This window comes from Epinephelus lanceolatus, chromosome 19 (genome assembly GCF_041903045.1).
Source record: "Epinephelus lanceolatus isolate andai-2023 chromosome 19, ASM4190304v1, whole genome shotgun sequence".
Classification (NCBI taxonomy): Eukaryota; Metazoa; Chordata; class Actinopteri; order Perciformes; family Serranidae; genus Epinephelus; species Epinephelus lanceolatus.
Window position 1 is genome coordinate 10309426 of NC_135752.1, and position 144179 is coordinate 10453604.

General features: G+C 39.9%; 2 protein-coding genes across 22 annotated transcripts; both read left to right on the forward strand.

Moving 5' to 3' along the window:
* Positions 1-403: 403 nt before the first annotated feature.
* Positions 404-58699, forward strand: fcho2 (FCH and mu domain containing endocytic adaptor 2). Of its 21 annotated transcripts, none has more exons than XM_033646436.2 (31): positions 419-588; positions 12717-12808; positions 18266-18340; positions 18446-18587; positions 21557-21709; positions 21953-22057; positions 23174-23272; positions 31693-31789; positions 36138-36182; positions 36345-36414; positions 36526-36550; positions 36799-36855; positions 37937-37994; positions 38208-38383; positions 40918-40942; positions 42355-42399; positions 43074-43113; positions 43281-43366; positions 45192-45275; positions 49293-49802; positions 50229-50344; positions 50444-50573; positions 50737-50820; positions 51108-51167; positions 51734-51845; positions 53600-53755; positions 55724-55856; positions 57685-57884; positions 57971-58035; positions 58154-58318; positions 58413-58699. In XM_033646436.2, the coding sequence occupies exons 1-31, from the start codon at positions 556-558 to the stop codon at positions 58433-58435; spliced, it is 3261 nt and encodes a 1086-aa protein (XP_033502327.1). In that variant the 5' UTR covers positions 419-555; the 3' UTR covers positions 58436-58699. The 21 variants fall into 21 exon arrangements, with proteins under 21 accessions (XP_078018322.1, XP_078018325.1, XP_033502336.1 ...); XM_033646437.2 differs by having other exon boundaries at positions 49293-49787; XM_033646439.2 differs by lacking the exon at positions 51108-51167.
* Positions 58700-72935: 14236 nt separating this feature from the next.
* tmem174 (transmembrane protein 174) lies at positions 72936-77614 on the forward strand. The gene is made up of 2 exons (XM_078162356.1): positions 72936-73728; positions 76354-77614. Exons 1-2 carry the CDS (start codon positions 73055-73057, stop codon positions 76466-76468), a joined length of 789 nt encoding a protein of 262 aa, XP_078018482.1. The 5' UTR covers positions 72936-73054; the 3' UTR covers positions 76469-77614.
* Positions 77615-144179: the final 66565 nt, after the last annotated feature.

Here is a 144179-nt window from a genome sequence, read left to right on the forward strand (position 1 = left end):
TGAGATACATGGTTTTATATAGCAATGCTGTGAATTTAGTGGCTGTTGACATTAAAATACCCTTGACTCTTATCTGCTTTCACGCAATTAGCATTGTGGATAATGTGTAGCCTAAATTTCTGTGACCTGGTGTTTATTTATTTATATCTTAATCAATTTAAACTGTATTTGTTTTCTTAATTCGCCCCTTATCCTCCTCAATGTACCGCTTCAACATGTTCAGTCCACAAGAGTACAGGAGTTTACGCAGAGCACGTGAAGGCAGCATTTTGCCTAGCGACGGCCCGTCATCTGCACTGTTGTTATTATCCGCCATTGGTAGCGCTGTTTCGTCCATTACAAATCTACATTTCCAAGGGAAGAAACCAAAGGGGAGAGACGCAGTAGAGCCGAGTGGAGGTGGAGTCTGTAGGTGGGGAGGGAGAAGAAAGGGGAGAGGAGGAAAACGGGGAAAGGCAGATACAACAGAAACGGGGGTAGGACGGTGGATGATTTACGCTTTAAAAGTTCCCTTACAACAAATATAAGAGTTGCGGCGAAGAGGAATAAAACAAGATGATAACGCCCTACTTCCTAGAGAATTTCTGGGTAGGTGGTGCTTTTTTAATTCACGGTGTTTACACCGGTGCTATTCCTTATTATTCTCTCGCTGTGTTCCCTCCCTATCATGTTCATGTCAGCCTGGAATTAAGTATTATTCACGTTGTAGTGGTAGTCGTCTGGTCACAGGCTTGAACCGGCGGTGTCCGGTGCCGCCAGACTTACTGGTCAGCAGCCACCCGGCCATCGTTAATTTTCCTCGGCGATTATTATTTTGCCACCCCGGGGTTTGGGCCTCTGTAAACCCATCTAACTTGAAACCTCGGAGAGTCCACCCTTGCTCCCGCTAATTGGCTCTCTCAGGCTCGTTTGGAATGTTTATGGTCAGTTCCATGAATACCATTGGACGCTTCCGCTGTCAGTCAGAGACCTCGGCCGTACGCGTCATATTCTTCCGTAACAAAGTTTCAGTGAGAGGCCAGATGTTTAGTAAGTTGGAGAACAGCTTTAAAAACAAGAAATTAGCCTCTTATTACATTGGACATTTAGCTAATATTTAAATAGAGCCAGTGCTGCAGTGCGTACAGTACTATTACACTGTGTACAGTGTTGTCTGTTCACTTCCGAAAGGTCATTACTCTCTCGATTTGACGTGGCTACGGTATGATATAGCAGGTTGAAAAGTAAAAGCCTCTTTCCTTACTGATATTATTTCATCCTCAGTTCAGCCTTTACCAACATGTCTGTCTTTTATAGTATTGTTTTTTTAACACTAAAGCCATAAAGTCAAGTGTTATCAAAAGTGAAAACAACTCAGGCTTCATTAGGGCTACTACTCTCAGCTAAGGCCATGTATTGCACTTTACCACTGCTGCAAGTATGGATCAAATGTTTGACTTTTAGTCTTATATTGAGTTATCTCAACTTAACTAGTAAAAATGTTGTGGTCTTTTTAGGTTGACCACCTTTTCCACTTGAGACCAAGGAGTTTTGGATGACTGAAAAGGAAAAAAAATATGCAAATAAATGTGTAATTGCTTTACTCTGTTATTTATCTATGACCAGGTGTACTTACAACTCTCAGAAATGTGCTTAGATAACATTTCATGTTGCCTTAGTGCTGATATGCTGAAAGGGAAGTTCCTATTTGTTTATTTTGTAGGCTGTTGCAATAGTATGAAGTTGTCAAATAGCCACCATTCATATTGCATCCCTGTCTGCCCTAAGGTGGGAAGCACAGCTAGTTTTTAGCCCTAGTTGACCTTAGTTCCAGGTGGCAAAGGCTGTAAAGTATGTCCCACTTGCAAAGCTGAGTAAACAAACTTTGTAACCAGAAATTACATTAATTGAGGTAATTTAGAAAGTACAGTGCTGTCAACTTCCAAAGCCCTTTTCCATAAAGAGACTTCATCATTAACTAAATGGAAAGGAGAGCTGAGATGCTCTTGATTCTTCAATCTGCCCTTTGTGCCCTGCAGTGGGGCACAAGAGAATCCAGTGATGGCAAAGATCAGCTGTGTGTTTAACATGCAGGACACACACACACTCACACTTGGCATGAGGGGATGCATCCATTTCCCTTTGACCACAAATCATCACCACAAGCAGACACACACACACACACACTAGGCTGTCAGATTAGAAAAGGTGTCTAATCTGTTTCACTTTTGCACAGCATGCCAGAGCGTAGCCTACACCTGTCTCCACTCTGTGCTCTTTCACTCTGGTCTTTGTAAAGGCATTTTTGTTGTTTCTTTTCCTTGTATGTAATCTTGGCATGAATCTCTGAGGTAGACAACATCTCTCCTCAACTGAATAAACAAGTTCTCTAGGAATTAGGAGCCAGACATGGTACATGTCGTCTCTCTGTCAAAGCTGCAGCACTTGATTGGTCACTGGCTGCAACATTTCCGCTCGCTAGATTTGTTTGCAACTCTCAAATGTCCGTTTCCCTTTTTTTGTGTGTGTGAAATGTGCAAGAGTAAGCTTGTTCGCTGTGGCCTGTTGGTGAAAGTTTGAATGTGTGACTAGTGGCACGTCTTGAAATGTCTCAGGCAGTGGATTAGTATGTCACGTTCACAAAGGCAGCAGGTAGCTGGCCTAATGCTCTAGTTTACAGCTCTACATCCCTGATGATCTTATGTTTATTGTGGCGTCTGTAACCTCCAGCATGCCATGGGAAAATAAGATGAGGTGCGATAAGCAAACAGTGTTGACAGAGCCAACAGCCCCAGGATGGCTTTCTTCTCTCCAGTGTCTGTATTGTGTGTGTGTGTGTGTATCCGTGGTCTGAGAGGTTCTCACACTGTGTGCAAGTTTCACAGTCAGACTCCCGCAAGTTATGATCCAGCATGTGAAGTGTCGCAATATTACAGCGAAGACTGAAGTAAGAAGAACAGATGGACAAATGGTGACACATTTTCTCTCAGCAGACACAAGCTACCATATTGCTTTCAATGTTTGTCTTTAGAGGAAGGTCTTGCTGAGTTTTTTTTTTGCAGTGGGATTGAGTTGTGAGGTTACAGCAAAGATGTCCCCACAGGGGGAAAGGGTTTTGGTCAACATTGACTTTTGTTTTTGCTTGAAACAGATATCCTGCCTCGTGGTGGCTTGTTGTCTTTTGCTTTGTGTCTCATGAACTCTTACATGCAAGCTGGGTTTAGACGTGCTTAAATGGGTCATCGTCGAAGTGATAATATAACCTGTTTTCAGATTACTCAGTAGCTATACAATTGATGTCACATCCTGAAGTACGCTTTTTTACATGTATGTTTATATCATAAGCTCAGCCTGTGTGTGCTTTCCACATACTACACATGCAGTGTATGTTAGTCTGATGTGACAGCTCAGTGCACCGCTCCCAGACTTCTCTGATCACATGACCCAGGGCAGACACTCTGATGTCATCTTGCTGTCTACCCGCTCTATGGCTCTGGGGTCTGCAGGCTACACCAGGCCATCGTTTACAGTCTGTGTAGAGAGAAGGAGTCTTGATTAGCAGTTCTTAAATCCCTCAGTGAAAGCGTGCACTTCTTTCCAGTGCTTTTACCTGAACAAACAGGAGTAATGTCAGCTGGGACTCTCTTTATCCGACTTGATTGTTTCCTGTTTACTGAATTGCTAGTGGAAATGAAATGACCAAGACTTACTAAAGCACACTTAAAGGCTACCTGTAATACATTATGCACCATTATGTAATGAATGCACATACTATATGCACTACAGCTATGACAAAGTATTTTCTGTTAGTTCTCCTTATAAATGAAGAGAAATTGTGTTGTTTGTAAAGTAGTTCCACTTTGCAGCCTGCATAGGAAGGCTAGCTCTTATTCTTTTAAAGGGACACTTCACATCCCAGATGAAACTTAGCCTGTGGTGCTCAAAGTGCCAAAAAAAGGAAACATTTGAAAAACTCAACAGCAATGTCTCTTTCCTGAAATCATGATCCGGTTACTCAAGATAATCCACAGACCTTGTTGTGAGGAGTATCATGTAGGAACTGTTTTCTCTTTACCAAACTACCCCTGCCAACCATATCACTGCACAAAAGGAAGTTGCATATATTCATGGATGAGAGGCTTGTGCTTGTGACAGCATGAGAGGTGTAATGTTAGCCAGCAAATAGCCAGTGAATTGAATATTTTTAGGTTTTGGACTGTTGGTTATTGGTCTTTTGGTGGATAAAAAAGCCAAATGACAATGTCACCTTGGATTAATTGAATCATTCCGAAAATAAAAGGCCTGATGAATTGACAATGAAAACAGCTTACACATTATTTGCAGCCCTAGATGCAGACTACGGATCGATCAATCAATTACAGATTTCACCATAAACTGTGGTAAATTTCCCAACGATTAGTATTACCATGTCAAATTTTGATCATCATTAAAACTGTGTTTGATCACGGTAAATATTGTTCAGCATTAACCAGAGTTAGCAAACAGTGTCCCAGACGCAGGCAGGCGCAGCATGCAACGTGGGTTTGTTTTGCTGTTTCCTTGTTTACAGAGTGGGCGTGCTGCAGGCAAACCCACTGATGCTACAGGTCCCTTGTCCTCATCTACAGTGACACAGTCACTCAAGAAAGCATTTCAATGACAGGCTATTTTTAATGTTGATGCACGTTCTTTATGATTGCATATGTGAAAATGAGGCATTGGCTATGTTATTTTAATGTTTATGCAAACAAAAAGCCTAGTGCTGCTAATTCTGGTTGTGGTTGTGAGTCACTACTTTTTCAGCACATTTTAGTAATACCGCAATAACCTATAACCATGATAATTTTGGTGATTATAATCATGATTTGAACTTTTCATATTTAATATTTTCATACAAAATTTTCATTTTCATGTCATCTCTAAGTGCAGACTTACATTGTAAACAAAACAACATATCAGCAGCACACTGTAATTAGTGAAAGTTCTGAGAGACTCTCAAGCTCAGATCACATTTTATTGTTAGAAGAAGGCAGTATAATGTTGAAAGATAAGCAGGGCTCTCTCCATGTCACGGGTTGCATTACTGCCTGTCAGGCTATAAACACTTGATTCCCTGCACACAGGATGTTGAAACTGGTATTATACTCCAACAGATAGAGACTGAATTCCTGTCCTCCTCTGTCCAGCAGATGTTACATGATAAACTGCAGCACTGTTGGGTTTGTTTATCTGTCCTTTAAGGTGTTTTTTTTAGATTAAAGATTTCAGCCATGTAACTTTCTTTTTGTGTTTGTTTTACTCTGTAATTACAGTGATGTTATTGATGTGTGTGAAAACACAATACAGTGTAAATGAAGTCTGTGGTGTGTTTCCTGGCCATGGCTTTGTGGTACACAGACCTAAACTGAACCACTTAATTGCACCACTTCCTTCATCTCATATTTTGGTCAGTAAAATAAAATAAGTATTGCCCAACTGAGAAAGTTGGGCAATATCGGACATGTAGCTATATCTTGATATGAGACTATAGAGTGTACTCTTTCTTTGAAAGACCAAACATTAACGTGACAAATAGGGCTGGATCTTAGGGGTTTTTTTTCATTGTCAATTAATCACTTTGTCCTTAAAATGTCAGAAAAGGCCTATACAATTTCCTATAGCCCAAGGTGACGCCTTTGAATAGCCTGTTTTGTGCGACCAGCAGTCTTAAAGGGCCACTGTGTAGTATTTGGCATTGTTTATTGTCAATCTGAATCTGAATCTGAATATTCTACCCATTAATATGTTTATACAAGTGTATAATTGCTATAAAATAAAATTCGTTTGGTTTTTGTAGCCTTATAATTATGCTTTTATATATATATAGCAAGGGCCTTGCTTTAGAGAGGTCGCCATCTTGCGCCGCCATGTATGTACGGCAGACCAAGCGGACAATCCAGCCAGCCAGAGAACGCGTTTCGCGTGTATAAATGAACCAATGAAGACAGCGGAAGGAAGGAAGAAGGAGGAGGAAACAGCAGTGTGTTAGTAGTTCGTCGATAGAGAGTAGTGAAAAGTTTTTTTAGTTATAAAGTTTGTGAATGGACCACACTTACCACGCAACAGGAGAGAATGAACCCGAACCGTCATCTGCGAGGAAAAGAAGACACAACTTCACTCCTTGTGATGCACTCTCTGCAGCGCTTTTCCTCCTGATGATATATCTCCCCAACGATGGTAGCAGTAGCACCGAATCCCATTCTGTGCATTCAGCCTATCTTCTCGCCCGCTCAGCATCAGACACATGGAGTTCCTCATCTGTATGCTCCGGCTCAAACAGGTATGGCTCTGGGTCTGTGTCCGCTACAAGAAACTCTTCAAAATCGCGTTCAAAGTCGTCCGTTGCAGCTACTATAGTCCGAAGATATTGCTAGGTTAAATAAACAGCTGAGCTCTGTTTACCGGCTACGCTGTCAGTCAGTGTGCGGGCTGGAGATTGAGCAGAGAGGGGAGGGGGGGGTCCCCACTTGGTATTGTAAACGAGTATGTGTGTAAAGTTATGAAGTGTGTGTGTTACGCTAGAAGAGTCAGAGTTTGGGACGGAGTCTTTTACCCCCTGGAGTGTTACCGGAGTTTTTGGAGTGCTCAAATAAACGGGCCTTTTCCCCGAACGCTCCTCTGGTCTCCTGCTCGTGAGGGATTCATTACAATATCATAACATGGCTTAGATTTCTAAATAAACATTCACCTTGTCGCTAGATAGACCTACTCCTGAAAAACTCGGCGCAAGGCTTTTTGTCCCTACGAGGCCACCATCATTTACCCGACGGGAGGGGTGAGCGGGTGAGCCCTGCAATCTAGAATTTGACCACTGATGTCACTGTTTTCAACCCATTTTATACACTGGGCCTTTAAACCCAATGATATGCAGGTTTACTATAACGAGACAAAGATGTAAAAAAAATCCTCACAGTGGAATCTCTACAACAAGGGAATGTTTGGTAGTTTTGTTTGAAAAAAATATATTAAATGAAACAGTTATTAAATTCGTTGCTGATTATGTTTTTATCAGATAACTAATCAATTAATCAACCAACCACTGCAGCTAAAATCACAAATGTCAAGTAGTTGTGGTCTCAGGATGATATGCAGTGATTCAGTGTTCTGAACTTGAGTTTTGTCTGATTTTATCGGACACCATACAGCCTAGTCAAAATAACTAAGTTGTTACCTTTAATAAAAATAACCTTGCCATATTTTAGCTGAAACTGTCGCTACATCTTCACAGTATCACAAAGCTATGTCTGAAATTGCTCCGTACACCACCGTACAATATACGTACAATCGTTCAAAATACTTTTGTGTTCATAAACAGTAGTATGTATTTTTTCAAACACACTGACCTGTAATTATCACATCACTTCCTCAGAGCCTGCTTGCCAGTTTCGAGACACGTAACCATGGTAACTTCGACCAGTAAGTTAAAAATAGTTTTAAAATTATATCACACTGAGCCAAGTGACATCTTACACTTTTTACACATACACTTCAATTGTAGTGTATTGACATTACAGAGAGCTAGCTTGGTCGCTATCCGGTATGAACGTTGTCCTCTAATGCATTGCATTGTGGGATATGTATGCGGCATAGTCTCCAGTGTTAACATACTGTAGGTTAATATTTAACTGGAAATAGTATGCAATTCACGTACTGTTGGTTTCATACTAATGTTTCGGACATACTAAATAGCATGTTAGTGCTGAATGTCAGACACAGCCATAGTCTGTGAAAAAAGTCATGTTCTGTCTCCTCACAGTACTTCTAATGGCATTTGCTAGGATCTACTGTAAGTCACGGAAAACAACCAATCAGAGCTGAGGACTGGCTAGCACAGCTGTCAATTATGTCCATCATGAGAAAGTTTGCTCTGCGCGGTTGTTTTGGCTTGACTGTTTGGTACTTGGCAACCTGGTCAAAAACTTTCTCATTTCACAGCTAAACAGTACACTAAAATATATTTCTGAAAAGAGTTGAGGCGATAACTACACAAGGCTGTTACAGAATCTTGATTTATATTTGATCAGTGTTGCCTTGTTTGACAGTCTGACCGCAGCTCACGAGCAGTGATCAACATGATTGACAGCTGAGTTGGAGACTCCTCAGCTCTGGTTGTTTTTGTTCATGTGCATTTAATTCTTGCAAATACCATTAGAAGCACTTTGAGGAGGAGATGGAACATGATTGTTTTTTTCACATATCTGTCTCGTGTTCTTATGAATGGATATAGTGACCGTTTCAGCAAGTTTTAAAAAGAATTTAAAGTTACCAACTGCAGCTTTAATATTACCCATGTAAGTCAACATTATTAGAAATTAAAGGGTTAAATTAACTTAAGCAAAGAGGTGGCAGAATCAAGAGTCAGAGCTATTTTACTAATGCTAAACTGTTTGCTCATTAATTGTAATTTCACCTAAGAGTTACATTAACCCTCAGCCAGTGTTCAAGGAGTCCTGATGTAGTACCTTTTATGTGGGGAAAGAACAGAGTTGTTTCAGTCTAAACACCAATATATAACCCGAAGTTATAGTGTGTTGCGGTATATTAAATTCTACATTTAATACTAAGTGAGGTCGCTGCTTTTTTCCATCACTGCTCACCTTCTCTGTGCTTGTGAGTGATAGCACCCTTGCCAGAAAAAGCATTAGTGTGCGTTCAACCATGACGTAAGCTGTCTCGTTGCTGGGCTATTACCTACATTACATTTTTTTTATGTCAGCCTAAAACATACAAAGACGTCGAGTCCCCTCCCTGTAGTCTGTGCAGTGCAGACATAGCGTAGTGTAGCACAGCCAAGGTTCACATTGGGATCTGTTTCTGTCATTGATTATATTGGCATGGACTGAATATTGGACAGCTGACACTATTCACTCTCAGTCTGTTGGACGCTGTCTCCGCTGCAGACTGCTATTGCTCAAACAAACCTTGATTGACATGTGTGCTAACCTCTCAGCATGTTACCCTCCCTTTGGGGTGGGGCAGGGAGTTAAAAACCTCTCCATCTAAATCCAAGCATAATGGGTACTTCTGAATTTCACAATGTGTGGTTGGAATATTAAACACCCAGAACGAAGGCTTTCATCAATGAGTGTCCAGAGGAGGACGTTGAGAAACTGTGCAGCATTCCAGTATCACTTCTTGCTGCCGTTGCTGCTCATGTAGATGTAGTGTAGTATAATCCTCAACTAGCCGGTGGACTGATTTGACATTTAAACTGATAAATCTCACGATATTTCAGGTTTGCTCAAGGTGAAGTCTTTATATTCTTGGCCACTGCTGTGTGGAATCCTTATCATGTCGAGCCCAGTATTCAATCAATCAATTCAATCAATTTTATTTATAAAGGACCCTCGCAGGGGATAAGGAAAAACTCCCCAAAAAAAAAACCTTTAACAGGGAAAAGAACAGTAGAAAGCTCAGGAAGAGCAACTGAGGAGGGATCCCTATTCCAGGACGGACAGACGTGCAATAGATGTTGTACAGAACAGATCAGCATAATAAATTAACAGTAATCCGTATGTCACACAGAGAGAGAGAGAGAGAGAGAGAGAGAGAGATGCAGGTAATGACAGTAGCTTACAACAACATTATTGAAAGTAATAATATTATAGTTATAGTTCTGGCTACTGTGATACAATATGTTGAAAGTATGTATTAATATCTGGCAGTATACATGTGTGACAATAGTCATATGTATTGTATATTGTATTGTAACCTGCTGAAAAGTCCAAAACGCCCAGACCACTTTCCTGTGTTTGTTTTTATTTTTCTTTTGTATTCACTGATATCACATTCCACATGAGCCTAGCTGTTGCACAGAATGGACTATCTTCCTGTTCTGCTCTGTTTGGGGCTGTGTTGCTCACTTTCGTCACTTCCCTGTTTTGTAAGCAGATTGGCCAATTGACAATGTGTTTCACTTTGAGTTTCTTACGCTTCTGCATGTAGTTATGTAAGGTCAGTTGTTATGTTCTCCTTCCTGTCTTGGCATCTAATGGGTGCAGTAGTTGGCATGTCACGCTGCTTGCTACAGGCGAGATAACTTCTGAACTTGTACTTTTGTTATAGTTGTTTTGTTACAACAGGAAGCACACCTCAGTGGTCTGATCACTGGGTTAGAATGTAGGCCAGTGAGCTGTGGCCTAGAAAGGGATGCTTTCCTTTTTAATGTCTATTTGCTCTGTAAATATTGGAGCTCCCTCTGAGCTTCATTTTTCTGACACAAACTTCCTGACCTTTCATCTCTGTCAGTGTGGAAAAACAGGGGTTTGTTAAAGCTGCACTGATGCTGGAACCTTCCAAACTGCTGACAGTGGATTGCTCCAGGAACCAGGAAGTATCTGTGACAGTCTCAGATTGCGGTGAAACGAAGTTGGCCTGTAGATTTGGACAAGAATGAGGATGAACTGCTGTGAACAGCAGTATTGTCCTCTTGACTTCAGCCCACATTTTAGGAAAACTATGAGTTTCCCTCTTTGTCTTTATTTGTTTAGAGCTTATCATTTTTTTCCACTGTTTACTATGTGTCGCAATTAAGCTATATTAATCACAACCATCAAGTCAGTGTCTTTTCTTGTAATCTGTTGGACAGTGGCCCAGTCAGTTTGCCATCTATCTGCTATCGGATAATCTGAGTTTTAGAAAAAGGGCACTTCTCACAGCTTTAACGCATTATTTGCATGTTTCCTCCTTCTCTGAAGAAACAGCCTAACGGAGGGCAATGAAGAAGTGATTCTTCAGAAGTGACGTTTGATTTGAAGGTGTGTCATGTATAAGTCTGTCACGATAATTACATAGTGGACTTATCTAGGTCAGCAAAAATGATTAAGCTTATGTCCACTTATCACATGATATTGCCCTTGTGTTTACATTCATGTTTGTTTACGAAAGAATGCAACCAACATTTTAGGCTTTTTATTCTAACATAATTTATGAATTTAACGTCATAAGACTTGGACGCAGCGCCTAATTGCTTTTTTCACTGCATCTAAGTTGAATGAACAGGATAGAAAGACTAAGACACGTTTTGCTGTACTTTCTTGTTGCACAGCTTCTGTTCTCATGTCTGCTCTTTGTGTCAGAGTTTCACCATGGGTGGGGCTCTGCTCCTCCCCTCACACAAACACACACACACACACACACACACACACACGTGCATTTATTTGTTTTATTTGTTAAATACATTTTAATGTTTTGGGGTTTTTTTTACATTCTAATGTATGAATGTTCTTAACAAAATTAAATGTCCATTCTTCTTTGAAAGGTTGTACTTACATTATAATGCTAGTATGTTATTGTAATATCAGTGGCATAAAATGGTCTTAAAATGACTATATCATTCATCACAGTTATTTTTGGGACAACATATCTTCCACCAAAATTAGTCGTCATGACAGGCCTGGTAGATAGTAATGTGTCATACAAGCAAAACTGTTTTCAAAACCAATATATCTCTTATCTTGAATACAAACTTAGAAGTCTATCTAATAGTAAGTTTCATGATTTTTTTTTGGTAAATATGTTTTATTGTTTTTTTACAATTATTATCCCACAGAGATGAAAAATACAGAACAAATGCATATCACTTCAATTTACATATCCATCCCCAAAATGTAGAAGTGCATTGTTCAGCAGATATATTGACACAGTGAGTTCACCATTCCCAGTTTCATGAATTTTGATTATGCAATGTCTGATTGATGGGTTGGTCTGCTGATTGATTATGCTGTCTGTTATTATACAGGTTATAGCCCAACTGATATTTGAGGCCAATGCATAGCTTGATATCTGGGAGGACAATACATAAGCTGATCATTTAAAAAAAAATGAAAAGATATATAACAAACAGTCTTGATATGCATCCCTTAGATTTAATTTCTCTCCTAATTGTGACTAAGAAACATACCTAATGGGGCATTTTAAAGCTGAAAATATCCACTTGTCAGTGCTTTCTGGTGGAGAATGTATATATTGCTGACACTGTTTCCAAATTACCTCAAAATTTGTATCATAGATACTATCTGCAATAAGATATTATTGACATGTCAGCCCAGCTGATTTATTGGTCTGGCTCTAATACAGGAAGTATTGTACTAATAGAGTAAGAGAGTTCCTCTTGGCATTTTTTATTGTGGCATTGTCCTTTGAATTCATTGAGACTGAATTGTTTGCTGTAACTTGCAATTCAGTTATATTGATTGTTTTGTGTATTTTTCCATTAATAGTGGTAATAGCACAGTGTCACTATATCTGTAGTAGAAGGGTATGGTTATTTGTGATTATAATACATTTTGTTAAATGAAAACCAAACATTTTTCTCTCATATGAATTATTCAGAGCTACCTGCATTTTTAAAGGCATCAGTGCAAGTTGACACCAGTTACCCAGTGGCATGGTTACAGCCACACAGACAGACAAACGGTTGTCTCGCTGTCTCTTCCATTTTACGCTCGAGCCTCGTTTTGAACATTTTTAGCGTCTATTACTCTGAAAGATGGCAAAGATGAGTATGGTTGACCAGAGGCTGCTGCAAATGCAGCTGGATGCCATGCAGACAATGAGAATGCTGCTTGTGGAAAAAGCCTTGTTGGTAATGTTTGATCGATGCCCGAGGAATTGTTGTTATCGTATTGTTTGTCAGACTTGGTGCTTGTTCCGGTGACTGATCTGTCTGCATTCCTTTTTTTGTCTCTGAAATGCAGGGTGAAAAAAATAATGGCTTTGATGTGCTCTACCATAACATGAAGCATGGCCAAATTTCCTCCAAGGAGCTGACAGACTTCATCAGAGAAAGGTAAGACACCATAGTCTGATACACATCAGTTAGTTATATTCTGAGGAGGGAGCCATTTATACATCGTTAACATTTTAGAGGGTAACTTTGGTATTTTTAAAGTGATAAATAGAGAATTTTTGAAAATGGTCCAGTATTGAGTGAGACCACTGCAGCTGCCAGCAGTGAAACAGGCTGCAATGTAAAGTTTATTGGCAATAGGCAATTGGCAATTGACCTCTTAGTGCTTGTTTTTGCCACTGACATGCTCAGATTGTTAGTAAGCGTTTGACAGCAGATCTCGAAAGAGATAGACTTTTTTGTTAAAAAATAAGATCCTTTTTGTTTAACCAGAAACACCCCAGATGTCGCAATCGCCAAAACCACCAAACTTCATTTAAATAAACAGCAATTTTACTATTGTAAAGAACTCGTCATTTAAAGTCAGAACAAACAAAGTATAACTCACAAAAACTATCTTGGTTCAGCTTATCACTGTTCCACCAATCACAAACTCTGGTTTGGTTGAAATAAACCAGCTGAAATATGCCAGCTGTATAGCTGTATGCTAAAATTACTGTTAATGTGTGTAGGGTCTGGTGGATTTGGCAGTGGCGATTTCAGGGCTGTTTCTGGTTGAATAAAAAGGATCTTACTCTTTAACTTAAATGTCTCGCTTTGTAGGGATCCTTTCCATAATGTTATCAGACACTTAAAATAAACAAGCCCTTGTAATGAACGGAAAATGACAGTGCACAAATGCCCTAAGTGGTTACAATGCAGCCTGTTTTGTAAGGATAGACCAATACATCGGCCGGCCGATATATCGGGCCGATATTTGAGTTTTTTACTTGTATCGGCATCGGCCGATACACGCGTGGGTTCGCGAATTTATTTTTCCCTGGCACTTTTTTTCATTTGAAAGTATGTGGTTAAGTTGAACAAAGCTGTTGAATCCTACTGTGTACAGTAGTTGTTGTTTTATTTATGCTTCAGCTTAAATATTTGTTTATTTTATAAAGACATTACTGGAAGATTTAAGAGCACTGAACTCTTTTTTTTTATTTGAATGTATAATAATAATAATAATATTCTACTTGTTCTACCTCAACTTTCCATCTTGTTTTAGTATTTTTTACTGTTCAATAAATGTTTCTTATTTTAAACTTGAGACCTGTAATATTTGTTATCATTGTGTCATTTTTTTTAATGTAAATTGAGGGAGCAAAAGCAGTATCGGCCCCAAATATCGGCTCAAGAAAATCGGCAGTCCATAGTCGGTCATTGGCTAAGGGTGATGGAAAAAAATCGGTATCGGCATCGGCCCTAAAAAATCCATATCGGTCTATCCCTACTGTTTTGCATTGCTGGCCGCAGCACTCTCACTCAACTAGAACACGTCCAAAATTGTTTTCTCCATTAGTCACTTAGACACCAACACAGGTCCAAAATATGGTACACGCAAAAAACAAACAAACAAAAAAAAAAGAACGCAACAAATGTACCCTTTAATTCAATACATACAACACATTGATTAAACTGTTATACTGCATCTGGTTCTGTTATTCATGTCTTACCTGACATGAAAATGTAATAAAAATGTGCTTCCCGGCAGTTCCAGTTCCTTGTATTGTATCTTTAGTAACACCCAAATGTCTAACTGAGACTGCAGCTGAAATCCACACTGTATTTGCCTCATTGCAAACCATTTTGAACTACATGGGTTTGTTCAAACAAGGGCTGTAACTACTGTTTTTTCAGTATCAGTTAATCTTATGTTTTCTTTTCAGTCAATCAATTAATGATCAGTGAAACATCCAAAACCAAACATTTTTTTCAGATAAGTATGATATATGACAACAAGCAACTTATCCTCATACAAGAAGCTGAATCTTCAGAATGTTTACCTTTTTTTGCGATACTATTGCGTAAAAAAAGAATATCGAATATCAAACTCAAGTGTCAAATCAAGTATTTTTTTTATTTTAATGGAGGGTCTCCTCATTTATCAGGAAAATAAACAGTATTTGTAGTCGATGAGTTTAAAGTTGGGGCTAAAGGCAGATGTATGTGAGTGTGAATGTTGTGGAAACATAACCTCCTTGTGACAGAAGCTTAAACCTTAGCCCACCTGTAACCTGGCATTATGTTCCACACCCCCAGTGTCTGCAGCTTGATAATACCATAATAACAGCTTCTTTTCAAATTCTTCCCCCCTCCATAAAGCTTAGCTTCGCTCTGTTAGAGGTGTGTGTTTATAACCTGCCTCATGATAGATGGTCTACCACTGGAATTCAACAGTGGATTCCACTGCACTCAGTCACTCACTTTAACAGCCTAATCTGATGTGCTCAGTCGACTGTGTTCACTGAATGATATTTGGAAAGTCTTATTAATAATGAATGATTTTACACTAACAATAAGGCACAATCCAAAGGAAATAAGCTTCTTATCATTATGTCAAGATTTACTGAGAAAACCATGTACTTTTTGAAGATCTACCAAAATGAAAGTATTTGCAAGTGCACCACTTGTAAAACTTACCGTTACTGTTTAAACTGTTCAAACTCATTTTGTTGTAATAAATAATCTTTTAGCCTTCACTCTGCTTAAATATTAACAGTCTTTGCAGTTTGCTGGAAAATTATTGTTTATACTGTGTGAATGAATTAATCCATTATTCATGAAGGACACTGAAGTTCAGGTAGAGATGAATTTATTGTGTTTTACCATAATTGCTTATATTGCTTAGGGGTATTGTAATTCTAATCACACTGTGCCAATTTTTCAGACTGCATCTGGCTTTTCAGCTCACAGACGTTTCATGTTTTTTCCTCCTGTAAAAACTGCACGGTGGCTCCCTCTGGTGGAGAAAGAAGCTCTTTGCATTGTGTTAATATATTCCCAGCATTTTTGCTACTGTATTTTGTCAGCCAGGGCCCCCACTCCCAAAAGCATTTTTAGGCTAAAATGATATTAGCAATCTTTAAAAGGCACATACACACATCCCTCAAACCTCCTGTAGGGACTTTGTAACATTCATCTGTACTGAAGGATGGAAAGCTACCAGCACACTGCTGTGTCACTCTCAGTTCTTCTTTTATTCAAAGTGAATACGGCTGACCACATTTCGACCACAGATGACCTTCTCTGGTTGAAAAAGTGACTTGAAGACTAAAAATAATCTTAACCCAAAGTTCACATACTAGAACACATACTTTCTGGATCTTTTAAGTGCATCTCACATGGTGTGTCCCAAATCCATACAACATTCTAACTCTGTACAGAATGGTAGCACTTAGTATACAATAAAACAACACACAAACTAACAAAAGATACAATACCTCCAGATCATCAGAATCCAACTGCAACTTTAGACTCTCAGTGCAAATTAAACTTCACAGACATAGGTCAGTGTTTTTCTTAAAGGGACAGTTCATCCAAAAATCTATGCATTTTTCCCTTTTAGTGCTGTTTATCAATCATGATTATTTTTGTGTGAGTTTTGTGCAAAATATTGGCTGCAGAGATGTCTGCCTTCTCTCGATTAAAATGGAATAGGTGGTACTCAGCTTGTGGTGCTCAAAGCACAAGAAAAAAAAATCTGAAAAACTCACAGTAAATCATGACCCATAACTCAAGATAATGCACAGACTTTGTTGTTAGCAGTTTCGTATAGTTTTTGAACTATTTTCTTTCTATCCAACTACACCCACCAAGTGTATCACAGCATAGAAGTGCAAGCACAAGCGTTTTGTCTATTCACAGATGCTTGTTTCCTTGTGCATGTTTATGCATGTGTAGGCCTATTTCTCAAGTAAGTCCCAAGTCTTTGCACTCAAGTCCCAAGTGCTGAACTTTAAGTTTCAAGTCCTAAACAAGTTATAACACGGCCTTCACCAAATGTTATGCCATTTTAACAATAGAGTAACAATGTATCGCATTTACAAAAAGCATGAATGCTTTTTGTAAATGTGTTTTTATTTTTTTTAAAACAAGTTTATTAAGACAAGTGCAACTGAACTTGGTCATTTAAAAAAAGTAGCGTTGACATTACACTTTCATAGCATAAAGTGCTATTAACCAGTACCACAACAGAATTAATTTTAAAACCATATCTTTTTCTCCCTGAATTTGTTAGACACCTTTTGTAATACTGTTTTTCCTTAAAAGTTATATTGTTTGTTGTTTCACGTTTTATATCTAAATAAAATGGAAAGATTAACTTTAATGTCAGTTGATGCAGGGAATTATAGGTAATTAATCGATTTGTGGCACACTATTTAAATGACATACTTGTTCATCATTGGGCTTGGGCAAAGGTATCAAGTATTTTCAAGTCACAAGGCTCTAGTCCAAGTGAACTTGCAAGTCATTGGTGTTTAAGTCCAAGTCAAGTCTTTTTTGAGTTTGTCGAGTCTAAAGTCATCAAATTTGTCACTGAAGTCTGACGTGTGTCACAACTCTAGACTCAACTTGTCATGTCATGTGACTCACGCCCACACCTTTGGAAACAAGTCAGAGTTCTTGTTAAGAGAAGCATGTCTCAATTTTGTTGCTTTGTGCAACTAATATAGAAGAAAACCTGTGAAGAAAAATATCTGTAAAATGTGTTTGTCTCTGCAGTGGACAGCACACACTTAAAACTTTTGTAAGTTCCAGTCTAGAAGTACCAACACTAAGAAGTTTTTTATGGCTTTACTGAAAGGCAGAGGTTACCCCTGGCACTTTACAACATGCTAAAGTATAAAAATAAACTGCCATTCTGGGCTCACACAAAGTTGTGGAAGTGGAAATGTAGCCTATAATGCATTTTCTAGCGTGTCCCATTCTGTGTGTTGTTGTGCTATGCTGGATGTTTGCCCGCATGTACCTGCGTGTGTTGATGATGGATGTGTGTGTGTGTGTGTGTGTGTGTGTGTGTGTGTCTGTGTCTGTGTGTGTGTGTGTGTCTGTGTGAGAGTGTGTGTACGTTTGTCCTGTTTCCCCCTGGCTGACCTTGCTCCTGTGACGTGACTGCAGAGAGAGGCTGGCTAAATGAGACATGCATAATTCAGGCTTTCACTATAACACTGCCGCAGTTTTTTTTGTCTTTTATACTTCTGTCACTTTGCTGCAGAATGAAGGGATAGAAAGGGAAATTGAGAGAAGCAGGGGATTCAAACACTAGCTTTTACACTCTGTCCGCTCTGACATGAGGTTTATGAACAAATCACAAGCCAGACCACACTTATTTGCCCACACACAGCGCATGTGGTCAGACATTTATGTTGCTAGTTCTAAGTGGGTGTTTTTTGCTGGGATCTTCTCTTGTTTAGTGACATGCACTATTTGGACCATAACCTAGTTGCAAATACTTTGTAAAAACTTTGTCATACTGTACATTAAAAGGGTTTTAATGGTAGAATTATTCTATTATTGACATATGATACTGATAATTTGGGGTTAATTTGTGTGTGTATTTCTGCTCTGTCCTAGGAGTACGATTGAAGAGGCCTATGCCAGGTCTATGACCAAACTTGCCAAGTCAGCTGGCAACTTTTCTCAGCTCGGGTGAGTGTTAACAGCTTTCTAGTTTTCTGAAGGAAAGACCAGTATGAATTTGTGTAAAGAGGTCTTGCCATGTTCTAGCCTCTGAAGTGTCTTTTTTTATCCAAGGACTTTTGCACCAGTGTGGGATGTGTTTAAGACCTCAACAGAGAAGCTCGCCAGCTGTCACATGGAGCTAGTGAGGAAACTCCAGGAACTTATAAAAGAGGTTCAGAAGTATGTGGAAGAGCAGGCCAAAGCACACAAAAAGGTGAGGAAACCGTAGTCTTAAATATTAAATGTTGTCTGAAAGAGTTATTTAGGCTCTTTGGAAGTGGGGTTGTGTGAGGTACTTATCCATAGTCAGTGTGTTACATTTGGTAGATGTCAGTCAGCATGCCCCCAGTTTGGAGAAGCAGGCTTGAGTCTAACACGGACAGTAAGCAATGTACTAAGCAATGACAGGGGCAGGGACAAAACAGATTTTAGCCACCTGGAAAAACCTGTATCAGCTTAAGCGTTCACTATATTGAGAATTTGAAGGTTGACACCCAGCTATAATCAAAGTGCACACGTCTTTCACTCGTTCCCTTGAACAGTTGAACAGCAGATGCAGTAGTTTGCTTCTTCAGTGTTGCCACAGGTTTGTCTTGAGGACTTGAGGAAAGTTTAAAATCGGTTTAAATAAAGACCTATTCTTACGTGTTTATTTTCCATTATGAATTGTTTTGAAGTCTAGTTATTGTCTCAAGAGTGAAAGAAGTTGACAGTATGGGCTAGATGTCAATTAGGAGTGGGCAATATGGCCAGAATCCTCTATCACTTAAAATGTTATTTTATATCACGATAACAGTATTCATCACAATACGGTAATTGTTCTGTAAATTCAATCATTGAATTATGGTTATATAACTATTTCCGTACTTCTTTACACTTGATTATTTACTTCTTTATTTAAAACTTCCATTTAAACAAAAACAAATAAACAAAAAACAACAACAGCCTCAAATGAGACAGTACTTGAGTTAAAAACAAATACTCAAGCAAAACTACAATTCTTTAAAAATGGAAGCTTCAAGTTCCTTGACACACCAAGCCGACTGTTGGTCATCGGTCAGTGTCTGGCTATTGGTGAGCGTCTGTTGCCTAGTTGTTGTTGATGTCATTGACGTCTGAGCCTGTCAGTGAGAGAAATCCCTCAGATTGGCAGTTCAACTCAGTGCATGAGGACAGAAACAGAAGTGAGGGGAGCAAAAAAAAAGACTGAAGTCATAAGGGCATGAGAGCAAAACAAACTTATGTAAGATCAGATTATTTTTTTTAGCCATGGAGCGCTTTAGCAGAAACAGTTTGTAATTGTTTGTGTTATCATGTGCTAGTGCGCAGTAAATATAATTTGTTCTTCCAACAGTGGGTTGTATTGCTCATGTGCTAACTGGCCAATTAACATCTTGAATCGTAGGATGGTAAAGGCATGACCTGCCCTACTTTCCCTCTCGTAGACTAGCACTCTTTGCTTTTGTTGGTTGGATTGATTAGGTTTGGGCAAGATGAGGGAGATTGGTTAGGTTTTTTTTTTTTTTTTTTTTTTTTTTTTTTTTTAAAGATATTTTTTCGGGTATTTTCAAGCTTTTAATCGATAGGACAGATGAGCATGAAGGGGGGAGAGAGAGAGGGAGTGACATGCAGCAAAGGACAACAGGCTGGAGTCGAACCCGGGCCGCTGCGGCAACAGCCTTGTACATGGGGCGCCTGCTCTACCACTAAGCCACTGGTGCCCCGAGATTGGTTAGGTTTAGGGTAAGAATGTCAGGCTAAGCCAATCAGAAGCATACTAAGGCAGAGAAGGGTGGGTCACATCTTCGCGATCCAAGGAAAGGCTTCACCTGCTTGTATGCAGAGTTATTCCCTCTCACGCAGGCACACAACATACGTGCTAGTTAGCTGTTGTCTCTGTGGTGTGTTCAAATGCAACTTTTTGGCCAAGACACAGATACCATGAGGCGATGCATCAGTTAGCCATCATTGCCACTAATTCTTTGATGTCTCTTCGATGTGTCTGGACCATATGGTTCTGAGGACAGTAATTTTAGTGTTGCAGGTGTCTGTATTTACAACTTCACTCTCCTTCTCCATGTCTGCCAAAATCCTTTACCTTGCGACATTGCGAGAATTGCGAGAATCTCAAGAATCATGAGATTTTGTGAGAATCTTGTGAACCCTGATTTGTTACATAGCCTGCCCTGAACAGCTCCCTCAGTAGAGACAGTATTGCCGAATCTCCACAACTCTTCACAAGAAAAGGAAATAGTTTAAAAGTTGATTCCATCCTGAGAAAATGTAGCGTGCAGTGTTCTATTCTTTTTTTTTTACACCTCACTCCTCTGTCTCTCCTCTGAGCTGAGACACACCATCAGCTCATATCTCATGCATGAAGCCACAGAACACAAAGTAAAATAGGAGCTCAGAATCAGTGGAGTTATGTTTGTGCTTTCAGCATGACAAAAAGGCTGTCACAGTGTCTCTCCGTCACTTCCCTCCACTCCCTGTTCCTCTCCGCTTTGTGTTTCTTGGCTAACTTGCAGATACAGTGCGTACTGTAGTGAAGTGGTGTGAATAACACAAAATAAACACTCTTCTTGGAGCTGTTGCTCAGAATGTGTACATAATGTAGGATTTAACCTTTTTGTGCTTACACCAGTGATGTTAACATTATACTATAAATGTGTCAAAATTAGTAACAATGCGGGTTCAGTGATGATGATGAGTAAAACAAACGAGCACACTTACTCTGTGGCCACTGCTGTTACCTCTTGATGTTTTTTCTTTTATGTCCTTCAAGTAAGTCAACGTGAAGAGCTATACAGATGGAATGAATGTGGTCTATTAAGAACAAATGGAGAGTTTTATACATATTTTAACAGCCACTATGTCGCTTTAACTGCTTCCTGCTGTGCTGTGCAACAATCCCGTGTCACATACTGGAGAATCAAAGTGAGGGACTACTATAGTGTTTTACTAGAGCAATAAAGGACCTCTGTCTACACTGAAATTGTGTCTGTTATTTCATCATTAAGTCATAGTAAATAAGGGGATTCCGTGACAAGTGCTGGCTGTGTATTATTTCAAACTATTCAAGAATCAACTCTATGGTTAATAGAGCAATAGGTGACATTTGCACATATTTTTCCACCTGTTGTGTTAGCTGAGTTATTCTACAAGACTTTTGTGTGTTGTCAGACAAAAGAGGAAGTGGCGTCCACCCTTGAGGCCGTGCAGAACATCCAGACAACCTCTCAGGCCCTGCAGAAGTCCAAGGAGATCTACAATGCCAAAACTGTGGAGCAGGAGCGCCTCCGCAAAGAAGGGGCCACCCAGAGAGATGTGGACAAGGTGGGAGGTCACACTCGCTCGTACACACACCCACACAGTCATGGTATGGTAATAAGGCATGATGAAGTGCCTCAACACTCCCATCTATACAGAAACTTTAACCCCAAAAGTTTCTCGCCTTCAGATGTGAAGTGGAGCTTGGTTTCCTTGCTGATTTGTCAGTTGATGTGGGAAAACAGAACGCCATTGTGTGTAGCCCATAAAGTGATGATAGCCATTTATCTGTCTGTTTATATTTTGCAGGCTGGAGTGAAAGCCAAAAAAGCCACAGAGACCTACAAGTCATATGTGGAGAAATATGCGACAGCTAAGTCAGAGTTTGAACAGAAGATGGCAGAGACTGCGCAGGTATTGTGGCGACTTCTTTTCTCTCTTCTGTGTGGATGTGCTTTAATGAAATATGTGCTCACCAACTCTGTCTAGTGTCTGTCTCTGTGGTATGCAACACTTTCATTGTGTAATCCGTCAGTCCCCCGTGTGTGTGTGTGTGTGTGTGTGTGTGTGTGTGTGTGTGTGTGTTCCCTGTTTCGTGCCCTGTATCATCTCCAGATTGTGTTTTTTCCTCTGTAACGGAATCGTTGTGGAAAGCCCTGATTGGAGCCATCTGAAAGCCTGATTAGATAAACTCCAAATTAAAATCAGATCAACAGAGTTTGGCCTCCATATCCTCCTGTACCGCAGCAGCTCCGCCACCAGAAATGGTTCCAGTTAGCTTGAGCTTTTTTTTGTTTTCCCCCTAGAGAAAGCGGCGTTGCAGCCCCGCTTCCTCGGGATCACAGTCTACGGCTCATCTCAAACACAGCACATGTGGACATGAGTTATAAACACTGAACACATGTGCTCTCTGACATCACTGGGGCTCCTACATGTGTGTTCCCTTTGTCTGAGTGTGTCTGTGGGTGGGTGGGTGTGTCTGTGTGTGAGCGTATGCTAGCTGTTATCATGGTGAATGACAAAAGTTTTATTTGTGTGCATGTCTCTGTAGTGTAGATGCAGAGGTAAGTGGTCTTTATCTGCGTGTTTGTGGTTATATCTTCCTCTCCATCTTCACTTTGATTTTCCAGTTTATGATTATTTATACTCATTCTCCTTGGTTTGCCCCAGAAGCCCAGAGTCAGACTCAAATGGAAGTAAATACTAGCATTTAAAGTTGTGATCTACACCATACTACTGCTCAAAGCCAAAATGAACCCCTGTCAATGTATCTCACGAGCAGAAACATTTTGTGGGAGGAACTATATGTGTGTGTGTGAGCGCCATAGACCACCCAAACAGACACACAGGAAGTGGCTGGGACAGAATAAGGAAGTTAACTTTCCTTGGCCATATTTTGTCCCTAACTTTTGTTTTCATGTCTGTTTTAATGACACTGACGTCACCATGCAGATTTGTTGGCATGCAGTTGATTTCAAGTGATTTGTTGCACATCGCCGTACCATAACTGCCCCTCGCCCTGTGTTCCAGAAATTCCAAGACATTGAAGAGAACCACATTCTCCACATGAAGGAGATCATCCAGTCGTACTCGCAGTCTGTCGACGAAACACACATCCAAATCGGAGAGGTGAGTGTGTACACATGCACACACATACATCCTCTGAAACATTCCTGTGGGTGGAGTAGGTGTCTTGTTGACCTGAGGCTCCGCTCATTGGGTTCACTGTGTGTCATATCAATTAGTGTCGTCTTTGATCTCGCTAATCGTTTAACTGAGACCCAGGAAATGGTCCATTCAGCCTTTTATGCCAAGCAATTAAAAAGTGATCAAAACTCCCTCTCAGCGTATCTAAAACACCTCCAGAAGTCCAAACACTTGCCAAATACTGTGTCTGATTGTTAAAAGCGCTGCGCAGGCTTGTTTGTTTCAGGGATTGTGTGTTTAGGTTTGAGAAAATAGCATCAAGTTCGATCAAGTCCAATTGTGAAGACTTTCAAACATCATTCACAATGATATTAATCAGTATTTAACGTTACCCAGAGATTTCTTTTCATTTATTTATTCAGCAATCATACTTACCAGCACCACACAGAATAACTCAAGATTAACTACAATCTGCTGCTCTCTTCACATTAATCTGAAGTTGCTCTCTCCTGACGCTGCTGCAGTTCTCTTATTACCCATAGAGGGCGACACAGCTCCACCAAGAGCATCCCAGTCCAGCCTGCAGCTCGTGCGGCAAGTTGGAAAGAATGTGGAGCGACAGGCTACCGCAGGTTATTCAGCCCCACTGTTCCTGCTTCTGAGCGGGAGATGGGCAGTGCTGCTGCCTGTTGCTGAGCCAAATTAAAATACTGCCTGAAGACAAGTGGTCAGCCTTTCCAAGCCAGAAAAACCAAAGCAGTCTAAGAAATGGTGATGGGGTGATAAAAACTCTTCAAACCAGGTTGTGAGGAACCATGGGAATATTCTTGTCACATATGGGAGAGGCGAGAGGGAGATGGAGAGAGAGGAAGGAGGGAGAGAGCAGGGCGAAGGAGGCTGGGACCAGTTTTATCACTGCAACATTGTGCTTAGTCACTGAGCCCACAGGCATTTATGCTGACAAACAAACACAGAGACCAAATCATACATCTGCATATACTTGCATTTAAAATATAGAATATTGTGAGAGCTATTTTAGTTAGATGTTCTCACACACACACACACACACACACACACACTATGAAACACAAAGTGAAGACATACAGCCCTTATGCTGTGTTTTGGGAGGTCTTTTATTAACATTGCTGCTTCCATTTATTTAAGCCTTTATTTTCTTTTGAATATTGACCTCCAAAACACAGTTATTATTATTGCATTTTGTTCAGCCAATGTCTTAATAGTATATTACATCCAAAGTTGGGTATTATACCCAAAATCTTTTAATGGCATATGGTGAAAACCCACACCCACAGTAAAGTCAATTTACAAATGTATCAGATGTGTTCAGATAACTGATGCATAGAGTAGAGTTGCAACACTAGAGATAAGGAAAGTAAACAAAACCTACCCATATGGTGATTAAATATGATATGTGTGCTAAGAGAGGGCGGATAAGTAAGTAAGTAAACAAGTGCATTACAATTATCAAAGGAGGTCACTGAACTATTATCACTTACATGCACGTTACAGTATACACTGGCTCAAATATCGTTCAGTGTTCCTCTTAAAAAGCCTAAATTCCTTTTAGTAGTGCATATTAGACGAAGTTGTTTAGCTTCTAAAGGAACACTTAACCTCCCAAATGACCATTTGTATATTAATCACTCACCACATGTTAGGCTGAATTCATATAGAAAACTTTGTTTTTCTCATGTGTCTCTTGTAAAGGAAGAATCATCAAACGTTGGAAATTCTTGATGAATTGAAGTCACTGGGGTCCACCTTTAACAACAGCAAAACCATATCAAAACATCTGTTTACAAACTCTGACACAACTTGTACAGTATAATCCACGTGTCATTTATCCAGTCATATGCTCATAGTTCCCAAACAGGCAGCCTTGTCCGACAGGGAACTGAACTGAAAGTGAAACTCATCTCTGCTCTCTTTATTTTTCCTTTCTGAACACAGGAGCTGCTGGTCTACCGCTGCCTCAATCAGTTACTTTTTTGTCTTATCATGTGGCATTGATGAATCCAACCTAACCCTTTTAAAACACCAATGTCACACAATAACACAAACAAAGTAACTGATTTAGGCAGTGGTAGACCAACAGCTCCTGTGCTCAGACAGGTAAAATTACTACTTTTGTCAATGGAGTCTGGCTTTGAAGAGAGTATAGAAAAGTTTCACTTTCAGTTCAGTTCCCTGTCGGAAAATGCTGTCTATTTGGAAAGTACTGAGCATACGACTGTATAAATGACATTGGATGATACAATTTAAGCTAAATCTCATGTGCTCCATCAAATTGGAAAAATAAATGTTAAATGTGTTGGATATATTATTTTTCCTTGCTGACACTAACTTACTGTGAGCTCCTGGAAAAATATCAAGTAGCTTTGATATTACTTAAAGGAGAATTCTACCATGATTTCTGTCTGTTTGCAGGTCTTGTGGAGGTCTGCTAAATATGTAGGGGGAAAAAAATGTTGCTGTAGAGGAAATTCTGGTTAACTGACTCAAATGATGTCATGTGAAGCAGTGTCAGTGTGGAGTTGTGAGCTTACCAGACCTCTTTAGCCTGCTCCTCATCTCTGCTGAATTTCTGAATTAACTGTCAGTAGAGGTAATCATTGAGAGATTTGAATTGAGGGTAATGTAGATGCCAGGTTTGACACTGAAGAAGAATATGGGGAATGAAAGAGGCCATATCTTTGATTCTGATTTTTTTAACTGTCCCCAGTGAGGACCACAATGCTATAGAAGGCCAATTCTAAATTGGTGTAGTTCTCTTTCAAAACAGTCAGAGATGTCTTTGAATGCTCTTAAAGGGATAGTTCTGACTGAAGTGTGGTTGTATGAGGGACTTATCCATAGCCAGTGCATTCCACACAGATATCAGTCTACACATCCCCAGTTTGGTGAAGTAGGTTGTAGCACAGACACAAAAGCTAAGCAATATACCACTGTGGAAAGGTCGGTAACATTACATATTTTGGCCATCTAAAAAAAGTCCCACCTCAGAAATTCTGTATCAGTTTAAGTGTACACTATATTTAGAATATTTTCACCGCTTTACCTTGCCGTCAGACTAGAGTTTCTTACATGGAACTGAAGCTGATATATCACTCGCTCCAATGCCAGACTCAATTCAGAAAAACAGTAATGTAACATCACTGAGCACAGGAGCTGCTGGTCTACCGCTGCCTTCATCAGTTAGTTTGTTTGTGTTATTGTGTGACTTTGGCATTTAAAAGGTTCAGATCAGATTCACCAAAGTCACACATAACACTGACTATGTGATCAAGGAAGCAGTAGTAGTAGCAAGCGAGAGTTAATATTGACCAGAGCATAGATGGGAAATCGAAGCCATTAAGGCTTCCCCATCAGAGAGGGCTGTCTGTGGCAAGGTAAAGCAGCAGAAATATTCTACACCTAAACTGTTATTGCTGTCAATGATGACAGGAGGCCCCAGGGTAGACCTAGAACACGCTGGAGGGATTACATATCTTGTTTGGCCTGGGAACGCCTTGGGGTCCCCCAGGATGAGCTGGAAAGCGTTGCTGGGGAGAGGGATGTCTGGGGTGCTTTGCTCGGCCTGCTGCCCCTGTGACCTGGCCCCAGATAAGCAGATGAAGATGGATGGATGGATGGATGGATGGATAGATAGGTGGCTAAAATATGTTTTGCTGCTGCCCCCATCCACAGTAGCACATTGCTTAGCTTCAGTGGCGGTACTTCTGCCTGCTTCTCCAAACTAGGGGCATGCTGACCGGTATCTACTGTATGTCATACACTGACTATGGATAAGTACCTCATACAACCCCACTTCAATAAATCCAAATTATTTCCTTAAAATTTATTATGCAATCCATCACTAATCTGCAATTCATTAGTCACTCTTCTTTAATAAAACATCAAATATATATGATTTCAGCAATGCAGATATTACTATCTCAAAGATATCCACCATTGTAATATCTGTTATTGCCCCTTACGTGGTACAGAGGGGAAAACCTTTTGCCCATTGTTTGAAAGAAACTAGACAGCTGCAGTACTTCCAGTTTGGCTGGTCATCATTGGATAAGACCAGCAGTGCTTCTTGGTGGGAAGTTGCTGAGGGACAATGTCCTTGTAGCTGCACAAGCAACCTCTAATGGATGGTCAAAGCGCCTGCAAAGAGGCCTGCACATCTGGGCTAGCACAGCATGAATCTGTGTGCGTGTGTGTTACACCCCCAGCGAAGCTCCCCGCTGGCAGGTGAAAAGGAACAGCTTAGGACATGTGTATCTATTTATCAGAGGAGACATGGCCGTCTACACTCTCACCGGGTAAAACAGTGGAGTTAGTAGTAGTGACTTTGACTGTTGTACAACAGAATTACTTTCTCAATAGTGGAGTCCAGTGTTGGAGCTGCTGTCAGTCCAGGGGTATCAAACAACCAGAGACAAGTGATTGCAGGGAAGTGCAGTGCATGAAACCAAAGCAAAGGGGACCTGTAACCGAAGGTGTCACTAAAATCAAGAAGTAATCATGTCAACGTTGCAAGATTTTTCAGACATGGCTCAGCCAGTATCAGCTCAGTGGGCATGAAGGGTAAGAGGGTTAGAACGGATGAGAGGGAGAAGTGTAGGAAAAAGGAAAATACCATATGTAGATCTTTTAAGTTTAAATGTGTGTAGAAAAAAGTGCAGTGTTGCTCTGAAGTTTTAAAGGGACACTTCACCCCAAAATACAAGAAAAAATTTCCATTGTTTCTCTTGTGTGAAGTGGTATTTATCAGTCTAAATTGTTTTAGTGTGAGTTGCAGAGTGTGGGAGATGTCTGCCTCTTCTTAAAGGAGCTATATGTAGGAAATCTAAAGCAAATAGTCATAAAATCATCCTAATATGTCACAGAGACAAAGGAATAATGTTCATATAACATACTGATCTCACCGACAACAATAGTACAGCCAGAATATTCGCATTTAAAAAACATTTTTGCAGTCTGCAAATCATGTTTATGTTTTGAATTTGTGTTTTGGCCTGTTGCGCCACCCACCGCCGTCTACCAGTCACACAGTCAGTAGAGTCTCAGCATCAGTTACAGTTACGACTGAGCTACAGCAGCACAGCAAGCAGCATTAGCAGTGTACCAGTACATAGCATTAGCAGCTGGCTCCTCCTCAGCTGCATCCCGGCAGCAGCGTTAGCAGCAGAGAAGCCGGACTTGCTCGAACGGTCCGCTGGAAAACCGAAGATCAAGGATGCGGCGACGCAGCCCTGCCACGGCAGCCGCCCATGGGCAAACATATCAGTCTCCAGCATGCCGCTGTCCAGCAACCTCGCATCTGTAGATATAATGGACACATATAATGGAACTAGATTGCATTCGGCTTGTAGTGCTCAAAGTGCCAAAAAAATACATTTGAGAAACTCAACAGTAATGTCTCTTTCCAGAAATCATGACCTGTTTACTTAAGATAATCTAAAGACCTTGTTGTAAGCAGTTTCATTCAGGAACTATTTTCTCTCTACAAACTGCACCTGCTCACCGAATCACTGCACAGAAACATGTGTGACTCTACTCATAGACGAGTGGCTTGTGCTTGAGACATTGCAAGATGTTAGCGTTGGCTTTTGTAAACACTAATTGACATAATTCATCATTTTTTAATGTTTTATAAACCAAACTACTAATTGATTTCTAGAGAATATAATCAACAGATTAGTCAACAATGAAAATAATTGTTACTTGCGGCTCTAGTGTAGTTCAGTAGAAAGAAAAAAGTTCCTGCTCACAACAAGGTCTGTGGATTATCTTGACTAACCGGGTCATGATTTCTTGAAAGAGACATCGCTGTTGAGTTTTTCAAATAAGTTTTTTTGGCACTTTGAGCATCACAAGTCGAGTACCATCTAGTTTCATTATATCAGAGAGAAGGCAGACATCTCTACGGTCGATATCTCCAACACTCACACCAAAACATAAATGATAAATAGCACTGCTGCTAAGAGGAAAAATATGGATGTTGATTTTGAGGTGAACTGTCCCTTTAAAATCACATAAGGCCAGGTGTGTCTGTTGGGTTTGCGTGCTGTGTTTGTTTTTATAAGTGAGCATGTGAGTGTGTAGGGATCCCTTGAAGGCAGATGCATGTTTGAGCGTGTGGTCAAGACGAGGTGTGTATTTGTGTGTGTGCGCGCGCATGTGTGTGTGCAAGCATGTGTGTGAGAGGCGAGCGGGGCACGCAGGTTGATGACATTGCTGCCCTCCGTCATGGCAGCAGTACCTGACAGATCGCGTGTGCTGCACTGAGCATACTTCCTCACCACGGCAGCCCCTCACCCACATCACCCTCCCTCCCCAACATCCTCTCCTGCCAGGGCACAGAAGGCTAATGCACTCCACCTCACCACAGGGGCCCGGGGGGCAGACACATATGTGTGTGTTTGCGTGTGTGTTTGTTTGATAGTGGAGCCACTCTACGCTTACAGTATCACGCACATCTAAATGGTTTGGTGAGATGGCACAGTCAGCCGCTGTTCTTCATCCCCATGCCTATACATCGCTTTCACTTCCCCCTCAGTGAGCACACAAGCACACATGCACATCCAAAACAAACAAGCAAACAAACACTATCCTTCCTCTGATACTGCCCAAAGGGCTTCAGCAGACCACGGTGCCAACAACAATGATTCAACCTGACACAATAGAATCACAGTAAAGTACAGTACGTCTCCACAGGCCAATTACCAAAAAAAAATGTTATAAATACCAACAAAAGGCAAAGCAGTGTGAGTTACACTGAAGAACTAACAGCAACAGACTGCATCTGTCTCCCGTCCTAAAACAAACACTCAACACGTGATACTGATGCTTGCTTGTATGGTATGACATAACTGAAAACATAGAGGGCTTTAACAATCACTGAACAATACATTTAACATTAGCTTATTGAACACTGACTTATCTGACTGCATTTCCTCCAACTAAAGATAATCATTTCTCATATATAATAAGTGAATATATATTGGTATGTACAATGAAAACTAATGCAAGTGGGGAGACAGTACCTGACAATAGATAAAAATGGTTAATTGATGTTACAAAGTTTTTTTTATTTTATTTTCACCTCACCAACATAGAGGTAAATTAAATGAGAATGTTTCACTTCAGTCCGTGCGGCAAACCGCAATCTAATATGGCTGCACTGCCAGTACTAGGATATGTCGTTAATCTCACTTGGTTAAACAGCTCTATTTGTCGAGTACTGGCAGTCATTAAATGTTCTGTAAGAGAATTGGACCACAGTAAAAGGCCAAAAATCAACCTTTTCATTAATTGATTGCAGTGAATATAAATAATGAATAACTCAAACAATTCACTGTGTAAATTCTAAACCCCAGCACTGGATGAATCCAAAAGTCTGTTGCGGTTAAACTTAATTTAACTATGTGCTTTCTTCAACAACTCTCTTAAAGGGATAGTTTGGATTTTTTTTTGAAGTGGGGTTGTATGAGGTACTTAGCCATAGTCAGTGCATTACATAGAGTAGATGTTGGTTAGCACGCCCCCAGTTTGGAGAGGCAGACAGGAGTGTACTGACATGGAAGCTAAGCAGTGAAGTGCTGTGTGTGGGGGCCAGCAACAAAATAGTTTTTAGCCACCTAAACAAACCAATATCAGTGTAAGAGTATGCTGTATTTTTTTACCACGTTGACTTGCCGTCAGACAGCCCTGCTTGGGACCCATTAATGGCTTCAGGTTCTCATTTGTGCTCTTGTTGAAGCAACCAGACTCCATTCACAAAAAAACAGTAATTTTAGCTTGCTGAATAAGAGAGCTGGTGGTCCATGGCTGCCTCAATCAGTTAATTTCTTTCTGTTATTGTGTGACTTTAAGTGAATCTTAACTAACACTTTTAAACACCAAAGTCACTTAATAACACAAACTAACTGATCGAGGTAGATAGACCAGCAGCTCCTGTCGTCAGTGATGTTAAATGACTGTTTTTGTCAATGCAGTCTGGCTTTAAAGAGAGCGATGTAATGGCTTCAGTGTCCCGTTGCAAATTATTGTCTGAAGGTAAGGTAAAGTGGTGGAAATATTTTAAATATACCATACACTTGAGCTGGTATAAACTTTTTAGGTTGGACTTTTTTAGGTGGCTCCAATACGTTTTGATGCGCCCCCCCCCCCCCCCCCCCCCCCCCCCTAAGCAGTACATTGCTTAGCTTCCGTGCTTGTACATCTGCCTGCTTCTCCAAACTGGGGTCGTAGTGATTAACATCTATTGTGTGTAATACAATTAGGTAGGTACCTCATACAACCCCGCTTCAAAAGATCCAAACTATCCCTTTAAATTCCAAGTGCAGGCAACTGTCAGTAATTGTGGTTTCTTGTTTTGGATTTTGTAGCTCCACAACGAATTTGTGAGGAACATCGAGAACACCTCAGTGGAGAGCTTAATACACAAACTGGCCGAGAGCAAAGGAACGGGCAAGGAGAGACCAGGTAAGCCACCATGTTTGTTGTAGTAATAAATGTTTGTCAGTGTCTGTGTTGTGCGTAAATAAATGAATGGTCTGGGGTGCGGGCCTTCTGCCTGTTCCTGCCAAGTGGGGAGGGTAGGGGTGTATAGAGAGGGGCAATTAGAACTAAGAGAGGGCCATCAGAGTCAATCATAGTAATCTGCTGTAAAGGTAGGCAGGCTTGGCATTCCAGTAAGCATGTGACACACAGGGGGCTTTGCAGTGCTCGCAGACTAAGCAGGCAGAACCAACCTTTTCAGGAGGTCAGAGCTCAACAATGACTCTTGTGTAAACTTTGCCATGCCACAATAATCAAGGGAATACTCCTCAGACTCCTTCGGCTCTACCCCCTCACCTCCCTCTTTTTCACACACACATACACACACAACTCATTCATTGATAGTTACTCTTGCTGTTATTGTAGATGCTCTGAAGCTTCATTTTTTTATACTGTCAACTATTTTGCTTTTACTGTTATTAATCATTGGTTAAAATCAAATACATGTGTGAAGAGTTTAAAGCTCCGTCTTAAATATCCAATTACTTTACCAGTCCCTGTACTTGTACTACATTACGTCAGGTCACAGACACAAAGGGTTCACCTCCACTGTGTTTGTGTGTACACAAATGGTGATCCCTGTGTCCAGACGCTGCGTCCGAGGAGTGGTGGCCTTCATTTGTTTGGACAGCAGAATTAATTGAGGCTAAAAAAACGGTCAGAAAATTCCTCTTGTATCAAGCTGTTCATTAGGGATTGCGCAGCAGCCCCAGCCCTGTCAGAAAAATAACCTGTCTGTCCCCTGATTAAATAGCTGAACGGATGGCCGGTCCAGTGCCTTTAGAGAGAGAGAGGTTGAATAAACTTTCTATTGCGGAAACAATCCCGAAGTGACACGCTGCGAGGCAGGGGGGTTCGGAGTGTTCAGCGATATCCAGCTGAGCTGTCAACTGGCGGTGGGCCAGACACGCAAACCCCCTCCGCCCCTCTCCCACTCCCAGTGCCATGTGAAGCATATGCAATTTAAAAAACCATTCTCTGCTCATGCGTGACTGCATGCTTCCCTCACAGAGAGTAGAAAGAAAAGAAACATCTTCCCCTGTATAAACAAAGTCGTCTGTCTGTTTAGGAGATGTTTAAACAGTTCCTAATGTCTGCCCAGATTTAGGTAATATTCATGTGTCTGGTGTTTAGACTTTTTTTGCAGTTGGTGTGCATAAATATTGTCAGATGCAATCGCAGGATGCTTGCGGCAAAGAGTTCATGCTCTGCCTGGGCCTTACGTAGATCCACAGCATTTGTTAAACATCCCAGAGCTCGAATAAAAGAATGCAATGTGTAATTTTCCAGTAATTTCCCCCTTTCTGGGTCCTTTTTCATTACTTTTGTTTGACAATATCTGCAACTGATGCATTTCATAAAAGATGATGTCAAATGAGATAATTATCACGAGCTTCCTCTCCGGGGAAAGACACACCTCACGAGTTAAAATATTCTCACCTGTTTTATTTCAGCGCAGTGACCGAATGGGGACGATGACATTACCGTCTCTCTCACTTCCTCCCATGAGAGAAAGTTCTTGAATGAGCATGCCAATTTTGTTTTGATTGGCAGGGAATTCTCTTCTCGCACACACACAAACAGTCGTTCGTGCCGTCGCTGTGTGTTCGCCGGCGGTGAAGAGGCCTGATATTGCACAGTAGAGTAGATCGGTCATTGGTGTACTTTATCCACTTCACTTGGCGTGATGCATGCCTCTCGTGACTCGCCGCTTCCCTGCGCTTCACTCAGCGTTGCACACGCCAAACAATGCGTCAATTCTGCTCGCGACTGGCATCCTCTGGGGAGAGCGCGTTGGACTGCTGCTACTGTATACATTCTGAGTTAAAATATCATTAGCTTTGTTGTTTTCAGGTCAAGGCATGTTAGTGTATCGGAAATATTGCCAGAGGGTCCTGCCCCATCTCTCTCTCTCTCTCTCTCTCTCTCCGCTCATCTTGCAAGCTATTAAGCTTTCTAGTTATATGCAGTGTATCTGTGTCTATCTGGTCTGAGAGCAGACTGCATGTCTTCCAGGTCATCACTTTCAGGAGAAGTAGGCGTGTAAGAATGCAAGAATAAGTGTGAATAAGTGTGTCTTGAAATACATAGTTAAACATATGGATTATATAGACTAAATGATTTCAGTTTGTTTCATTATGAACCCAAGGTGTCGCTCTTTCTAATACAGAACAACATCACACAACACCAAGAGCCCAGCCTCCCAGATTTCTCTGATTGACGTGCACACTCATTGCATGCCCTGCCTCTGGTTTTCCTTCAGCTTTCAGTGTGGGTGTGTTTGTGTGAGCATGTGTACGTTCAAGCACCGTCCCTTTCAAAAGCCTCCATAAATGTTTCCGGAGGCACACTTGAAGCGTGACAATCCAAGCGCAGAGCCCCAGAGATAAATGTGTATAATTGATGAGCATTAAATTAAGTGTAAACGCTGTTGTTTTTCGCTCTTTTCTCATCATTTGAATGATGGATCTAAATAACCAAAAGCAATGTTATTTTTTGTGAAGATAGATCCATGGCTGGTTGTGCTCAGAGTGATACTGTGCCTGTTGGCTGGAAAAGATACGACAATTTGTTAGTTCAATCTATTGATCAAGGTTGTCATGGTCATCTCAGTGGCTCTGTGTGTTAGTGTGTGTTTGATTATGCTTGTTTGTTTCATACACGGAGTGTTCTTTTTTTCTGGCTTTTTTTTTTTCTTTCTTTGCATGCCAGAGAGAGAAGGGCATCTCTTAAGTCCCAGAGCACATTTGTGCCGTGTGGCTTTAAACACTTCACTGCATGTGATCTTGGACTTGTTTGTCTTATTGTAATAGGGTTAGTGACTTTGCGTGTCCAGTGTGGGAGGTTTAGTTTCATCTTAGTTAAGTCTTCATACCTGCTGTTTGCTGTGAGCACCGAGGCTCCTGTTGTGTATAGAATTGGTTCATAATTGTGGTAGTGTTGTCAAAAATATTGATTTATCAATACATATTGATTCTGAATATTTGAACCAATGTCAATAATCTGGTACTTGTTGTGCTTTTTAAATCTCTTATTGTTAATGTTATTATTCCAATTCTTTTCACTAATTTTCCAGAATTATTCAATAGTCAGTACAGCACAATCTGTATAAAATGGAACAAATCATATCTAATTATTCATTCCCTTACTCACTGCCCTCACTCAGCTTAGGTCATGAAGCACATATAGACAAACCAAAAGAAAAAAAAGGATGACTAAAAAAAGTAATAATAAATGAGAAACAAATGAGTAAATAAAAGTTAAAGAATACCAGTAAATAATAAAATGTACCAACAACAGTAGAAATGCAATTTTGCAGTTTTCAGCAGGTCAGTGTATTCTATAGAAGGGTCCCAGATTTCCTGGAACTTTTTAAATCAAGCCCATGAGAGAGAACCTGAGTTTCTCAAGTTTTATATTGTATAGAACTTCCTTAATACAGTGTATAGTGTGGAGAGGGAGAAATGTGCCTCTCTTTGGGTAGAATTAAACACCTGGCCCATAAGGTTTTGAAGGCCAGGGCACAGTGCGTTGTGACAGAGAGGCTGGCATCAGGTGGAGCGCCAAAGATCGCAGGTAAAGAGTTGGGGCCAATGACCACATTATAAATCTGGCTTATAGTTTCAAAAATATTTGATCAAAATGTTATTAACTTGGCATTAATATAGTGCACTCTGTTGGATTAGTTAATGTGTGACTGGCACATATGTCATTGTTAATGTTTACTACAGTCATTCTTCTGTTGTCTGCTACTGACCTAGGAAAGAAAAGTCATTATCATGTTATAGCCTTGTTATATTTATCATTTAATACAAATTTCAAATTGTTTGCCTTTAATGTCAGTTTTTCCTGGTGGTATTGAAAATTGTCTCCAACGTTGATATTTTTCGAGGTATTGCATCAAAGTTAGAAATCTCAGAATCGTGATGTCCCAGGTGGGGTTTTGTATGTGTCTCTGTGAGGACGACTCTGTGCTGTAGAGTAGTGCTTTGCGGCCCCAGAAGCGAGTGTCACATCTCAGTGAGGGCCACCAGACACACAGTTGACTCTGCTATTGACCCTGTCTGCCCTCTGGGACCAGCCCTTGCCCTGTTTGTATACACACTCTGTATGGCACGGCAGACTGCATGTTGTGTATTTGCCAAAGTGTGTTTGTGGTGTGTGTATCTGTGTGTGTGACTATTGCGTGATGTACATTCACAGCATTCACAGCAGTGGGTCATTGACCCTTTCCGTGCCAAATGAACCTAAAAGATTTTTTTTGTCTCATTAGGACCCATTGAGTTTGAGGAGTGCAATGCAGCTATTGCTACTGAAGGTAAGTTTGCAAAAGTAAAATATTAGATTTTAAGAAATACACTGTGAGTTGTGTTTCACTTAAGATCTGAATGTTTAAAGCAAGTTAAAACTTAGATACTTGGATCAAGAACAGATTTCATTGTTAATCCATGGTTAAAAAATGCTTTGTTTTTGTATTAAGGTGCCAAACCCAGAAAGAGAAAGCCATTTGGCATCCCAGGTCGCAGGAAAGACAAAGACACAGACTCCACGTGAGTGAAGACTTGTGTATCTTTGTCCACCAACACATTTTATAATATTTTTTCCGTCATGTGAAATTTGTTAAGACTGTCTCATCATGATGTGACTATTTTGTCTTCCAGGGAGTCGACAGAAGTGGAAGCAGCTGTGAGTATAAGTCTCACCAAAAAACAAATGGTTATTCTTTAACTGTGTTGACATGTCTGCTGATATTTCAGCTTTTGTGTTATTTTGATTTCAGACAGGAGGAGGTGAAAAAGATCCTTGCTCATTACATTCTCTGACGCACTCTCTCTCTCTCTCTCTCTGTTCCCTCCCTCCTGTTTGTTTTGTAGATTGAATCATTCATTCATTCAGTCAGTCATTCATTCATTTCTCTCTGTTTGTGCTTGTAGAACACTGCCAATGGTGCTCCCCCTGGATACTATGGGGCCATAGACATCCAGAATGCTGTAAGCAAGCTAATACACACACAAACACACACACACACACACACATACAAAACTAAATATTCATATCTAATTGGGGTTTTTTTTATAAATCACAATAAGCGAATATATTTTATAAACACAGAAATCTAAAAAAAAATAGGGGCTCTTTTTTTTATTTTGGCTGTCCTATATTATTACATATATATTACATGTGCCTTAAAAACAAAATGCCATAAATAAAAATGGAACTTTCTTTCTACTGATAAACTACACAATGTACCAGTTGATGCACTGGTTAACTTTGATGGCAATAAGAAAGATTTAGATTAGAATAAGAGAAAAAAACAACTTAATTTACTAAATTTACACTAAGTTGGAAAGATCTGACTTTGTCAAAATTTAGTGTCAAAGTGAAATTAATATGTAAAGAGAAAAAAATGGTTGAAACCATAGCAGGTACTACTGAAGTGTTGAATTATTTGTCCTTTTCTGAATTGTGTAATATTACACATATTGAGTAATTTACAGCAGTTTGAAAGAGTTTCTTGCCTAAACTTTGAATGATAATGTCAGTTTAAATGATTTTGAGTTTATCAACATTTGTGTTCATAGTTAACAACTAAATAGATGAAGAATTTACATTAATAAAGTAGAACTATGTCTATATTTGATTTTACATAATGAAAAAATTAAATAGAATATAAAAAATATACATATTTTTGTATGAACATGCAACCATACATTCATACAGTTACATACAACCATGCAAATATATTGAGTGCCATAAATAAAAAAAGTATACAACAGAAGAGCCCCCAAAGCTATTTTCAGTTCTGTACTGTACAGTCTTATTGCTGTAGGCTGGGTTGCTGCTTTCAGCGTGTTTGTTCTTCACCTGATGTGTTAATTTGTAAAGAAGATCTTTTTAACAATAAGGTGTGCAAAATTGTAAGAGCTGATAAATACAATTATTATTTAGTTGCTTTGAATTTATTCATAAAGAATGCGCATTCAATACATTTACTTTAAAAAAGAAGTTTGTGTTAGTCGAACAGTGCAACAAAGTATGATTTTAAAAATGATTTCTGTTTTTATTTTGTAGAACGTTCCCCAAGTCGATGCTGAGGGCTTCTGTATCAGGCCGGAAGCAAATGAAAACGATATCCTTCTCATTTGTCTTGATGCTGCTCACACTCTGACGCTCAGTCCAGCTATTAACACATCAGAGATCTGTTACTATTTGTGTTTCTGTTCACACCCGTCAGCAGCCTGCAGCCTGAGGCCTGGGCTAAATAAAAACGAACTATACATGATTTCTCTCTTTGTTTTTTTTGTTCTGTTATCATTGTCTCCTTAACTTATTTTTTGCCTACATGCCAAAGAGAATTCCTTCTATTCGTCCAGCGACTCAGAGGATGAAGATGAGCCCAGGAAGTTCCACGTAGAAATCAAGCCCGTTAAGCCAAACAATGGCACGCATCAGAACCAAGCCACCATCGACGAGCTCAAAGCCTCCATTGGAAACATCATCCTGTCACCAACGACCTCGGTAAGTCTTCACAACAAACTAAAAACACACAAATACTGAAAATCCCAAACACAAACCTGTTGCTGTCCTGCTCTGCTGCAGTAGGAGTCTGCTCTGCCTCTGCAACACTAGAGGGCAACAGGAGAATATCTAACCTCTGGTGGGGAACATTTAACCGTGCTATTGTAGATGCTGTTAGTCTCTCTTCTTTGGAGCTTATTTAATTTACATTGGAAAGGCATGTGTATTATATCTAATTTATTTCACACACTGGATTGGCTGCTGGTTCACTGAGGTTCCTGTTTGCACACATTTCATGGTTTGTCTTTACTTTGAAATCAGTTTTATGTTAAACAGCCTTTGGATATTTTTTTTCTTTTTTTTTTTTTTTAAGAAAGAAATATCAAGAACTCAAAAACAATAATTTCTGAGTTAAGAAGCTGATGTTGTTGGCCTTTACTGCGAACTCACACACATGCACACTGCCCTCCTTGTAGCCACTTTAGGGAATGCTTTGCAGCAGTGGCCGGCAGACTACACACACGCACGCATGCACACACACACAGCACAGTCTGATCCGTGACCTCAGTCATGGAGCCCTTCATTCAGCTCCTTCTTCCTCACCATCACTCAATCTCTGAATCACTCTCCGCTGCTCTATGAAAATAGCCACTGCCATTAAAATTTAAAACCACTACTGCTTGTGTGCAAACATGCACCGTGTGTGCACTGAGCTGTTGTTGTTGTTAATGTTGTTGTGGAGCGGCTGAAAGGGCACGCTCAGTGTTGTGAAGGGGGTCTAGTGGGTTTCACCCGCCGCACTCCCGGGCTGCACATTAAACGAATGTCACGGCATCTTTTTCGCAGCTCCAGCTCTCTCCCTCAGCCTCTCCCTCCACTCTGACCACTGTTCACCTCCCTGTTTGTGTTGTACCTCACTCTTTTTTCCTCCTTTCTTTGTTTGCTTTCACTCTTTTGGTTTTATTGGAGCCCACTTGTTCTAGACAGGACTCTGTTGTGGTTATTTATGAATACTTTATGGGGTTAGTTGCAGAGTTTTAACAAATGTTTTTCTTGTTTGTTTTTTTTTTATCTTCGTCTTTCTTTCCACCCTCAGAATAACTGATAAATATAAGTAACAAGTTTATAGAGGATGTTTTTCTAGGATGTTTTTTTTTCTCCTAGTTAATGTAACACAATTCAGGAGGAACAATGTTCTCTTTAAACCTTTGACTTTGTTCATTGCAGTTTGGTTTTGGTTGTTGTCGAGACTCAAACCCACAATTACTTTCTCATCCTAAAAGTACAAAAAAAAAAAAAAAACACAGACCACTGTTTTTCCGATTTGCATTTAAATACCAGAATAGTCATTAGATCACATTTGCCTTCCTCTCTGTCTGCTCAGATTTCTGATTCGCACCCTTTTCATTATTTCATATTCACAGAAAAGTTCTGGATAAAAGTTAAAACATACATCCGACATGATGACGAACGTTGCATCATCTGGTGTGAATTATTGAGAGATGTTTCTTCTCTTTTTTTTCCTCAGTGCTCATTTTTCTGTCTTTTTCATTTCTCCTCCTGTTTGGTTCCCCCTCTGCGGTGTTCCTTTTATTGAAATAGCAATGGAAGTCGTGTGTGTGTGGCCAGCAAGAGCCGTAATTGAACCCATTTGCCGCTTAGCGCCTGTGGGACTAAACCCTGGCCTCACAGCTCTACGGTGGTTAAACGCTTTTGCTATGTTCCTTAAACCCCATTTTGTTTCTTTTTCTCCCCTCCTCCCTTGACACCACACCCCACCCCCCAATCCCCCACCCACCCACCTCCACCACCACCTTTCTCCTTGTGCGAATAAATTCTTTATTGAAATTGATGCTCTAAGTTTCCATCGGGTTGGTGACCCTTTGGAGCAAATCTTGCATATCTTGTGTTATTCAGCATGACACAGCACATTTATGTCCAGAAAAAAGGGCTGTGTAAAGGAAGTCCGTGAAGTGTTAGGATCACGCTCTCTGTTGTCCCTGACTGATCGTTGCATGGGCTTAGATGCTCGGTTTTGCGCTGCTGAATATTTCACCCTAGGTTTAACGTCTGGTATGTGTGAGTTGAGAGTAGCCCAGTGATTTACTGACTTTAACTCTGAAGTGGAAAATTCCCTTTGCCACTGGGAATAATTAATAATAGTTTTTTTCACTATTTTCATTGTGTTTTATATATTTGAAATCTTGTTGTTACACAAACACACTCAAAGGCTCAAGGTTTCAGACTATTTGACATGTAAAAAGGAGTCCAAGTCTGAGTTTCCAAAAGTTGCACACAGTGTAACAAAGCAGTAAAGTGATGACCTTTTAAAATACTTTAATTCAGTTTGTTAAAAACATGCTCATCTGTTTTGTGTCTCCTGTGTGAAGTTTGATTATTTATATCGTGTCATTTTTGTCCAATTTTTTTTTCTCCTCCTAACAAATTGAGCAAATTTCTGGCAAGTAACACTCTTGAAATTCGTGGTGGGTCGCACGCGTCTTTGATTAATTAATGTCTGTTTTTGTTTTCAGGGACAGATGCGGAGGAACCAGTCCAGTGAGTATTTTCTCTGTCTGACCTCTCTGTATCTGCGTGTTGCTGGATGACTGTGAAGGAGGTCGACTGTCCAACTTCTCAGCTACATTTTTCTTGGCCCAAGTTGTTTTTAAAGAGGTTGTCTTTAAAAAGGAAAATCCAGAAACTTAGCCAAAGCCAACATATCCCAAGAAAAAGTAAATAACTGTGCTTTTCTGTAAATGTGAGCTTGAGGGATATTTCCCTCCCATGGTACAAATAAGATTAATTGCTTAATTGGCTGTTTATATTTGGACATGTCAGAAATTATCTTTTCCATTCTGCAAACTGGCACAGTTTGTAGAAAGTGTGTGTTTGAGAAAGTGCTTGAGAAATGGTTTAAGAATAGTTATAGGTCATGTATCATGCTTCATGAGGAATTAATGCAGATTTAAAACAGCATTGAATATTAATCCAGAAAATCTTTTTTTAATGAGTCAAAAGTAGGACTGTCAAATTAATAATTTTTTTAATTGAGATTAATCGCTGAATTTCAACAGTTAATCGTGACAAAATCGCATTTTTAATTGCATGTTTAAAAAAATATTTTGCATTTCAAAGCAGTTTTGGAGTCCATATTCGCAAGGTAAAGCAATTCTTACCAGAGAGTCTTCACTGGGAATTAAATCAATGCAAAGAAATGTACTTTGCACTTTCAAGGAGTTCTAGTGTAGTTGCTTTCTCTGATTCATACAGGTCCTGTATGTGTGGGACTATTGTTTCCTGCAGCAGTAAGGTATGACTGGTCACAACATGCCAACCTGAGGATGTCCCTTAGACTAGAGTCTTTCACAGTGTTGACTGGTCTGCCGTCAGTCAATTTTGGCAAGCACTGTCGTTCTTCGATTTAGTTTCATCCAAAGGTCTATGAAGATTCGCACACTCCAAAATACTGCTTTGCCAGCTTTGGCGTTGAGGTTGTCCGTAGACATCAGTCTGATTAGCTGCACCTGTCAACTTGTAGGTTGTAACTCAAACTCAAAGCACTTAAGTGATATTTTAATTCTGTTTGACACAAGGTGCATATTACCTTTGACTTGTCAACTGAGCCGTAGTGGTATCATTATTTTCTGTCTCTGCTGCAGCAGGAAATAGGAAGCTACTGCGGCAGCTTGACTGCAAGTAAGGGTATATCGAAGGGACAAAATAGCAGCATGTGATTATTGCGATTTAAAAAAAAATAAGGTGTTGTTTTTAGACCTTTATTGCATGATTAATGCGTTAATGCTGAATGCTCAAGTTTAAATTTTTCTTCTTTTCAAAAGTTGTTTTCACATACTTTGTTTATCCATAACTGAATGATAAAAATGTTCACATTGTGCAGCTGAAACACTGATAGACATCAATTTACACAAGGTATTGCACTGATAGATGTATACTCTACATACACTTAGGGTTCACAGGAGTACCTACATTAAGCTCTAAGGCTCAGGGCCCTGGTGAGTATGTTTTCACTACAGCAGTTAGCCTACAACCCTGCCTTCCCCTCACACAGCCTTCATCTCTGTCCCCTCATCGAGCCTTTTTACATAGCCAGCTGACACACACTAACACCACTGACACTGCGTTCTCTCGCTGCAAACTTTTGGTTCATTTTTAAGAATTGCCATACATGTATGGTTTTATATTTGGGTCCTCTTACCTCTGGTGCTTAAGTGCTGCTTCAGGTTGCTTATATGGATCTTTGCAATGCAGTGTAACACTTTTGAACGGGGCACAAAATAACAAAAGCAATGCCTGATTTTATTTTTTGTTTCAAAATCACTCCCGTGTTTTAAAGTGTTACCATCACATTAAAAAAAACTGTTTAACTTGTCGTATTTGGGTAAGATTTTAAGGTTTTACTGTGTAAGGCAGAAATAAGAAAAATATTGTATCCAACCTTAATCTTACTGCAAATATACTTTTATGACTTTTTATGGCAGTGATTCTCATTTGTTCAGTAAAAACTTATGTTTATATTTCTGGTTTAAGGTGCGAATAGTTGCTGGTGAAAACCTCTTGTATTGGGTTTTAATTTTGTTTTTTTTATTGCTGTGAAAGTAAATTTGCTGTCATCACTCTGTGTAGGTCTCCAGGTCTTCCTTTAATGTTTGTTTTTCTCTCTCCTCAGGTGATGAGCTGGCAAAACCCAGAGTGCCAACATCATATGAGTATGTATAAAAATGTTCATGACTGCCACTGTTTTCATCATGTTTACAGTATCTTTGCCATTCAAATTGTCTGTGTTGTGTGTGTTGGTGCCTGTTTTTACTCAAATTGTTCTTTGCTTGAAATGTTACTTAAAGTTTGGCTCTACTCTCATTCTCTCCTCTGGCAGACTGACCAACAACGACCTTCTGTCTCTGGACCCGTTCAGCCCGACTCTCGCAGCAGGCTCCTCTTCCTCTGTGTCATCAACAACAGGTAATCCCTAAATTTAATTTTTTCATTTTATCTTGATTCCTGTACACATATAATTATACACAACATTAGATTTCATGTTTACTCTTTTTTTATTATACAGTATTCCTTAACAAAATGTTTAGCACCAGTAAGGCTGGAGATATACTAGTACTTCCAGCCTGATAGAACCAGATTTGCATGGTGTAAATCAATCACGTCATGACATTAACGAGTAAGTTTGTCACACTGCCCCTACCATTTATGTGCATATTGCATCTTGCGGATGCGTAGTGTTAATTTCTGAGGACGTGAACAACCAGCGTCCAAACAGGCACAGGAAACACAAGGCAGTCATCATGGGCATGCAAACGCACAGTTAAAAGCAGTAAAGTTGTAATCCTTATCATTTCAGTCCTTGTTGATTTAGAGACACCTGTGGTTACTCGTGGTTACAGCAAATACAGTTTTGTTGAGCAGGTACTTTGTTAGAAATACAGCAGAAGAACAACTGGTATATTCGTTTACAGTGCTGCCAAAACAACTCGCATTGTTTTGATGAAGTCAATCAAGGCGGCTTCACTGTTTTGCCAGTTGAACGCTTTTAATGTGAAGCATCAGCAGCAGGAAATGTTGGGTTTGCATTAGCAGTAACTTAACACAGCTCTAATACCGTGTAAAGAGAGTTAACAGTGAGGCTAATATTACATGCATGCATCATTATCGGTTAATCCCTTGTGTTTAGGTAGGCAGTCTGAATGGAGTGTGGGGATGGCGGACTCCGCCACTACCAATGAAAACCTCCTTCTTAGAGAGATAATTACAAAATATGAATATATTGAATGGCTATTACAGAAAAAAATGCAGATTATAGACAATATTAAAAATGGGGTTTGATTTCATGAAAATTTGAAGGATTATAATTTAAAGGAGCAACCACACAACAAGCGTTGAGCCAGCGATCCAGTCCTTTTTGTTCTTTCCATTTATTTATCTCATCTTTTCTCTGTGCACTATGTAGTCTTCTGTTCCCACTCTTTTTTTTTTTTGAGCTACTCAGCTGGAAGCCTCTCCTCTCAGGGCAGTCTCAGATTGAGGAACTGACCATTGAGGTCAACAGAATATTCAACTTTAAAGAATTAAAATGGCAGCTTTTCCTATTCCACCTTTTCCTTTCAATCATATTCCAATCTTGTAGTCCTGTTTCATAAATCCTCTTTAAGTGTGTACAGTAACACATTTCTATTAGATATGTGAGTGTTTGTTTTACTTTATTTTGAGTGTTGATAGAGCAATTCTCATGGCTTTACATGCTTGACACCAGTGTTTAAACAGAGTGACATTAGCGCTGACCCATTGCCTAGGCTAAGCGTAATCCACAGTTAATTGGCACCTAGTTGAGGTCAAAGGGTCGGCTATAAAGCCCAATGGCACGTATGTTGTCAAACAGTGTCTCGTTACTGTCAAAGGTCTCGGCTTAGAAGTCAAAAGAGCATCGTAGAGTGCCCTGATTAAGATACGGTGATGGGAATTAACTCCCTGCTTATAGCCTGTTAAATCTCTCTGTGTACAGTGTAGCAGCATTACCAGCTGTGAATGCACACGACACATTAAACAAGCCTGTGAGGTATTAAACGATTAAACTTACACTGAATGTGGCAGAGATTGTAACAGTATGTGTAATTTATTATGTCATATGTTGTATTAATTGATGTGTTTTGTACATTTTTATCTGTTTTACATATTGATTTTTACTTTGTTTTTATTTATTATAATGTCACTGTCTGAGTTTGAATTACTTGATGTTTTATTGTTTCATTTATTCATTTATTTGAACTTTTCTTGTTAGACCTTGCCTCTGTCATCCTTTTTATCCCTCCATCTCCATCTTCTCTGATGAATGACTCCGATGTCTTTCTGCCAGAGGCTTCAGGTAAAATTTGTGTGAGCCAGAAGGTGATTTAAGGTGAAACCCCTTTTGGAGAACTTGAATTCATGTTAGGATTTTTGTTTCTCTTTGTGTTAACCTTGGAGTATTCTTTGTTTTAAAATACACATGAACATGTGAGAGTCAAACTGACCTCTACTTGAATTATCAGGATGTATATCCTTATGTGTGTCTAAAATCAGGGTCATCACTTTGCACATTTATTGCTATCAATACATTTAAGTTCAAGTATGCATAATATTTCTGTAAAGATATACAGTATAACTATGATAAGCTTATTGTGAGCCACAGCAGATACTCAATGAGTTCCTTTTCATGTTACAAGAAAAAATATATAGTAATTGCGGCAAATTAAGTAATAGTTCTCAGCTAAAGATTTATCAATGTGTATATAAATCTGTCAAACTACCACCAATGGTAATACTACAAAGCGTAGAAAAAATGTAACCACTGCTGCTTCTAGCTACAAAACATAACCTATGCTGTGTGTGAAACTGTCAAAGGGGCTAAACAACATATGGTCAACACTTAGAAAAGACAAAAAAACACTACTATAACAGGTACCACAGAGGTGTTTCATATTTGGTTGAATGCCAGTTGGCAGATTTTGTCAGTTATAAAAGGTCCGGTTATCAGCAGTGCAATGTGAATGTTTTCAAAAGCAACATGAGATGAGTTTAACAGACCCAATTTGGCCAAATCATCTGAGCTTAGATTGATGCTCCATTCTTTTGTTTTTGTTTTTTTAATAGCAGAGTTATTTGATTTCTCTGTAAAAGAAGGCGAAGTGCGTCAGCATAGAGGAACACCAGTCTCAAATTAAAACAAACAAATAGCAAAGTGATAAATATAATGCAGTCTGTATACCAGAGGCATAGACTCAAGTCACATGACTTGGACTCAAGTCATACTCAAGTCAAAAATCTGATGACTTTGGACTCAACTTGACAAAATCAAAAAAGATTTGCAACTCGACTTGGACTTTAACATCAGGGACTCATGACTTCATTTGGACTTGAGCCTTTTGACTTGAAATATGTGCTACCTTCTCCCCAAGTCCAAAGATTAAAAAGTATGTCATTTAAAACATACGCCATAAATTAGTTCATTTCCATCCATTTCCTGAATCAGCTAACATTAATGTTATTCATTTCCAGCAAGTCGACATAGATCCACTTAGTTTGAACCAATCTGACATCATTCAGTCAAGTTTCAGGGGAAAACTAACGTAATGTTACTTACCAGTTGAAAAATGACACCAAAGATAAATTTATTCACATACAAAAAGTGTGCAGTGGTCAATAAAAAACAAATTGCTGTATGCTAAATGTGCAGGTCCAAAATTACAGACTGAGACGCAATAACGTCCAACTTGTTTTAACAAATAAATACAAATTTAATAAGCATTCATGATTTTTGTAAATTTGATATATTATTACTCTGTTGTTAAAATGACTTTACATTTAGTGAGGAGCACATTACAAATTGTTTAGGACTCGAAACTCAAAGTTCAGGACCTGAGACTTAAGTGCAAAAACTTAAGCCTCATTTATACTTCCTTGACATACAAAAGTAGATACGTCCGTTTCAAACGTTGTAAAAGTCACCACCCTCATACTTCCATGCATGCTTTATGAGGGCATAGATACTGCTAACAGATGACACCAAAGGGCAGATTTTACAGTTTCAGGCAACAGCAAACGAGGCGACGGTGAAGGTAGGAATAATGTAAACTGAGGCAGTGTCTTAGACAGTGGAGGTGTGCAGCCGTATAATGTTATATCCACAATTAATATTTTCACCGTATTACCGCTTTGTTCTGTTCCACCATTATTTAAACTTTTTTTGTCGTCTCCTACGAGCCCTTAGACTGACTTTCAAACAATGACTCGGTTCCTCCTCTGCTGTATACTGTATATACAGTACAGGCCAAAAGTTTGGACACACCTTCTCATTCAATGCGTTTTCTTTATTTTCATGACTATTTACATTGTAGATTCTCACTGAAGGCATCAAAACTATGAATGAACACATGTGGAGTTATGTACTTAACAAAAAAAGGTGAAATAACTGAAAACATGTTTTATATTCTAGTTTCTTCAAAATAGCCACCCTTTGCTCTGATTACTGCTTTGCACACTCTTGGCATTCTCTCGATGAGCTTCAAGAGGTGGTCACCTGAAATGGTTTTCCAACAGTCTTGAAGGAGTTCCCAGAGGTGTTTAGCACTTGTTGGCCCCTTTGCCTTCACTCTGCGGTCCAGCTCACCCCAAACCATCTCGATTGGGTTCAGGTCCGGTGACTGTGGAGGCCAGGTCATCTGCCGCAGCACTCCATCACTCTCCTTCTTGGTCAAATAGCCCTTACACAGCCTGGAGGTGTGTTTGGGGTCATTGTCCTGTTGAAAAATAAATGATGGTCCAACTAAACGCAAACCGGATGGGATGGCATGTCGCTGCAGGATGCTGTGGTAGCCATGCTGGTTCAGTGTGCCTTCAATTTTGAATAAATCCCCAACAATGTCACCAGCAAAACACCCCCACACCATCACACCTCCTCCTCCATGCTTCACAGTGGGAACCAGGCATGTGGAATCCATCCGTTCACCTTTTCTGCGTCTCACAAAGACACGGCGGTTGGAACCAAAGATCTCAAATTTGGACTCATCAGACCAAAGCACAGATTTCCACTGGTCTAATGTCCATTCCTTGTGTTTCTTGGCCCAAACAAATCTCTTCTGCTTGTTGCCTCTCCTTAGCAGTGGTTTCCTAGCAGCTATTTGACCATGAAGGCCTGATTCGCGCAGTCTCCTCTTAACAGTTGTTCTAGAGATGGGTCTGCTGCTAGAACTCTGTGTGGCATTCATCTGGTCTCTGATCTGAGCTGCTTATAACTTGCGATTTCTGAGACTGGTGACTCGGATGAACTTATCCTCAGAAGCAGAGGTGACTCTTGGTCTTCCTTTCCTGGGTCGGTCCTCATGTGTGCCAGTTTCGTTGTAGCGCTTGATGGTTTTTGTGACTCCACTTGGGGACACATTTAAAGTTTTTGCAATTTTCCAGACTGACTGACCTTCATTTCTTAAAGTAATGATGGCCACTCATTTTTCTTTAGTTAGCTGATTGGTTCTTGCCATAATATGAATTTTAACAGTTGTCCAATAGGGCTGTCGGCTGTGTATTAACCTGACTTCTGCACAACACAACTGATGGTCCCAACCCCATTGATAAAGCAAGAAATTCCACTAATTAACCCTGATAAGGCACACCTGTGAAGTGGAAACCATTTCAGGTGACTACCTCTTGAAGCTCATGGAGAGAATGCCAAGAGTGTGCAAAGCAGTAATCAGAGCAAAGGGTGGCTATTTTGAAGAAACTAGAATATAAAACATGTTTTCAGTTATTTCACCTTTTTTTGTTAAGTACATAACTCCACATGTGTTCATTCATAGTTTTGATGCCTTCAGTGAGAATCTACAATGTAAGTAGTCATGAAAATAAAGAAAACGCATTGAATGAGAAGGTGTGTCCAAACTTTTGGCCTGTACTGTACATAGTATATATTTAACACATTTTGTACCAAAAAACTACCAATGCTTTCATTGTTGGTTATTTAAAGGAGCATTTTATAGGATTTAGTTAGCAAGTTTAGTTAGTTAAGGTCAATGCTGAGATGTGATACTACTATGTGATCAGTCAAGCCAGCAGATTAGGTACATTTTTATGTTTTTGACCACAGCCAGGGAAACCATACTACTGTACTGGCAACCAGTATCCCAGTATCCAACTGACAGGCATTCTAATCCAATTGATACTGGTAGAAAGGTTTTTTTCCTGTTCAAGGGAGAGGCAGTGAAGCATTTGTGTCTTGACACTGTGATGATAAGTTGCTGCTAGGTGTCACTGGTAATTTGCTTGTGGTACTAAATGTCTGACTAGTTTACCTTTTATACTTTGCATTTGTCATTTGAATCGCCTCTGTCAATCACATCACCCCCTTCAGCTGACACAGTGATGCAACGGGAGCACTCTCCTCCCCTGGCAGAGAGCCAACAATCCAAAGATGTCTCCTCTTTCTCCTCGTCCGCATCCTCTCCCTGGGACTCACCAGAAAACCCTTTCCAAGCACTCAAGCCCGTACCAGCAAGGGCCCAGAGCGCCCCCATCACCCTGCCGACCGAGCCAATTGACCCCATCAAAAGCCCGGCTGCTGCCAGCCCTCCAAAGAGCGTTGACGCCTTCTCCTCCGTGTCCTGGTCCCAGAGCCAGTGGATCGCCTTCAGTGATAATTTCGTTCCAGCTCGCCGTCAGGGCTTGGGGTCATCTGTGAAGGAGCTCCAGAGGCCTCCGTCAGGCTCTAGCAGGTCAAGTCGCTTCCTCTCTGATGACTCTGGTGACGCCGACTGCAAAGCGCCAGGCAGCAAAGAAGACAGCAACCCCTGTTTCTCTGATGGCTTCTCTGGGATTACAGATAGGCCGATGGCAGCAGCTCCATCAAGTAAACTATTTAATGGTAACATTGTAACTGTTGCTAGAGACGTGTCTTTTGCCTGAGGTTTGGAGTTTTACTTTTGAATTTTGTTTTATTTTAACTAAGTTCTCGTGTTGTGCATTTGTTTCATAGTTGACAGTTGCATATGTTTAATGTTTTCTGTTGTTTTTTCATTGTTTTATTTTACAGACATGCTTATCTAACACACTGCCTGGTTTGCAACATGTTTGTCTTTGAGTTTCGTTTTGTGAAATTAATTTTGTTATGTGTTTTACTTGCTTCCTGTAATGATTTGTAAACATGTTTTGCTGTTATGGTTTAGAGGTCTTTATGCATGATGGTTTTGCATCTACTTGAACTTTGCACATTGTGCACATGTTTGTACCTGATTCCCCTGCTGTTTAATGGTCACTAACTAGTAATCCTTACATGTGTTTCTCTGTATAGTGCCAGTGCCAAACCGACCGACGACCCCACTGACAGCTGGAGCCCTGGTGCCCCCACCACGACCCTCCTCCAGGCCCAAACTCCCCACTGGAAAACTTACAGGAATCAATGAGATTGTGAGTAATTACAACATTATGTGCACCACAGCATTGATTGTTGTTAACATAACATTCTAATGTTGCACTACCATCCTATTTATGGCTCCTTTCACTCAGGTTCGGCCATTCAGCCCACCCAAGACCTCTAACGCCAGCCCTCCTCCTGCCGCACCACTTGCCCGGGCAGAGAGTTCCTCCTCCTTGTCCTCGAATGCCTCACTCAGTGCCGGCAACACCCCCACTGTTGGTGAGCTTCCTCCATGTGTAGAGATACTCCCTTTTCTTGGCACTATTTCTTCTCCTTTTCCTCAGCTTCTCACCTACCTGCCACATACTTTTTTGTCTCTGCAACACAATGTGCTGTTTTCCTCTCCTCTCACTGCTTCCTTCCTTGACTGCTCTCCTTACAGGAGCTGAGCACACCTTTGCCCTTCCCCTCTCCTCCCCAGAGCCAGAGCTGCTCTCCCTCTCTCCTTTCTTTCTACTAAGCCAGAGTGAGTCTGCCTCTCCAAACTTGTTTCCCCAAGAGAAACTCCTTTCTGTGGTGCTTGCAATCATCATCTTTATTCTGCATTCATTCCACCGATGCTAAGACTGTCATCATCAGGGCCTGTTAGCTCCTCATTCATCTCTGTGCAGTCATATCAGCCTTGTCAGCCTAGGGCTCACCTGCCACCATCACACATTTAGGACTTTTAACTGTGCTCAGAATCATCTCTGTTCACATTTGGGTTTGTTTATCTCCTTCTTTCTTCTTTATGCCTTTTAATTTGGTGTAAAGAGGATGATGTGTTCATAGCGAAGCTGCCTACCTTTGAGAAGCGGTGTGAAACACCAGCAGGTATGGTTGAAGTTCATACAAGAGGACTCTCCTCTAACTAAAACTAACACCAGTCAGTATGATGGGCTGGACGGACAACTGGATGTCTTTCTTTGCAGTGATTGCATTTCTCTGTCTTGTGTGCTCTCCATATTCACCTTTTTAGCCTGTTTCCCACATCTGTTTCACCGTAAACAGCATCAACTCCCTAACATGATAAAGATGTAACTGTTAAGTAATTAAGTATTTAAATTGACTGAATTGACTTGAGTTTTAATATGCTCTCTCTGAGGTTGTTCTGTCCCTCTAATAGTACTTAATATTTAACTAAAGCAGCTGTAGCACGATGAACTCTAAAAACATACCTTATTTCGGTTTATTTGAAAAATAACAGAATGTACTGGTTTGCAATGTATGAATGACTAACTCCATGAAATGCAATAATATGAATACTGAGAATGATATTTAGCATCTTTGCATGATGAAACCTTCCTAATTCTGATGTGAGCTTTGGACACTGCTGTTGTGAAAGTCTGACCTGCAGCTGAGTCAACAGACCTCAAACTCTGTGCTTTTCTCATTCTCAGGGACGTCTCGCGGTCCAAGCCCTGTGACCCTGGCATCCCAAGATGCTTTGCCCATTGCCGTGGCCTTCACAGAATCAGTTAATGCTTACTTCAAAGGAGCTGATCCTACTAAGTGAGTCTCACATGACCTTCTGCTGCTCAAAGGCCCCGACATGGACCTGCACGCATACACATTTTTGTCCATATTTGAACTTTAACTACAACACATATTAGTTCTAGGGTACACGTTGTCTGGTCCCCTCGCCCAGTGTGCTCCACACCCAGACCTTTTGGTTGTGCAGTTCTGCATGTGTGGAATGTTTTGCATTAGTCTGACACCATTCTTTCACAGTGGATAACCTACATGGGGCAGATTATAGTCTGGGGCAGAGAAAACATACAGCCTTTTATTGGTTAACTGCTGTTAAATTGCTGCTGTGCAGAAGGCTTATTTTTGCAGGGATTAGTAAATGGAACATTTCATAAGCAATGCAGCGGAGACACGGTGCGAGGTTGAGACCCACTGTGGGCCGTTACCACCACAGCCTAGGCTAACCCCAACTGAGGGAATAAACTGGGTTTATATTAGACTATAGAAGCATACAGATGTTTATTAAGAAAAGTGGAAAGGGAGATGTCTTACTCTTGGGACCTAAAGCCAGTGTATTCAATATCCACTTTAAAAAGTGCCTCGGTTTAAAGCCGGCCCTACCCATTCGAAATAAACAGTTGTTAGGGCTACATGGCCCTACAAACTGAGTATTTTTTAGAGGCACTTCAAACCGAGTATTGTGAGAAACCATCAGCAGAATGGCCGCACAGACAACAAAAGAAACCCACAAATGTCTTTCCTTTTTATTCGGCTAGTATGATGTTATCTAGGTAGCTAAATAGCTAGCTAGGTAATGGTACAATGTTATTGCTGATTGGTGCACAATAGTCCTGTTCCACTTGTTGACTGGCAGGGTTAGAGGCTTATATTAGCCTACAGAGCACTGTTAGTTACCTGGTAATTAAGCAGTGTTCTTTTTTATTTAATGACTAGTTTGATCGATTGATAGTGTGAAACAAATGGTGAGTGTCCTGAGAACTGCAAAAGGCTGCCTGTAGCCCACACAAGAGAAATGAGTGTTTCCCAGCAACACTCCCTGCATCTGTTCACAGACACGCCAGCATACTGATGACATATCAGGTTCTTGAATGGTTGTCCCTTTCACAGGGGAGGTTTTTAACCAGTACCCCAAGTAACTCTGTTGTGAGGGGCATGGTGGCATTTGAAAAAGAGGGGTAGCGGTAAAAACATGAAATGGTATTAGGCCTAAATAAGTAATTTACTGTCCCCTTCAAAATCAAGCACTCCCAGGATTCTGTGGTTAAAAAAAAATCACATTTTGTGGTTGTATTTGAAATGATAAGTTGAACAAAATTAATGAACAAGACAAGAACAAAAGTCAGCACAAATTGGAATAACTATCTTCGCAAGCTGTTCTCCAACAGTTTGCCAGCACTGCCCATGATGAAGTTAAATAAATCAGTGGATTAGTAGGCTTAAGTATGATCCATTGTTAGACCAAATATGTTCAGTGTAGCTCTGTAGTGAGTTATAATGGTAAAAAGTTAACTGTAAAAATTGTTTTTCACACAAAAATTCCTTTTGCTATTTTTGTCTTTGCTTGTTTGATAAAATAGAATATATGTGGGTTTTGGACTGCTGGTCAGACAAAACAAGTAATCAAAGGAGGTAAAGTTAGCGGTCGAGAAATATCGATGGCCATCTTTCACAGTTTTCTGACATTTGATTAAAGAAACTGTTATTGATGAATCGGGGGGGAAATCATTAGATAATACATAATACATAATTCACAGTCACATGACTTTATTCCACAGGTGCATTGTGAAGATCACAGGAGACATGACCTTGTCGTTCCCCATGGGTATCATCAAGGTCTTCACCACCAACCCCTCCCCGGCTGTGCTCACCTTCAAACTGAAGAACACCAGCAGGTTGGAGCAGATCCTACCCAACCAACAGCTACTATACAGGTGAGGTGCTCAGAAATATACAAACAGTCTGGGCCCGTATTCACAAAGATTCTCAGAGTCCTCTCAGAGAGCTCCTAACTAAGCAAGGAGTCTTAGCTTAAGAGTGATTCAGGAAGTTTCTGAGAGCAACTCTGAGCAAGGAGGGGACAGAAACTTTTATCTTAGTGAGGAGGTGTGGTTGACCCCATTGCTAGGTATGACGCAGTCTTCTAAAAGCTGTGATTGGTTGTTACAAAAAGGAAAAAAGAAAAACAAATGCGCTCCTAGTAATGAATGGACAGTGAAATCAACCGATCATAAAACTTAGACTGTATTAAGAAATGTGTAATCGTGAAAATAATTTTATGTCATGATGATGAAACTCAGCAAAATTAAATTAATTGTTACACAGCTTCAAAATGTTTGAACGTACCTCATTCACATGCCGATTATTATATTGATTTGCTTATTGTTATGTTTACTCGCCATGCTGGTAATTTTACTACTTAATCTATTTGATATTAATGGTGGACGCAGACTCAGCTGTCAGCAATTACTGTGATTGCTGGCCTCCTTGTAAAAAGCGGTTTGATTTGGCAGAATGACCAAAACAATGAATGAAATGGAGGAAAAAAAGAACGAGAAAGCCGAACTGGACAGAAGAGCAGTGCCTGCTGTTGGCACAGCTCGTGGAGGAGAACACATGAGTTTTAAGAGGGAAATTCGGTCCCGGGATCACGGCACAAGGGAAGAGGTAGACTTGGGAGCGCATTGCCCGACACATCAATGCGTCGTTCCCTCTCCTTTTACGCACAAGCGATGAGTGTGAGAAGCGCTGGTACGTGCTGCAATCCAAAGCGGGCGTTATTGCGTTACTATGCTGGGTGGGAAAAGTAAGCTAATCCCTGATGAGGTCAACCACAAACATTATCCCTGCACGATCAAGCCGGTAGCGTCTTATTAAATCACTGTCGTTCAATATACGGAGAATATCTCTCCTTCCTCTCTGTCTTTCCGCCATCTTCTCTGTTTAAGACACTCTTAGGCTTCTTAAAAGTCCTCCCTCCTCTTAACAATTTTTCACCTTAGGAGCTCTCTTAAGGCCTAAGATGCTTTGTGAATAACTTTTATCTTACCAAGGGAAAATTCTAAGAAAAATCTTAGAATTCGAGGAATTCTAAGATTTTTCTTAGAATGACGTCACTAAGAGCTACTTTTAGTCTTAGGATTCTTTGTGAATACGGGCCCAGGTTTGCAAGTGAAGAACTTTGACAAGTTATCAGCTTGTCAGCTCTGCAGAGTCGTGGTTAAGTGAAAGAGGGATTTGGACGCGATGGTTTGAGTGAGAAACGAGGAAATGTAGTCTGCGTCAGCGAGAGGAAATTCAATTAGTAATCTGACATAAACCTATCATTAAGCTGTCAGGGAAGTATTTTCCACCAGACTTTAACAGCCAGGTTCTCAACAGCCCATGTCTCTTCTGAAATACTTCACGCTCTGAAATAGCAAAGAACAGCAAACTTCATAAAACAGCTGCTTCACTTAACGTACATTATTTTACCTCTCACCTCTTTAGTCTCAGTCAGCGGTGTTTGATGTATGTATTAGCTCATGAAGTGCAAGTTTCAATATGTTACTAAATGTGTTGGTTCTATTTTAAAACTGAGGGTTTTTAAAACAAATTGTATGTGACAAGTTCACATCCTTTCTTAAAAAAAGTTAGTAAAGTGACATCTTTTTTAATTTTTCTTGCTCTTCTTCTTCCTTTCGGTTATTCCAAGACCACATGGTTGGACTAATTGAATCAAATGGAATTCATGATTTAGTAGCTGGTTGGATATAACAGGGTCATTTTTTCCAAGCTATTGGAGCTTTGCACACAAAGCCAGGAAGAGCAATGAATAATTGAGCCTCCGATTATGCCTTGTGCATGAGTGAGTGTGTGTGTGTGTGTTTATATATCTTTCTGACTGTTTGTCTTTCATCTAGTGATCCTTCCCAAAGTGACTCAAATTCCAAGGACTTCTGGTTCAACATGCAAGCGCTGACGTCCTACCTCAGAAAAGCCTCAGAACAGAACCCTGCAGCTTCCTACTATAATGTGGACATCCTAAAATACCAGGTCAGTCAGCCAACGGCGAACCTAGAACGTGATCCAGATAAAATAACTGTAGTTAAAGAATGCTCTCTAAAAACATATTTTTCCAAGTGCTTCATGCTCCAGACAAGACTTGGAAAGAAGCAGAAAAGAAGACAAGGGTAGGAGAGAGAACAGAGCGGAAATATACACAGTGCAGGATGTATTTTTTAAGAGAAATGTGCTGCTTTTGATAGCCATATTCCAAAGTTAAAGAGAGCGGTATTTTCATAGTGTTGTTTGTCAGAAATCTATTTGATCCTTTAGCCTAAAGCAACCTCAGTCTGTAATATTCTTAGAATATTCAAATAGTTTTATCCTTGTTTTCTGTGCCTGACACACAGCCACACAATCTCTCTGGACCACTTGGGAACTGAATTAATTTGTGGTCACTAATTTGCTTTATAATTGAATTTACTACTTGAAAATCATGTTATAGTCTTGTTTAAACCTCAGCTGCATTCTGTAGGCCTGGTCTTAATGTTCTGTAGCCTCACACGCAAAATGCCACCGCTGGATGACATCATCTTCAAAACAAGCCAAAAAAAAGCCTATTTTATATGTTAGAATTTGCTTAATTACATTATTCCATCAGTTTATATTTTATTTAATCGTGCATAAAAGTCATATTGTGAAAGCTTGACTTATAAAATCCAAGTTGTTAGCGCCATACATGCTATACAGACTACAGGCTCTCACCCAGGATAAAAATCCACCAATCAGAGAACGCCAGCAATACAATATAAAAATAGAAAGAAACCTAATAGTCACATAACTCCAAACACATTATTGCTATGAAGGATTTTAAAGTATTGTGACTGTTAGGGACTCTTTATTTACATTGCCTTTAGTGTTTTTTTTTTTAGTGTAAATTTACTATGTAGGTTACAGTTGGAAGAGCTCGATATCGTGTTTGTCTTTATGTTGAAAGAGCTCATTGAGGGGTTAAATATTTCATAAAGTGATTCTTCAGCTGGTTCGGCCACACTGTCATCATGCATCAAGCCTTGGCCCTCCACATGGCTCTCAACCTCACAAACCACTAAAGGCCAGCCTGCCACCCCATAATCAGGCTCTGCTTTTTATGATTTCTCTTGACAAATAAATCGTTGTTTCAGTTTAGCAGTGGTGGATCAAAAAAAACAGCTAAGAATATAATGAAATATAAGCTCATCGAGGTGTAAAACAAACACACGGAGTCAGCTGCCAATTCATGAACTTTGCACTTGCATTTGTTCTTTGAGCACAGCAAACAAAACTAAAAGCTGTTAGTGTCAAAACGATATGCTGAAATTTTTATGCCAGCCTTACACCAAATGACTTTGCAAGCAAGTCAATTTTTTTCTTGACGTTCTGACAAAATCAAACATGTTTAATATTATTTTAAGTTTCTGGTCTGGGCTCATGCAAATACTAAAATTCATTGACGAGAGCATTGTCAACAAAAAATAGCTGCACTCTCTCTTGAACCAAACTGGAAGCAGCGAACCAGGTGGACAGTAAACATGGAGGGGACTCTGGGGAAGCAGTAGAAGTGTAATATTTTCCACTAGGAGCAGGATTGGAAATAATCTCAAAAGGAATCTAGTTGTAGTCTTGCAAATAGTAAACCAGCAAGATCCCCAGTCTATGCTAAATCTTATAGTCTGTGACTAAGAACTCACATTGGCTTTAGATGCCAGAGCGTGTCAGACATAAGTCTTTTAGAAAGTCTTCTAGTGTATGGTCATCCAACATGGTCTCACGTAGTCTCATTGCAGCTGAGGATATTAGGAACACCACTTAGCAGCTTTGTCATTCCTGCTGTGTTCAGGTGCAGTCTGACGGGATCCATTCCACTCCTCTCAACCTGGCCATATACTGGAAGTGCACACCAAGTGCATCAGAACTGCGGGTAGACTACCGCTACAACCCGGAATCCATGGCCATCCCTGGTCCACTTTCCAACGTGCAGATCTTAGTGCCTGTTGATGGAGGAGTCACCGGCATGCAGTCTCTGCCCAACTCCATCTGGTAAGACGTGGCGCTTGCTATATCAACAAGTAAAACATTTTTATCTTAGTTCAACAGAAGTAGCTCATTTCTTTGTCTTGTTTTAGGAATTCTGAGCAGAATAAGTGTCTGTGGAAGCTGAGTGACATCTCGGAAAAGTCTGAAAACGAAGGTATCTTTTTCTCCGTTAACAATCAGAGACAGTTTTTTTCGAAATGCTGTAAAGAATGTGCATGGTGAGAAGGGTCAGTTGCTGGTCATTGAGTGTATTTGTTTGTGTTTGACCCCAGGTGCTGGGACCCTGAGGGCCAAGTTTGAACTGTCAGATGGTCCATCAAGCCCCTCCACTCTAGCAGTACAGTTTATGAATGAGGGGAGCACCCTGTCAGGAGTGGACATGGAGCTGCAGGGAACTGGATACAGACTTTCTCTCAGCAAGAAGAGATTTGCCACAGGTATGTGGTACGCTAGATCATCCATACATATGTGATACTGGTATATTTAATGCATCACTAACTCAAACGGCTCATCTTTTCTTCTTCTCTGCAGGACGTTATATGGCAGATTGCTGAGGTGACCCACCACTCTGGTTCTCAAGAATAAAAAAAAATTCTTTTAACACAAAAGCAACTTTGCAAGGCTTCCTGAACCTCTGGATCTATCTGAGCTTTTGCCCGGGAGGCGAGAATCTCACTACAATAAAACAGCACTGAGTACTGAACACTGTTAAAAAGAAAAAGGAATAAAAGAAAAAAAGATGAAAAGATGAGCTTTCAGGAAATGTGTAGATATGAAGTCTAATAATGCTTTCTGATCAATTCACTTTTGTATAGAAACAATTTATGGATTAGATATAAATCTATATTGTATTTGAAATCATAAAAAAAAGAAAAAATAGTGCACTAACAATCTTTCAGATGCTCTTCTTCCTCTTATATTCATTTTTCAAGAGCCTACAAGGAATATAAAACAAAACCATGTCCGCATGGAAGAGAGGAAAAGGTTTCTCCTTCCAAACTGTAAATATTAACACTGATTATTCTGCTCGACCAGCTCTGACTCATCACTCAAAGCAGTTTTGTTTACTGATCTTTTCTTCTTCTACAATTTATCTTTTTTCATCGTGTGCAATGAAGCAATGAAGGTAGAATCTGTCTTCAGCAGTACTCACACACTTATGGCACAAGCTTGATCTCTTAAGATAACATTGAAGTGCTTTCAAACAAATGCAAAAAAAAAAATCTGACCTCAGTGCCTCTTCTTATACTGTGGATCAATAAGGCAAAAAAAAAGAACGTCAATGTTTTACCCAAATTTGGGTTTCTAGATTTAAGCTACATTTCTCTGTGGTAAAATGCACAGTTTTTTAAACAATCACCCCTAATGGGGTTTGTGATCAGTGTAGTCTTTTTAAAATTGAACTTTTTCCCTTGTAAATTCCCCTTTCAGTCATGGCTTGTGTTTTTTTTTTACTTACATTTTTAAGCCTTTAATTTTTATACTTTATAAGAAAAAAATATCAGCAATCTTTACTGTAAAACATTGTATCAAATGTTGGATACTTTAAAAAAATCAAGGGACATTACCCCAAATTTAACTTGTAGCCTTTTTTTAACTGGCAGTGTTTTCTTAATCACACTTTTGTGCCCTATTAATGGAGAAATGTGCCTGAATCTAATCTCTCTAAACTTCTAACCCATTTTTTTGTATACTACAGCACAGTCAATGAGAATAGCACCAACAATGTGCCAGTTGTGTTTTTTACGCCTTTTTATTTGGATGCTGAAGGGAAAATGTCTCCTCTTTTTAAAACCAGACTGTCTTCCACAAATGAATGAGTCATCTTTGCCTTCTGTGATTTGAATTTGATCACCAAACTCTTTTATATATTGTCTTTTTCCCTCATGCATCGGTTGACATTAACTTCTTGAATACTCACTGTGCAGTAGACGATGTAAGTGAGCAGTAGCACAATAAGGCCAAATTAATGATCCAAATGCCTTACCGCAACTACTCGACACTGAGTAATCCAGTGTTGTTGACTGTGGTTAAATATTGTGACACAGAACTGCCATTGCCCTGTGATGGATTACTGACCTGTCCTGCCTCTCTCCCGGTGCATGCTGGGATAAGCCTCTTGCAACTATGAACAGCACAAATGGGTAGAAAATGGATGGGTGGACCGAAAATTGCCACGTTTGACTCTTGGTGCTTCATTCTTGTCTTTTACTAATGAAGGCTGCTGCTGTAGAGGCTGTTGTACTTCTCCATGGAGTATTTTTATGTTTTTCGTTGACCTCAACCATGTAATGATCCTCAAAGAGTTAGTTTGGTATTTTTCAACCTGGACCACATTATCCCAGGTTTTGGGGTCTCAGTGACTAATGGGAGCAACCTTTTGAAACTGGTCCACTATTGAGCTAGAACACTACAGCTGACTGCGGCAAAACAGGTTGCAATGTAACTACCAAAAGCATGTTTGATCATGATCAATTTACGTCCACCAAAAATGCTTGCTTTTGCCACTGACAGGCTCGGGTCATTATTCTGTAAGATAAGAATCCCTACAGAGGTCGACCTTTTTGCTAAAAAGGAAAATCCTTTTTGTTTAACCAGAAACGGCCCAGAAATCGCCATCATCAAACCCACCAGTCTCCATTTAAATAAACTGTATTTAAAGCGTGTATGTAAGCACCATATTTTCACACCTAACTGGGTGAATTAAGGGTTTATTTCGATCAATCCAGAGTTTTTGATTGTTGGAAGCATGGAAAGACCAGCCAAGACGGTTTTGTGATTTTATTTTGTTTTTGATGACTTTGAATGAAGTGTGTTTTAAGATAAAATCACTGTTTAAAAGAGTTTTGGGGGTCGGCAATAGAAATTTTAGGGCTGTTTCTGGTTAAACAAAAAGGATCCTTCTCTTAAACAAAAAGGTCTGCCTCTGTAGGGATCCTTTCCGTAATGTTGTCAGCCTCCTAAAATAACTGTCTAAGCCTGTCAAAACAAACACATAGTGGAAGTACATTGACAGTGCGAGTTTCAAAAACTGTGTATCCCATTAGTCACTTAGAAACAAAGCATGGAGAAAAGAAGGAGTCCAGGTTGAAAAATATCAAACTTACCCTTTAAATTGGTTAACGTGCTGGTATGTGACTTGTCTGGAGATGCATCTAGTTGTGTGGAAGCTGTGATTGAAATTTGATGAAACTTTTTGGGGCAGGAGTAACCCTAACCTGTTTCATATACTGTGCATCATGTTGCCAACTGACCTCTCAGATAAGATTTTAGAGAATAACTTTTCACATCAGGCTTATTTTTTACTGTCCGCTGTGCTATAGAACATTGTAATTTGTGAGCTGACTGGTTCGTTGGTGATTTAAACTCATATCCATACTTGATTCATCCAGTGTCATACGTGGAAACTGATTGTGTATTTGTTTTTCATTCATCATATCTGGCCGGGATGATTATCACCAGATTTTAATGTTCTTAATGTTTTGTATGATTCTGGTTTAACACTCAAGCCTTTGATAATGACCTAGAAATTAATCCTAAATGGATAATGGAAATGTCCTTTTGGGTCTGTTGAAGCTAAATTTTGTATCTCACTCTGAACTATAATCAGCCAAATGTTTGAAGGTCTTTTAAACAATTGAGTTTACATAAAATCCTGAAATTGTAGCACCAGACATTTGTACAGAGAGAAACCAACATGTCACTTTGTGTTTTCTCTTAATTAATTATATCAGCGGTTTTGGTCAGATGAGACGAATGCATTAAAAAACAGACACAGGTTCTGTAATTGTATTCAGTAAAGCAAGCTGGTTCTTGCTGTCCCTACAAAACTCACACAAAATAAACTTACAAGGCTCCTTTCTTCCTGTCACTTTCACATCCTTTCTGTCTTTGTATGTTGTATTAAACAGAATTTAAAGAGAGCAAAATTGTGTAAATGATTCTCATAAATTGTACATTTTTACCAATATCTCAGCCACTTTTTGTCTCTACTTTATGATTTCTCATCGTGCCTGTATTAAATGTGTAATATATGAATATATACAAATATATTAAAATGACTAAGTGTGTTCTGTGTGGTTTCTTTTAGCCTCACGAGGATAAAATAGGAGCTTTAATCATGTTATTTTCTTTTTGTAAAATTTGAATGGTCCCGGAGACTTGAACTAGAACAAAGGTTAAGTACAGATATTCATGTTTCCTAGTCAATGTAGACTAATGACTTTAGTGATCCCTTAGCACCATCAGGTCAGAATATTAATTCATCCAACATTCCCATCAGCCTCAGTTTTATCTCATTTTATGTGCTAATTAGCAAAGGTTAGCGCTTCAACCATGTGATGTTAGTTTTTAGCTTAAAGCACCGCTGCTACTATGTAAACCGGTAGCCTTGTTAACACCAGCAAGGGTGTGGGTTTTGTTACACGTATGGGGAGACACACATGAAACGGGGTTGGGTGTCCTGCCCCAGGAAATTTTGAGTGTCAAACACTTCATTTCCTGCACTCTGGTGAATTTTTATGCACCAATTTTCTGCAGCCATTTAAGGTGGAAATGTCTTATAATTCTTAAAAATAAAAGTCCTCTGCTACTTTCATGTTGTTATTGGTTGGGGGGTGGGCAAATGTATACATGTTTTAAATACTGAGGAGACATGTCCCCCATCCTAAACCTACGCCTATAAACAACAGATTTAAAGTATAAATAGTAATTATGGACACTATTGGAGCATTTTTGAAGTACAGTGACTTAAAGATTGTTGGTCATGTTCAGACTGCCTATGTTTTTTTTTCAACAATATAAAAACAGTGAAAGCTGCTTGAGAATAAGCAAATATACCAATGCTTGAACTTCATAGAAACACAAATCTGTGAAAGAAGGAGCACAGTTTTTCTCCTACAGAGGCCATGATTCATGTTGAAGAAAATGGGTAGAGGGATGGCTGCAATTAGATAGTGTAGAACCTATTTACCAGGATGCTTGATTAAACAATTAATGCAACCCTTAGTCCTTTCTCAGTTTGATTACTGCACAGTCACATGGTCCAACACATCAGAAAATAATCTTAATAGGCTACAGATAGCTCAAAACAAAGCTGCTTGTATAGTGCTCAACTGCTCATACAGAACTAGAGTATGTGAGATGCTTAATAAGTTGAATTGGTTACCAGTTAAAAGTAGGTTACACTACTCTCTTGTTAGTTTTGTTAGAAATATAGTAACAGCAAAGAGTCCTGTTAGTTTATTTAATAGCTTGATGTTTTCTTATGATAGACACAAATACTCTACATCAGAGAAGAGATTTCTGCTGCCTCCTTATAAGACAGGGGCCGGACAGAGAACACTGCACTACAAAGGTAGCATGGAATTCTTTACCACATTTTTTGGTTAATGAAACAAGTAAGATGGCCTTTAAAATCAAATTGAAATTGTATTTGTTTACACAAGGTGTTACATGAATTTTTTTATTTTTTTATTTTTTTATTTTAAAAGAGGCTATGTACCTTTTCTTTTGGACCTCATAAGTACGTAAGGGTTCTCAGACTATGAGTTGATCAGAATACAACCAACTTAAATCAAGTAATGAATTTCATTTCCTCTTTTTATTGAATATTTTTGTTCGTGTTGTATGCTGTATGAATGCATGCTTGTATGTCTAAAAATGATATGCAATTTCTAATTTTGACCACAGGAAGAACAGCACTCATCTGTGTATGAGATAGCTGATTGTGGATCAATAAACAATTCAATTCAATTCAATTCAGTTCAATTCAATTTAATTCAATTCAATTCAATTCAGTTCAGTTCAATTCAATTCAATTCAGTTCGATTTCCACCCACTGATTGTATAACAATAATGGACATAGCAACCATGATGTCAAAGATTTGTTTGTGGACTCCTGTTTTCAAGCCTTGAGTTTGGTATATTGGCTGTCACCATCTTGGGTTTTTGGAGCCAGAAGTGACCATATTTGGACGAGAGGGTGGAGCTGTGTTGGAGCCAAAAGAGAGCTTTGTAGGTGGGCCCCCATTCATTCCTATGAAATTTACCTGGATCTTCTGCATTGTGGGGCCCATAGAACAAGCACACTAGCCACTCAGCTAACTTCAATGGAGATAAAAAATAATAGTAATAATAATAAGAAGAAAAGAAAAGAAAAAATTTAATCTTGCAGCTGAAATGTTATTGGAACAAATGGATCAAAATGTGATAGTGGAATAAATCATTTTGCTGGGGTGATGAGGTGCAAAAAAATGTATCCACTGATTTTAAAGACATCTTTTCCACAATGTAAGTCTATGGGAAAAAGTATTTTGGGCTCCAAAAACCCACACTGTTCCTGAGAGTTTCCACAAGCTGCAGACAGTCTGTCAGTCAAAGAGGCCCACCCTAAATTATGCATCATTTGAAGCCTCGATAAAATTTAAACAGGTGAGTTATATAAAAATTCACCTCTTTATATCCACTGTTAGATTGGGCATTTTCACATGGGGGTCTATGAGAACTGACTCTCTCTTGGAGTCAGCAACAAGTGACCATTAGAGGAACTGAAGGTTTTGGCACCTCTACATTAGCTTCATTTTCAGCCCTCTGCTTCTTTGCAATGTTGGGCCACCATGGGATGCACAATAAGTCCAATCAACAGGTCATGATGACATGTTAACGTGTCAGTTCTCTTAAAAGCACATAAAAAATAGTGTATTTCTCTCTAACCCATAGAGCTACAGTTGCCTATTTTTCCATTTAGACAGTTTGTAAGTGACTAGGTGAGCTTTAGAGACTATTGTATAGAGTTCACTGCAGTCAGTGCATCCAAAAGCAAACAAAAAAAGACATCTGAAAGACTTAAATTTGTGCTGAGTGGAAAGGTTGAAACATCACACTGAAATTACCTGCATTAGCTGATGTAGCAGTCAGGGATAGAAGAAAAAAAAAGTCATCTTGAGGTGAATTGACAATTTAAAACCCTCTAAATTCCCCCAAAACATACAGATGTTACTGATGAAATGTTGTATGTTGACAAGTCAGAACTTGAGATACAAAAGAACAACAGTAAATCTATTTTAAGTGTTTTAAAATGACTTTAATCCATACGTGCAGGACGATAGGACATGAAAACAAATCTTGAAGACACCAGTACACACGTGTTACTAATGTACTGTTTGCACTGAGAGAGCCTCATGTGGTGCTGTGCAGAGGAGGATATGTGCATGACTGTGCGTACACGCTCAGCACTACATCAACACCTTGTGCATATTTATACACTCAGTCATGCCTTGTGTCCCTCTGCCTCAAGACCTCCTTGCTGTTTGAAATACACTGTCTGAGCTGCCTCCTCACAGCCACATGTGTGAGCCATCAGTGTTGACTTCTCCCTGTCCGCCTCACTCAGGCGGAGAGGAAGAGATCTTAGAGTCTCGTGTGTATGATCTTATTCAGACAGGCCAAAGTGAGATATGTGAGTTGAAGTCATTTCCAAAAACATTGTTGGTCCATATGTAGACTCTTGTGTGTGGACAGGCGTTTTATACAACTTGACCGGATCTGTGAATTTGAGTTTATGGACTGTACAGGTAGCAGGGGAGACACTGAAAGAGCTTAAAGTAATCATTCAACATGATTTGCTTTCCTGCAAAGAGTTAGATGAGAAGATTGATACCACTCTCAAACATGAAAGTGAAATTAATCTTCTCATTTAACTCCTAAAATGTTGAAAAATTAAGACTGAGAGAAATGTGGGTTCTGGGATGACTGGGTTATGTGCAGGACTATTTCTTGAGCATCTAGCTATCAGTAAGTGGGTTTCCACTCACCTGTTTTCATGTGCATTTTCAATTTGCATGTGGCCTGGGTGGAAATGTCAAAAACTCAGAAAAAAAAATATCACAACAAAGTTTCAACGCTTGGAGCAGATGGAAAAGTTAGTGTATCAATAAAAGGTTAATGCGACCAAGTGCAGTGGCACCCATGACTGAAGAATTGGCACCACCTACTGCTAATTTGCATTTTCTTTTGCTGACTTTCCAAAAAATTTGGTTAAGATTTGCATTGCATTTGGATGGTAACCCAACTAATGCGAGGGTGCCAACTGCTGTATAGTAAAGATGGATGATATGACAGCTCCCCAAAAGTGAAGCCAAAACATCTCAATCACCCCCCTGGTGGCTGGCTGCAGTATAGGTCATAAACCCCGCCACCTCCATGTTAGCAGACAGGACATCTACTTGGAGTACATGTCAAATAAATTGCTTCCAAAGATGGCTGATTTGTCATTTTAGGTAGTTCTTATCACGCTGATACATGTTCAAGTGTTCATTTTTCTTAACCCTCATAACCCCCAACAAGAAGTGAATAACCATATTTCCCAAAATGTTTTTAAAGAATAGTCTGCCACATAACTCCCTCATAAAACAGAGAATGGTTGTACACTTTGGTTTTTGTTGTTATGTATTAAACAAACAAGATATAATATCCTTATTAGTCTGCTTTAGAGGTCCTGGTATAGGCTTATCAACTTAGAACTGGGAGAGGCTAGCTGTTTCAACATTTAGAATAGAATAGAATAGAATCTTTATTGTTATTGTATGAGTACAACGAAATTAAGTGCATTTCTGGTCTTTGTGCTAAGCTAAGGCAGCCGAATGCAGCTACATTTAGCATAGACCTACGATGGTGGGATCAATCTTCTCCTCTAACTCTTGACAAGAAAGCAAATAACCGTATTTTCCAAAATGTTGAACTATTCCTTTAAAACAGGAATTTCCAGGTTCTGGGATGGTCGTGCGGCCTGTGTCTGGTATCGATTGAGAGAGTCTGAACGTCAGAATCAGCTCCGTGAAACAGTCGGAGCAGAGGGAGCATTTAGTCTTTGTTGTCCACCATCACAGTTATGTTTGTCCAAAGGCCCACTGGAGCCATAGACTTGAGTTATTCTACAATCCAGAGAGCGAGCCCCACATCAGTAACATTTATGGACAATTTAGAATTGATGTGCCCATTTGATCTCCCTCTTCACCACGAGGAAAACCATCTGAACAAACACGGATGGTGTAAGTTTATTGCATTAATGTGGATTCTTCTCTTCTGTTTCTCTTGCTCTCTCAAAAACCCAGACGACCTCTGTAGAATAACTCATAGTCTTGAACATGTCAGACACACATCCAAAGGCATCTGTCACATTTTCCACTCAGCAAGCAGAACTCTGTCAACTGTTTCCCTCTGGCAATAAAAAACATGAACACAATTCACTGCTAACAAAAGTGACAGGGAATTTATCATTTCAAAGGGACTTAGACAAACTGGTTTTATCTGACTGACACTGGCAGATCACCAGCTTTACAATCAATTAATCAATCAGTCAGTCATATAAGACATATGCACATGTGCATTTGTAACAGATTATTTTTGTAGGTGTCGGTTCAGATAGGCATGGAAACAGCTCATAGTATATGCAGGTGTGCTCCCACTCTCACCATTAACTGAAGAGAAGACCATTTGTGGTCGACACCCTGGTGTGTATCTATGGACTAGTCTTTCAATGTCCCTTGGAGACAGTGGTGTCCCAAAAGGGGTGCCAGGGGGGCCGTGGCCCACATTGCTGTCTTCAAGAGGCTGTGGCCCCCATGAAGGTAGTGGCATCTTGTGAATCTAGACAAGGTAACAAAGGCATTGATTGGTACCAACCATGTCTTCATAGCTTGTCAGGAAGAGGGCTAATTACCGCTCCAAAATTAAGCTAAATTTTACCAAGGAAACAAATGGCCATTTTCAAAAGCCCCTTTTACACTGCCTCTTCCAGGCAGGAATTTCACGCCATCATGCTGCCTCACCGCCCTGCTGTTCTGTATAGAAGATTCAGTTGCAGAAAGATGGACAGGATGGGTGTGATGTTGCAACGTGTTATGTGTGCGACCCACCACTAAGAGATTTAAAAAGCACGTTGTAGCCGTTAGCAGCTAACTCAAAGAAGAACAAGACTGGATGAAAATGTTGCAAACTGGGAGGACAATGAGGTCCAGGAGCTTCTTACCCTCCCAGCAGAGGACGAGATTAGCGGCCATTCAACGGAGACAGAAAATTATTGTTACTGTCGTGTTATGCCATTGTTATTGTTCTTGAAGCACTGCCAATGCATATGTTATCTGTCTCACTAAAGGTTGATGCTGTTGTGTAACACAAGTCACGCCTGTCACACCTCTTTTGATTCTGCGATGGAGAGGCCGATGCTGCTGTTGTTTGGTCCTGTGTAAGAATGCAAAGGCAGCATAAGGAAGGCACTTCATAGTGGCCCTATAGCGCTACCACTTGAACTCTCACCTCAAGATATCTGAATGAAAATGGGTTTCATGGGTACCAATGAGTCTCCTCTAAACTTAAGATACCTTTTTCCCCTGTGAATGTTTTGTTCCTTATAATCAATGGACTCCTTCAAATACAGCTGTATATTTGTCTTATTCAGGAAAAGGATAATCAGCCTACTTGAAGAGTAATAAATCTACAAACATGTTTAGATACAAAACAAATTAAAATAGGATAAGTGTGAAACTTAAAGGGAAATTTCGGTTTATTTCAACCCGTCTCCTATTGTCCTAAATTTGTTTCAAGTCACTAGTGACATAGAAATAATAGTTAGCATGTTAGCCGTTAGCCTAGATACAGCCGTAGCGTCAGACCTGTTAAAACGTAAGTGAACGGGCATCCCTTCAAGTGCAAAGTTAGTCCACTAAACAAGCTTTTTCTCCACAAAGGCTGCCTCATATCATTAGGATAAATGTCAGAGAACATATAGAAAACGACATGTAACGTTAAACATGTTGTCTTACCTTACCGGTGTGGTGCATTGTTTGTTGTTTACCATTTAGCTAAGGCTGCAACTGGTCCCATTCCTTGCAACAGAGGTATGATATAACATGATATAACAGCGCAAAAATCCCTGTAAAGTTTTGCAGCTGAGTGCAATTTTCCCTTTTTTGTGTCTGATTGCAATTATCCATGTGGCAAGGTATAAATGTTGCCTTTGTGCTAAGAACACAGTTGGCAGAACAATGGCAGAGAAAAAAAAAGAAAAGTGAAATTTCCAGATTATGAGCCACAGGTCCTGACCAGCAAGGTGCAGAGGCATTCATCCAACCTTAAGGCAAGGAATCTTTGCTGCCATAATCACTGAGCGTGAAGTCTGGACATGACACCCACTCATACTCTTAAATGCACTTTAGTTACCACTTACTCTGTGAAGACACTAAAAATTTCTGTAAAAGTGTGTGGCTGATCTCTGTTAATTGGACTATTTTTTTAGTGAGGCTCATTTGCATAGAAAGGAGCCAATTTTGCACCAAACGCATGCATATTACCTAATTTAAATACATGCAAATAGCACAGGAGTGCCAAAATGCTATTGGTATGGCAGCACAGTTAGGGTTACATTTCACCCTTTGCAGGTGCTTTGAGAATTATACGGTTCCTTTTTGTCTTGTTTGTTCAGATTTAGTGGCCGCATAAGCTGCGCAATCCTTCAGTGAATTTGCCGATCAGTCCCGTCCACTGGTAGACTCCAGTATCAGCCCTGGGGAGAGGGAGTGGACCCTTCCGTGCCATGTTCACAGAGGCATGTCACAGGCTATTTGTCATGGTAAGCATGTGTGTGTGAGTGTGTTTGGGGGAGGGGGATCACTGAGAAGTGGTCACATCTTAATTCCTATGGTGATCCTGTGGCCCTCCTTTACTGGCCCAAGCAAATCTGTTGTTGTAACTGTATTGCCTCTCCACAAATGTGACAGAGAAGAACACAAGTTCCTTGAAATGTGAGCATGACAGACTATGTACACTATATAGAGAAAGCATCATCTTCATGGGAAGATTATCATCTTGACTGTTTTCTACTATCTGTACATCATCTGACATCCTCCATCCTAGACCTCTTATTCAGATAAGAAAAAAACTCAACAAACCTTTTAATGAGACATAAAGAGAAAGACGACACCTCAGAAAAAGCAACAAAGAGGGGATCCCTTTATCAGGACAGACAGACATGCAATAGATAGCAATAATAAAATTATAGTATGGAAAATCTGAATGATGAACTAAGATGCAAATATACATGAAAAATATAGATCCAGAAGGACGTCAAACACTCCCAGGTGCTGCTAAAATGGGTAGAATCTTAGCCACATGACCTCCTTTTCAACATGAAGACACCATAAAGAGAAAAACCCCACGGGAGAAGAGATGAGGACACCATTCAGACAGAAAGAAAAGAGACAAGGACACATTCACACGAAAGAAGAAGAAGGCAAAGAGACAAGGACACCGTTCATACAAAGAGAAACAAGGCCAGCATTTCCACAGAGGGATAAGAGATAAGGACATCCTTCAAACGGAAGGAGGACAAGAGACAAGGACACTGTTTAATGAGATGGAGAAGAGACAGGGACGTTGTTCACACAGAAGGAAATGAGATAAGGGCACCATTTACACAGACAGAAAAGAGACATAAACACAAAAGAAAAAGAGATAAGGATACTGTTTACCCAAAGGAGAGACAAGAACATCATTCACACAGAAGGAAAAGACACAAGGATGCTATTTACACAGAGGGATAAGAGATAAGGACTCTATTCACACAGAAGAGAAACAAGAACACCATTCTTGCAGAAGGAAAAGAGACAATAATGCCATTTACACAGAGGGAAAAGAGATGAGGACAGCATTCACACAGAAGGAGAAAGACAAGGACATGGTTCACACAGAGGGAAAGAGATCAAGACACACACAGAGGGAACGGAAACAAGAACACCATTCACACAGAAAGAGAAGAGACGAGGAAACCACTTACACAGAAGAGCAGAGGACAAGTACAACATTCACGCAGAAGGAGAGGATATAGGGACACTGTTCACACAGATGGAGAAAGACAAGAAAACCAGTTATAGAGATGGTGAAGAGACAATGTCACTGTTTACACTGAATGAGAGGAGATGAGGACACTATTCACACTGAAGGAAAAGACATAGACCACGTTCACACACTGCAAAAGGGACAGGAACACCATTCACACAGAGAAAGAAGAGAGAGGGACATTTACACAGAAGTAGAGGAGATAAGGACAACATTTATGCAGAAGGAGAGACACAAGTACACCGTTGACACAGAAGGTGAGAGACAAGGACATCACACACATAGAAGGAAAATAATCAAGAACACAATTCACACAGAAGGAAAAGAGACAAGGATCCTATTAACACAGAAGAGGAGGAGACATGGGCAAGGTTTACATGGAAGGAGAGAGACAAGAACACCAGTCACACTAAGGAAATTGACTCCACCAGGTGAAATGAGGGGTAAATCTGGGGGTACATTGTGCAGCTTTGATGACTTGATGCATGATGGAAATGGGGATGGTTGTAGTAAGAGTGAGGGTTCTCTAAATCTGTTAGTATCTTATCCTTTATAGAGCAACACCTGGGAGGTATTATAATTACTTAATACTGAACAATAGTCCTCGAACCTTTTGCACTGGATTTTCAACATGTAGCTGCTTTGTGACTATTTCTGATGTGAAAAATAGAGATGTTAGACAGATGTGCTTTTAAAGAATGGTGGCAGAGCTCAAGTGAAATGAAGCATACGCCCAGGGGATCAATACACCCCAGTGTGAGTCAACAAGAGACACACACACAGAGCTCTCCTTCCTTCCAGAGAGGAAATGTTCAGTCTATAAATATTTGGAGTTTGCTAATTGAAAGAATCTGTGCAGCTTCACTTCTGGGGGGTTCTTTAAACACTGCGCTCATATGGACTCTTTGTATAGTTATCTGTCCCTTTGTTCATTAGTGCCAAGTGAAATGAGCTGAGGCTATGGTAAACATAAAGACAGCCCGACACACACACACTCAAGGACACAGATACACACAGGTTAGGTTTGTTCAGCCACTGGCATTGTGTGTTTGATAGTCTGAAGACCTTTTGTTTTGCTTTGCCATAAGCGGCACATGATCCTGCTTTCAGATTGGCATACTTGTTACACGCAATACAGGGCGGATGTACTTTTATGTAGGCAAATGCAAGCTGTCCGCTGGGAGAAGAGCAGACTGCTATGAAATTCGACTGAAAAACATGTTTGCATGTCACCGTGTTTGCATTCAGAATTAAAAATTCATGAACATAGGTGTTTTTTTTTTTTTTACTGTAGCACACACACATACATGTCTAGCTGTTTGCAGCCTATGGAAGAGACCCACTGAGTACTGCTAAATGAGACTATAGTGGGGGAATAGATTAATTAGCAAGTTTAATATAATTAAGCTTTGTCACACAGCCATTAAAGGAGAATCAAACTAATAGAGAGTAAAGCCTGCCATACATTAAGTGAACAGGCAGCTTTAGCAGACACCCTCTGTGAAGTGTGGAGGCTCTTTCAGCTTGACGCCTGCGTGTTACGTGTGGGTTTCACTTTTTGTGCAGCTCATTTAGCCTCTGACTGTAACATGTATAGCGTGATGTGTTTTTAAGCCCCTCCACTTAACATGCTAGACTGATTGTTCGACTATTGCAGCACGAGCTGTCGCTGATAAGTTATGCATAACAGCGCAGATGGGAGACGTGTCTGTGTGAAATGACATGTGACAAGGTGGATTTCAGATCACGTTCTATGCGTGCAGGAATCTCCCTTTCTTCTTATTTTTCTGCCTCTCAGACGGACTTTAAACACACCAAATCTTCTCTCATGGTCTTAATACCTCACGATATGCTCTCTGGGGGCCGCTGACATGTCTCATACCTGACTAAAATATGAACCATATAGGGATTATTGTAAATATAGTTCAGTCATGTGTCTGAATGCTTTTATTTTATTGTGTAACAGTATGTTTATGACATTAAAATTGTTCCATAAATTCTCCAAACAGACCTTTCTGCCATTATCTGCCCTAATTCACTAAGCCATTATTCAATAGTAATCTTGTTGTCCACATGAGTTCATTCACACACCCTGAAAAAGAGAAGCTGCCATTTGAAAATGGTGACTGATACTGGTACACCATGTTCTTACGACAAACAGAATTCAAGAGCAGTTTAATTTATAACTTGCCCTCTTGGCTAGTAAGTGTCTTTGGAGTTACTTAGTGTTTATTCAGTTTGGCTGTTTGAAGCAGCGTGCTTCAGAACCCAGGGGACTCATGGACCAAGGTTTCTGGACTAACATGGTTGTGCAAAGGCCTGTAATGGAGACCAACAGAGCTAGAAATCCAACAGCAGCCCTCGGTGGGCCACCTGATGACCCGGCTCGGGTGATCACACCTGCTCTTCTCCCTCATCAGTCACACAGTTTGTTGGATGGTGAGAAGACTGCAGCCGTCCTGCTGTTCTCAGGGGTGTTCCTAGCCCTTGTGGGTGTCACTTTCACCGCCATGGGCTGGTATCAGTATACATCCAATCCTAACTTTGAGTGGACCCAATTGCTGGGCCCCATCTTGATCTCCGTCGGAGGCACTTTTGCTCTTACCAGCGTCTGCAAGTTTGGGATCATCTCATGCTGGCCCTGCACACAGTGGGATGAAGAAGTGCTTGTAATGCCTGTGATGGAGCAAAACTCAGCAGGACATTCTTGTATGATAAGTGGCAGAAATCAACCAATCATGTTACACAATGCAGCGACAATGCTATGCATTCCACCTCAGTATAGCTTTACAGCCCAGGAAGTACACCAGGCCGTTGGGTTACAGCCTGGCAGGTCTGTGAATGGCGTCCTTGCAGCCTGTTCTCCACATGACGCTGTACGCTGCGTGGATAATGCAGCGTTCACAGCAGAAGAAGGCGGCTCAGCTCACAACACAGAAACAGATCGCAGATGAGGCAGGTAGGGAACGGTGCTTACGTGACAGATGTGTCTCCACCTTTTAAAGGAAACTGTTTTATTCCTGCTGAGGTCCTGCATTAATTAAACATGCTGTGATGATGAACATGTGGTTTTACAGGACAGGTGCATGCACCTAAAAAACAAAACAAAACACAGGTCATCAACATGCAAAGGATCCCAGTGAGGAGTTTCGCTTTTTACCCAAAATTGACACCAGAGCACATAAAACTGGCAGAGGAGGAAACTCAGTCTTAAAGGGATAGTTTGGATTTTCTGAAGTGGGGTTGTATGAAGTACTTATCCATAGTTAATGTATTACATACAGTAGATGAAGGTCGGAATGCTCCCAGTTTGGAGAAGCAGACAGAAATACCACTACAGAGGCTAAGCAATGTACTGCTGTAGATGGGGGTCAGCAGCAAAATGTATTTTAGCTACTTAATAGAAGGCCTACCAAAAAAAAATTCATTGTAAGTGGATGCTATACCGATAATATTTTCACTGCTTAATTTTTCCGTTTGAGAGCCCTTTTTTTGGCACTACATTTTCTCAACTGTAGAACTTATGTATTCCTACGCATCTCTCTCTTTTAGCTGCTCAGTCTCCCTCTGTAAACTTTCTTTATTTGTAGCCTATACTCTGGTACATAAAGGTATCCTCTTCTCTCCACAGGGAATGGCATTTTGTCTCCACTGTCATAATCACTTTAAAAAAAAAAAAAATAAAAAAAAAAGCACAAACATGCAACAGACGCCACCACCTCTAGAATTAGTGGTGGATTTGACTCTTTCTTTTGTTGTTGTTTTGTGTCTCTTTGTAGTTGTAAGTTTCTCTTTGAGGTTTTCTTTAGTGTAATATTGTGTCTTTTTTAGTCATTTTGTGTTTTTTTTTTTTGTAGTAATTTTGTAATGTTGTAATCTCTGTGAGGTAATCTTGAGTCTGTTATTTGGTTTGGGTCTCTCTGTGCCTGTGGTTGTTTTGCCAAGTCTTGTAGTTATTTTTGTCTCTTTGCAATTCCTTTGCATCTCTCAACGGTCTTTTTGTGTCTCTCTGTGGCCATTTTGAATCTCCTCCTGGTCAGAAGATGTTATTTTAACTGACATTTTGCAGGTGCAGTTTAGGGGGTCCCCTTGGGCCTGTGCCCGCTAGGCCCATTCAGTTAATCCACCCATTCCAGCTCAGTTGTGCTATTGCATAGGAATATGAAAGATTTACAGTTAAGAATATGTAGTGCCAAAGGACTGTGCTGTCTGACAGCAAGGTAAAGCAGTGAAAATTTTCTCAGTATAGTGTACACATAAGCTGATATTGTTTTTTTTTTAGGTGGGATTTTGTTGAGATATCTAAAATACATTTTGGTGCTGACCTCCATCCACAGCAGTACATTGCTTAGCTTCTGTCTGCTTCTTCAAACTGGGGACGTGCTGACTGACATCTACTGTTATACACAGACTATGTATCAGTACCTCATACAGCCCTACTACAAAAAATCTGAACTGTCCCTTTAAGTCAGATGTGAGTGTGTTAAACATTCACAGCTTCTCATTAAAACAGAGTGTGCCAGAGTTCATTTCTTATTAACCACAGGATCACTTTCCACTTGGCCCAAAGTGTTTTTGGCCGTCAGTACTCTCTCCGCCAATTATGGTGGAATGAATCTCTTTATAACAGTCAACACACTGATATTGATTCACATAAATGACTATGGTTTACAATGTGTCACATAAGTTCTGGTCACTCTGAAAAAGTAACAAAATAAAACCGTTTAGTTAAGAGGGGAAAATGTTGAGAAGAGATAATCAGTGCAACACTATTAGGCTTTTCATGCAATAAAATAAGCCTTGTGTCAATGAAATGAGGACAATTAAAACCCAAATAGTTTCTCACTGAATCATTCTTAGCTGTGTTGATATTCACTTCAGTCTTTCTGGCTCAGCTGTATCATCAAAATGTGGCCTGCACTGCACAGAATTAACACTATAGCGTCATATCAAACACATTTTACAGTGTTTATGTGCTTTGTAAAGGAAAAGCTAATTGTGGCATGATTTTCTGGTTCATCATATTTTCCCACCTGTTCCTAAACCAAGTGCTGAGGGAAACATAACATTGTGTATTGTCATAAAACAAAGTTTCTTTCCACTAATTGCAGGATCTCATGTATTTGAAATCCAATCAAATATCCTTGGACAGACGCTCCGCTGAACGCAAAGCTGCATTCCATTACTGGAAAGTTACAAGTTTTCACTTTCTTTTATTGTTTTTAGACGATTACTCCCAGCAGGTTTCCAGGAAAGTAATTCACTTTAATAAAAGCAGACAGCAGGAATAATACAGTTAACCTAGGATAACTATAAACTACTGCCCTGATCATATTGAACACATGCTCTGCTCACCAGCTCTCACTTATGTTGTCACAACTTCTGACCTGTTTCAGTGTGTTTCCACTGGTTAATGCCAAATAGAGGAATGATCAAGGGAGAAATTGCTCAACCTCAGTGTTTTCTTTTAAAGGGCAATCGGCTTCCTAACTTTAAGCATAACCAATGGGGCCTGTAAACATTTGGATATTAGCCAGCTCTTGTCTTAAATCCTGCCTGCTTGTTTGATTCCTTGTAGGACCGAGAGGACAGAGGATGAAAGAGGATGTGTTGACGAGAACGGCGCTGCCTGTTCACCTCCACCTGCATACGAGGACATCTACCCTTCCTTCAGCAAACATGATCTGACATAAGCACCTCCTGAATCTTGTTAGGAATTTCATGTCTTTCTCAGCTTCCTCTTTCTTTTTAATACGTCAAAGTGATTTGATAAAATGTCCTGCAGAACAAAACGTCCCCTGTATTTCACTCCACAGCAACACAAGAGGAACTTAGCCTGGGTCTCACTTTCCTCTCACAGCTGTTATCATGTACATTTACCATCATAATTATGTATGAAGTCATAAAATCCACTAAGATGCGGCTCCCTGGAAGAAAAACCTCATTAAAATGGAGATTTATGGACAGACTCAGCTCTATCAGAGGGGCTCTAAGGTTCTGGAAACTTAGAGATACTAAATTTATATTCAGCATAATAAAACACGTATTTATCCAGAGCTTGTTGTCTCTCAATAGCTGCAGAAACCACTGTACATGCCAGTTAAATGTTGGCAGAGGGAATGTGGACAGCCACTATCGCCTGAAACAAACATGGGAACAATTTGCTAGAGAAAACTTTCAAAATATTATATATAGTCTATATTTTTTTTCAATGCCACAAGAAAATTAGCTTCAAAATAGGAAGACATGATGATGTGCATTCACCATTTAGTTGTAACTGTTCACATACTGGCAGCTTTTCTCATACTGGTGTGTGGTGTTTAAAGACAAAACAAAAGTCAAAGGATGATCACCTCAACGTGAGCAAATCTGCAAATGACTAGAGTTTATAATCAAAATGAATATGCTGTACTACTCCTACTGCTACCTGAAGCAGTAGTAATAGCTATTGATAATAATCATAATGATAATAATGGTAATAATAATAATAATAATAATAATAATAGTAACATGCTAATTATGAGAGCCGCAGTCCACTTAGATGAAGCTGTAGTGTTGTGTTTATTTCCTTTTCCTGCAGGATCACTCAGATAAATGAACCAGCTTACTGAGGCGTTTAGTGTAGGTTATGTTTGCAGGATAAACACAAGTGTCACTGCACCACACGGGGGCAGAAACACTGAGGAAATCAATACACCTTCACCCACCGGGTCAGGTCAGGTGGTTTTACCGGGATTAGAAGCTGGAGTATAATGCATATCTTAAAAAGACGATGATTATCATAATAAATGCAAAAAAATGTAATTGGCATTAAATAAAACAATATTTGCTCATTTAAATCACGACTTAAAACCTTTCTGTTCACGTTGCAGTTTTTTTTTTACATTATGGGACTGTTCATTCATATCTTGCACCCCAACTAACTCTTATTCATCTGCTTCATTCACTTTTTGCTTGAAAAAAATAAAATAAATTCTATTTATTAAGGCCTTAAATGTTTGTTTTTTCGTATCTCACTGTACAGCACCTGTCTTCTTTTTCATGTCGAAAGGTGCTGTAGACTATTAATAAACTCGCCTCGCCTAAAATAATCATTGTTAATAATTAATGAGCCAATTGCCGTCTTCGTTTCGTACTTTTTCCTCGAAGTAACGCTCTGTGGATGGACACGTGGATAGAATAAAATTAAAAATAAATTGGGCGAAATAAATGAATGAATAATTTGCGTAAAGATAAAGTGCAGAAATAGGTCTGTATGCAGATACAGTCAGATCATGTCAGTGAATAGTAAAAAATAAAAACCCTCTATATCTGTGTTTATTAATTCATTCGTATTTAATTTGATTTAATTAAATTAAATAATGTATTAATTTAATCGTGATTGAATTAGGAGCCTTTGGAGAAAACACGTTTATTTAAACTGTATTTATGTATTTAGAACTTTTTTCCCTAGTGATACCAGTACCTAAAATTCTGCTTTGTTAATCACAGAAATCTAGATTAAAAATGAAAACTGTAGACGAAGCGACATTTTGGACTATATTTTGTGTCATGAGCTTGTCGGTGTGCTCTGCGTCATTATTTATGCTTTACGAGTCACAAGCTGAATCCCAGCAGCAGTGATGAAGTTTCAGCTGAGCTGATCTGTTAGAGGCGAGGTGACATGTCACTGTGCTCGGCTCGATAAATATTGACTCCATAACTAAAAGTATATTTTCCCCCAACACTTGCTGAAATCCCCCCTAAATTAACTGCCGACGTTGCTCCAAAAAAGCACGCGCACTCCAAATAACTCCCCCACCTCCCTAAAAATTGAAAATTCATAGCAATTTAGAAAACATCCCAAGACCTCCTTCAAACTTGTGCCGTTTGTCTGCAGATCTGAAACCGCAGCGCAATATGACTTTCATTATTTTTACAGCACAGTAAAATGCGGGTGGCCGACAGGGCCCATTATTTCACCATTCTGGAGCATTGGAGACGATTTATGAAAGTATTACGGAACATGTTGAACGATAACAACTCCGAAATAAAAGAGAGGCTGAAAAAAAGAAGAAAAAGTCCCATGAGAACGCGAGTCCTGATATGAGGGAGTGAGTTTTAGGGTTATGAATGGGTTATTAGCAGTCATTTTGTGGTTAATAATAAGGGAAACCACTTTATTATTTCCAGCTGGAGATCCTTTAAAGAGAAAAACAACAATAATTAATAATTTACAGTTATGTACAAAACACTGATTTGGCAATTAGCCTTTATGTCCTGAGACATGATGATGTCTGTAATGAGCTGGATAAACTCTTCTGCAAATTAAAAACTTACAGAGCTCATTAGTCTATAACATTAAAGCTCAACAGGTGTTTTTCCTTCTTTATGTATCTCTGCTGGACTGAACTAACTCTTACTCACTGTGTTTTTTTGTCACGTGTTTTCCAGGATGAGCGTGCATTGTGCGGCCACTAAAGTGGTTTGATTGTGCAGGAGGGCCCGAGCTGGAGGCCCTCTCACTAAACCACATGTGCTCCCAGCTAAACATTTGTGGACGGATTTGGAAACTACATCTGAGATGGCATTTTCCTTTTGAAATCAAAAATACCAAAGGGTCAGATAATCCCTCGAAATCATGATTAGACTAGAGTAATTAGCACTGACCTTGCTCTGCATGCTGGCAGCCAGTGGACACAGCCATTGTGTTTGCATTGTTACACCACCATACAGCCATATGGTGCATGCTAATAAGACTGAGGAGGCTTGGTCTGTGCAACTCACAAAACAGCTGAAGTTGGTGTTTAGACTGTAACCTGAGCTCATTGTGTGAGCATATTCCGTTAAAACACTGCGCTCAACATGGGGCTTTGTTTTGACTGACAGAAAACTGCAACATGTATAGCTGACCATAGGTGTAGATTCCGGGGTTGCAGGGGACACGTTTCCCATAATATTTCAAATGTGTGTATTTCTCCTCCCCAATAAAAACATGACAGTATCAGAGGACTTTTATTTTTAGAAACTGGTGCAAGAAATGCACAAACTGATGCATAAATATTCAACAGAATGCAGGAAATTGTTGGTTGCTCAACATTTTCTGGCAGAGGACTCCCAAACACCCATTTCAGATGTGTCCTCCCCCCAGTGTTGAAACAAAACCTTTGCCCTTGTGGCTGACACTGTAGACAAACTTACAAAAGAAACAGTTTACAGTCAGTTTTGTTTCAGCAGTTTTCCAACCTTCCAATTAACAGACACAGAAGTGTTCATTTAACCTTTTAACATGCAATTTCCTCCTTTTGTTCCACCTTATGTGGCTGTAAGGTGCATTAAATCATCTTATTTTACACTGACTGACTGTTATAACTCTTCACTGAAGATATATGATGTTAACACTGAGTGAAATCTTAAAACCAAAAGATTCTATATTTTCTATGCTTGCACTATGCCTTTAAAGCGAGATATTAAATTCAAATCTTTCATTCACATCTCCCGAAAATGTAGCCTGACATATTTGCTTTCTTTGGAAACTTTCTCATTTAGAAAGTTAAGAAAAGTTTGTACCATTTCTGGCTGCGCACAGCTCAGTTTTTATGACTGCTCCACTGCAGGCATCTCTGTTTCAAGGGGTTACTTCTTCTCTTAACCACTGATGAACCTACTGACTTATTAAGTAAATGATCAGCAGTAAGCAACGTATTTTTTTTTTTTAAATATTTGCATTATGTAACCAAGCTTCCATGAAAGGGTTACTCAGATAACAAAATAGATGTTTTTACTTACCTTTACTCACTCCATGGGCGTAGATTTCAGGGGGGACACAGGGGATACATCCCCCTCAATATATAGTGCATGTGCAGTTGTCCCCGCAATAAAAAAACATAACGATAAAAATAAAGTAGCAGCAGTCTTTTATTTTGATGAAATTGAAGACATTTCCTCTGTAAACTGATGCAGAAAAGGCATCTTAAAAATGCATAAAAATTCACCAGAATGCAGGAAAACACTCAAAATCTCTTGGGAAAAGACCGAACCCCCTGTTTCATATGTGTCCCCTCCAGTGTTGAAACAAAACCTACGCTCTTGACTCACTCACTCAGGCAATGATTCCCAAACTTTTTTTTTCTTTTGACCCCATGATACAAAGTGATTGTGACCTCTTGTCACAGGTTGCACGTATTTAAGCTCGGAGCAGTTCTGTCAGAGTGATTATCTCTTCTTAGATTGTTTCATTTAAAGAATTTTTAGAGGCTTAAAGAGGTAACACTGCACAGTTTTCACACGAAACAGCAGCAAAGACTGGAGAATAGTATGAAAATATAAACAGAAGTAAACATGGATTTCTACAGCAGAATTAATTTTTTTATGTATTTTTTGAAAAAACACTACTTTGAGAAAATGGTCTCTACGAAAAAGTGTTGACAAAGGGTTCTGTTGAGTAGCAAATACACTTTCTGAAAAATAACATGTTGCAATTAAATTTTTTTATTACGTACTTCTTCATTAATGTGAGTGTCACAAACAAAGCTCCACTTATTTTCATTAGATGGAAATCACATGGACATATATTTAAATCCTGGACAAAGAAAACCCAAAGTTTCCTCATGCCTTGACACCAGATGTAAAAAGAGGAAAAAATGTTTTATGCATTTAAGTGTACCGACCCTTTAAATGTCACATGCATGTGTGGAATTGGCTGTATGTGAGGAAAACTTTTAACCGAAATGACATTAAAGCACACAAGCTTCTGTCAGGACATTATTTTGACGGGGGAGGCAGATCTGGCGAGCCTCATTCACATATTCCTCTGCAAGTCCCTCGTGATTATTTTTAGCAGCTGAAAGTGGCTGTTTTCAAAATAAGTTCCTGACCATATATCAAAAGATCCCAGTGCCACAGTGGTGGGCTCGCTCTGGGTGCCTGCTTTCATTTCACTGTGTGGGTGTGTGTGTGTGTGTGTTTGTGTGTGTGTGTGTGTGTGCTACTTCTAGAGCCTGTGCAACTACAGGGCATGAAGACAGGGGACAAATGGATTCCATGTTTGCAGGAAAACACGCTGGAGGCACAGGAAAACTTTGTTGTTTATGAAGAACACGTGAAACCAATCAAATCTGAATTATCTTCCTGTTGTTCCAGCTTTTGTCGTTTGCAGTTTTCAGTTCGCTCGCCAGCAGTGTCACCACCCAGAGAGCAGGTCTGTGTCTGTGCATGAAAGGTAGATAGTTTACTAGACCCACACACAGTTAACTCACATGCACCCGGAGTCTCACACCGCACACACGCATTAAGTCTTTTCACTGTCACTGTCCCTCTGAAGTTTATTTGACTGGTTTGTCACTTTCATATTAAAGTCCTCAGACTTTTTATTGTGTTTCTTCTGGTGGGGAAGGTGGTGAAAATGCAAATTATCAGCTTTTTTTAAATCCTTAAGAAGCAGGAAAAACAAACTCATTTACTCTTGTTTTTTTGTTTCTCTTCCTTTAGCTTCCTCGCACACACACGCACACACACACACACACAAGCAGACAAGTTTGCGAGAGGAGCGTCTAAACCTCAAGGGGATTTGATAAATAGTCAGCCCACAGGAAATGATTTGCAGACCTCCTCAGCATAATAACCCATTTACATACTCATCCTTGTATGGAGCTGTGCTGCACACACAGAAACACACACACACACACACACACATGGAAAAACACTTCTCTCTAACACACACCATATGTGTAGACAAAGGCACAACAGGTACGTGCAATAACTTGGAGACATGCTTACATATGCAAATACCCAATAACTTGCCTGGAAAACACACACACACACCCTCACACACACACACTTTTTGAGATAGAGGCTGAGATGCCTGACGTGACCTAATGTGGGCAAACTATCAGCTTCACTCAAGTCATTTTTCATTTTTTATTGACTGCACGCCAACGACTGCATGCAGCTATGATAAAGTCATCTCCCCTTCTCTTTCTCTCTCTAATAACTTTCCCCTCACAGATTTTTACAGCCCTCCCCGGCTGCACCTCAAGGAGCAGGTGTTCAGCTCATTCAGCGAGAGCACAGCGAGGTCAGCTTCATGTGCAACGTTATTGGAAATAACCATATATGTATTATGAGGGCAACCACAGTGGATTTTACTGTGTTCTGAATGCTATTACATGTGTCCTGTGTAAGGGTCTGTGCTTTGTCCCACCGCAGGAGGACATGTCATGTGGAAAAAGAGTTCTGAGACGATTACATTTATGAAGAGAATTTCATTTTGTGAATGATAAGGGGCTCTAGGTCTCATGAGAATTATATATGACTTTAACAAGTATGAGCCTTTACAGGTGGGGTATCATATTGTATATTTCATTGACACATGCAGAAATTATTGAGTGTCAAATGTATGTACACTGAACTTTGAGGGTTGTCTAACTGAACACAAAACACATTAAACAAAAGAGCAAAGGAGACATTTTTTCAATCGTGTCCAATCTGCAAAGTACTAAAGGCAAAAGATTAAAAACCAACAATAACAAAAACAAAGGGTAAAACCAGGCTGTCACACAATTTCCATTTAAAGGAGACACAGCAGAACTGCACTCATACCTTAAAATATTGAGCTGCTTTTAAAATATAATTTTGACTTATATCTATTTACGTTATTTTAACCCTTGTTAAGATTGCTATGATTTCTGTTGCCTTACTTTCTCATTATGAAGCACTTACATAATCAAATGTGTCCTCCTGCCCAAGGACACGCAAGTGTATCTCAGAAATTCAGACTGACAGGGACGTCTCCTGGAGGGATATTTAAGGGATTAAATCAACCAATCAGAAGTAAAAGGAAACATGACTTTTAAGTTTTTAATCTTGCTTAAATGGTTATAAATGGAACTTTTTATTTATTTTTTTTACATTAGACCTAACCCTCCACAGTATATCCTACAGAAAGCAGTCAGACTTTTCAAAAACATGAAAGGACAAACTGCAATAAATATATACTTTATACAGTATAAACTGTAAACCAACCAGTATTTTACTTTGTTGTTTCACTCTGCAACAAACGTTACAACACCTGCACCTAGTCCCTGATTATATATCGATTACTGTGGGAGTAAGAGTATTAAAAGTACTAGCATCTATTAACTTTACAGTGCATTATAGTATTTAAATCATTATATAATAATACTATATCACTGCCATAGCATTGTATTTAATGTTATGGCATTATGCGCAATATCATAGTATTCTATTCCATTTTTATTATGTATAGCGTTGTATTATTACTGTATAGTGTGTGCTAATATACTGCACATGTATATACGATTATATATAATAGTATATACTTTATTCATACCAACAGAGCAGGGATACTCAACGTGCTTTGCCTGGGGGGCCACTTTGCAAAAATGTCAGGGGCAAGGGGCCAGTTAATAAACAAATATTAATGATAAATATATCATTAATTAGCCTGGACCTCTGTCTGGGGATCTTGGGGATCCTCCACTGGCACTTTTTTTTTTTAATTTAAAAAACAAAACAAAACAAAACTATTTTGATGCTTTTTTATGCACTCTGACACATTCAAAATACACATACACACACAAAAAAATAAATAAATAAAAATCCCAGCATGAAGCAGTTTATTATTAGTGTCAATTTGAAAATGGCAATGTCAATTTTTGCACAAATATTTGCACAATTTACTTATGTAGTCAAATATATATATATTTTTAATGTCATCTCTCTAATTTCTTGAAATGTTATCAAATATCATGATTATATAATGATTATTATGATCATTTCTTGTCTCCGTGCTGCTGTAATGTGAACTTCCCCTAGGGATCAAAAAAGTCTTATCTTATCTTACAGTAGATAAATAAATAATATAAGGCTTAAACAGTGTAATAAACATCATACTGATGATTATATATTTAGCAGAAAGAAGCATGTTGTGAGTTCAGTTTATCATCTTCCAAAGTGGTTTCAAGGTGGGAAAGAATTCCAAAGCAGGTCCATTTATAGGAAACAGATCTGCTGCATTAAATGTAATGTGGCTTTAAATTTTAAACTTGCTGACGATTTACAGAAATAACAATATCAATCCTCACAACCTCATTCTTACATGATCCTCGTGCTCATGTTCTCTCACTTATCACAGAGTGGACACCTTTGTGCTCAACAGCCTGACACACTGAGCAGATTGGTCCTGTTTTCATTTTAGTCTTTAGTATTTTAATATATGATATTATTATAATAACGTGATAGTGAAGATAGTTGAATATATTTTGGGTGGAAATCATATCTCATTACTATTTGATGCTGCAGTGAAAGAAACTGCAACACAAAGCAAACAGTGAGAAATTATTAATGGTGAGTTTATTTACTGTTTGAATGATGATTAATCAGTGATTTAGTCAAACTCCCCAGATGGTGAAAGGAGCTTTCCTGGTCATATGAAGCGAAGCTGAAAGGACAGAGACTTACTTATTTGGCTGAGCGATGCCCCAGAAGGATTACTCTCCCAGCTCCCAGGTTTCCATTCCTGCCCTGTCAGTGAATACAACAGTAAGTATAACATTTCACACTAACAGAAATTAGGAGCAAGGAGAAAAGTAAACATGGGAGAATTTGGGAGCTGGGTATTTTGGAAAAGAAATCCTGTGTTTGTATTAATATTTCACCTCTGGGAAAACTTCTGTCACTGACAATTTAAAGGGCATGCAGCCAACATTATGTCAATTTGCTGTTACGGTGGTATTTATGACTTTATTGAATTAGGGCAGAAAGTCTGCGGTGGGTCGAGATGTTTTGGGGCGGGTGGAGAGGCGAAGAAAGAGGAAAAAAAAGAAGAGCGAGGACGGAAAATGAGGACTTATTTTTGTTTCAAATGTGTTTCCGTCCACATATGGTCCTTGTTTTGGCCTATATACTGAGAATCTCAGAGCTGACCCATGACCCAGCTCCTCAGACTAACATGATTCTGGCTGTCTCACTTTGAGTTCAGTTTGACCCCGAGTCCCCGAAGTTCAAGGGTCACCTCCAGGGAGCAGCAAATTAACCCAATGTGTCAAACCTGGCATGACACCATGTTCAGCCGAGCTCTGCTGTTTTAATATTCTCATTTCCACTTGCATGCATTTGATATAACGCCAGTCTTTTTTGTGGGTTATTTTAAATTCTGCGTCTCTTCAAAGTTTATGGTGTGTGGCTAATTTCCCCCCTCATCCTTTTCTGCTGAAAGCAATCACTCTCTGTCTCAATTCTCTGTCTCTTTTCTTTCTTTGACATCTTCTTCGTTTCTTTTAGGCAGGACCTCTCCTTCTGATCTTCCCTCTTTCTCTCACCAGTTCTCTCCCAGCCTCAAATCCTTCTCTCTCTCTGTGTCTGTCCCTGCGGTTAAAGACGTTTCAGTTCAGCTGTCACAAATTATGTTCGCCTGCCCAGCTGTCAAAACAGGGGGGTGTCCCTTTCATTCCACCTCACATACTACGAAAGGAGATGGGAGGGAGGAGGGCTTTAACGCCCGTGTTTGGACACAAGCAATTATCTCTAATTATTGTTTTTCTTTTCAGTTTCCCTGTCCCGATGGAGGTCCGACGAGACGAACATGCAATAATCCGCTCCAGTCGTCCAGAATCAGCGGGCCTTCGGAGTCCAGGCTCGGTCCTGGGACTCTGTGGCTTTCATCTCAATGTGAGTCAGGAGTTGATTCAAACATGGAGTGATGGGAGAATTAACCCCTGGGACCCAGCTTTCAATGGGCTCAGCTAAGAGATTATATGTGTTGATGGCAGGCTTTTATATGAACTGGGCTTTCAAAACTTCAGCTGTTAAATCAAGGCACAGGATCTTCACCTTTACGTCTTTAGTATATGCACCCCCTCTTCTCCCTCCCAGCACCTCAAGTTTTGTCTTTCTACCCTTAAACTGTGCGTGAGACAGGGTAACATTGCTTCTGAAGTGACACAGCCCACAACTTCACAAATTATACCGTACATGTTCAGAGCTGAAGGACTCTCATCAGACTGCCACTGGGAGTTTACGTTCGATGTGCAGCCTCAGATTCCCATGACCATCGCCGAGCCTCTGGGATTCAAGCTCTTTTTAGTGCATGTGAATATATGTGAAATAGCGTTTGAAAGTAAATGCACAGAAACATGAAGAGAGGAACAGAAACATGCAGCTGATGTCAGACGAATTGGATCATCCTCGAGATTTGTAATTAGTTTGAAGCTGACATCTTTGGTGGTCCGCGCAGGCTTCTAAAGCACGGCAAGGGGAAAAAAAAAAAATCCCCGTCCGTCTTCGCAGACTTGTACAACATGTTGCATGCATCCTTTGGTTTCCACATCCATGCCAAAGCCAAAGGATGTTTTGGCAAAACAAAAAGCCACACGTCTCAAATGTGACTGACACGAGGGATGTCAAGGGGAGAAAAACAAGAAAACAAAAGAGGAGACAGCAAATGAGTTAAAGTAACTGTAGAAAACACAGAACAGGAGACGAGTTCAAAAAACAGCAGTTGCAGGTTTGGATTTCACTTTCCTCAGATTCCAAAGAATATGGCATCAGGCTTAGCCTCTGTTAGCCTGACCTCTGTCACATGTTGTCCCTCACTCTCCTGGAAATGCTCCCCGCTGAGACTGTTTATGCCTCTTAAAGGCCCGATCCCACCAGCATTTTAACACAACATTTTTTTTGCGAATTAAATTAATTTCAGTGGAAATCGCTGGCAGGGGGCAAAGTAAATCCATGCAAATTTTTTCACGTCGAGGTTAGCTTTACTCTAAAATAGCAAGCTGTCTTGACAGGGCTGACCTTTCAGGGAATGGAGAGCTTGAGAGTTGAAAATAGGGGAAACTATCGTAGCTTATCAGCTGTGTGTTGTATGTCCACTGTTATGTTAACCTATATTGTTGCAGTACAACCTGATCCACAAAAGAGACATGGTTCTTAGACCGGAGTCTATGGTAAAAATATGCCTCTTAAAATACATTGTGTGTACTTACATCTTCCTGTTAACAACAACTTATTAGCTTGTTCACTGACAGTATGTTCACAAGCTCATCTATATTGAATGATTTACAATCCTGAGATGTCTGGGGGACTAAATGGAAAAGTATGGAGAAAATATAAAGACTTTGACTGACTAGCACTAGCATGTTCCTGGCTAGCCATTAGCTTCAACAGTGGTTCGCAAAACATTGCCTACCTACAAGTAGTTTCTACATCACCCAGCCATTGCACTACCTATTTAGCAAAGATACACTTATTAATTTTGCTGTGCCAATTTCTGGTGTGACTTGGCCTTAAAGGGTAAGTTCAGCATTTTTCAACCTGGATCCTTTTTTGCCCATGTTTTTGTGTCCAAGTGACTGATGGGAACAACAGTTTTTGAAATTGGTCCAGTACTGAGTGAGACCACTGCAGACAGCAGACAAAACAAAACAAGCTGCAATGTAACTACTTGGTTCTTCTTTGTACTGTCCATTTACGTCCACTAAAAGTGTGCCACTGCTCAGATTGTTATTCTAAATGTCTGACAATTAATGGGAAGGATCTCTACAGAGATGGACCTTTTTGGTAAAGAGTAAGATGCTTTTTATTTGGGTAGAAACAGACCCAAAATCCTTACAGCCAAACTCACCAGACTCCAACTAAATAAATAGGCCTAATAATTTTAGCATAGTAAAACACACCTCATTCAGTGTTGACAGAGATAAAATAAAACTCACAAAAGCCATCATGGCCAAATCTTTTCACTGTTCTGACAATCACCAAGTCTGCTTTGGTTTTAATAAACCCTTAAATCATCCAGATATGTGTAACAATTAGCTAGCTATGTATAGCCAGGCTAAAACTGCTGTTTATATAAATGGAGTCTGGTGGGTTTGGTGATGGCGATTTCAGGGCTGTTTCTGGTTGAACAAAAAAGATCTTACTCTTCAACAAAAAGGTCTATATCTGTAGGGCTTCTTTCCATAATGTTGTCAGACATTAAGAATAATAATATAAGCCCGTCAGTGGCAAAAACATCCACTTTTAGTGGATGTACATTGACGTTGCGAATATGCCCCAGTTGTTACATTGTGGCCTGTTTCACAGCTGCCAGCTACAGTGGTCTTGCTCAATACTAGACCAGTTTCAAAAATGTTGTGTTCTCATCAGTCACTTAGACACAAAAATATTGGAAATAGGACTCGTGTTAAAAAATATACCAAATTTACCTTTTAATCCAGTTCTGGTAACAATCTAGTACTATCTGTTACCTGCCTCTATCAACAACAGGGCTGCACAATATGGTTGAAATGTGCACGATACTAAAGATATTTTCTGATATCGGTATACATCAAGACAAAGTATGCAAAATCACTTATAAAATGTTCAAATCAATGAGTCCTTTCTATCTAAGAAATACAGAAAAGACAGCATGGAAGTTAGCTTATATGCAATTTAACATCTGAATCCAAAGCTGGTCGTGACAAATCCAAACCTCATATTGCATTTGGTCACATTATAATATAAGCCTCTAAATGTAATGTTCATTTCACGGACCAACGAGATAAGTATATATGGTACATTCACACATGTAAGAGTATATATGCTTCTTTTTGTGTGGAATAATTTTGTCTCTGTAAAAGTCATCTATGTCACTGAAAACCACTAAAGCGAGCTCTGCCTTATTGAGTTGTGAGCCTTCCATGTGCTTGATGCATTGAGACCTCGATCCTCCCCTTGGGTTTTCCCTTAGAGAGCCAAAATGGCATTCATGTAGTAGCACGTGAAGGATAGACACTTAGAATGAGTATTTCCAAATGTGATAAAAGAAGCTCATTTAAAATTGTTGTCAGCAAACAAACAGCCCGGTCCCAGGAAGAAATGTTGGCATTGTACAAACTGTTCAAGACCAACAAACTGGTTGTTTTTTAGCAAGACTTTAGCATTTCCGGCCTTGATTGTGCCACATATAACTGCGTATTCTAAGCCCAAACATAACCTTTTCCTAATCACAACCAATTGGGTTTTTATGCTAAAACATAAGCACACGATAACCACGTAAAGTTTCAGCCAGTGGTGTAGTGGAGGGCATACGCAGGTATACGGCGTTTACCCACCTCTTTTTCTGTCAGCCAATAAGCCACTGGAATGTATATATAAGAGAGTATACCAATTTCCTCTTTGCAACCTATCCGTCTACCTAGTAGTGCCCACCTCATCAACTACCACTACACTACTGGTTTCATAACTATAGTGTATAAAGAAATGATAGACGTAGCTTGTGTGACATCACCCATTGGTTTTTGGACTCCCGCTTGGAAGTCTTGAGTTTGGCATTAGGCTGTGGCATCTTTTTTTGTTTGTTTGTTTTGTTTTTGAAGCCAGAAGTGACAAAATTGGACAAGAATGTGGAGCTGTGGAAGAGCGAGAGGTTGATCCCACTGACATGCCAAGGAAACTCAACAGAAAGTAGCAAAGCAGCTCTTCCCTTAATTATGTGTAACTTTAAGCATTGATAACATCTAAACTGGTAAGTTATAGAAAAATGAACCCTGTGTACAATTGTCATGAACGGGAAAATTAGCTACAGAGACCAAAACTGTGTTTTTCTACTAGGCTGTAAATATGTTTATTTCTGCTGGAAAGCTGAGAATTTTAACTTGGGGGTCGATGGCGACTGGCTCCACTGGAACCAGCCTCAAGTGGTTATTTAAAGAACTACAGTTTTTGGCACATCCATGTTGGCTTCATTTTTCAGCCCTGGAGGTTGCTGCTTGGTTTCCGTTACATACAAAGGTACATATATTATATAGCGAGCCCCTAAAGTCCCGAAAGGTGATATTTTCAAAATCTTGTGCACACAAGATCACCTTTGGGATTTTAGGACTTCTGTACATTTCCGGAATTGGCAGAAACGTACAATGCCAACATCAATTCTGGCGATTGGGTTAAACTACATTGACATATCGCCTTATTATGGTTGATATGCTGTATATGTCAGCGAACAGTTCCTTATTTACACATCCAGCATGTAGGGAACAACATTCATATGGAGCTGTGTTTGTGGCAACCTTGTTAACCTACAGTAAGTAAGCCCATTCACCTTTTAGCTCCGTTTTAGTCTCCACAAACATCTGAAGGAAATATTTGGCACTTTAGCTGCTTCCATATTTAGCAGCTAGTTGCTAACTTTGTATGTCCAGTGGTGTTAGACAGATAGCTCACAAAGGGCTTATTTGAGATTTTTTGCTGAAAACAGTTGTCTGGTGACACAATGTAATCCATTGGTAATATAAACAAGTGAAATCGAGTGTTTTCATCTCATTTCAGCCAATTGTAATACCCTATACTGAGCTTTGTGCTGCTATGTCTCCCTGCCCCATCCCCCTTCGATCCTGCCACCCCCTCCCCATCTTCACATTGTCCCAAAGATGGTACCTCTTGGCTGGTGTCACATCCACCCCCGCCTTCCCCTCCTCTAATTCCTCTCTCCTACGGTCTGATCCACCCTTTTTTTGTGTCCAGAGTCTATAGTGGAGACATTACATGGTAAATCTCTATTGTCCAGCCTTGGACTCTGCGTGTAATCTCTCTTGTCAAAGGGAATATTCAGCGATTAGCCCCCGTAAATTACAAGGGGTGATCAGTGCGTCAGTTCAGCCCTCATTAACTGCTAACAGGGCTTCATCAGAACCACCCACATTACAGGGACCTTCAACCTCTCACCCCTGACACCTGAAACTTTCTCACATCAGCTCCCTAAATGCAGATTTCTTTCTTAATCAGAAATACTCTTCTTTCTGTGTCGTCTTGAGGCATCTGGGCAAGACGGGGTGATTAAAGAGCGAGCTGCAGTGGTTGTTTGAAAGAGGATAAAAGATCCCTCTGGCGACTGGTATCAAAGTGGCATCATGCTGTAATGAGCAGGTTGTCACTGCCAGCCTGACATCATACTTGCCACCCTGGTAGCCTCCCATCTTTAAAACTTGTTGGTGAGGAAGAAAAAACAAGGAAAGGTGTCATTCAGCGACACGACAGGCCCCGTGCTGCGTTATCACAAGACCACCCATCTGTTACATATGTTGGACAAACAGAAGAGTTTCTATGTGTAATATCTAGCAGATGGAGGTCGGCTGGTGGAGAGGGCACATCAGAATGGGGTCGTCTATGATGTTGGTCAACTGGTCATTTCTCCCGGCCCATTAATCACCTGGGATCGCTATGTTTTGTCAGCTTTTTCCAAGTTTTAGGTTTCATTTGCCATGCTTTGAAATCAAACACACCTGCCTGCACACTCCCAGAAACAAGGCTTTTTCTGACAAACATGCATAACTGACGTCTACTCCAACCACCTTGCATGATACATGCTTACATGTTGACACTGTAGATATTGGTTACATGAATCCTTTTTGTCCATTTTCTAGAGCTCATTATTTTTTTGTCACTTTTTGCCCATCCTTCGCGCTGGCTCAGTCACCAGAAAAAAATGTTGGCATTGTATTTTTTTTTTGAAAACCACGGTTATGTAACATAAGTCCATTTCATACTTATCAACATTTCTAAAGCGACTGATTACATGTGTATGAGCCGGCTTTGTCATTGGGAGGTGGAGGGGATGGGGGATGGCGTGGCACCTGGGAGAGACACCAAGACCAACAAAATGGGTAGTTTTAGTAAGATGTCAACATTTCCAGCCGTGATTGTGCCACCAAGAAAGGATGTTTTAAGCCAAAACATAATCTCTTTCCTGACCATAACCATGTGGGTTTTGTGCCTTAACATAACCACACTATAAACACAAAGCAAAAGTAAAGAAACTTACAGTTTCAGCATATCCGCTACATAATGATGTACAAATGTTATATTTACATGGTTTGCAGAAATGCACAATGCCAACATTTACTCTGGTAATTGGGTTATTTGCACAGTGGCTTCAGGGATAGCACTGTTGGTCTTTCAGGTGGTCATTCACCACTTTGGTCCGAACTCAAACAGCTCAACAATTACCAGATGATTTCCATAAAATTTTGAACAAAAATTCACGGTCCCCAGAGGACGAATCCTGACTTATTCTCTAGTGCCACCAGCAGTTTAAAATCTTGATTCATGCTATGAAATGACATTCACGGTTCCATAATGATTTGATTCCCTGACTTTTTTGTGTCACTACGAGCTTCACATTTGAGTGAAATGTCTTGTCAGGTATTAGTTGCACTGCCATTAAGTGTGGTACAGACATTCATGTCCCTCTTAGGATGCTGGGTAAAAATGTTGGTGATCCTCTAATTAAATACCTGCAAAACCAATGTTCCCTCTTTAGCTGTACTTCAGCTGTAGCAAATGCTAGCATGCTAACACTTGAATCTAAGATGGCTGACGTGGTAAACATTGTACCTGCTAAACACAGCCCAATTGCCAGAAAAAAACCATGAATGTTTCTGAAAATCATTTTCATATGCGTCATATCAACATTTTTGAAGTGGCAAAGTTCTGATTGCATGTATATGAGCTGACTTTATCACTGGGGATGAGGGGATGGTGGATGATGTGACACCTAGACAAGTTATAGACCACTGTTTGAGACCAACAAACAACATGACCGGTTGTTTTTAGCGAGTCATACGCGGCATTTCCAGACGTGATTGTGCCAGCAAACTGTGTATTTTAAGCCTAAACATGATCTTTTGTGGTTTTGTGCCTACACATAACCACATGTTAACCACATCGTTGTTGAAACGTAAAGTTTCAATGTATCGGCTACATAATTACGTACAAATGTCACATATCCGTGGTTTGCAGAAAGTTGAAATGCCAGCATTTGTTGTGGCAACTGGTTTGGCTAAACATCAGAATGTTAGCATTGTCACTGTGAGCATGTTACAAGTAGTACAAGTAGCATCAGTATTTGGCTCAAAGCATCTCTGTGAAGTAGCTACACCTTCAGAGGCATGGCTGTAGACTTTGAATTGTCAAATGAAGCTTTATCTTTCTAAATATGTAGCTAGTTTTTTTTGTTTTGTTTTGTTTTTTTGCATAATTTCCTGGTGTAGACTGTCTGTTTTTAAAAAGAATGTAAGATAATGCATGACATCTTGGGTTTCCATTCAGTGTATGCAATGAAGTTTTGGAACAAGCAGGCATAGAATATGCTGCACATGTGATATTGTTATAGTGGGACCTTTTTTTAAAATTTAAAGAAAAACAAGGGAAAATGTGACTGGAAAATCAAAAGTTCACAAGGTGAACTTACACTGTGATAGACTCTGATCATGTCATAAACCCACAGACTCTGAACCCACATGTGAAGATCCTTTTGTGCTTTTGCCAGTGGCTTACAGACTGTGGACAGATTTAAGTGATAAGTGCAGAAATCTTTCAGGATGAAAGAGGAGCTAGTTGCCACTTTCCCTTCCAAAAGCTGCAACATCTTACAATTCACCTTTCAGCCTGTCGTAAAAATCACTGCTGAGAGTTCAAGTATAATAAGACATGAAAAACACAAAGGAAACTGATACTCTTCAGAGTTCTCATGGTGTCGAGACTGTAAGGAAATGAAGAGTTAGTTTCCCAAATGCTGAATACCAATTTTGGAAAAAAATGTTGATTATTATCAGATGTAGAAGAGACAGTCTGTTAAGTTTTAACACATTGTAAACCAAACACTTCAGTGTCTCACTGTGCTTCTAAAAGACTTTTTTTTTTGTCATCGCTTATATTGCAAGAAATTGTGATGTTTTTTCAAGGTGTGATTTTAGAACAAAAATTCCATATTTACAGAGTTTACAATAACAAACTGAGCCCAGGAGTCTGTTTTTTATTGCTCTGCATTGTATTGCACTATCATTGATGAGTTGATTGAAGTGAAATTTAATCCAAGCAGCATTGTTTACATGGAAATCTGCCACTAACAATGCAAACATTTCATCTTTCATGGCTGAAGATATTTATTAGGCTGTCAGCAAGCGTGGGGCTTTCTCCCACTGCTGCTTTATTATTTAATCAATTTAAGAAGCCCTCCCAGCATGTCCCTTTAATTATGGTTTTCTTTGTAGTGATGTGTTCAAAGTTACAGCAGGGAGATTAAGCTGTAGGAGAGAGGAAATGGATGTTTACAAACATGATAACCGTTAATAAAATGCCTTGATTTATATCAGACTGTTTGGGATCTTGACATATTGCATTAGCATTTGATTTACCATGTGCATGTGGGGTGTATGGGTAGACCCTTTTATTATATGAAAGAAAAATGATGTTCTTTATGTTGTGGGCCTAACTAAATTTCCAAGTATATTATATTTCAAACAGTGACAGATTTTGGTAAATGTATTAAAGGAACACTTCATCCCAAAATCAAAAATACGTATTTTTCCTCTTACCTGTAATTCTCTTAATCAGGCTAGATTGTTATGGTGTGAGTTGCAGAGTGTTGGAAATATTCGCTGTAGAGATTTTTGCCTTCTCTCAGATATAATGGAATTAGATGGCACTTGGCTTGTTGTGCCAAAGTGACATTTTTTTTACACTCAAAAGCAGTGTGTCCTGCCGGAAATCATGACCCAATTACTCAAGACAATCCACAAACCTTGTAGTGAGCACTTTCTAGTCTGAACAATTTTCTTTCTACCAAACTACATCTGCCAACCATATCACCAAGCAGAACTAGCCTGCATCTACAAGAGGCTCACGTTTGTGACAGCACGAGATGTAAACGTAAATGGCATCCTCCTAAGCTGAGCTGTAGTGTAAGCTAGCTGAGTGGTGTGAGATAAACTAGTATCTTTTCAGTCGATATCTCCAACACTCGGCAACTCACACCAAAACTTGACTGACTGATATATATCACCACAGGTAGGAGGAAAAATATGTCTTTTTAATTTTGGGAGGGAACTGTCTCTTTAAGAACTTGGTATTTTGTTGTCTGACCAGACTCTACTAAACAATCAATCATAATCATAATACTAAATATTTATCTGATTACATTTTATTCATCTCATATTGTTTCGTAAGGCTGTGATTACAGATGCTCTTCACATTGGCCCTCTCTCCACATGAGGAGCAGAATTAATATGTGTGCCGTCTGCAGATTTGACATGCCTGGTGATGCTTTCACTGTCCTCATGGGGAGACATGAAGCCCTGTTGTGTTTCTTGACAACACATGTCTCTTGTTTCCGTTGGTTGACTGGATTTTGGATGGTCCCGCTTGAATTTGTTTTTGCACAACAGCAAGAGATGCTTCTGTAGGGATGAAGACATTGGTACAACAAGTTGTATAACATGTTCTTAAAGCTCCTAGCTGTATTGGTTATCTTAAGTCAAAATATGAGTTGTGATATGAACATATATACTGTATAAATTTATGGACATAGCCACTGTGATACTACCATATTAGTTTGTGGACTCCTGTTTAAAAGCCTTGAGTTTGGCATTTTGGCTGTAGCATCTTGGATTTTTGGAACCAGAGTGACCATATCTGGACGAAATGGGACAAATAACCCCAACACTAGCTGCTAGCTTGGTTAGCACAGTACATTTACAGCTATGGTTGAGTGTAATAATGCTAATGCTAATTATTGCCAATGAAAAACAGGCTTAAAACTGTTAAAACAAAATGTACTTAATAGGAAAATTAGACCCTAGAGAGTCTTTTTAGTAAAACCAAATGCCGAGCAAGACTTTTTTAGATGACCAAAATGTTACAATTAACTTCCATTAACTGAAAACGCTATGCATGGAGTTTCACAGTGGTCATGTTACCTAACCAACGATATCGCCATGATAGTGACTTGTCAATGCAAGGCACCCACCTGTTACACAAAGCAGCCATACCCATAATTTTGCATAAATTTAAGCCTTAATAAAATCTAGAACTGTTTTTGTACCAGGCTGTAAACATTTTAATTTCTGGTGTAATGTTTGGGCATTTTAACATGAGGGTCTATGCTTCTGGGACCAGCTTCAAGCGGCCATTTGAGAAACTGCAGTTTTTGTTTCTGGCACTTACATGTTGGCTTTATAACACCAGAGGTTGCCGCTTAGATATGAAGAACTGAAATTCTGATTTGATGTTATAGCTTTTAGTGATGTAGGTAATGTTGGCCCAGAAATCGTTCTTGTTACATACAATAATACACTGAATGCCAACCATCTCTTTGTTGTCTATGGCTTTAATCATGTCCTGTGACTTCTTGCAATCTGATTGGAAACATCAAGAACAACAGTGTCATCTTTTGGCTCCAAAACATCGCCTTATACATTACTGTCGCAGTACAGGATGAATTATATCACTTCTGTAGCTCATTGTGGAGCATGTCTATCAGAAACATGTTGTGCATAAAACAGTTAAAAAACAGCTTCTGAAGTAGAAGAATTTATAACCTCCCCATACGCTTTACACACACACACACACACACACACTCAACTGGAAAACACTTGGCCAAATTACAGTTGCATCTGGATTTTCTCACTTGTTTTGCATTTGCAGCCCCTTCAGCATAGCTATAGATCATATTCCCCCATGAGAGAATATCAGACTGAGCTCTTAGGCAGCTATTTTGATGGAAAGTTGACCTGGATTTAGCCAGTTTTCAGCGGTAATCCAAAATTAAAATCTGGAGAATTTATCAGATTTATTTTTTTTTGCTTGTAATGTGAAAGGCAATATTTATTTAAGATTACCATTTTTTTCAATCAGCGGACAATCTGCTGAGATGTTGACAGAAGCACTTTAAATAAAATATCAGTAAAAGTGTAACGTGATTGCAACATATATGAAATCACCACTGATATTATTGCCTCCAAACTGCAGAGGTGTCATTAACATTTATGGAAGAAAGAAGAGGTTATCAGAGCTTTACCAGAACTCAAACCAATACAGAGTTTTAGCCAGACAATGTGTAATATTGCTGCTGAAGACAAAATGTCACCTATGCAGTCATCATAGGCAGTACTTTATATAACAGAAAATTTGCGATATCCATCTTCACATGTGTGTGGTTGGGTTCAAAGATGATTGCAACATGTTGGCTTCTCTGCTCATGAGAACTGTGTCGAGCTGCAGTGCACAGAGGACCACACTCGAAGCCCCAACCAATATCTGCTCTGCTCCATATCGATTATTTCCATAAAATGTTATTATGAAGCTAATTGTGCTCCTGTACTTCAGATCAGATTGCCAGCGTATGAAAGTCAATAAAATGTGGTATTTGTGGGCTTGAGGATAAATCCACTTCATCATAAATGATCTAACAGCCCCCCTCACTTACTAACTAGACTGTAGGGCGTTCGCGATTGAAATTTCTGCGTGATTTGTGTGAACATTGCAAAACCTTCTGGCTGAGAAAATGATCGATTTTACCCCCATACCAAGGGCGTGTGAGAGTCTCTTTAAGCCAAATGTGTGCAGAGTAATGGTTATGGTGCAGCACAAGTAGTTAATGCTCACTTAACTGAGCGTGACAAAAGTAGATAAAAGTGTCGATTACTACAAGTATTATTTGAAAGGCAGCATGCAGGGGTAAGTGGATGAAAAGATAAAAGTTGTAATCACTAAGAACCATTATCTATCTGATTAATGGTGAAAGTACTTCACAAACTCATAGAAGATTTTTTACAACATCCTTTGGTGAAGAAAAGTTAGTGCTGGTGTATGGGAGGCCAGCTGTGCAGTGTGCCGCCCTGATGAAGATATTGCCCGGTAAACAGTTCCAGCCTCCTCCTGGAGCTTGAGATTGTTGCAGTAAAATGGCACACTGAGAATGTGAGCTGTGCGCACCCCAGCTGAGAGCCACTGCTATCAGATGTAGGGCGCAAACCGCAGAGTGTGGGACCATGTGGGGTGGACCACCCATGAGTGTGCCTCCCCCATTTTCCCTGGCTGCAGCTGGAAGAGACACAATGCTGGAGCATGGGAACCGAGCGCCAGCCGTCAGCCGTGGAGCTGGTCCTTAAACTGGGGATATTTTTGGTTTAGCAAATGAGGAGAGTCTCACTCAACTTTCAGTGCATGCACAGGTTTTGAAGGCTTTCCTTCTCTCTAATGCTGCTCTGAGCCTTTATTTGTTTAAGAAGCGTCCTCTGGGAGTTTCAGACATGCTGTTGAAACTGATGCAGCCTGGGAGTTAGATGGCAGATACAGATTTTGAGTTTTGTTAGTCCTGAGACAAGGATCAATGTCCAAATTAAAGGACAGAATTGGGTTTAAATTTGTTTCACTGAGGCAAATTTTAATTAGCAGAATTTTATTCAAGACATTTCATGTTGAACGTACAATATGTAATTTTCTGCTGTTAGGGGTCTCTCAATCATAATAGCCTAACAAATTACTGAGCAATGCCGTCATTGCAATCAGTTTCTCCAATTTAGGATTCCTTCAGCGTTCATCGTTCAGACGGATTTTACTGGGAGCCGAAATATCTGCAGAGGTCTCTTCCTCTCCAAAACAAAAACACTGAGTAAAACAGTTTCACATTGAAAATCAATGTTTCTCCAAAGCTATTTGGCTTGTCACTAGCCCAGCTCCTGCTAATATGAGCTCATCTTTCTTCTCTGATATCTTAGGATCCAGACGTTCAGGAGGTTTTTACTAGGAGCCAAATTATCAGCAGAGGTCTCTTCCTCTCCAAAACAAAATGATGTGCTGATTTAAACTGGTAAAAACACTGAATAAAGCAGTTTCACGTTAACAATCTGTGATTCTCCGACACTGTTTGGCAAGACAGGGGCTCAAGCTGAGCAGCCGCTAACGTTTGCTCAGCTTGCTTCTCTGATAACTTAAGATCCAGACGTCTGATACATAAAATCTGTCATCCGGTTAAAACATTTAGTTAAAACGACCAAGTTCTAAAAAGTGTATCGTAAAATTGTGGCTTAAAACTGGATAAAAAGTCAATTTATGGCAGCTTCTGGCAGACAACCACAACCATGACGCATGCGCAAAGGGGATATGACACCACTGACAGGCGACAATGACCAAATGACGCAGACTGTGTCTTAGATTAAAATGACAGATTTCTCAGGGTTTGCGATAATGCAAGTACACAAATCAAGAAAATATATACATCAATCTAGTTATTCTTATACATTTTAATGGAGAAAAGTTACATATGACATCTTTAAAGGTCAAATCAAACATAAAAATTAAATCTGTACATTTAAAACCTTTGATGTCAAATGTGCTTGCATTGATACAGCGTGACTTCAAATAAAAGGACCATTTCAAGAATCTCCAATATGTCATCCACCAGTCATTTTCTCACTTGACAACCATATAACCATTTGTCAGTGTGGATCATAAACCCGATCATCCTCACCCTCTGTTACTTTCAAAAAATACTTCTCTTAAAGATGTTGAAACCCAAAGCCAAAGCATTCAGCTGTGATGTTTAGGTTAAGTAACCCCCTGGGTTAATAAACTAAACAAAGGTAAACCGTGCAAAATGGCCACAATGAAATCCAGGCTAAGTAAACGAAGCAGAGTTTACAAGATACAAGGGGCTGGGGCTGCATGCGTGAAACTTTAATGTGAAACAGGTGATGAATGTGTTTTTACTCTAATAAAGAGGCTCCGAGGGAGAATCCCAGTGAAGGGAAGATTATTGAAAATCATATTACAAACCCATATGTAGGGATATTTAGTGCACTTTGTTGCAATGTATTAATATGTCCACAACTGATATTACACCAACAGCCTGTAGATGTTATCGGCACCGTATCATCCGATCAAACATCATGGCTTTGGTGTAATTCTGGGCTTACATCCTGTTAGGTCACTAAATTGTTCGCTAAGTCTCAGCCGGGCATTTAAAGCATGAAGTTAAACTGTCTAAACACAAGTTCTGGCAATCACCTTCAATAAAAGCCAGCAGCTCATGGTTTGCACCCTGCTTGATTTATATCTTATCTGAGAGATTATCCGTGGAGTCTTCTGAGAGTTTGTCTTCACTTTAGGTGAGTTATTGCATTCAGGTTTTACCCCTTTCATTTTCAGTCGAGGGAACAAACACTGCACGTGGAGCAACTCCAGAGAAAATATGAACCCTAAGAACAACAAAAAGGTTCTTTTTAACTTCTTCAAACCACATCTCCCAATAAAAGCTGAACAAACATACCCTGCCACTTGCGAGCGGCTGCTGTCCAGCGAGTTTCACAGAAAAAGGGCTCGTTTTCAAAGGTTGGGAGTGGGGGGGCTTATGGGACTAATGAAAACTTCACCTTAACTGAAATAATAAAAAGCACACCACCCAAACACTGGCGATTTGTTCCTCTGCACACTTTTTTTCTCTTGGCTTCGGCTCGTCATTCTAGATGCTTTGAGAAAAGACTATGCCCATTTAAAGGTTTTCATTTTTAGCTTGTGTTTTGTGGCCTGTTGATTCTTTTAGGGGAGTAATGTGATTTAAAAGATGTCAAATGTGCTATGAAGTGCAGTAAACCACATTGTTGCTGGATGTCTACAACAAGACCCGATGGCTGCAAGGGGAACCGACTTGAGGCCCGTGACCAAACCAGGGACATCTATCCCCTGAGCTCCTCCTGAGGAAGACAAAGCGGGTTTAACGGTGGTATGAAAAAAGAGTGGCCTGTGAATGGTTACTGTTCAATTTGTATTTGGTTCCCCGCTGGTCGCAGAGCTGAGATCAGAGCTGAAAGTGAAAACACATGGCGAGGGTCAGCAGGATCAGAGGACCACCACACACACTGCAGAGAGAAGGAAAAAGGCAATGGGAACTTGTGTGAAGAAATGGATTGAATAAACAGAGTCTGCAATCGCCTGCACCCTATTATCCTATAATTTACACTGCATGGGAGCTTGGAAACGCGGGCTGTTAAAGGCGACCATTGGCTTCCACTGAAAAGTGGCATTCCACGCCTCATGCATGCCAATCACAGGGCCAGGCATTATAGTCTGAGACAAGTTTTGAATTCTTTCAGGCCTAATGTGTTTATTTTAAATATCCCAGGGAAATTATTACATCAGCGGCAAGCGATGTCTTCAGAAACAGCCGGCTCTTTGAAGTTTCCAGCAGCAAAACATACATTTAATTACATAATAACTTTGAAAATTGTATTTGTACAATCAATAGTGAGGATTAAATGTGGAAGTATGAGATTGGGCTAAAATATTGGCCCGTACCATGACAAAACAAACTTCAGAGGAAGAAAATGCCAAGAAAATAACTGGAGATGAAGAATTAGACTGTTGGTTTGGCTCAGAGCTCAGCATCAGCTCCCCCCCCACTCTCAGTCCTGATGAATGTCAGCTCACTTCTTCCACCTCACTTTAATTACTGCTCTGTGCACCCCGTCCCCTCCAATCTAGCATGGAGCAAGCGCCAGTGAGCTCAACAGTAGTGAAAACATTTCTCGAATCTCTTGAAAGATGTCCTATGTGTTTCCAGAGGGATCCTGCTGCCAATTATTTCTGCACATCAAAGCCTTTTTTTCACTCCGAATGTGAGTGAGGGTGCAGTCGCTCATCTGCTAACCAACAGCAAGCCAAGGAGAGCGTGCCATTGAAGTGGAGGATCCTCCGTAATGCGGAGAGCTGAATTGTATGGATGTGACATCAGTGTTTGTAAAGAAAACAGCTGATCCACTTTGATTAACTGATCTAATTACAAACAGACTTAGAAAGCCTTGCATTACATGGTAAGACAGTGTTGTTAAGTGTGATGAGGTTTCTGCATGACTGGACAGTGGTGTCCCCAAGAGGGGGGCAGGGGGTGCTGTGGCCCCTCTGATAGAAATGCTGGCCCCCCTGCTGCCTCCACAGGTGAAAATAATTGGAAGCCAACATTATTGTATGGCGCTGATTTTTTAAGCTTTTTTCTAAGCTGACCATGTCATGCTAGCTGATTACACACGACCAAATGGGAGGGGGACCCTCGTGAAGCCTGGTTTGGTTTTGTATGTAATTTTTTTATTTTTAAGTAATTAGTGCCAATGAAATTGGCTAAATAAATCAGCTGAGAGACTGATCTCTGTATAAACAATTGTGAAAGCTCTCTGGGGCCCCCTTATAGGCCCAAAATGGTTAAGTCCACACCTGCACTAAGATTCATCTCTGAGTGACTGCATATGCTTCTGGAGCACCAACATACACTGTCATGTCTTTCCCCAAGAAAGGGAAATTGGGGTTCCAAAAAGGAAAAGAAAGAAAGACAGGAAAGGTAAAGAAAGCAAACCGACTTTGTAAACAAAATTTTTTAAAAGCTCAGTGAGAGAGACACGGATCAAGAGAGCAAGGGCAGGGGGGCCCACAGAGACTGAATATGCAAAAGGCCAAGAATTTAGTGCTATGCCTCTGCTTATAATCAATATACTACCTCAAATTGAAAATTTTAAGGAAAAGGTCCACCAGCCCAAATTTTTCCAAATACGTAAGTCCTTTCATCCTTGATGTTTTCTTCAGGTGATAGTAAGCTGACTTTGCAACTGTCGTAATGTGGCTATTGAAACTCAGCATGTAATTTTTGTACACTCAGATGCTGGAAAACACCTGAGACAGCAGACGTATTTACAATTTGTAAAGGTACAACCCAGTTTTCTAGTTGTAATAACATTAACTGTAAAAGAAAAGACCAAAGGATGTCAGTATGTGATTCCTCAACTCTTCATATTGACATAGTTTTTATCTACATCCACAGCATGATCAAATCCCTGACATTCAGCCATGGCTTTTGGTTTATTTGGAAGGTAAGGAATTTTAGTGCATTTAACAAAACATAAATTGGACACCAAAAGGAGAATAAAGTTTATTCTGTTACTTATCTTTAGAATGCATTCAGTAAAATATAAGCTTCTCACTTTCATTCCTCTTTCAGATCTCCACCCTTCTCCCCCTGTGGATCTGGGACTGAAAGGCTAATTGGAGTCAGTGTTGTCTCATTTGAGAATGGAGCCGATTACTACGCTCTCTCATCTGTTTGGTTTGATGGGCATTGGCGGAGGTTATCCAGCCTTTGAATCTTTCTGCTTATTTATCCAACAGCTGGGCAAATACCCACAGCCCTTCTGCATCAGGGCTCATTTTTAAACATTTAGAAAAGACAGGGCCCAGTGTTTATGCCTCCATCTTCCTTCACATCTGCACTTAATATTATTTTGCAGACTTTACGCAGAACAAGGGCCCGATCCTTTGTTATGACAGGAAGATATTTTGAACTTTTTGAGGATTAATACTGTTTGCTTTCCTGCTCACTCCCTTCAAAACAGCTCCAGGGATCCAATAGGTTAAAGCTGAAATCTGTAACTGAATTTGGCAAGCCTAGTGGATGGGATATTGTTTTCAATTCATCTGCCACTTACATTACTCAGCTGGGATACATTGTCTCTTTTATCAATCCCCCTTTTCCTCATTTTCCCTCCATCACAGTTTTATTTTCCAGTTCATGTTCAGTGGAAATATGTATTGTTGCTGGTATGAGCACATTTAGTGTCCTTCCATAACTCTTTGTTTCAAAATCTGATCACTTTGTTTTTATAGTATTACATATTTTTATGAGGTTTTCATCACTTCACAATAAGAGTCTTGGATGTTTAGAAACAACTCTACAGCTGGTTTCTGGACTCAGTGAAAATGTAATTATTACAGTGATGTCAAACTTTGTATTTGAATGATTTGCTCATAAGATTCTGCCAGAAAATACTTTTTTCATTTGTGCAGGATGATCTAAAGAAGCTGACCAGTAAATGGAAGATGATGAACCTACCAGCCCGGCTGGTGCAGTTCAGCTGTGAGCTTGTAGCTGCAGGATTCGTCATGTCCCTGCTGAGTGCCGCTGAGCAAGGCAAAGCTGAACTGCCTGCATACTGTCACAAGTGTTTAGCATCAGTGTTCCTTATGCATGTGCTAAATATACTTAATTCTGCTGCTGGTGGAACTTTTAATGACACACTCTTTTCAGTATAAAAACAAATTTAATTTTAAGTACAAATATATGTCAGTGACTGCCAAATTAAATCCCCCTCCATGAGTCCTCCATGTTGTTTCTACAGTAGCCCAGAACGGACAAACCAAACACTCGCTCCAGACAGGGCCATTCGCGTTTTCGCATCAACCACCGTATTTCTCCTACAAGCTTGGCATATGCGAGAAGTTTCAGTTGGTTGCAATCATAGGCTGTATGAAAATAATAGGCATAGCCACCTTGACATCACACATTAGTTAGTGGACTGCCGTTTTGAAGGCAGAGAAAGGGAATACACATGTTCTAAATAATTTCAGCACTTATGGATTCCCCTAAATTCTACACACTAAACCTTTAACAGTTATTGATATTCAAATACACACAGGACTTTCCCCTGGGAGACCAGTGTTCATGACCATGTGAAGCCAAGTGAAATTTATATTATTTGAAGATACACCGTCACCATGTTTCTTCTCTTAAACCTAACCTATGTAAATTTACGTTAAGTATGTAACGTGACAATTTTCATAATACATCATGTGAAGCTTTGTATGAAGATATGTTGACATCATGTTATACTTTAACTATTAGCATTATTACATCCATACACAAGCAATGAATACATTCAAGCACATAATACTGCATGACCCACTTATTTTCACACTTGGCCTCATCAAAAGGCCACATTACCAAAAGGGAAGTGGTGTCTTCATCCAGAGTCAGGTCAACTTAATCAACCATTTCATTTCTTGATCATGAGGCGCTTTAGTGGTGATTTAGTGGTGATCTCAAGTTCAGTTTGCAGACTTATGGTGCATTAGATGGGCCTAAGGTGTAGAATATTAGACAGTATTTGAGGTTTTCATTGCATTTTCGTTTGTTACTGTAACCCCAGGCATTGGTTGCTTTGAGGTTGTTTTTGCTTACATTATGAATGACTTGTCTGCAGTCACTGGATTTGTCTCTTAGAACGGCACCAGGCAGAAACACCAACAAAAGCCCAACTGCCTCTGGTGGGAGATAGAAGTGTTGATGTAACCTAGTGTTGTCCCAGATTCAAAGATGCCTGGCTTTATGGTCACTTTTCTTGATGGGGTGTTTCAACACATGGCCACATAGATTTAAATCCCATATTGGTTTGTGGCAGCGGTGGACTTTGATTCTTTCAACAGGGACCAATCAAACAGATTCTTGAGGACATATTGTGTTTGATATGATTGATTCAAAACATTGTTTAGCTGGAAAATTGGACTAAACAATTATCAGTTTTTACTGAATTTTTATGCTTTGGTTTAATGAGCAGGGCTGGCTCCCATTTTGAGGTCACACACACTTAACATAAAAGTTTTGACTTATTCTGTGGGGAAGAGATACATTTTTTCTGGTGAAGAACAGTGAAGCCAGCTTAAGCTCTTGGCTGGAGGAATCATGGGAGCTGCAACTATAACTCTGCTCAATATACATCTTTTTACAGTTAGAACGAGACTGATTTAAGTTTGTTTTGGCAAATCCAGATACTAGAACACTGCAATACACATTAGCGTGTAAATTGTTTTTAGTTTGAACAGAAAGCAACACCAATGGAAAAACAGAAAAAACAAGACATTACTAAATTGTCATACAAAATATGTATTTATTTTTAACATGAAAACTGAAAACAGCAGCAACTGAAAACACGACTGCATCTTTCAGGGTATTGTTTTGGTTGAAAGGCCTGCAAACTCTGCTCTCATTGATGTTGTTTTCAGCCGCAGGAGTTAACGCTGATAAAGCCACTGTAACACCACCTGCTCAGCACCAAACAGCAGACAAACTTTGCAACTAGCTGGTACACATATGGGAGCATTTAGCTGCTAAAGAGCCATGTATTTCCCTCAGGAGATGGTGGAGAACAAAACAGAGCTAATAGGAGAGTGAATGTTTGACACAACTCCATGGGAATGCTAATTTTGCTCCTCAGCCCAGCCACCAAAAGAAAAATGTGGCATTGTACATTTGTGCAAACAACAAATGCATTACATTTGTACAATACATATGTATCATACAAAATTTTCTAAAATGATGAAGTTCTGATTACATGTGTATGAACTGACTTTGTCATCAGGATGTGGAGGGGATGGCAGATATCAGACACCTGCCTAGCTGCAGACCACTGCAGACCACTGTTCGAGACCAACAAACATCAAAAACCTGGTGTTTTTTAGTGACCCATCGCTGTGTTTCAGACAGCTCTTTAGTCACCAAACATGGGTTATTTCTAGCAACCCATGGCTGTTTCAGCAGGGGATAGTGCCACTAAAAGCAATTGTTTTTTACCAAGACATTGCTGCTTTTTCTGCCAGGATAGTGCTATGAGAAGCAGTTCTTTTTTACCGAGCCATTGCTGCTTTTCTACTGGGATAGTTCCATGAATAGCAGTTGTTTTCTTACTGTGACATTTTTGCTTTTTCTTCCGAGATAGTGGTATGAAAAGCAGTTGTATTTAACCGAGCCATTGCTTCAATTGTGCCACCAAAAGTAGGTATTTTAAGCTCAAGCATGATCCTTTCCTTACCATAACCAAGTAGTTTTTGTACCTATAAACCTGATCACATGTTAACCACAGTACTGTTAGAGCATAAAGAAATGTAACATTTCAGTGTAACTACTACATAATAACATACAAATTAATGTATACATGGTTTGCAGAAACTTTAAATACCAGAACCAACAGTGCCATGGTCTGTCACTCAGCCCCAAGCCCACTGTTTCTTACTAAGATCTAAATCTTTAAAAAAAAATGTAAGAGACTTATTGATTTACTGTAGCATTTTTACTTTTTTTTTTTTAAACATTACTCAAACAGGAGTAAGTAGTGTACTTATTGGGCTGTATTTTCACCTCAAATTTGGTGTTCTGGTCTCATGAGTATTTACAGCAACAGGTCGGTGTCTGTGGGGTTGACCCAAAATAAGCTACAGTGCCCATATTTCATCATAATGAAGGAACACGTCACTCAGTGCAACAGTGTGGCTCATTCATGTGTTCATTTTTGGACAACAATGGAGCTCTACAGCACAGAGAAATAAGACATATCATGGGTAAGCTACGCAGACAATACATGTTATCAATTCTTCGTTGGTTTTGGACTTCACATGTTGCTGACTGTGAGACATATATAGAATATTGCCAAATTTATCCTTAATCTAAAGGATCTAAGTATTTCTAACTTGGATCATTTTTGTCTTTTAGTCTTTGTTCACATTGTATTTCAAAGCAGTGTAAATATAATTTATAGAGCACATTTTAAATTCATGGTGATAGAAATGTGCTGTTCATTTCACTGTTGACAGATGTCAGCTTTATATATGACATAAAGACAGTTTAAGTTGTGTGTGCATGTGCGTGATCACTTTTATGATTCCAATCGCACAGAAAAAAAGACAACAATGTTGTCCCCTGCCGTCTACAGTCAGTTTATCTCCTTGAATACTTGAATGATGGTGTCTCATATTGGCCACTGCATATGTATGTGTGTGGTTTTATATGTGCGTTTATGTGTGTGTTTGTGCAAGGGCAGACACGGAGAGAGCAGGACAGACACGCAGCGAGGGAAGTGTACTGTAAACCTGCCACAAGTGATTTAGAAAGTCGTATTTTTCATGCCGTTGACCAGCAACATGTGGTGTTCATAGACAGCATATGAGGCAGGACATAATGGATGCTTTTAGGATAGCTTTGTCGAGAGTGGTTCTTTCTGTCCTTTTAAAAGTTAAAAACACACACATGCACAAAACATTTCCCTAACCATAATTCAGACGGACCACCAGCTAAGTCGAATGAGAGTGTAGGCTATGCTCGGTACTTAACATGCACCAATCTTCCGCTCACATTATGAATTATAGCATCTGTCAGAAAGCGGAGAGGAATAGAGAAAGCTTCTCCACCCATCATAATGAGCATCATCCCCCACTACTTCTAACCATAATTGGACGGGACTGTCAGATGAGCATGTGCAGAAAAAGAGAGATCGATCATATTTAGCATTTGTTGGTGAACTACGTGTAAGGAAGAAAAATGATTAATTTCCTTTTCCAACAACAAAATACTTTAAAGATTTGATGTTGTCTTGTTGACATGTAGTAGGACTGAGCATCCGCTCTGTGAAGTTTTGATTCATTTGCTGTTTGTTCCTGCTCATCCAAATGACAGCGTCCTGGTCCTGACTTCGAATGTGGAATTTTGTGCTTCCATAGACTGTTGCAAAGCTGCAATTGATTATATTTCATCGTGTTTTATACTATCGACTTGTTGCACTTGATTACATTTGATGAATTTTATTTGTACCAACTCCTGAACCAAACACCAGGCAGCAGCTGATAAACATTACTGTTGGTTAACTGTACTCCACAACATTCATTTCCTATTTGTTTTCATTTTTCTAGTCATGACATTGAACCATTAAATATCATAAAATATACATCTAAAAGCAATTCCAACTTCATTGCAATTTACTCATTACTGGTGTAAGTGCATACCAGCCAGTGTGTGTGGTATGTAACACTTTATAGTGGTTTCTGCTTGTGTGTATGTGATTACTTCACCATGCTAACATATTTGCAATGACAATACATGCTGATGTTAAGCAGGTATGTTTAACATGTACACCATCTTAGCTTAGCATGTTAGCATGCAACATTTGCTAATTTGCCCTAAAAACAAAGTACAGCTGAGGCCGATGGAGATGTTATTAGTTTTGCAGGCAGGCAGGTGATAATAAACGAAAGTACTGGACAAATTACAATTAATCTAGAGAGGGACACGGATGTCCGTACAAAAAATTAAGGGAATTCATGCAATAACTGTCAAGATATTTCACTCAAAACCACAAATGTGGTTGGCACTTGAGGAAAAGTAAGGGGAACATCAAAGTCATCAGTTATCCTCTGGACATCATAAATGTCTGTACAAAAATTCCAGGCAATCCATCCAGTAGTTAAGATATTTCAAGCAGTACCAAAGTAGTGGACCGACCAACCAACATGCTGCTAGAATGGCTAAAAGCCTGGATAAATGAGAGGAGATATATAATACAGAAATAAAGATCACTCAATATACTTTAGGGCAATGAGTTGCTAAATGATTTGATGAGTTTGGAGATGCTCTAATTGTCATGACCCGTCAAGCTCCCCAAGTTCATGTTTATTTGTCATCCCTGTGTTTCCTGTTTTATTTTGGTACCCATTATCTTGCTCTTGCCTCTTGGCCACCCTTTTTGCCTATTGATTCAGATACTTTTGCCTGAATGACTGATTACCCTTGTACCAACCTGAACTTGATTAAAGACCCTGAACTATAATCAGAGTCTATGAGTCTGCCTTGTTAGTCCATCTCCAGTTTTTGCTTGATAGTAATGATAGATCACCAGATATTGAAGATTTCAGCGCAGTATGTCAGAATCTCTACCACCATGATCAAAACACCAAATGAGGGAATATCTGTGGGGAGAACTGTGTTCATTCCTCCAGTAGAGCTCACACAGCCCAGCTGCCAGAATAAAATGTTGGCACTGTATGTTTTTGCAAATCACAATTGCATATTACATTTGCATGTTTCATACAGACTTTGTCATGAGGAGGTTGAGGGGATGGTGGATGGCGTGACAACTAGGCGATAAGCCTGCCAAGCTGCAGACCACTGCAGACTGTTCAATACCAACAGTCTCCAGTTAATTTTTTAGCCACCAAACATGGGTGTTTTTTGACAATCCATTGCTTTGTTTTCAGCAGCATATTAGCCCTCAGACGTGGGTGTTTCACTGTTTTTGTGCTGGGGTGAGTGCCATGAAAAGCAACTGAGACTGAGACATTGCTGCATTTCCAGCAGGGTTTTTGCCACCAAAACTGGTTATTCTATACCAAAACATGACCCTTCCCAAATGGTTCTTGTGCCTAAACCTAACTACACATCAACCACAGCGTTGTTGAAACCTAAAGTTTCAACATATCCGCAACATAATAACGAATCTATTGTATCAGTGTTTGCAGAAACATACATGTTAAGATTTTTTGTGGTGATTGGATTGGCTCATGAGACTTATGCTTCAGGACTGAAGCTATTCTGGGGGCTCGTGATGGCCCAATACCTTACTTAGACACTTCATGCATGTTTTTGTAATGTTCATTGAAATGAGCTGTGTTCCAGTGTTGTAAATGACATTAAATTATCTGTCAGTTTTCCAACAGCAGTTTAAGTAATTTAACTTTACTTTGATTCATGATCATACCATCTTCCATCTGAGCCCCTAAAAAGAACAAGAGCAATTAATTAATCACATATTTTGTAGCTAACCCAGGTTTAAAACCTGCTAACTTAGTTGGCTATAGGTGATAGGCTGTATAGAGCATGGGAAAAGTGCAGCACTGTTGGTGGGGTCTCTGAGTTGGCCACCACCCTGCCAAATTTGCTGCCGTGCATACTATTAATATCATGCAGGTTTCATGCTGCTACATGCTCTTGCCATGCACATGCTCTATGTAATGGGAAAAACCACAACTTAAGATCACTAACAGTGGGGTATAATTTTTCTAAATTGTTCTAAAAGCCACATAATGTTAAATGCTTGTATAAATCCAACCCAAACCAGACTCTGAGGGTATTTTAGCACAGCCCTGGGCCTAATTATTATCTATCATCCAGGGAGACACAGTGAGTGGGAAACCCCTGAGCCACCACCCGCATAGAATACAGCAAGAGTCATTTGCACAGAAACAGGTTGTCTCGTCCTAATGAGAGGTGGGTGGATGGAGGGTGACAGACTTGCTTGGCCTATGTGTACGCGGCCCACTGCACCCAAACTAAAGAGGGGATGGTGGTCTCCGCCATCAGCAGACATTAGGCTCCAATGGGGAGAATAAGCTGGCTGTGTCAGGTGTCAGTGGACACTCAGCGACTGTGGAGGTCAGTACACAGACAACCAGCGCTGGTTAGATCCCTACTTATCAGAGGACAAGGCCTCCATGGTCAGTGAATCAGCCCAAAGAGCTGCCCTAATCCAATTAGAGATGATTTTGTTTGCATTTGTGCGTGTGTGTGTGTGTGTGTATGTGTGTGTGTGCATCTGTCTTTTTATTTTTGTAAGCCATAAATCCATTATAAACCAAGGGCTGTTCTTTGATTTCATTTTTAAATAATCAAACGGTACAAACTGTTCTCATCGTTTCAGCTCGTGCCACAAGATGTAATAGAGCCACTTTTCACAGTTAAACAGGAAAATAACAAAAGCACTTGTGTATACTAACCTGATTGAGCCCTGTGGGGTCTGAGACGCATTTATTTCTCAAACCATCTCTCTGTCAACATCGAGTCTGTCACACAGTAAGCAAAATGGCCTGCCAGATTTCCTTGTGTGTTCCTCTCATCAGATAACCACCTCAGTTCCCTGAATGTTCATGAATGAAGGCCCAGATGTGCGCCATATGCAGATTTGTAGTCATGGAGGGTGGGAAACATGTTGAAGTGAAAGACTGGTGAGTGAAATTCACATACATGGAAACACATCTCCTCTGGCATGGAGATTCTTTAAATGGCTAATTAGGCTAGAGCAGCTGGCAAAGGAGAAATCTGGCAGCAGGGGTGGCCATACACAGCTGAGCAGTTCAGTCAGTTTTAGGGATCACCCCAGTATTGGTTTCTGAGGGTTCCACAAACTCGCCTGAAGAAAAATCACTTGTTGGCTTTTGGTGTGCAAGAGATCTCCAAGAAGCTCAAAAAGGAGACTGTTCTTTTTCCTGTTGATAAACAGTAGCAAAACATTATGTATTAATATTAAATAATAATGGTATTAAAGGTTAAATGAGTAGGAGTTAGTGGCAATCTAGCGATGAGGTTGCAGATTGCAACCAAGTGAACTTCTTACCTGTGCCAAGAGTGGAGTGGAACTATGGTGGCTGATGCAAAAACACAGAAATGGAATGGCTCTATCGAGAGTCAGTGTTTGGTTTGTTCGTTCTGGGCTACTGTGGAAACAACATGGCAGACTCTATGGAAAAGGGCCCGCTCTGTATGTAAATATACAGATTATACACTCAAGAAAACATACTCATTACCTTCCATGTCTGCCGATATATCCCCCTAAATCCTATACACTTGACCATTAATTGATCAAACATATTTCACACTGAGAAGCAGCATTACAGTTACCTACAGTTGTAAAAGACAGCTCTCCCACCTGTTGTAGTTTAAATGTTGACAAGCTGGGTAATGGTTTCTGACCTGAGGGGAATCTCTAAGGGGTCACAGGGGGGGTTGAGAAACAATTGCCAGGATAGGAAAGAAAAGACATGTCTGCGAAATTATTTATTTCTTTAGATGTTTTTTTTTTTTTAATTCTTGGTATTTTCTACAGTGGGCAACAAGGGTAATTGCGCTACAGCCGCCCAACCATGTCCATTAGTAGAAACGTGCTGCAGCTTCAGATGCGATGCCAACTCAAACACACATACTTAATTCCAACACAAATACAACAGAAACATGCTGCAGAAAGCCAGAACACATATATTAACCAGCAAAAATGCTGCAAATACAGAAATGATGCAAAGTCAAAAACACAGAAACCCCAAAACAAATGCAACAGAAAAACGCTGCATATCCAATCAACACAGTGGACTCTCTCCAGGCCTCTAGGGGAAGCGCTATGTGGAACTGCTTGATTTTCAACCCAAAAGAGAGACTAGACAATACAGTGTTTTGAAGAAAAGTGTTTTAAAGAGATTACATAAAAGGGTATATATTCTTTTTTTATATTTGGCCTTAGTCTTTTATAGTATTATAAATATTCAACAGTTTTCTGTTGCATTAGTTTTGGGGTTTGTGTGTTTTCATGTTGCATTGTGTCTGTGTTTGCTGTTAATGTATTGGTTTTGGGTTTCTGCAGCATGTTTTTTTCATTTGCATTATGTTTCAGTTGTTGTATTTGCTTTAGATTTTTATATATGTTTTTGAATTGGCAGCATTTGTGAAGCTACAGCACATTTCACATAATAGAAATGTTTTGGCCCTCTGTAGTGAATTTGCCCTTGTTGGCTTTGATATATTTCTCTCTGGGTAGCTCTTGAAAACTCTTAAATTAATTGAAATTTGATTCTAAAAAATATTCACACTTTGGTAGAGCTGCTCACATGCTATGAACATATGTAACCTGTGATCCCGGGGTCACAACCAAATGGACATAGGATTCTTTAAAGGTGATGTGCCAAAATAGTTGGGAAGTAGTAACTGCAGGATGCTTGGTTAAAAACAAAACCATAAATCCCTCAGATCCCTCACACACGCTCAACTGAATCTATTCTACTTAGATTTAGTGCCAACTTAAGCTCTTAAGATATTTCAACATGTCCTCCAAGCTAATTGACAAAATATATTAAATCATCAACTACTGTTATAGTTTGATAAGGCTCAGAGACACAAAAAACTTTAGGTTAGGAAAAATTTATGGTCATGGATAGGTCCAGTGTGTAAGCTTTATAGTGGTATCTAGGGAAAGGATTGCAGATTGCAACAAGCTGAAACTTCTCCTGGTTAGAATTCCTGCAGTGTTCATTGTTCAGGGGTGGCTTAGATCAATATATCACAACAATCGTTCATTTTGTGATGAAAGCACAAAATTTGGTACATGTGTTGGTGGCTATATTTTAAACAAATCTGGATATTGGGGCATCGCAAAAACGCACCCTAACTGCCGTAGCAACCATTTATTCAATAAAATTAATCAAAATATTTAAATGATTCATTACAAGATTTTAAAAATGTAAATATGTATTAAATTAAGAAAAATACAGTTAGACACACTCACAGTTCACATTAAATTAAGAACAAGTGCAAATTCACAATAGCTGCGACCTCATACATGCATGCATCCACACAACATGCATACACACAACCTCAAGAAAAGCAAAATTTTCATTTTGAAATGCTTAGTATAGTGCCACCTATGAATGAATCCTCGTCATTCTTTCTGGCATAGTTACTCATGGTCTCTACTTGCAGTATGCAAATGAAGTACTTTTTGAATTATTCAAGAAAAGCTTTGTGGACCAACTGACCGACCAAAAAATACAGTTAGACACACTCACAGTGTCTCAAACACTTTCTACCCCACCACCACTACAAGCCAGCTAGCCAACTGCCAGCCAACTGCCAGCCAGCGGCAGGTGCTTCCTGCAACAAGCAGTGCAGTGGACTGTCCATCAAGGTAAACATTTCATTACATAGAGGGAAGTTAAGTGATAGGAAGTTTGTCATAGATGATGAGGAAATCCCAACAATTAGGGAAAAGTCAGTAAAGAGCTTAGGTAGGTGGTACAATGTGGAGTTGAATGATGAGGAACAGGTGGTGAAATTTAGAAAAAATGTGGCAGAAGGATTGGATAGAATAGATGAATCAGAACTTCCAGGAAAGTTGAAGTTGTGGTGTTTGCAGTTTGGGCTATATCCTAGGTTAATGTGGCCATTGTCAATTTATGAAATTCCAATATCTGTTGTGGAGAGAATTGAAAGGTCGGTTTGCTCCTATATTAGGAAGTGGTTGGGCGCTCCTAGGTGCCTAAGTAGTGTTGCATTGTATGGAAAAGGGATACTTCAGCTGCCAGTATCTAGTTTAACAGAGGAATTTAAATGTACCAAGGTCAGGACAGAACTCTTGTTATCTGGGAGTAAGGACGTGGTAGTTAGGAGTGTGGTTCCAAATCCAACCAAGGGGAGGAAGTGGAACCCAAGATCAGCAGTTCAGGAGGCTGAGGCAGCTCTTAGACATGCAGAGATTGTAGGTAATGTTCAGTTTGGCTGGGGAGGCCTGGGGCTTGGCTCAGGCAAACCGGTATGGAATAAAGCAGGTCTCAAAGACAAAAGAAAGCTGGTCGTGGAACAGATACGTAGACAGGAAGAGATGCTAAGGGGTGCAAAGGTAGTGGCCCAGGCTAAACAGGGACAGTGGTTGAATTGGGAAAGTGTAGAGAAGAGGAAGCTTAGTTGGAGGGACCTGTGGAGTATGGAGGAGAATCGTATTAGATTCCTGGTAGGGGCTACATACGATGTGTTACCAACCCCCCAGAACCTAAAACTGTGGGTTAATGAGGACCCATCATGCCCATTGTGTTGAGGTACCGCAACCTTAAAGCATATTTTGTCAGGCTGTAAAGTTAGCTTGTCACAGGGTCGATATACATGGCGACATAACCAGGTGTTGAAATGTTTAGCTGCAGGCATTGAAGGGAAACGAAGACAGGTGAATTCAGAGGGTGTTAAGGATAGGAGTTTAGCAATTCAGTTTGTCCGTGAGGGAGAGAAATACAGAAGGGATAAGTTAGTAAGTAGGCAAGGGTGTGGCCGCCTAGAAGGTGCTTGTGATTGGGAAATGCAAGTAGATTTAGGGGGAAAGCTTGTTGTTCCCCAGGAAATAGTTTGTACCAAGCAGAGGCCTGATATAGTGTTGTGGTCAGTGAGTCAACGGATAGTTTATTTCATTGAGCTGACAGTTCCTTGGGAAGACTCAGTGGAAGAAGCCTATGAAAGAAAAATGCTTAGATATGCAGATTTAGGAGCAGAAGCTGAGCAGCGAGGATGGAAGACTAGGATTTGTCCAGTGGAAGTGGGGTGTAGGGGATTCATAGCAAGATCAGCTGTCTCGCTCCTGGGGGAACTCGGAGTGCGGGGACAGAGTTTGAGGAGGACAGTGAAGGAAATGTCAGATGAAGCAGCCAGAGCTAGCTAATGGATCTATAGGAGAAGAAATAATGTCAGTTGGGGGCCAGCAGGGGGAACTACTAAGCAGAGTACATAACTCCTTGAGATCAGGTGGAGAGATCCACTTCCTCTCAGGAGAAAATCCAGGAAGAGGAAGGTTATTTAAGTGTGGGAGTGGCCTATTTGAATCCCTTTTGTTTGAGACCATGCTGCAAGGTGAGTGTGTTTGCTGATCCTGTAAGTTTATTTATCTCTTTTAACTTAAGCTTATATTGGAGTTATGCTATGTAGCATGAATGTGCTAGGAAAGGTAGTATCAGCACGGTCTCTACCTGGAGCTTGCATGTACGGAGCCTGGGTTTGTTGAAGGTGGCAGTGCTGTTTGGGCTGAAAAAGCCATGTGTAAGTAAGGTGTGTTAGGAAAGGTAGTATCAGCATGATCTCTACCTGTAGCTCGCATGTACGGAGCCTGGGTGTGGTTGAAGGTGGCAGTGCTGTTTGGGCTGAGAAAGCTATGTGTAAGTAAGGTAAAGGAGGTTATTGGGTTGGTGTGGGGAGCAGTGAGACCTGGCATTAGGGGACTGTCTCTGGGACGCCAGAGATCACTGTCTAGCCTCCTGGAGGTGTCGTGGGACCAACTAGACGAAACACTAGTGAAAGGAGGTTCCCACCTGATGACCCCAAAGACATGTTTATTATCACTGCTCACTGGTCTGTATAGTTAAGCCTTGCCATAATAGCTTATCATAGGGCTTAGGAGGTTATTCACTGAGTGCTGATCCTTTCTCTAGAGCACAAACTTCTTGTGTTTATTTGAATGAATTATTTCAACTGTAATAACTATGTAATAAAATGTTATTTTTAGGATGTACACATTTTGAACATCATAGGTAAAGGCTAAAGAGAAACAATCATTATGGGCCTCAGTGGAAAAGTAAATTCACAAGCTAGCAAAGCTATCTAGTTAAGCTAGGTAGTTAGCTTGGAACATGTAGCAGTGGCAGAGCTGAGTGTGGTAGAGTAAGACATTGTAAAATTATGAAGGAATGTTTGAACCCCACTGGACGACACTGCGACAGGCATCAAAATCCTGTCGTAAGCTGATCTCTTGTGGTTGCAAGAGTGGTTGCAGAAAGCTCTGCAGGTGCAAGAAGGCTGCTCTTCGGTGCACAGGCCTCTGCTTCTGTGAGGGAGAATGTGAGAGCTGACCATATCTCCCATAACTCAAAGTACAAGGTAGGAGTTCTATTTATTTTGTACATTCACTGTACTGAAAATAATGAGTCTAACAATATCATCTGGCAAGTGATTAAAATATTTTCATTTTTTTGCTTTTTAAGGAGCAAGAAAGGAAGACAAGCCAAAGAGGAGGCCGTAAACTGTGAATGAGAAGCTAATAAAACGTTTTAAAAAGCTCACGTTCTGTTCGATTACATTTTAATAAAGCTTTTTCCACTTTAATATGCCTCTAAATTATATTTGTGGCACTAAAAACATGAAATAGCAGCTATCCACCTTATTTTCAAACACAGAAGTAAATAGTGATCAACTTCCGTTTTTTTGTGCATGACTTCCGGTCAGCTGCTTTCCCTCATGCTTTCCCTTACCGGAGTTAACGGTGCAAGCTAATTTTTTTTTTCAATTTTCAGTTGTTTATGTTAGTCAATCAGTTAGTTAGTTAGTTAGTTAGTCTGTGTATTTTGTATAACGTTAGATAACTGTGCCCACGTTTCCGTTATAACGGAAATTTATTCCCTCTAAACGCGAATAAATCGCATGTCAATCATAAACTATGAACCAAAAAAGCACAATCTATCCCGAGTGAGACAAACTGCTTGATCCCCGTCTCCAGTGTACCAGCAGAGAACCTGCAGAACCGAATCAGCGAAAAAACACACCGGGCTACACAGCCTCTCTACCTGAGCAGCTGAAGCTGCGGCTCGCACCCTCGACACACAAACACACAGACGGTGCTTCTGCATGCCAGCCAAACGTGTGCGCAACTGTGAGAAATAAATATGTGAGGTGTACGCTGCTTTTCTATCTTTTTTCCCTTTTCTTTCTTTCTCTCTGTCAGCGGCATACACTCCTAACACAGGACGGGTTGTTTTAATTGACTGAGTTGATCATTAAGCCATAGTGATGCGCGGATCGGCTCTGATAGCACCCAAATCAGCATGTACGCATCAACCATCCAGCCGTTACAACATGATTGAGCTAGCAAAGCAGTTTTGTGTTGCTATGTGTGTTATTTATTCAGTTTTGGGAAATCACGATGTCTAGAAAGCATCAGTGGCTGCAGCTGACAGGGACAGCTAACACTAGCAGCAAAGCTAACATCAGGATCATCATCCGTTAAAAGCCTCCCGTTGTCGGATACAACATGAAACTACTCCAATTAGCTCAATCATGTTTTAACTAAGACATCCGCTGGAGAAAATATTTTTTTCACGGGCCACTTTGTGAGTTTAGTGAGTTATTACAGACACGGGTAACGGCTAACAGCTAACAGCTAACGGTTAGCCCAGCTAATCTACGATAACCAATTACACACAGAGAAAATACTAATGTTTGTTCAGTCATTGTGTTTATAGACTTTACAAACATCAGATTAGTCTAAACGGTGATATAGTGACGTGAAAAATGTGATATATACATATATATAGCTAAACTCAGCAAGGTAAACAACAAGGCGATTCCCATTTACACAGTGGTAAGAGTGCTGGACCGGAAGTGTCGCACAAAAAAACGGAAGCTGGCTGCGTTCTGTTTTGCCTCCGTGTTTCCGTGAAAAATAAGGTGGATAGGATAGACAAAGCATTCCATGCCAGTAACCACTGGCAGCCATTTTTGAAAATGGCTGCCACAGTCCTCAGAATTAAAATTTGTGATGCCCCAATATCCAGATTCATTCAACATATATTCAGCAATGAGTGTACCGAATTTGGTGCTTTCATCACAAAATGAACAATAGTTTAGCTATGCCGCCCCACTACAGGAGGTTTTGACCATGAGCTGAATTATCAGCAGAGGTCTCTTCCTTTCCAAATAAAACAGATCAGGTGATTTAAATCTGTATGTTACAAACTGCTGTTTCTCCAACACTAGTTGACATGTCAGAGACAGGCTGCTAGCCCAGCACCCGCTCATCTGTGTTTTTACTGTGAACCGCATTAGCTGCAGAGGGCTGTTCCTCTCCAAAACAAACTAACCCAGTGATTCAAAGTTGCAAAAACACTGAATATAGCAATTTTTTAAAAAAAACAGTCTTTTCCTGACACTTGTCGCTCAGGGCCTGCTAACTATGGTAGCTGACACGAAAGACAGAATTGGCCATATCTGGAGCCAGTGTGTGATTTATCAATTCTGGGCCACTGTAGAAACAGGGCAGTGCATCGAGGACCTGTTGCCTATGTAGACATAAACAGCTCATTCAAAGATAATGAAACACTATGATTCTTATTTCAGGTGATTATACACTAAAGAAAACTCACTTCTTATTTTATATTCCACTTCTGCCAATATAGCCCCCTAAATCCTACACACTGGACCCTAAAAAAGCAGAACTGTCTGACTTTAAGAAACAATATGAAAACAGCACTGTCCTGTGTCAAAGTCACACACTTTTCTTGACCCATCCATCAATGCCGACCTTGTCCCTGTGAGATTCTGTAGTAATTTCAACATCATGCTACTTCTACTTTTGTTCCTGACAGATAGCATTCATAGTTCACCCAGCCACTAGAGGTCCTTGGCAGGTAAACGTGACACAGGTCATTTTATGTCTTTAAAAAAAAGCTTGATTTTCTTGTGTTGACAACCTCAGATGTTTTCAAGCTGGGCTGCAAGAAAATATTCATTCATTCCCCGCACTGGCCAGATTCAACTCCAGATTCAAGTTCGTCATTCAAGGCATTTCTCTTCTGGAAAAAAAAAACGTGCCTCACCCCAGCCTTGCACCTCCTTATCCTGTCCAAGACAACAAAACCACACAACACAGCCGAGCCCATTTTCTATACAACTCCCTATTGTAATTTGAAACATACTTGAGAAACCCCCCGATACAAACCCATGGCTTCCCTCCACACCCATTGTCAAATGGAGCGAGACAATTAAGACCACATTAGATCTTTTCAAGTACTTGTAATTTCATAAGAGTGGGCTTTCTTTTCCTCTTTTTCCCCCTTTTTGAAAATGAAATGGGGGAAACCCACAGTTCCTCAAGAGCCACTTGGAAAAGATGGGAAACAGATATTAACCCTGAGAGTGATGGTTCTCCAAGAGGCCTCCTCACTCAAAAGCCCACCTCAGCTATGGGACCACACACACACGGACACCTGCGCCTTCTGAGACGTACACACACACACACACACACACACACACATCTATAACCCAATATTCAAACAGAATGACACACTCGCCCTAATCAGTTGTCTATTTAAAGAAGGAACAGCAACAGATCTTGACTGATTTCCTGTCTTATATTACTCAAGATGTAAGCTACAACTACAATTACATCCATTATCGAAAAAATGGTCATGTTTTTGTTAAAATAATTGAACATACTCTGTATATTTCATGTATCTGATTCATTTTCTTTGGCTCCTCATGAGCTTTAGCTTACCCCATGTTGAGTAGCCTGGGCCTCTCCGCTTGGCCCCATTCCACCATGTGAAATGTAAATGATGTATTGTCCTAATTAGATGAAAAAATATGAGTAATCCTCCCAGCATGCACCACTTCTGAGGGGGTTTATTATTCTAGCCAAAGGTGCTACTCTGTTTTATTTACTTTGATCTTGTGTCTTTCTGACTCTTTGGTAATCAGAGGTAGAAAGTCATTACATTGTTATCACAACTGCAGCCATGGCGGCCAAAGCTTGACACAAGACGTTAACCCGTCTGTAATGGAGAGGCCTTCGCTTGCTCAGCGGCCTGGCCCACACGGCCCGCGGCCCCGGAGGAACATACATCAGAGGGCGAGGACTTCATTACGACCTGCCCCTGAAATGAGACCAGCATCAGCAGAGGTGTGCAGAGAGCGCGGCTGTGGGGGGACCCGAGGGGAAAGGGGGAGCAAGCCAGCTGGCCTTTGAGGATTGAGCCCTGAAAATCAAAAGAGAATGAGTGATGGGTGTGATTTGAACCCACTTCTCCACCCACAGCCTTTGCAGTAATCACCACTTTAAATCAATGTGTTTAAAAGAAATATTACCCAGGGATTTCTGCGCTACAGATTTCATTAGGAGCCCTCCTAAATGAATGGAAAGTCGCTTAGCTTTGTTTGTTTTTCTTGGTGCGCTCTGTCACTCTGCTTCCCTTCCCCTTTCCCCCTCCTTTAAGAGTGGCATTGCGTGAGTGGCAGCCATTTCACCTTGACCCGCCTGATTGACCCTGACGATGGCAGTGAAAAAATCCCTCATCAGTGTGAAACGTTGCCATGGTTTCGGCTGAGCTGAGACCCCTTGTCGCGGGTAACAGGGACAGTGGGGATTTTTTTTACACCCCTCCCCTGCTGCACTGTTCCTCTCTTCCGTGGCTCCATGCCACAGCCATGTGGGGCTGCATCATGTCTGCCGGCCTTCTCACACGATCCCAGCACTATTGCGTGCAGAGGCTGCACTGAGAGCATAGCATTTTCACCCCACTACCTTACGCATGAGTAGGCTTGGGAGGGGCTGAGTGATAGAGGGAGGGGAGAAGAGCAGAGGGGGGAGGAGGGGGTGGTGATGTAGATTGATGGCAGAGGATGAGGCACAGAACAAAGGTCACGTAAGTAGGTGAATATTAGGAAAACAAGCGAATGATTGAGAGATTGGAGGTTAAGATGAGTGGAGGAGACTTGGGTATGAGATAAGAGGGAGAGAGGAAGGGAATCTCCTAATGCATTATTCAGTTCATACACAGACAGCCGGTAGAGCACTCTCTGAGGTATTACGTTGATGCACGCACACACACACACACACACACACACACACACAAAAACACACACACACACACACACACACACACAGTGCACACGCAGACAGGATGAGAGAATAGTCTGGGCACTCAAACCACAGACAAAACATTGAAAGCGTACACACATGCTTCCTCTCTCGGTCTCACACAAAGGTACACTCACCCACCCACTCACACAATAACAAAGTAAAAACACAGTTATTTACTCATTTGATTCAGTGGAAAGCATGAACTAGCAGCAGATGTACGCGCTTATCACGATTTCCTGATATTATGTTTCCAATTTTGCTGTCTCCTGCAAATCCAGATCCCACTAACCCACTGTAATATTATCCTAATATACTGTAATAAATTACATGTCTACACAGTTTGCCATGGAGATATCAGGAGTACCGTGTGTGATTTGATAGTATAGCTGGAATTACTTGGGATCACTTGATAAGAGGATGAGGTCGCGGGAGATCTCTGAGCCTGATCAATTGGCAGAACATTGATTTTTCTTTGATTTCAGTATGAATCAGCCTAAAGCACATCTTTATTTTTATATTGTCCATGCTGTGCATCTACTTCATAATTGAATCTGTGAACAAACATGTAGATGCTTTGTATTTATTCGTCCTGTGTTATCTGAATGTACCTTTAAGTTGTAATAACTGTTGCTTTGCCTGTCAAGCTTTCTGTTCTTTTAGCCAGCCACTGTCAACTTTGCTGTTTGTAATGGCAATTGTAGCTATATTTAATCAAAGCCACCTGGCTAGCTAGCTAATTAACACAATTAATGCTCTGTGAGGTGGATGAAACTTGTCCTTGGCTAACTCATTTCAAGATGAAAACCAAAAAGGTAAAAGGCTCCTAAATGTGCAATTGGCTCTGTAATGCAAGAAGACTGAGGCTAAATGTACTAAATAACAAGTCAGCATCCTCACAAGTTGAGGACAAAGACATAAGAAACAGCACTGTTCTTGTATTGCAGGGTAGAACTAGTTCACCACGATGAAGTAGGAAAATGTAAGATCAGACTGATAATTTGTGACAAACAAATCCCTGTTTTGGTGCTTACCTCATAAACACAAAGGTTAGACTGATGTTTTATTGTTTACATTTTTACTTTCACAAGAAAAAAAAGGTTTGAGGAAAGAGACTATCGATGACAAATGTAGTGGTGTTTTAGTTAAAGTGACAGTAGACAAGTTTTTTTGTTGTAACTTATCATTATGTCGATTGAACAATATAATGGCTATAGAATAATGACACCATCTAAATTTAGATTGGTTCCCTATAAGTGTCTCAATCACTATGTAATAGGCCCTTTTCATGGAAGACATTTTTACACATCACAGTAGGAAAAGAACAGGTGTAAATCATGAAATGAATGATGGCTGAATTCTATTTAGCTGCTCTGATTTTGCAGACCTACTTACTGTCACACTCACTAGGACTTTTGAATGGAACAGAGCTATCATTAGTGTTATTAGTAACATCTAATGTGTATCCTTCTATGATAGGCCAAAAGGTCAGCTGTAAAAAAAAAAAAAAAGAAAAAAAAAAGAAGTCTATTCTGCTTGCCAACGGGTATGATCTTCTGGGAAAATTAAGACGTGATTTACTCCACATAGGAAGACACCAACTGTACCAACCAAAACAGGAGGAGGATAGCACTTTTGTGTTCCCTGATAGCTAACATTGGGTATCCATCCCCATCCCCCCCAACAAGAGTATCAGCCTAAGTTGAACGGTAGAGAAATTCAAAACCGAAGTGATCCGGTTGTCTTTGTGACTACTGCGCTAAAAACGCGCCAAACACTCCCCCACCCGCGGAGGTGGGGGGGTGTTTCCACTTTAATAATAACATACTGAGGTTGCCTGAGTGCAAAGTAATGGGCTGATTAGCTTTGTAAACAGCACTATAGCTTTAGCAAGTTATCTGGACATGCTAACTTTTAGTTAAAGCAGTATATATTGTTTAATCCTTTTATTTTATATATAATTTTGCTCTTATGCTATTTAGCTTTGTGTTATTTTGCTTTAGAAAGCAGTGGATAAACAATATCACATTAAAATGAACAGGTTTTCACTATCTGGCTGTGACAATGACCTGTTACAGTAATCTAAAAAGTGGCCACTTTTGTGTTAGGTGTAAAGTTAAAGCCTCAGTGTGTAAAAATGGTGAGTAAAAGTGACATCAGCGGTCAAATTCTAGATTGCAGCGCTCACTCGCGCTCACTCACTCACCCCTCCCGTTGGGTAAGTGACGGTGGCCTCGTAGGACAAAAAGCCTTGCGCAGACAACAGAGTTTTTCAAGTTTTTCAGGAGTATCTAGCGACGAGGTGAATATTTATTTAGGATTCTAAACCATGTCACGATATGTTATAGCTTACCAGTGAGATATAGGTTATCTGTGAGATATAGGTTAGGAGTGTTTTATTTCTAATTGTTTTGGTAACACGAGCATTAGCACAGTAATGCTAAAAAAACACGTTTTATGTGATAGTCAAGGCACAGTGTGGCAAATATAGGTTAGTACGATTATAATATATGCGTTTCCAGAGTGTTCTTCCACAGGACACAGGGAGATGAGGAAGAGGGAGAGGGAGAGGAGGAAGACCAGGGAGAGGAAGGGGGCGAGGGGGTAACGTTAGAGGCGGTGCAGGAACGGCCAGGCGAAGAGGTGTGTCTCAGCTACCCAGAGGGAAGAGGAGGAGGAGAGGGTGGCAGCCTTCGCAGCACCGCGAGAGGAATCAACAGATTAGGCTGTAGGCTAGGCTAAAAATTTAGCTGCAGCTCTGGGATAACGTTAGCCAAGGCTAGGATAACGTTAGCATGTAAACGTAGCCGTCACTTGAACTTAGACGAGAGGGAAAAGTAGTTTAGTGTAGGAGTTCTTTCCACCTGGAATAAGCAACGCCGATATTCACTCGCGTTTTGTCCCGTCCTCGCTTATCTGATCTTTTTCTTTTATTTGGTGGCGTGGTTTCCCTCTTACGGGGCAAAACATATGTGTGGTCCTCCATTTAAAGTGCGACAGAATCATAAAAGTACAAAGCAGGTTCATGCAGAAGCGCCCCAGATTGATCTTCACCTTAATCGTCTCCAGTGACGGCAAGTTCTAGGTAAACACGAAAGGCAAAGCACATATATCCCTTTCAGCCACTGTATTCAAATATGGCGACGCAAAAGGGCAGCCTCCATCAGAACGCACCCTGCCTGTGTATATATAGAGAAATCATTCTAAGCCTATGAGAAAGCTTCCATTTGTATATGAATTGCATTACACTTTTGTAAATATATATTTATGAAAGCAATAGTTGATATTTGCTAATAAACAACCACGTAAATTACACATTGTAACTTTAAGCTCATTTAAAACTTAAAAGAAAACAAAACAAACTCTAAACAGTCTTTTTTCTTAAGCTCATTAACCTTCATCACCACATGGCCTGCGTGTGTTAGAGAAAGAACGAGTGTTACTGAAGCACTTACGTTGCTTTAATTGTCAGAGTAAATGAAACCCCATAATAGATGAGTAATTTGGCAGTAAGTTAAAATGTGTGGTTTCTTACATGTCCTAACGTCTCTCTTTTTTTCTCTTCTTAAGTGTTTTTTCCACTATTTGTATCACTTTCACCCCTTTAGAATAACATTATTATCACAAGCATGAAGAGCACCACAATTATTCACAGCCCGCACCTTCTCAAGTTAGGAAATCGCCTTGAAAATTGGGCAGGCCTGCAGAGTGTTTGCCACTTAAGTCCCCGGTCCTGTGCTTTTGAGATGTGTGTGTGTGTGTGTGTGTGTGTGTGTGTGTGTGTGTGTGTGTGTGTGTGTGTCTGTGAGTGTGTGTGTAGACATGGAAACTCCACACCATGCTTGCTGTCAGATCTCAAACCGTAACATAAACCAATTTTCAACTGTGTTTCTCCTTCAATCGTGTTAAGTAACAATAACAAAAAAATAAAAAAGGTATTTATAATTTCATTCCCAGACAAGGTAAAATCCAGCTGGCATATGTTGTTTTAAGATTATGACATTATGAAAATAAGTGTATACCATTTTGCAACACATTTAAAAGTGGATGAGGTGTAGAATTACTAAAATCCTATTTAGATTTTATTGCACGGGCAGTTACTCAAATTGTTGGTTATAGCTTTGTAATTGATTTTAAGATGATGCCTCTTTAAGCTCAGTCAGACCCTGTTTCCAGCTCCTGCTCAGACCCTTTTAACCCATTAGGAGCTGGACTGTATCATTGCAGCTTTAGGCAAAAGGTCTCTCTGATGTCCAGATAATAAAAGGTCCAGAGGTGATTTGACCTTTACTGTGTGGGCTTTGAAAAACATACCTGAGAGCCACAGGGCAACAAAACTAACCTTATGAACTCTTCTCTCTTTTAACAGACTTTTATATGGAGATCAATTTAGAGTACTGAAATAATCAGACGCAGCTACGTTTTATTGGTTTTATTACACTTTTAACTTTATAGAGCCTCCATTCTACTTTACTCCAATCTACTCTGCTGAATTCAAATCTGCAACACATAATCATACTCTAGTGTACTATAACGTAGTTCATACTTTTGTCCTCTTAGATTCCCACCCAGTACCTCCCCATTTTGAGCTAGGCCCCAGGGAGAAGACACAGACAACTTTGTTAAATTTGAGCAGTTCAAAATAAGTATATTCCCTGAGACTAAGTCATGAATGGTAAACCTATGGTGCTTTGGTACATTTTGTTTTTTAGATCCTCCACATTCTTCTTCACTGTTCCTAGCTCAAGCCACAGTCCTCTCTTCCTCAAACTCCTTTTTCGCCATTCTCTTCCTCGCCACCAGATGTCTTCTCCCTGTCACATCAAGCCACTCGCTCCTACCTTGTAATGACCCCTTTCCCTCCAGTTCCAGTCACCTGACCATCTCCGCTAGCGCTGGGTATCAGCACTCGATACCTTTAAAGTATTGACCGAAATAACCCAGCACCAAGTCGTGTCAAAACTTCTCCAGTCAAGAAAAAGACCAAGAAAAAGAAGAAAATTACTGTATGTATTGTTTTGCTCGCAGCCAGTCACTATAAGTGTTCTTTGATTTAATGGGACATGTGACTGACCCACTACCTCAGCAGCTACAGCCCACATGTTGCTGTTGTGTGGTGAAGCTGAGTGTGGTATATTTCACAGACCTGGCAGTTCAGCTTGCCGAGATGCCACCAAAACGTTTGATAATACGGTTGTACTACACACCTGTGTCATCTGGCGTCATTTTACACAAATTAATGATTCTATGTTGGGTATCAATTAAATTAGGAGAACAAGGAATCAAATGAAAAATTCTAATGGTATCAGTTTCGCTTTAAGGGTACTAGAATTGTAATTTTTAAAATGATGCCAAGACCAGTGTCCCGCCCACCTGCTCACCTGCTCACCTGTTCCCACTTCCCTCATCAGCCCTGCAGATATTTAACCAGCCATTTTCCAATCACTGTTTACCAGGTCATTAAGGTTGCAATGTTGCTCATGTCTTTGTTTACAGCCATCTTAACCTGGACACTTGCCTGAACCTGCACTTGATCTGTTCCTGTTTTTCCATTGTTATCCCCCACATGTTCCCGATTTGCTCACCATCCTTGCCCTCTGGACGGTCTCCATGTTGCCATCCTGTGTCTGTTCCTCAACCCTGACCTCTACATACCTGCCTGTAAGTTTAACAATCTTTAGTTAATTTAAAAATCTGTCTGGGGGGATCCTGTCCTATTTTAAATTGACAAACCATGCAATCCTACTCTACTCTGCTCGAAAAGAAATCAAACAAAACTTTAGGAGTTCAAGCTGGGTTTTGAAAAAAACAAACAAACAAAACAGACAAATAGAATGCAAATGCAAATTAAATGTTGTTGCACTGACTTCATTGATGTTAGTTAGGATGACAAATAAAAAGCTGTAAAAAAAAGAAAAGAAAAACTCAACACAAAACAGAATTTTTGCAACCATCCTCATAATTGTGCTTTTATTATAAATACTGACAATATAGAACTAGAGAAATAATTTTGGTGCACTTGACTGATGATATTTTTAGTGTTTTAGTCTAAAAACAATAAATCATGATCAGTAACTCTAGCTGTCTCTGCCCTCAGCTATATTTCATAACTTGTTGCATCTCTACAATTGCCTCTTACATATGCAATAAACACATTTAAGATCCAGCCACTCAGACCAATTTGTTTGACTTTCTATATACACAACACAAAGAGCCTTCTCCCACCTACAATGTCCACAGTCTTTGCTAATAGCAGGTTGGCCTCTCGTTGTTTACAAGAGGGAGTAAAGTTGTATCCCTTAACTTCTGGCACAGACTCACTTTACTTCAGATTCAAAGCAGAAATCGCCTTACAATAGGGAAATGATGTCATACAACACAGAGAAGGGGGTCAACTAAAAAGCAGGGGCCACTCTGAACAAGTTATTTGTAGACAAACCATAAAACAGAGGAAAAAATTGTGCAGAAATGTGCTTCCTCCAAAAAACAATGAAGCACACAGCTAATGAGACACAGTGCTGTGTGAGTGTACAGAACGCAGATGACTCTGCTTCTCTTCCAGGTTTGTGCTGTTTTGCTTTGAGGTTTCTTCTCCACAGCATCCGGTACACCAAAGTTTAATCAAAAGTGTTTATTCGGGATACAGACACTTATATATTAATATTATCCTGTAGAGAAAAATGTTCACTTCTTAACAGTGCTTTCACTAATAAAGATTAAGAAGATCTACAGTGATGTCATTCAGTTCCAAACATTTATAAAATAAACAAAGGATGTTGTGCATCATCTTTATTCAATATTCTGTGTGACACTGTTGTGGAAAAAAAAATGTTTTAAAACATTTATACTTGACATCAGGAGTTACTGCTACAGATTTATGGAGCTTATGTAAGAGGTTGGACTGGAACAAGGTAAGGTCTACAGTCATGCTAGCAGCTCTGTCAGGATGTACCCAAGCATAGCAATGCTTTCGCTAACAAGCTAACATGCTCACAGAGACAATGCTAAGGTGAATATTTAGCAGGTATCTCATCTACATCTCTGTTTCGCATGTAAACATTTGCTGGTAGCCTGAGAACCAAACAGATGTGGCAGATGTGTCTGGTCCCCCTCCAGTTCAAACAGATATTCAGCCCACCTGGACCGGGTCACAACCGTTTATCTAAAATGGGGCAAGTTTCAGATGATAATTCTGCTAATTAAGAAGAGCCAAACCTCCATTTATTTTAGCCAGTGTGAATGTTGGCACTGAGGCAGCCCAAGTACAAATATTACGAACATGGCTAATGGAGGATATACAGCCAAAATGGAAGTCAATAGAGCTGGCCCAATACAAAGGCATGGAGAAACTCCTGCCTTTCCTTGAGAAAATGTTAGAACAAAAAAAGATAACAAATGGTTTCAAAATACTCTTAGAGTGTGGAATAAAGTCAATAGGGATCTTAAGATTCATAATAAACCTCTGGTATTGAGACAAATAAAAGCAGACCCCAACTTTATCCCAAACAAAGGGGAAGGCACCTTTAAAATCTGGAATCAGAAAGGGTTGAAATATTTGAACAGTTTGTTGACAAAAAATGAATTGTGCAGTTTGGATCATTACAGTGAGCATATAATTTGCCACATTCTCCTTTTTTTAGGTATTTACAAGTCAGAAGATACATTGAGAATAGTGATATAAAAATGCGGGGGTGTTAAGCATCAAATTTCAGACAATAGGATCTCAGTTCTGGCAAGAGTTTGCACTGAAATTACAAATGAGATATTTTGTAACACCTGTTCAACACGCCAAACTCCAACAATCAATAACACCAAATTGCTGGAGAGACTATGCAGAAAACGATGCTTATTAGTCACATCGTTTGGTCTTGTCAGGTTTTAAATACCTACTGGAAATATATTTGTATGGAAAATAAAAATGTTTGTTCTGTTGGAAAAGTGCCAATGGGGATGGTTGGATGTGAATACCTAATTAGAATACTGAGAATAACTGCTCTTAAAGTCTTAACAAAAACTGGCTCCAGAAACCAAGCCCGAGTGTAGAGAAATGGAGGGGCCTTGTGTAACAAGTAAAAGACATGGAGCAGTTAACATATAAAATCAGGAAATCTTAGAATGGAATGCACATTGTGGGCCAAATGGGAGAGTCACATCAAAAATGGGGGACAATGTGAATAATATGAACTTAAAAGTATACATGGATTTATGGTATGGATTTAAGGGTGCAGGGGTTTAGATAGTATATATGTATATGTTTGTATTTGGTCACTTTTTATTATTTCTGATATGATATTTATTGCTTTGTTGAAGGTTTGTGTATGAGTGTTTTTGTTTTGTTTTTCCTTTATTTGTGCTTTTGTTATTCGTTTTGCTTGGTGTGTTGTTAGTGTCATGTTACAGTGGTATCTCACATGATGGAAAAAATAAAGTAAAAAAAAAAAGTTTCAGATGATAACTGAAAACTTGCGAAGACTTCTTGCTTAATGCAAAATATGTGAGGACATCTTTTTTGGCTCACGCACCTTCACTCCAGGGACATAACGACAATCACAAACCTATCTTAGTAAAGGGGAATGCCACTGAAGCATTTTCAGAAACAACCACAATGGCTGCAGCTGATGTGGAACTTTCGTTGAAGTACTACTTTCAAATTTTGATGGCAACACTGGTTCACAGGCATATTGAGGCTTCATCATCACAGCTCATCTCTGCATGCTGCAGGCTATTTACATTCTTCCCTTGCTCAGTACTATGTTGCGATTTGTTGTTCATATTGGTTGCAGTCCTATCTAGTTGTGTGAAGAAGCACTGATCTTCAGTCGCTGCATTTTTAATTTGGTCTGGCTATTCCAGGTTATTGCTGATTAGCACTGAATACTAAATACATCTGAGGACACTGTAAATATATAATTTAAGGTAGCCTATGGGTCATAAATCAAAGTCATGGACAAACTAACACACTCACCCCAACCTCGTCACATATTGATGTTTTGGTCACTGACTTTCCATGTCCACATACAATGGGCAAGGTACCCTTGGTTGTTGTTGACGTTCAGGGACACCGTGTCAAGTTCTGCCTGTTACATGCATTGTCTTCTTTCAAAACACACTTCCGTTTACACAGGAAATTTAACATTTACATACAGTCTCTTTCAAAATAAATGCAGTACATTGGTACAACAATTGACGATAACAAACAAGCTTGATTGGGTTTAGGAAACAAAAGTACGTGCTTAGGTTTAGGAAAAAATAACAAGGTTTGGCTTTAGAATGATACAGAACGCGAACACTGACTTTCGGGTGAAAGTCGATGTTTGTTGGACCCATTCACCACCCCTCCTGCCCACCCCACTCAGACTTTCACCATGTTAACTTTCGTCCTTGTCCCACCACATTTCCCCCTGATGCCGCTGGGTGCCCTTTAAACTATAACTGCAACCATTATGTCAACATTAAAGGACGCCTTTTTTTGATGGTTTCTGATGCCGCAAGTCACTGCAGATTTCGATAACTTCGGAGTGAAACCAGGCTAGACAAACTGAAGCTTTTAAATTTTCATGGTTTCCAGAGGATGAGTCCTAATGACTTTTGTGATCCTTTGACTTTTTCTCTAGCACTACCATAACGTTTACATTTGTGGTTTTGAGTCAAATTTCTGAACAACTATGGGATGGATTGCAATGAAATCCAGTTCAGACATTCATGTCCCTCTCAGGATGCATCGCAAGCTTTGGTGATTGTCGGAGTTATACTCTAGTGCCATCACCAAGTGATGACCAGGGGACCAAGACAAAAGGTTAAGTGATCACCAAAGTTATAGTAATTCATCCTGAGGGGATTTAGTATTGGGATCATTAGGATTCATCCTATGGGGACCATGAACATCTGTACAAAATGTCATGGCAATCTATCCAATAGTTGTCGATATTTTCCTGGAGCCACGTCGCTAAAATGTCTGAAAATTGACAGTAGGAGTTGCACAAAGGTCAAATGTGGACAGTGAGAAGTGCTTGTTAAATATGTTAACTGCCATATATGGTTACAGCATGCTTTAATAAAGTGACCAGCTAAGGTGTGTGTTTTTTTATAGTAGTCAGATTGTGTTTCTATTGTTATCAGCTGTTGGTTAAACTGTAAAATATTTGACATTAAAACCTGTGTGGTCAGTTGTTTGAATAATTTGATGTTTAAATTCACTAAGTCGGCACTTTAAAGTGCACTGCAAACTTTTAGCCCCTTTAAAAAAAGGCAAATCACATTTTTTTGCCTTTGTTATTAGCAGAGTTCAACGTGTTCTCGCTCAGTTTTTGTGCATCAAAGAGATAAAACGTTTCTCATCTCTGAACTGTGACCAGAGACAAGAGCTGAAATGATTATGTGAAGTAATGAAAACATTAATGTGGCGAATGGATGTTCCTCCTGCTGTGATTTTAGAGTAATTCTGGGATTGTGCTCACATGCGCGCGCACACACACACACACACACACACACACACACACACACACACACACATTTAATTTTGTATGGGGAATTGAGGCCTTTTATGTAAAAAAAAAAAAAAAAAGAGAGATGCATGAACAGCTTCAGACCCCGACACACACACTCCTTCTCTTTCGCTCTCTCACACACACTTAAACACACATTGTTCCTTTGGGATCTGAGCTTATTCATGAGTCTTATTATACCACGGTTTTCAGGTTTTTTCTTTTGATGTGTCATTGTGTTTCTCGAGCCTTTTAGGTGGTTTTCTTCTTTTCTGAGTAACGTTTCATGAACCCCCACCCCATCCAAGAGACACACACACACACACACACATACTCCCCATCTCTCTCTCTCCTCCCCCTCCCAAAACACCCACTTCACCTCCAGTATCCCTTTTGGCACTAATGATGCCATGTTGTGCATTTGTCTAATTTTCTGAAGTTGCTCCAGCAGGTTCTGTACGTTATACTGGGAGCTGACTGATTCCAGATTTTCTTGAAGACGGATCACGATAGGTTGTGCGTGAGAAGAGCCAGCCGTTTGTTCATTTGTTTCGAGGTTTGTTTGTCTTACTCATCCATGTGTGCTTGTGTGTGTGAGGCAGCAGCAGAATCTGAACAGTATGTGTATATTGTATAAATTCCCTTGTTAATATTAGAGGATAAACACAGGTCTTTGATTTTTTTATTGTATTATACATCAAGTTTGACCTGCATGTTGAAAGATCTATGACTGATCAGATGTGTTAGTCCAGTGTTTTTGCTTCATATTTTGATTTAATTATGATTTGGACACAATTCCAAGACATCACAGTCAGGGAGTATTACTAATTAAGTCTCTTTTCAGACTTATTGAACTCAGTTACCCTCTCACTAGTGCCGCTAACATGAACCTATAGCCCACAACAGTCTAATTGGCCCCAGATAGTTTGAACTACACATGATCTCCAAATGCTTTCAGTCCATTGACATGTTGCAGCGACATGACTGCAGCTTTGAATCCCACTTTGGCTTCCTCCTGATTCCCCATGCAAGATGCATATGCAGATTGCACATGAGCTCTTGTGAAAATAAAGGCACTTGTGGTGAAGGGTCTGAAAAGTCTCCTGAAGTGGTAGACTCTGCGGCCTAATTAACATGCCATAGGTGTTAATTGGCAGCTGGCAGCAGTCAAAGCAGTAGCAGGTGAGCGCCAGCGCTTGTTGAACTTAGATGCACTGAATAGCACGAGGAGTCACTGGAGGTTTATACGGCAGCGATTTGCAAGTCCATGCCCACGGCTGGAGGTTAATTTGGATGTGGAGAAGTCTGACATCATGTTTCCAACCTTCATTCAGGAGGTTAAAGCACCATTTTCCCTTCTTTTTTTGTTTAGTGCCCAGAGAATTTGATTAAAACATTTTAATCAGTGATGCTGCTGGTGCATTTGACTGTAAAACCTGGAAAAAACATAGTGTAATACACCTTTTGGTTTGGATTAGCTTTGTGATTCCACATATAAACTTGATTTTCATCCACTTGCTAACATTTTAAAGTCACTTGAGTGAAAGGTGTGAAAAGCTCTTACATTCTTCCCAGCATAAAGTACTGACAGTGTACTGAAGAGACTGCAGATGATTAGCAGCCTTCCATTAATAATGGTAGGCAACAAGAAATGCATGTGGATTATTGTAAATGCGATTTGACTTCAGTTAAGTACACATCCATCTGCTATTAAATCCATTAAACACACAGGTTCCCACATTACTCTAATGACTCAGACAGAAGCGCCAGCTTCCTTCTTTAAAGCCAAAGTCTTATTGAGCGTCGAAACTATTGTGTATTTATTGATTAGATGAATAATTATCAAGACTTAATGTGATTGATTTATCGCGAAATGTGACGGAATTTAAATAATATGCGGGATTTGTCCTTAAAGAGAACAGTTGCTTCAAATTAAAATAAAAAAAAAAAGAAGTGAAGTTGGAGTCATGAAATTCGGAGTTTATAACCTTAAAGTTTGGAGTATTTATCATCTTTCACATCCAATAACCTGACATGAGCCTCAGTGTGGGTCGTTGTATTTTTACACTTGTGTCATTATTGAATTGTTAAGAGTCTTCCAACTTTTCTCGGCTCTGCCTCTCAGTCTCTCCCCTCCACACCCCTCCCCCCCTCGGGGAACTTGTGGCCCACATTCACAGCCTCCCTGCGGACACTGAGCTATATGAACCTGACCAGTCAATTAGGAGAGAAAACAAAAACTAGCTGCAACCAAACACAATCATCGCGTGCAGTCCAGCAGCTTTGAGCCAATAAACACATCCACGCACGCGTGACAGAGCCTATAGCCTGCACGCGGGATTACTCTGGCCATCACTGGTTCATTACGCGTTACTTTAGATATATTTATAACGCTTTATTACCGTTTGTTTGGTTTTAATTTCACCTAATATTGCTCGGTATTTATTTTAATGCAGTCACTTTCACCTGGCTACTCTCTATGAGTTTATTAGGCCCCCACACATCTAATCAAGACGTTTGGAAGAAAAAAAAAAATAACTTTGACAATAACATTTTGGTTAATTTTCCGCCGTAAGCTCAGTCCACATCCTATAAATCACCATCACAAATAGTCTATTAAGAATACTTTATTAGGTATACCTTGACTAATAATTCGTGTCTAATAGGCTATGGTTTCTCTGAAGAAAGAAAAAAAAAAGTTCAGTTAATTTCTCAAATTGCATTTACTCCTTTTCCATTATTGGAAAATCTACAATCTCTGAATATATATTTTTATTTTATTTTAAAAGTTGAGTCATGATGTCAAACTCTGCACGTGCGTCATTTTCCAACTGAAGCAACACACGTTTTTATACTCATTAAGTTCCCATGAGTTTCAATTATTTCCTGATTTTTTATTTGTACATTTTCTTTTTAAAAAATTCTTATTTATTTAAGTGTAGCTATATTTTTGTTCCCTTTCACCTGATGCTTTGACTGAGTTTGTTCTTTTCGTGTCAAATAAATAAATAAATGAATAAAATGACTCTCTATTTACACTCTCCACTGTGATGTTTGGACTTGGTACTTTTTCTTTCTGTGTTTTGGTCCTCGTTTGACGAATTATTATTATATGGGGGGCCCATTACTGAGGAAAGACAAGACAGTAGTTGTAGGCTGCATCACAAGAGGCACCAGTCAGCCTTTACTGGATTTACTGGTGGCAAATGCCCCAAAAGACGTTTCTCTATTAAAAGACATCGCAGTCACAAGAAGTATTCCTGATTAAAGTTTTAATTAAAGAAAAAAAAATCCAACCTTAACCCTACCTGCAACTGTCGCGTAAATTTGGGCAACATTAGAAGTTATTTAACTGGTGCACTTGGCAGTCAGTAGCTGTAGGTCTCCTTGAAGCACTACACTGGGGAGTTTGTTAAGTAGACTTACCAGACAATGCATGTTTTCCCCACCTAATCAAACAAACGTATTCAAAATGATTTAATAATTAGATAATAGCTAAACAAATCTAGATACTTTTTCCCATAACTTCCAATGTATTGCTAAAATATTACTATTAAAACAAATTACACGGCTGGAGACTTCTCGAAATGACCCTGATGATAATCTTTGCCCGTGTTAAAAAGAACTCACACAAGTTCTGCCTGTAAAACCCTGCAGACCTGCAGCTCTACAGTATATTGTGTGTGTTCTCGAGCCGTGTGTGAGGCTTTGATCTGATGTAAAAATGCGAGTCGCACATTGTGTGTTTGGCGGTGAAAGAAAGGGGAACAGCTTCCTTTGGGGCAAAACACACTCGTCTCTTTCATCAATTAGCCTACCTCCCACCACGACTCAGCCCCACATGAAGTTCCCCCCCGAAACATATTTAGTTCAGTTCATGGGAAAACAAAACATCCATTTTTAAACAGATTTTTCATCAACTTGACTGTTCTGCATTAATATTTTACTTGTGATGGTAAAGCCAAGCAACACAGTTTAGAGCAATGAGTCAGATGTGTTTGCTCCTGACCAGACGAGCCTGCATAAATCTCTTCAGTCACTCTAGGTGGCGAGTTTCGTCAATTTATTAAATTGCAACATTTTGCCAATCGGTTTGCACGGAAAGCATTGTTTCTTTTTTTCCTCCACAGGGCATTATGAATAATTAGAGGCCAAACACACAATCCTGCTTAAGGGGACACCAGGAAAAGACCTGCTCTGCGCTGAGGCGCTTGTGCCTAATGCCAAACCATAAACCATAAGCAGCTGTGAGCGATCAATAATTAATATACACCGGTCGCGCATGGGCGACGTTAACTGGTTCCTGATCTGGTGCTTCCCCGGAAAAAGCTTTTTTTGACTATATGGCCATAATGTGAGGAGTTCAGAGTCTTTAGTTAAGTAAAAGTAGAAATACCAGACTTTAAAAAGACTGCCAAAAGTGTTATCAACCAAATGTGCTTTACTCGTGTGAGGCTGCGCACAGTTTTACTATGCTGTTGGTTATTCTAAAGCATTGCATAATGTTGTCATCATATCTTTTATAAGATAGACTTTGATAAAGTAACTACAGCTTTATGTAATGCAGTTTTAAAAAAAAATCTCCCTGAGTTACAGTGGGATAAAATAATAACTCAAGTATGGTACAAGCAGACTACCTCTCATTTGCACTTGAGTAAATGTACTCAGTTACATTCCATCACTTATCATAAGACTCTGTTATACATGTTCATCGTATCATAACAGACAGGCTGCTGTAGTCATGGGTTCATTGGAAAGAATTAATTTTCTAAGAATTAAATATTTATAGATAAAAGAAACTTAGTGATTGATTCGTATTTTAAGAAGTTTTATTTAAAGGACATAACAACGAACATACATTCAAAAAAGTCTAAATTTAGACTTGCTCTCTGAGGCCTTTAAAGTAAATTTACAAGTATAGGGGATTTTCAAAATAATGGTCTACATCCTCCGTGCAGGATCCGTCCAGGAAAAGAGCATCACAACTTTGTTGGCCTCCACTCACTTAATAGCCTAACTGCTAAACTCCTTCTAATCAGGCCAGTTTGCAGAGTTTGAACTGGAAATCCTCCAGTCAGCAGGTTTACCTCAGTTGAACTAAAAGAGCTTGTGGGTCCAGTAGTGTGATTGTTCCCCGCCTCTGGAGACTATTCAATAAATGATTATAATGAAACTACACACGCATAGCTCGTAAAGATCTGAAGCTGAAGTTTAGATAACAACACATTTCTGATGTTTTGCGATGTTGTAAAAGACTGATAAATGTGTGTAAAAATAGACCTCTGACTTTTTAAAATGACTAACAGGCTAATATCTTATCTATGACCCAACATCTTATTAATTCTAAGTTGTAAAAAATCTGTAAATAAATCTTAATTTCTTAAAGTTTAGCTCCACTTGTAGCCTATATGTTGCTGCAGAAATTAATATTATTTAGTTGTTAAATTTAGAATAAAACCTGCGTGTTTTCCTTAAAATATTCATCTTTGTGGCAGTTTGATTTGAAAAAAAGGAGTTTAAATATTTGTCTTTTAATTGCATGGTTGGTGAATCGGAAAACACGGTGTAGTAGTTTTAAGAGTTTTCATTTCAAGTGTCACCAGGTGTTTCCTGACAGAAGGCAGTGAGGTGTCATTTGTATTTGACACTTGTTTCTAATTTCTGAAACACATAAAATGGCATCAGTAACGATCACTTGGATTTGTTCTTTGTATTGGAAAAAAAGTTTTTAGAAGTGGGTAAGAGGTTTGTAAAGTGAGCGCTTTTTTTCCTGCGCTCACAGTGACACAAACACGGTGCGTGCACGGTGATGTTGGATTTGAAGGCTGTGACAAAGCGCGAGGGAAATTCCTTTTCTCCCTGTGGGAGCCCACGGGTGCCCGCGATCTGCTGTAGTTTGCAAGAAGAAACGTTCCCAAGATTTTAATCGGTGAAATGACCCAGTCGATGCAGTCCCGGTTAACAGATGACTTCAGTCCATCTGATACGTTCTTGCAGCCAAATAGCATCGTTGCCGGCTACTCGACTGAAAAGATAAGGTGCGTTTGGGAAATGTTTGTTTCTGTGTTTAGTCAGATTTAATGACAACATAAACTTATCTTGAAAACCATAATGAATGGCCATTAGAACTACAAAGGTTTCCAAATGGTGCGCGTTCAAGGGAATATTTTAGTGTCATATCAAAATTACAACTCGAGTAAACCAATTTTCTCCACACAGGAATAAACACAGACTCAAGTGAACCGCAAAGATCAAGCTCGGGGAATATCACAAAGTGTTTTCCAAACTGCAGCAGACTTCTTGAGCAATTAAGAGCGTTTGGCTTTGAATGGTAAAGGAAATAGCTTTCCTTGCTGTTAAATGTCACCAGGAACGCGCCCGGGGCATAAAGTGACCACTTTGTTTTTGTTTTGTGTGCTTAAATCCCTCTCAGTTACAGCGACTGTGATATCATAGGAGAACCAGGGGTCAAACCAAAGTCTGTAGAAAGCTTCTTTTTTTAACTTTAAATAAAATGCCATTAATTGTTCTTATATAAAATTGTATTTCGTTTTATCTCTGATAGTTCTCCCCCCCCCCCCCCCCCCCCTATTATTTAATGAATTTATAACATCAAAATGCTTTTATTTAGTTTGCACATAAAACCAAATGATTTGAACATTGACCCCAAAAGGCAAATATTGTCTTTTATTTTCCCTTTAGCCCAAAGTGCGTTAAATTATTATGATTAAAACAACCTAAGATTTAAGATAATAATGCAACATGCAGAGAGAGATTTCATTTGTTCCAAGTTACTGAATTAGAGTTTGGTGTTTCAGAGGAAAGCTGTCTGTGAAGAATGCAAGGTGTAGGTTTTGTTTCAAAGTTTGGGGGACACGCATGAAATAGGGTTTGGGGGTCCAGCATCAAACAATTAATTCTCATGCATATTGGTAATTTTTTTCTGCACAATTGTATGCCTTTTCTGCATCAGCTCTAAGTGGAAATGTCTTTAAGTTAATCAAAATAAAAGTCCTCTGTAGCCTCGCTCACACTGGACAAAAAAAAAAATCACTAACATGGGCTAACATCTGGCTTTTGTATTTGATGGGAAAGATTAAAATCAGCATTTACACCCTGGCTCTGTAGTAGTCGCGGGTATTTCTTGGCACCAGCTCCGATCAGCTCCGATTGGCAGTGATGGAAACACGACACCCGGGTGTATGCACTAATTGTAGCCCCTTTGTCGGCACAAAATACTGTCCATCTCTGTTTAAGTTGTGCTTTAACATTGTTCAATCTGTACCAAGATTGAGAGAGAGACTGAATAAGTTAGAGATATAAAAAGAAGTAACATTTTCACAGGCCTCCATACTGCTTTCTACTGTTTACTAACCTGTTCTCTGGCCAGTCTGTGACATTGAACGTGACACACCAGGGGAAAAAAAACGAAAGGCATACTTATCTACTGCTTAACCATGTAAATAACTCTCATCTACTTGCAATGGGAAAGCACTTGTTTTTATACTTTTATTTTAGGGGATGGATGCATGTCCTATATACTGAGGGGGACATGTCCCCCCTTCAAAATCTGCACCTATGAAAGGATAGTCCAAATCCTACTCTTCTTTTTTTATTGTATGTTTATGTTCTCAGGTCTTTTGTATTACTTTTTGTGCAGGACCACTTCTTGTCTTCTTCAAACCAGCAGCAGATTTTTAATAAACCCTGAACTGTGAACATGATTTTTTCTTTCTGCCTTATACACTGCCTGGCCAAAAAAAAAGTCGCCACCTGGATTTAACTAAGCAAATAGGTACGAGCCTCCTATTGGATAATTACTGCATGGGCGATTATCTTTCAGCTGGCAACAAGTTATTTAACCCCAACTGGTGCAATGAGTTGCTTCTCATTTCCTAAACAACCATGTCGAAAGACACATCCCGTGGTCGTGGAAAAGATGTTAGTCTGTTTGAGAAGGGTCAAATCATTGGCATGTATCAAGCAGAGAAAACATCTAAGGAGATTGCAGAAACTACTAAAATTGGGTTAAGAACTGTCCAACGCATTATTAAAAACTGGAAGGATAGTAGGGACCCATCGTCTTCGAGGAAGAAATGTGGCCGGAAAAAAATCCTCAATGATCGTGATCGGCGATCACTTAAACGTTTGGTGAGATCAAATCGAAGAAAAACAACAGTAGAACTCAGGGCTATGTTTAATAGTGAAAGTAAGAGCATTTCCACATGCACAATGCGAAGGGAACTCAAGGGATTGGGACTGAACAGCTGTGTAGCCTTAAGAAAACCACTAATCAGTGAGGCTAACCGGAAAAAAGGCTTCAATTTGCTAGGGAGCATAAAGATTGGACTCTGGAGCAATGGAAGAAGGTCATGTGGTCTGATGAGTCCAGATTTCCAGGCAGATGAAGTGATGTACCCATCATGCCTAGTGCCTACTGTACAAGCCTGTGGGGGCAGTGTTATGATCTGGGGTTGCTGCAGTTGATCAGGTCTAGGTTCAGCAACAGTATGTGCTCAAAGAATGAGGTCAGCTGACTACCTGAATATACTGAATGACCAGGTTATTCCATCAATGGATTTTTTCTTCCCTGATGGCACGGGCATATTCCAAGATGACAATGCCAGGATTCATCGGGCTCAAATTGTAAAAGACTGGTTCAGGGAGCATGAGACATCATTTTCACACATGGATTGGCCACCACAGAGTCCAGACCTTAACCCCATTGAGAATCTTTGGGATGTGCTGGAGAAGGCTTTGTGCAGCGGTCAGACTCTACCATCATCAATGCAAGATCTTGGTGAAAAATTAATGCAACACTGGATGGAAATAAATCTTGTGACATTGCAGAAGCTTATCGAAACAATGCCACAGCGAATGCGTGCCGTAATCAAAGCTAAAGGCGGTCCAACGAAATATCAGAGTGTATGACCTTTTTTTTTGGTGGTGACTTTTTTTTTGGCCAGGCAGTGTATATCTTGGTACAATCACACACCTCTTGTACACCAGTTTAACTTGTAGCAAACTTGGGTCACGAGTATAAAAGGAATTCCCTCAGGTCAGAGAGAAAGCTGCGTTTTGAGGACCTTCTTAGCAGCCTTTGCCTCACTGGCCTTTGACCCCATCAGCCCTCTCTAGTGAAGGAGCATAATCCACCTAACATGGATTTAAACAAACAGTGTAATCCATAACACTCAGCCGTTGCACACCATCTCATTCAGGTTATGAGCCCTGCTGCTGTTGTGACTGCTTTGCTTTGAGTGGGGTGATTTTTCTCACAGACTTTATTGTCCTTTGGCAGCAGGAGTGAGTTTTCACTGTAATTTCACTGTGAAGGAACATTGACTTTAAATGGGAGTATGCATCTGTGAAGGTGTGCTCCTTGTGATTCCCCTGCCACACACCTGCGTTATAACTTCAGTGTGAGTGTGAAACGTGGTCGTCGTGTTTTCCCAGTGCACAGCTCTGGTTCTGTGTGTGCTTCAGTACAGCTGTGTTTGTGGCCCTTGCACCTCTGCCCTTGCCTGCCTCCCCACCGCTTCAAGCCTCACTGCTCCCCCCTCCTTCCTTAAAAAAGTTCATCAATATTTTGGTTGACCTTTGACTTGACCCGCACAATTAAACAATGGGATTTTGGGTACACTAAATGGCCTGGCTTTGCTACAGAGGGCAGACTAATGAGAGGATGTCGTCTTTAGTTTATAGTTCAGTCCAGAAAGCAGTGGAGCAGAAAAACAACCCGACGTTCCGTTAAGCTGCCTCACGCAAACTTTCAAAGCAAGGGCACTTGGAATCGGACTGGGCTTTCCAATGTCATTTACCTTCACTCATGTAACCCCACCCATCCACCTCCATCCCCTCCTCCAACTTTATCTTGCCTGAGTTTCCCCCTTTTTTAATTTAGCTGTCTTTTAAGTTGCATTTCCTGCTCCAGTCCAATAACAAGAGAAACAAACATTTAGCAGGTTTACATGAGCAGATGTAGAACAGTGCTTACAGTATGTGCTGTCATAGTCAGTGTGTGTGTTTGTGTGTGTGAGAGAGAGAGAAAGGCTGTTTTTTGTATGTTTAGCTGTGTTACTGATGTACTTTTCCCTCGGTCTTGCCAGTGTTGCTTTTTCAGTCTCCCAGCTGGAGTAACAACTGACTGCTGAGCCCTTTTTTTATTATTAAAAGTCTGACAGTGGCTGGTCTTCACCACAGTCACGCAGGTATTAAAACACTGCATAGAAGTATTTACCCAAAAAGTGGTCTTAGTACGTTTGGATGTACTTTTACCTCCAGAAACAGGGGTTTGAGGGTCCTCCTCAAGAAAAATATGAGCTTGACTTCTTGCCGTGTGGTTATTTTTAATGCACAGTTTTCATACTTTTTCTGCATCAATTTATGGTGTAAAACTTTGAGGGGGACAAATGCAGAGGGACATGTTCCCTGTGTCCTCCCCCAAAATCTACACCTATGCACTCCACTAAATATCACAGGCAAATATTGCACTTTTTGCCCTAACACATTTATTTATCTAACAGCAGTTGTAAGTAAACTATAATAAACATATAAAATACAAAAAAATGCTGTAGATTACACCAGTGATCCCCACTCTTTTTGGCTTGCTGATCCTTGAAATGAAGCAGTGTGCACTTTGTCAACCCCGAGACTGGGAACCACTGGATTAAACTATCTGACAGTAAATAAAGTAGTTAAAATCAGCTCCAACTCCACATCAAAATACTGCTTACACATCAATTCATCACTGATGTTTATCCAATAGTACAATATGTAATGTTAGAGCATTGTCAGAGGCTGCTCTGCATAACAAGTACTTTTAACCTTTTCAGATCGCCTGTCCATTCAATAGGCGCAACTTTTCTACATTCTGACTTGATTTCCTAATGATACAATCAGCTTATAATAGATCCTATTGAAAATGTACACAGAATATTCATCTCAGGAGATTTTCAATATTGTTTTATGGAGATGCTTCAGAAATTGAGGATATTTTGAGTAGTGAGAACAAATTCAATACAAAGTGAGTATGCAATGTGTTTTAAAGCATCTCTTCATTCATTGATATGAGTTTATTAAAAATGAACAAACTCATGATTTTTGTTTATCCTTTGGCATGGACAGAAAAAATAACATAATAAAGTATCTTAATCAAAAATATTTTGTGCAAATAATTCTTGAGTGTATTTAGAGTAGAAATTACAATAATGTTTTTCTGGTTATAACATAAATGGGTTCTGAACAGTGTAATTAGGTTACAGCCTACAAAAAAAAAAAAAAAAAACTAGACACAAGGATAACAACACAGGAACATGACAAAAAGCAGG

What these genes read in the sequence shown, in the direction of transcription:
- tmem174 (XM_078162356.1), top strand. Translation starts at nt 73,055, where the DNA reads ATGGACCAAGGTTTCTGGACTAACATGGTTGTGCAAAGGCCTGTAATG. An exon ending in ACAGAAACAGATCGCAGATG is followed by an intron (nt 73,729 to 76,353) that starts AGGCAGGTAGGG and finishes GATTCCTTGTAG; the next exon opens with GACCGAGAGGACAGAGGATG.
- fcho2 (XM_033646436.2), top strand. Translation starts at nt 556, where the DNA reads ATGATAACGCCCTACTTCCTAGAGAATTTCTGG. An exon ending in CTTTCTGCCAGAGGCTTCAG is followed by an intron (nt 45,276 to 49,292) that starts GTAAAATTTGTG and finishes CACCCCCTTCAG; the next exon opens with CTGACACAGTGATGCAACGG. An exon ending in AACCAACAGCTACTATACAG is followed by an intron (nt 53,756 to 55,723) that starts GTGAGGTGCTCA and finishes TCTTTCATCTAG; the next exon opens with TGATCCTTCCCAAAGTGACT.